General features: G+C 43.6%; 6 protein-coding genes, 2 long non-coding RNA genes, 4 other non-coding genes and 1 pseudogene across 18 annotated transcripts; 5 read left to right on the top strand and 8 right to left on the bottom strand.

Moving 5' to 3' along the window:
• The first annotated feature begins 24,291 nt into the window (after positions 1-24,291).
• LOC102923510 (angiogenin-like) lies at positions 24,292-29,805 on the top strand. Its single transcript, XM_076544916.1, has 2 exons — positions 24,292-24,562; positions 29,183-29,805. Exon 2 carries the CDS (start codon positions 29,197-29,199, stop codon positions 29,701-29,703), a length of 507 nt encoding a protein of 168 aa, XP_076401031.1. The 5' UTR covers positions 24,292-24,562; positions 29,183-29,196; the 3' UTR covers positions 29,704-29,805.
• Positions 29,806-50,903: 21,098 nt separating this feature from the next.
• On the bottom strand, positions 50,904-58,018 carry LOC102913812 (angiogenin-like). Of its 3 annotated transcripts, XM_042284852.2 has the most exons (3): positions 56,174-56,247; positions 52,194-52,274; positions 50,904-51,525 (listed from the first exon to the last, which is right to left on the bottom strand). In XM_042284852.2, the coding sequence occupies exon 3, from the start codon at positions 51,506-51,508 to the stop codon at positions 51,068-51,070; it is 441 nt and encodes a 146-aa protein (XP_042140786.1). In that variant the 5' UTR covers positions 51,509-51,525; positions 52,194-52,274; positions 56,174-56,247; the 3' UTR covers positions 50,904-51,067. The 3 variants fall into 3 exon arrangements, with proteins under 3 accessions (XP_042140786.1, XP_076401030.1, XP_006998389.1); XM_076544915.1 differs by lacking the exons at positions 52,194-52,274; positions 56,174-56,247 and adding an exon at positions 57,832-58,018; XM_006998327.4 differs by lacking the exon at positions 52,194-52,274 and having other exon boundaries at positions 56,174-56,332.
• A 15,805-nt stretch (positions 58,019-73,823) lies between these two features.
• LOC143267363 (uncharacterized) lies at positions 73,824-86,497 on the bottom strand. The gene is made up of 2 exons (XR_013042369.1): positions 80,735-86,497; positions 73,824-75,018 (listed from the first exon to the last, which is right to left on the bottom strand). It is a non-coding gene; the product is annotated as an uncharacterized LOC143267363 (long non-coding RNA).
• On the bottom strand, positions 75,273-76,241 carry LOC143267362 (histone H3.3A-like). Its single transcript, XM_076544914.1, has one exon. The coding sequence runs from the start codon at positions 76,221-76,223 to the stop codon at positions 75,813-75,815; it is 411 nt and encodes a 136-aa protein (XP_076401029.1). The 5' UTR covers positions 76,224-76,241; the 3' UTR covers positions 75,273-75,812.
• Positions 86,498-89,391: 2,894 nt separating the features above from the next.
• On the top strand, positions 89,392-89,476 carry LOC121832519 (U6 spliceosomal RNA; annotated as a pseudogene).
• An 841-nt stretch (positions 89,477-90,317) lies between these two features.
• On the bottom strand, positions 90,318-106,783 carry Rnase4 (ribonuclease A family member 4). Of its 3 annotated transcripts, none has more exons than XM_042284806.2 (2): positions 106,645-106,783; positions 90,318-91,460 (listed from the first exon to the last, which is right to left on the bottom strand). In XM_042284806.2, the coding sequence occupies exon 2, from the start codon at positions 91,441-91,443 to the stop codon at positions 91,000-91,002; it is 444 nt and encodes a 147-aa protein (XP_042140740.2). In that variant the 5' UTR covers positions 91,444-91,460; positions 106,645-106,783; the 3' UTR covers positions 90,318-90,999. The 3 variants fall into 3 exon arrangements, with proteins under 3 accessions (XP_042140740.2, XP_042140742.2, XP_042140741.2); XM_042284808.2 differs by lacking the exon at positions 106,645-106,783 and adding an exon at positions 106,536-106,558; XM_042284807.2 differs by lacking the exon at positions 106,645-106,783 and adding an exon at positions 101,470-101,609.
• Positions 96,161-106,777, bottom strand: Ang (angiogenin). Of its 3 annotated transcripts, none has more exons than XM_015988354.3 (2): positions 106,645-106,777; positions 96,161-96,782 (listed from the first exon to the last, which is right to left on the bottom strand). In XM_015988354.3, exon 2 carries the CDS (start codon positions 96,763-96,765, stop codon positions 96,325-96,327), a length of 441 nt encoding a protein of 146 aa, XP_015843840.1. In that variant the 5' UTR covers positions 96,766-96,782; positions 106,645-106,777; the 3' UTR covers positions 96,161-96,324. The 3 variants fall into 3 exon arrangements, with proteins under 3 accessions (XP_015843840.1, XP_006994895.1, XP_042140743.1); XM_006994833.4 differs by lacking the exon at positions 106,645-106,777 and adding an exon at positions 101,470-101,611; XM_042284809.2 differs by lacking the exon at positions 106,645-106,777 and adding an exon at positions 97,452-97,521.
• Positions 106,613-108,896, top strand: LOC143267361 (uncharacterized). The gene is made up of 2 exons (XR_013042368.1): positions 106,613-106,750; positions 107,523-108,896. It is a non-coding gene; the product is annotated as an uncharacterized LOC143267361 (long non-coding RNA).
• Positions 107,171-107,242, bottom strand: Trnap-ugg (transfer RNA proline (anticodon UGG)). The gene has a single exon. It is a non-coding gene; the product is annotated as a tRNA-Pro (tRNA).
• Trnay-gua (transfer RNA tyrosine (anticodon GUA)) lies at positions 108,288-108,374 on the bottom strand. Its single transcript is given in 2 exon segments — positions 108,288-108,323; positions 108,338-108,374. It is a non-coding gene; the product is annotated as a tRNA-Tyr (tRNA).
• Positions 108,897-109,198: 302 nt separating the features above from the next.
• Trnat-ugu (transfer RNA threonine (anticodon UGU)) lies at positions 109,199-109,271 on the bottom strand. The gene has a single exon. It is a non-coding gene; the product is annotated as a tRNA-Thr (tRNA).
• A 4,681-nt stretch (positions 109,272-113,952) lies between these two features.
• Trnal-uag (transfer RNA leucine (anticodon UAG)) lies at positions 113,953-114,034 on the top strand. Its single transcript has one exon. It is a non-coding gene; the product is annotated as a tRNA-Leu (tRNA).
• Positions 114,035-140,012: 25,978 nt separating this feature from the next.
• Or6s1 (olfactory receptor family 6 subfamily S member 1) lies at positions 140,013-141,081 on the top strand. Its single transcript, XM_006994834.4, has one exon. The coding sequence runs from the start codon at positions 140,020-140,022 to the stop codon at positions 141,079-141,081; it is 1,062 nt and encodes a 353-aa protein (XP_006994896.2). The 5' UTR covers positions 140,013-140,019.
• The last annotated feature ends 1,875 nt before the right edge of the window (positions 141,082-142,956 follow it).

Genomic DNA, 142,956 nt, shown 5'->3' with positions numbered 1-142,956 from the left:
ATAAAACATACATGAAAGGTGTTCCAATCATTTGCTCTCCCCGACTGCAGAGATTTCTAATACTAACAAATATTAGGGGTCCTGGAAAAATGGCTCAGTAGATAACAACACTTGCTGCTCTTCCGGAGCACCCAAGCTCAGTTCCCAGCACCCACATCAGGGGTGTTGCAACCATCTATGACTCCAACTCTAGAGCATCCAACACCTTTAGTCTCCAAGGGCACCTGCACTCTGTGCACATAAACTTCATGAAGACACACACCTACAAATGGTCAAAAATGATAAAAATGAATCTTTTTTTTTTTAAAAAAACAAGACAGATATTAGGCTGTTGTTGGTGTGCAAGCCAAAAACACTGCCTGATCAAAAATAATCTTTCCTGGCGTGTTGGATTGGCTAGTTTTGTGTCAACTTGACACAAGCTAGAGTCATCAGAGTGGAGGGAGCCTCCATTGAGGAAACGGCTACTTAAGATCAGGCTGCAGGCAAGCCTTTAGGTCATTTTCTTAATTAGTGATTGTATTGATGTGGGAGGGCTGAGTTGTAGATGTAACCAACCGTTTTATTAAATAAGAAACACAGAACCAATGTAAAAGAGAAAGCCAAGAGATCAAAGCTCAGAGCTAAAATCTCACCCTTCCTCCTGCGGTGGTCCTAGCTTCCCAAAAGAGAGCTATTTCACTGTGTGTAAGTCTTTTCATAGTCATTCTGCCTTCTCATTGGTTGTAAACCCAAACACGTGACTGCCTCATCACTGTCTGTATGTACAGCCCCCCAGGTCTTAAAGGCATATGTCTCCAGTGCTGACTGTATCCCTGAACACACAGAGATCTATGGGGTTAAAGGCGTGCGCCACCACCGCCACACTCTGTCTACGGCTCTAATAGCACTGACCCCTGGGCAACTTTATTTATTAACATACAATCAAAATCACATTTCAGTACAATTAGAATACCACCACATTTCCCCTTTTCTATTTTAATAAAAAGGAAAAAAAGCAAAAGGTTATAACTAACAAAAGAAAAACTATATTCAAAAGTACAGTAACTATATACAATATATACAAGTAATAAATACCTAAACAGGTATTTGACAAATCAAAGAAAATAATTCCATTATCTATCCTATTTTGCTAAATCCAAGATGTATCTAATGCACTTTCTATCCTAATTAATTTTCAACTATAACTAACTAATCTTCAACCATAACTAACTAATCTTCAACTCCCTCAGAGAACCAAGAAGGAAATAATATTAGCTAACAAAAATAAAAACAGGAAGTGCATGCAAGCAACTTCCAAAAATTTGTGAGTTGACATGAACAGCCAGCTGCCTGGGCAGTCACCTGAGGTTTCTCTGCAGTGTTGGGGCATCATCTTCAGCCTATAGGCTTAGTGTATCTGACAGACTCATTTGTGAAGTAGGATGTACACAAGGTCAACAGTTCAACCTCACATTGGGTGAGAGCAGTCCACGTACCAGAAACACCTGAATTCCACTAGTGTCCTGTCACGATTCAGGATTTTAAATTCTGGAAATTGTTGACAGTTTTTGAATTCAGCTGTCCATTCTTCTTGGCTGTGTATATATGGCTTCATCTCAGCATCCCCTTCTTCTCTATATCCCTCTATTAAATGCCAGTCTACTATCAAAAGGCGTGAGCTTTCAGCTGCTGTTCCATTGCACAACAGAAGCCATCGGCCCTCTGCCTGTTAAGCTGCCTTTGAAGAAAAGGGCACTGCACCTTTTCAGGATTGTGAAGGCCACTTCAGGTATGGGGCCATATTGTCCTGGCCTCAGAAGATTCCTTTTGATAAAGCCATAACCACACTTGTTTTGGCAAGAATCAGTAGTCCTTTGTTTCGTGTTCTGTCTGTCCATTTTGTCCTGTTGATTCAAAGATACCTTGTTGTCCAGTGACTAACTTTTGCCACAATGAAAGTTAACTCTATATGCAGTTTCTTCAATGCCCATATTTTCTCTGAAGTAGATTGGTACTGCCAGGAGCCGACATGTTTCAAAAAAGAAAAATTTTCTAAGTCATTAAAACATTTTAAATGCCATATTCTGTAGATCTCTGAAGGGTTTGAAGATGACCTGTCTAAAACATCTCTGCTCAATTTTTAAAACATATCTAATATGACTACAAGTTCTATTGTAATGTCTAACTACTAACTTTCATTTCTTTATATCCTAATAGTTGGTAATAATAACATTCAAGGATCAGAAAATTGCATTACATTGTTAAATGAATGGTATAAATACAATTAGAAATATACATATAGCATTTTCTAACAATATCAGTTTCAAATTTGTATACAATATAAAACAATCCAATCCAATGTAAAGTATTTAAAACTAGGAATTGTCTTTCTCTTTTCTTTCTTTCTTTCTTTCTTTCTTTCTTTCTTTCTTTCTTTCTTTCTTTCTTTCTTTCTTCCTTCCTTCCTTCCTTCCTTCCTTCCTTCCTTCCTTCCTTCCTTCCTTTCTTTCTTTCTTTCTTTCTTTCTTTCTTTCTTTCTTTCTTTCTTTCTAAACAAGAACCTTAAATCTAATCTCCTTTGCTTAGCCTTTTTCCTACCCCTTGACAACAACTTGTAACCAAACCCCCTAAACATTGAAAATTATCCCAGAACCAAAACCCATTAAAAGACCAAAAAACCACCCGCCCCACACCACCTCTTTGGGAATGTGGGCGTCGTATTCTTAAAATTGCTTCCTGCTGGGTATGGGCGAAGTTTTCTTTATCCTAAAGAAAAAAATTTAGGTTAATTGTCAAATTCTAGGAAAGGTAACTATATCCTTCATTATCCAGTCTGTGTATAATACCAAGGTTCAGGGTTTATCTCAAGTCCTTATTCAAGTAGTCTTTGAGACTGGATCGTCTCAGCTAGTCATCTCAAAATTGCTCTGAGCACCTTGTAGTTCAAAGCTGATCTGTGGATGATGTTTGTCAGCTTAATGATATTATTATTGTCCACGTGGAATTGTTGTTGTGGGGCCCCATCTTCTTTCTGGAGACTTCAGCTGATGTTAGGTCTGGCCATGATTTCCTGCAGAAAACTTATAAGAGACTCGAACACAAAGACATATATATGCAGCTAATTGAAGCCTTTTTTTTTTAGAATTAGTTAGTACTCTATATGACCATTCATATCTTAACAAAGTTTAAAATGTATATATATATATATATGTTAATCTCGTAAATTTTGATATAAAATTCATACATTAAGAAAAGTTTAAAGAATCAGAATAGAATCAAAGAGTTGAGATTAGTAATAGAATAGTCCCTTAATTAATTTGGCTTTTGTCCTGTACCATAGCAGAAGATGGCTCTTTTATTCTGGCATGATACAGGGAGTTTGCATTTTCCTTTTAACTACATGCTTGAGTTTAAAGGAGGAGAGAGCCATTCTCCAACTACAAAGTCAGCTTTAAATTTTAATTGAACAGGGACTATTAGAAGACCAATAGTGTTAAATCTTTAGAGAAAATCAGAAACAAACATTTAGGAAGACATAAAATTTTTTAGATAATATATACCCATACGCCGTTTCACTCTGTTTCTTGGGATAGAGGATTTGTCCCTTTTCTTCAGTTGTCTCATTTGTCCAGTGTTCTTCAGATTCTTTAACCTTCATTCTCCTAAAAGTCAAAAACAAAAACCTTTCCCCAAGACTAATTTTGGGGATGTTCCTTTTTGGCAAATTATTATCTGATTAAATGAAAAAGCATGTGTTACTGATACAAAATTGGATGCTCATGCTGGTTGATGAACTATCACCTCCTCTAAATAAGAGGTTTCTCTTGTTCAAATTGAACCTTTATCAATTTTGATGGTACCCACAGCTATCTTCTCCTGTAGAAACAAAAGCAAAACCTCATCCCCAATGTACTACATACCCTGGTTTCCATTCTGAGGTCAGCATATCCTTAAAGTATATACGCTGATTTAATTCTGTAGTTTTTTCTATTATCCAATGTCTCTCTGAAGCTGTTGTTCCTTTCTCATTGGCATTGAGAAAATTCAAAGTTAGAAGAGCATTATGCAGTCTATTTCTGGGGGGTTTTGTTATCCCTTTCTGTTTATTTAGCATATCCTTTAGAGTTCTGTTTGATCTTTCTGTAACTGCTTGACCTGTAGGATTATGTGGTATGCCTGTAATATGCTTTATATTGTAATAAGCAAAAAACTGTTTCATTTTAACAGAGACATATGATGGAGCATTGTCAGTTTTGATTTGTGCAGGTATACCCATGATGGCCATAACTTCTAGCAAATGAGTGATTACAGAATCAGCTTTTTCAGAACTCAAAGCAGTTGCCCATTGAAATCCTGAGTAGGTATCGATAGTGTGGTGTACATATTTCAATTTTCCAAATTCTGCAAAGTGAAACACGTCCATCTGCCAGATTTTATTCCTCTGAGTACCCTTTGGGTTATATCCTGCTGGTAATGGCGTTTGATTGTAGAAGGAACAAGTAGGACATTTCTTTACTATTTCTTTGGCTTGTTGCCAGGTTATGGAAAAATCCTTTTTAAGCCTTTACTATTGACATGAAGTTTTTTGTGAAATTCTGAGGCCTCCAGCACATTTCCTAACAATAATTTATCAATCTCATCATTGCCTTGTGCTAGAGGGCCTGGCAGACCAGTATGGGATCGAATGTGAGTTATATATAAAGGATGAATCCTTTTCCTGATTGTATCTTGTAATTGAATAAATAGTGAAGTTAATTCTGAAGCAGCAGGGATAAATTCTGCAGTCTCAATATGTAACACCACTCTTTCAGCATACTGAGAGACAGTTACTATGTTGAGAGGTTCTGAAAAATCCATTAATACCAACAGAATAGCATACAATTCTGATTTTTGAACTGAATTATACGGACTTTGAACCACTTTACTTAAATGTTCTGATTTGTAACCTGCCTTTCCTTCTTTGTTGGCATCTGTTTAAAATGTATGAACTCCAGATATGGGTTTTTGCCATACAATTTGAGGCAAGATCCAATCATCTCTCTTTATAAGATCAATTCTATCACTTTTGGGATATTTGCTGTTAATTTCTCCCAAAAAATTACTGCAAGCTCTTTGCCAAGGTTCACTTTCTGTCCATAATTTTTCAATGTCCTCTTTAGTTAATGGTACGACAATTTCTGCTGGGTCTATTCCTGCTAATTGACGAAGTCTCAATTTTCCTTTGTAAATCAAGTCAGAGATTTTTTCCACATAAGCTTTTAATTTTTTATTTGGTTTATTTGGTAAAAATATCCATTCCAATATAATATCTTCCCTCTGCATTAATAATCCAGTAGGAGAACGCCTAGAAGGTAAAATAACCAAATTCAATCCAGCTTTGGATCAATATGATCCACGTGCCCTTCATGTACTTTCTTTTCTACCAAAGCCAATTCCTTCTCAGCTTCAGGTGATAATTCTCTTGGACTATTTAAGTCCTTGTCACCTTGTAAGGTTTTGAACAAATTAGTCAGTTCATCATTTTTTACCCCAACAATAGTTCATAGATGAGAAATATCCCCAAATAATCTTTGAAAGTCATTAAGAGTCTGTAGTCTATCTCTCCTAATTTGCAACTTTTGGGGTCTAATTTTTTGTAGCTCTATTTTATATCCTAAATAATTAATAGAATCTCCTCTTTGTATCTTTTCAGGAGCAATTTGTAATCCCCAGCATGGCAAAATTTTCTTTACTTCTTCAAACATTCTCTCTAAAGTATCTGCATTTGAGTCAGCTAGTAAAATATCGTTCATATAATGATGAATTATAGATTTAGGAAATTTTTTACGTATCACTTCCAATGGCTGTTGTACAAAATATTGGCACAGAGTTGGGCTATTCAACATTCCCTGTGGGAGGACCCTCCATTGAAATCTTTTAACCGGTTGAGAATTATTATAAGTAGGCACTGTGAAAGCAAATCTGTCTCTGTCTTTTTCTTGTAAGGGTATTGAAAAGAAACAGTCTTTTAAATCAATAACTATGAGAGGTCATCCTTTTGGTAACAGAGTAGGCAAAGGCATCCCAGATTGTAGAGAGCCCATTGGCTGAATTACTTTGTTAATTGCTCTAAAGTCTGTTACCATTCTCCATTTACCAGATTTCTTTTTAATAACAAATACAGGAGAATTCCAAGGGCTGGTTGATTCTTCAATATGCTGAGCATTTAACTGTTCTTCTACCAGCTCTTCTACAGCTTGGAGTTTCTCTGTTGTTAAAGGCCATTGCTGGACCCAAACAGGCTTGTCTGTTAACCATTTTAAAGGTAGAGCTGTTGGTGTCTTTGGAAGATCATCAGTTGTTGTGTCCTGTTCTTGTATAATATGGATGGCTGGTGACCACTCATTAGAACAATATCTTCTAATATTTCTCTCAGTAACATGTGTTAGTTTATGATTTGTTTCTGAGATTGGAGGGATGTTAATCTGAGTATTCCATTGTTGCAACAAGTCTTGACCCCACAGGTTCATAGTTATGTTAGCCACATATGGTTTTAATTTTCTTCTCCGTCCTTCTGGACCTATACATTCCAGCCATCTTCCACTCTGTTTCACCTGAGATAATGTCCCAATTCCTAACAGTTGAACGTTTACCTCCTGAAGAGGCCAAATTGGATGCCAAAATTCTGGTGCAATTATGGTAACGTCCACACCTGTGTCTACCAAACCAGACAACAAAACACCATTTATTTTTATCGTTAATTTTGGTCTTTCTTCATTAATAGAAGTTTGCCAAAAATTTTTCTTTATGTTTTCTCCTGAATTGTCTATTCTCTCTGTTTCATCATCCTGACCAGCATGATTTATTCCAATAGGCATTTGGTTATTTAATCCTCAGAGCAGGGATTTCCTCTATGGCTGCAGGAAAGGTTTGAACTGGATTTGCAATGGGGCCTGCATGAGGCCCCTCTGGGAGTTTCCTGAAGACTGAGGAAAAGGATTACCCTGTCTGTCCTTTGTTGATCTACATTTGTTGATCCAGTGTTTTCCCTTACCACACCTTCTGCATACTCCAGAAGGAAGGGGCATTCTGTTGCCATTGTTCCTTGAAGAAACATTGTTTCTAGGAATGACCTGTTTATAGTCCCTTTTCAAATGTCCTTGCTTTCCACATCCAAAACATCTAACATTCCTCAAACCCTTTGAAATTGCTTCTCCTACCCACATATCATCATGCTCATCAGCCTCAACATTAACTGTGTCTCTAATCCAATCTTCCAAAGGTGCAGATCTTGCCCTTAATGGCCTGATTATTCTTTTGCATGCTGCATTTGCAATCTCAAAGGCCAAAGATTCAATTATTGCCTTACTAGCTTCTGAATCCGAGACCATTTTCTTTACTGCTGAAGCCAGTCTTTGTAAAAAATCTGTAAAAGATTCTTTTGGGCCTTGCATAACCTTTGTAAATGACTCAGATTTTTTTCCTGGTTCCTCAACTCTGTCCCATGCATTCAAGGCTGCCGTTCGACATAAAATTAGGGTTTGGACATCATATAAACATTGTGTTTGTACTGAAGCATATTGGCCTTCTACAATAAGCTGATCCTGGCAAACTTGTATTCCTTTACCCCTCCATTGTTTTCTATGTTTTTAGCCTCAATCCTTGAACCACGTTAGAAATTGATTTCTCTGCCTGGGTTCCAGAACAGCTTGTGCAAGGTCCCGCCTGTCCTGTGGTACAATCCTATTATATGTTGACCAAGAGTTTAACATTTGCTTTACATATGGGGAATGCATGCCATAAGATACTATTGCTTCCTTAAACCTTTTTAAATCCAACATTTCAATTGGAGCCCAAATATTTTGTGTAGCCATTTGATCAGGCATCTGCTGCACAGTTACAGGATAAATTAAAGGTGACTGTGTGAAAACAGGATTTCTTTCTGTAACCTTATGATCCAGACTTGAAACAACTTCGCTGTTAATTTCTTCTCTCTGAATTTTTACAGGTTTAACAAGTTTTTCTAAAGCTGTCATCCTGGCACTTAAATTGACTGTTTCTAAACTGCAAAAGGAGGATAAGCATAGTGATAAACTGCATAATTCCAACAATACTAATCTTCTCATATAGTTGTCCCATTGTCAGACTGCCTAAAATTTCGAACAAAACCCAATTTTCTTCCAATGTACACATAAAACCGATTTTCTTTTAAATGTGGAAAAAATTCTCTTTTAAATAGTTTCCTTTAAAATATCTGATATGTTATGACTTACCAAATCTGCATAGAACAGTAGAAATCCGAGGAAATTTCAAAACAGCCACCTAGTGTCCGAGGTGTAAATCCAGAGAGAGAGAGAGAGAGAGAGAGAGAGAGAGAGAGAGAGAGAGAGAGAGAGAGAACGCAAGAAAGCATAGCTGGCTAAAGCTTAAATCCAGCCACGTGTTCTGTCTTGAGCCGAGTCAAAGCTTGGCTCTGGCTTCCTTAAGTTCTGACCATGTGCGTGCCTTGGCTTTACAGGCAGGGCCCTGTTTGGCAGGGCAGGTCTGAGTTGTTTGTAGCACCGGCTTTAAGCAAGCAGGCTTTAAGCAAGCAACTCACAGTTAGTCTGGCCTGAGGCCAAGCAGACCTAGGCCCGGGCTAGGAAGTCAACCTCCTGGCCTGCAGCCCTTGTGGGAAAGTGGACCTGCCACCAAGCCAAGCGGTTTTTAATGGATTCTTGTCACGTTGGGCGCCAGATGTAGATGTAACCAACTGTCTTATTAAATAAGAAACACAGAACCAATGTAAAAGAGAAAGCCAAGAGATCAGAACTCAGAGCTAAAATCTCACCCTTCCTCCTGCAGTGGTCCTATCTTCCCGAAAGAGAGCTATTTCCCTGTGTGTAAGTCGTTTCATAGTCATTCTGCCTTCTCATTGGTTGTAAACCCAAACACGTGACTGCCTCGTCACTGTCTGTATGTACAGCCTCCCAGGTCTTAAAGGCATATGTCTCCAAGGCTGGCTGTATCCTTGAACACATGGAGATCTATGGGGTTACAGGCGTGCGCCACCACCGCCACACTCTGTCTATGGCTCTAAAGCTCTTACGCCCGGGCATCTTTATTTATTAACATACAATCAAAGTCACATTTCAGTACAATTAGAATATCACCACACTGAGTGCACTGTGGGTGAGGCCACCCCTGTGAAGGTGGTCTTGGGTTCTGTAAGAAAACAAGTAGATTGAGCCAGTAAGCAGTTCCTCCATGAAATCATCATCAGCTCCTGCGTCAGGTTCCTGCCCTGTTTGAGTTCCTGTCCTGACTTCTTTCAATAATGAACAGTGATGTGGAAGTGTAAGCCAAATAAAGCCTTTCTTCCCCACTTGCTTTTGGTTATGGTGTTTCATCAAGCAATAGTAACCCTGACCAAGACAGAAGTTGTAGCAGTAAAACCCAAGCTACCACCACCCGTTCACCATGTCCAAGTGAGGGGCTCTGCATCAAAAAACAGAGACAAGAGACAGCAGGTCATTCGCCTCAGCAGAATGCCCAATGCCATTTACTGAAGGAGGGAGGAAACCTTAAATGCAGGCTTAAGCACAATGGGAGAACCCCAGAGGGTACAAGTTTGCTACCTATGTTCTACATTCTTGCATCTAAGCTGTTCACACCCAATATGCAGGATACACAAACAAGGAACATCCTGTAAGCATTCAGGAAGGAGGAAACCTGCAGGGGATTAGCATAGGGAGGATATCAAGGTCAAGGTCAGTAAGCTACCCAAAATGGGGGCCAGGGCCCTACAAGTCCACCCTTTTATTAAAAAAAATGAGCTTCTGACTTACATTGGGTGGGATGTCAGCAGGTCACCTTACCCGTCATGGAGACATCTGCTCAGGCCACACAGGTACTCTGTGTTAAGTTTGCGAGAGCCCCCCAGGTATTACCCATCTCTGAATACTCATTATCATACAGGCTCAATCGAGTGTGAGCTGCAGAGTTAACTGCTGCCAAAGATCTCAAAGTGGCGCTTGGTTTGCAATCTGTGCGTTCGACACAGAAAAGACCAATAGAAGTCCTAACCCACCCATAGCCAGTAGGCTACAGGCAATTGAGCCATTCCCTTCCTTAACAAGCCTTACTGAAAATTGGAGTCCTCATAAGATGGTATCCCCAAAGGAAGTGGAACTTGCGTTTTATAAATTTTATAACTTTCAAAGCCAATCGAAATGTATATAACTGCTGAATCAAATTTATCATGCCCAATAGAATGAAAGATTAATTAACTGTGGTAGCTACTTTTGCTGCCAGGGTCTCCACTGTGCTAGCTGTAGTAACCAATTATGAAATGCAATCCCAGAAACAGTTGTAATGGCGGCCACCACTGCTATAATAGTAACAACGGCAGCAGAGATGTCAAATTCTCTTCCGGAGCATGTGTGCACCATCTGTGTCTTACTGCCACCGTCCACTGGCATGGACACAACTGCAGGAACATGAACCACCAAGGCGCATTTTTCTTCATCCCAGCATGACTTAAGCTAACAGCTCTGCAAAAGAACAACTAAGAACCACAAAAAAAAAACAGACAGCACACAAGGAGCAGAACTAATGGTTTCATAATGGCTATATTCAGGCTTCTCTTCACTATGTTACCAGAAACCACCACAGCAAAACCACATGAGCTGCCATCAGTAAATACCAAATGGGCCTGACATCTGTATTATCTTGGGAAATATAACAGGATGCAATTTAAAAAATTGACACACATCATTGGATGGGTAGTGAGTATCCATCTGACCCTCATGGGCATGTCAATATGCCCCAATCATTATCATTAGCTTGCAACCATCCTCTTTGAGACTGGGTGTATGGGGTCACCACAATATCTGGCTCCTTACCAAAAGTTTGAACACTGGCCTTGATTCCCTTAAATATAATCTGAGCAACAGCTTGAGGATAAAGAGTAATGGTTTCTCTGGAGAAGCTGGGGAATGTACCCATAGAATAGGACCTGTTTGCCAAAACATTCCAGTTGGTGAATGAGAAAAACAAAATATTCATGACTTAAATAATGATATGGAAAGGATAACTGTACCTTTTATGGGACTATTTGTAAATTTGCTAGGATAAGAACCTCTTGTAATTTAGATAAGGTATCAAAAGTTTATTTTTTTATCTTTAGCAGCCAATAAAATATTATCCATAAAAGTCAATCACAATTCAATGTCAATGTTTAGGAATTGCTACAGGGGCAGGCAAACCAGGTATTGTTGCTCCGATAAGAAGCATGGTTTTATTTACAGCTCTAAGATCTTGTGATAGCCTCCATTTTCCTGACTTCTTGGAGAGGCCAGATGGGATCTCAGGATTCTTGTGAAATCATAGTTATATCCAGCACCAGAATCCAATATTCTTTTCATTTTACTCCCATATAATTTTATTTTTTATTTAAGCTGTTTATCATTGATAACTGTTTGTCAAAACACTTTTTTTTGTACTTCCAAAGCCTCCAGTTCTATATATACATGCCATTTTGTATTTAAAATGTCAAAGCAATAATAACTGAGCAATTCTATCACCAGCTTCTATTTCTATGATCCTCTTTACACATGCAAATTATAAAAAGCATTAAATACAATCTCTACAGGATTTGAGGAGGTAACTGTAGGTAATACTCTGGAGTATTTTTATAAAATCTTAAAAAGAGGATCCTTTCTTATAGATTGCAAGTAACACATTAGTGCAAATAGCCAATTATTAACAATGTGGACCAAACAATTTACCTGTATTTTATTTATTGGAAAAATAACTTTGTAACTTCTTTATCAGTTAGAGATTATATTTTATGGGTTTAATCTTAGTAACAACATTATTTAATAAGCTAACAACCCAATCCATTTCAGGTGTTCTATTTTTATAGAATTGTAGAAAGCAACTTAAAGAGCAGAGCCAAATTTTTGGTAATGATCAACAGACAAGAGCATACCTAATATATAGTTTAAAATTATGAATCTTGTTTCTTTATTTTATCTACCGTGAAAATCAGACATTTATGCAAACATTTACTGAGACTATCAAGAGAACAGAACATCCTTTATACAATGAGTGATTAATATCCCTGGAAATTTATACCGCATTTACTTAACGTTCCGTGTCCTGACTGAAACCATTGTTCACCACCTGTTGGGCCCATTTAAACTTTTAGCTCTGTCCCTCCCCAGGCCTCTGCTGGCTTTGTGTAGGCTGCGGCTGCGGCTGCGGCTTCAGCTCCACCTGGTGTTCGGGCTGTAGTGCTGGTGCCCTCTCTGCCAGTGCCCATATAAACTTCCTCTTTCTCCCATGAAGGGATTACCTCATAATGAGTTATGCCCACCATAGACGAAAAAACAGAAAAACATTTCCCACGAAGGATCCTAAATATTGAATTATTCCCACTCTGAGGGAAAAATAAAAAAACATTAAAACCAGAGGTAAGCAAAGAGGCAACAAAACTTCTAACCCCTGGGCACGCTTGCTTGTTCAGCCAGCAGCACTGAGGCTTACCCGCTGGTTCTTTATATTCAGAGGCTGCCGCACTGTGCTGGCAGGCAGAAAGAGCTCACAGTTTCAGCTATCGTGAAACTTCTGTATCGGAAAGAGGCCTTTCTTCCTCCATGACCGCCGGGAAGAGGCTTTTCCCTTTCCTTCCTCATTCCTCTACAGGGCCCCAAAATCTTTAGGCCCAGTTTCAAGAATTTTCCTCTTTTACCGGAAAAATCCTTTTTTCTTGATTAAAATTTTCTCCCTTTTCTAACAGGAAATTTCCTTTCCTTCTGTCTTCTCTACTAGGAAGATTTTCTTTTTTATTTTCATGAAATCTTTAGCTGTCTTGCTCTTACTGGTGGTGCCCTGTTGCACCCATGACAATTCACCCTTACCTTCTGTTTTCTTTTTCTTTATCTTTCTTTTTTCTTTTATCTTTTTTTTTTGGTTTTTCAAGACAGGGTTTTCTGTGTAGCTTTGGGCCTTCCAGGAACTCACTTTGGAGACCAGGCTGGCCTCGAACTCACAGAGATCCACCTGCCTCTGCCTCCCGAGTGCTGGGATTAAATGCGTGTGCCACCACCGTCCAGCAATAAAATCTTCAGCTGGACATGATGGCATATGTCTTCTCTCTCTCTCTCTCTCTCTCTCTCTCTCTCTCTCTCTCTCTCTCTCTCTCTCTCTCTCTTTGGAGTGATGATGGAACTCAGAACCTTGCGCTTGCTAGGCAAGCGCTCTACCCCTGAGCTAAATCCCCCACCCTGTTCTCTTTAAAATGCTGGCCAGCCTTACATTCCGGTGTACATCAGCGATGTCCCTTCTATCTCGGATCCCGGTGGAACCTTCATTTTTAGCGGTAACGCTCTCACTACCACCATACGTCCACCATGTCCAAGCGAGGGGCTGTGCATCAAAAAACAGAGACAAGAGACAGCAGGTCATTCGCCTCAGCAGAATGACCAATGCCAGTTACTGAAGGAAGGAGGAAACCTTAAATGCAGGCTTACAGCACAATGGGAGAACCCCGGAGGGCACAAGTTTGCTAACCATGTTCTACATTCTTGCATCTAAGCTGTTAACACCCAATATGCAGGATACACAAACAAGGAACCTTCCTTAAGCATTCAGGAAGGAGGAAACCTGCCTGTCATCAGCATAGGAAGGGCATCAAGGTCAAGGTCAACAACCAAGGCAACAGCTACCCAAAATGGGGGCCAGGTCCCTACAAGAAGTCTGTGTGGTTTAGGAGCAGAGAAGGAGGGTTGAATGAGAATGTCCCCAAGAGTTCACATACTTGAACATTTAGTCCCCAGTTGGTGTACTCTTTGGCGGGCTGTGGAACCTTTAGACTGTGGAACGTGCAGGAGGAACCCCACCATTGGAGCAGTCTTGGAGAGTTTATAATCTCATCAAATTCCGGTTTGATCTCTGCTTTCTGAATGTGGATGAAGTTGTGATCTCTCAGCTTCCTGCTCCACCTACCTGCAGCCATGCTTCCCCACCTTCATGGACTCTCTCCCTGGAAACCATAGTCATCATAAACTCCTTCTTGCATCAGTTGCTTCTGGTCATGGTCTCTTCTCACAGTCACAGAAAAGTAACTAATCCAACAGGTAAGGGATAGTACTCACAAGCCTAGTGACCTGGCTGATCCCGGGAAACTACCCCAAAGGTGGAAAGGAGAAAACTAATGGCACAAAATTGTCCTCTGGCTTCCACATGCATCATGTCATGCCATGCACACACCACACCACACATGCACATCACATATAGACACAAAATAATAACAATAATAATAAATAATAAAAATAATACATTTTTACAATTTTAAAATTTTTTATTGTGTGTGTGGGGGTGTATGCATGTGTGGAAGGGTGCCTGTGGAGGCCAAAAGGTGTTGGATCCCCAGAAGTTAAAGTTACTGGTGGTTGTGAGCCAGTCAATATAGGTGTTGGGAAGCAAACTCAGGTCTTCTCCAAGTACGCTTAACCACTGACGAATCTCTCAAATCCATAAAAACATTAAAAAACAAAACAAACAAACCAAAATGTAGCGGTAACGCCCATATTACCGATACCCGTTCACCATGTCCGAGCAAAGGGCTGCGGATTAAAAATAGAGACAAGAGACTGCGAGTCATTCGCCACGACTTAATGCCGAATGCCGAATGTCGTTTATTGAAATAGGGAAGAAACCTTAAATATAGGCTTACAACACAAATGGAGGAACCCCCGGAGGCCAAAAGTTCACTACCAATGGTCTACATTCCAGACCCAATGTTCTACATTCTTGCATCTAAGTTGTTAACGCCCAATATGCAGGATACACAAACAAGGAACTTCCCTTAAGCATTCAGAAGGGTGGATACTGGCAGGGAATCTGAATAGGGAGGACATCTGATCAAGGTCAGCAAGCAAGATGGCAGCCACTCACAGTCGGGGGCCAGGGCCCATGGCGCCCACAGGTCCCCCCTTTTTATTAAATGAGCTTGTGACTTAGGTTGCGTGGGACGTCAGCAGACCACCTTACCCGTCATAGAGACACCTGTCCAGGTCACACAAGTGCTCGGTCTTAGGTTGATGGCTGCCCCCCGAGCATTACCTGTCTCTGAATACTCATTATCATACAGACTCAACCACGTGAGCTGTAGAGTGACTGCTGCCAAAGATCTCAAAGTGGCACTGGGCTTGCAATCTGTGCGACACAGAAAAGACCAACAGAAGTCCTAACTCACCCATAGCCAGGAGGCTAAAGGCAATTGAACCATTCCCTTCTTAAACGAGCCTTATTGCAAATTGGAGTCCTGTAAGGTGGTATCCCATAAGCAAATGGAATTTGAGTTTTAATAATTTACAACTTTCAAAGCCAATTTTAATGTATAATAGTGGAATTAAATGTATCATGCCCAATAAGAAGAAAGATTAACTAACTGTGGTAGCTACTTTTGCTACCAGGGTCTCCATTGTGCTAGCTGTAGTAACCAATTATGAAATAGCAATCCCAGAAACATTAGCAGCAGGGGCCACCACTGCTATAACAGCAACAATGGCAACAGCGATGTCAGAGTCTCTTCTGGAGCGTGTGAGCATCATCTGTGTCTAGCTGTCACGGTCCACTGGCATGGACACGGCTCCAGGAACACGAACCACCAAGGCCCATTTTTCTTGATCCCAGCACTACTTAGGTTGGCAGGTCTGCAAGAGAACAACTGAGAAACATAAAGAAAACAAAAAACAAAAACAGCAAACAAGGAGCAGAACTAATGTTCTCAATAATGGCTACATTCAGGCTCACAAATTTTAAGGTATTTTTAAAAAGGCTAGATGAATTTCAGGAGGCCAATAAATGTTGCACAGAGCCATTCCTGAAAAGTAGGTACTACACCAGCTTGAGGGGTGTTGCAAAATGCGAAAAAAGGCTTAGCTGGCATGCTACTGTTAGCAAATGAAGTTCATTGACCTTCAGAGTTATCCTTAATCTCCAAGGTGTGATAAATTCTCAACGTTTTTGAAAAAAAGTTACCATACATTACCTTCTGAAGTATCCAACCACATGGCTACAGTTCCTAGGCTTACAATAATGTTTGCCAAGGCTGGCTGTATTGGGCTCTCAATCCCCATTGGCATCAGAAGGGGAGAGTTTTTTACAAAGGCCCAATAGGTCTCTGCCATGTTGGGATTTAACAGCAGCTACAGGGTGCACACAGCATTCAGGAACCCAAAGAGGAACTTCATTGTCCTGCGGAAAGACACAAACAGATCCCCGGGCCCACACCGGATCGGGTCCCCTCCAAGTGCCAGTAGAAAGATATTTCCATCAAACCAGAGGATGATTTGCAACAGGAGCCCTCCAGTGGTTATCTGCATCGGATACTCCAGCAGAATCCACCAATAAAAAATTTAAAATATATAAAACAAGGGAAAGAATAGAATGTGGAGAGGAGAGATGAGCCCCTAGCTCCCCCCTTTTTACTTTAGCAATATAAGTTTTTAAGGTACGATGGCAGCGTTCTACTATAGCCTTCCCTTGAGGATTATAAGGAATACCAGTCTTATTAACAATAGAAAAATCTTGGCAGAATTTTGAAAATCCTATACTACTGTAGGCAGGACCATTATCAGTCTTTATGCATTTTGGCACTCTCATGTAAGCAAAAGCATGAAGACAATAATTTTTTACATCCTTAACCTTTTTTTCTGAATGGACAGAAGCAAAAATTAGAGAAGAATATGTATCAATAGACACATGGACATATTGTAATTTTCCAAAGGAAGGCACGTGTGTGACGTCCATCTGCCACACATGATTAGGTAAAAGTCCTCGAGGATTAACTCTCAAATGAGGAACAGGTAAAAATTCCACACAAATAGGGCATGATTTAACTATCTGGATGGCTTGTTCCTGGGTTATGCCTGTATGATAACGGAGAGATACAGCATTAAGATGATAACGTTGATGTAAGTGAGTAGCATTATCAAAGGCAGAACAGACTAATGTGACAGCCATACGAGTAATGGCATCAGCCCTCTGATTACCTTCACTTAGAGGTCCAGGCAATTGAGTATGAGCTCTAATATGGCCCACATAAAGGTTATGTGAGCGGGACATTATAAGTCCTTGTACTTGTAGTAAATATTTATGAATGGAAGAAATGGATGGTATGTAGGCTGTTGTCTCCAAAGGCATAATGGCATGTGCCACATATTGACTATCGGTATAAATATTTACACTCTCATCAGAAAACATCTGTAAAGCAAGCAACAGGCCCTGTACCTCTGCCACCTGGGCAGAAGAGCCCTGGACTTTTATCCTCTTTACTATGTTACCAGAAACCACCACAGCAAAACCACGTGAAGTGCCATCAGTAAATACCACACGGGCCTGAGGAATAGGAGTCATTTGTACTATCTTGGGAAATATAACAGGATGCAATTTAAAAAATTGACACACATCATTGGAGGGGTAGTGAGTATCAAATCGACCCTGCATGGAGCATGTCAATATGGCCCAATCATTATCATTAGCTTGCAACCAGGCTACTTGAGACTGGGTGTATGGGGTCACCACAATATCTGGCTCCTTACCAAAAGTTTGAACACTGATCTTGATTCCCTTAAATATAATCTGAGCGACAGCCTGTAGATAAGGAGTGATGATTTTTGCTGGAGAAGCTGGGGAATGTACCCATAAAATAGGACCTGTTTGCCAAAACACTCCAGTAGGTGAATGAGTAAAACAAAATATCAAATACAATAAGGGAGAATGAAGATCTATATACTGTACGTGAGCCTGTTCCAGGACCTCTTGCACACGTTGTAGGGCTACACGTCCTTCAGCTGTTAATTTACGGGGAGATGAAGGGTCAGGGTCGTCCTTTAAGACATCATACAAGGGGCGAAGCTGACCTGTTGGAATTTTTAAAGTGGGCCGAAGCCATTGAATATCTCCCAGAAAGGTTTGGAAATCATTAAGTGTGCATAGCTGATCCATACGCAGAGTAATCTTTTGTGGGCATATGCCCGTGCATAACAATTCATGACCTAAATAATGATAGGGAAAAGATACCTGTACCTTTTCTGGGGCTATCTGTAAATTAGCCAGGCTAAGAACCTCTTGTAAATTAGAAAAGGCATCAAAAACAAGTTTTTATCTTTAGCAGCCACTAATATATCATCCATGTAGTGAATTATATAAACACCTGGAAAAGCTTTTCGAACTGGAGCTAGGGCCAAAGGCACATAAATTTGATATATAGTAGGGCTATTGGCCATTCCTTGAGGCAATACCACCCACTGATATCTCTGATAAGGTTCCATAAGATTTTTTTGAAGGAACACTGAAAGCAAAGCGAGGACTTCCTTGGGATATAAAAGAATGGTGAAGAAACAATCCCTCAAGTCAACCACAATTAAATGCCAATGCTTAGGAATTGCCACAGGGGCAGGCAAGCCAGGCTGTGTTGCTCCCATGAGAAGCATGGTTTTATTTACAGCTCTAAGATCCTGTAATATCCTCCATTTTCCTGATTTCTTTTTAATAACAAATATAGGTGAGTTCCAAGGTGAAGTGGAAGCAATGATATGTCCAGCATCTAACTGCTCCTTAACCAATGCATAGGCAGCCTCCAATTTTTCCTTAGTAAGGGGCCACTGCTCCACCCATAGAGGGTCATCATTTTTCCAAGTGATTTTTATCAGTTGCATAATCGAAGGCTGTTGTGTAGTGACCTCTATGGAAAAGACCCTAATCTTCTAGTATCCCCAGGACCTCTAGTGACATAGTTTTTGTCTGTCACAGGTTGTGGGCCTCCTTGTAACATTTTCCCTAAGCCTTTGTCTGGGCAGTAGCCCTGACTCTTCAGCATCTGTTGTACAGGCTGTGTAGTAAGCCTTGCTCCCATGCCATCCAACACATCCCGTCCCCACAAGTTCACTGGAGTGTCAGATAGCACAAATGGTTGAAAAGTTCCTGCAAGACCTTCCTCATCCTTCCAATTTAAAAGTAGCCTGCTCTGCAAAGGCGTCTGAGCTGTGCTGATACCTTGTAGGTTAGAGGTAGAATTTTTAAGGGGCCAATTGGGATCTCAGGATTCTTGTGAAATTATAGATGTATCCAGCACCAGAATCCAATAATCTTCCAATCTCAATCCCATATAATTTTATTTTTAATTTAGGCTGTTATCATTGATAACTGTTTGTCAAAACACCTTTTTCCCTGTACTTCCAAAGCCTCCAGTTCTATATATCGGCACCATATTGAATTTAAAATATGAAAGCAATAGTAATTGAGCAATTCTATCACCAGCTTTTGTTTTCATGGTCCTAATTACATACGCCAATTATAAAAGCATTAAATACAATCTCTATAGGATTTGAAAAGGTAAACTTTAGGTAATACTCGAGTATTTTTATAAAATCTTAGAAAGAGGATTATTTTTTATAGATTTGAAGTAATACATTAACACAAATAGCCAATTATTAACAATGTGGACCAAACAATTTACCTGTATTTTATTTACTGGAAAAATAATTTTGTAACCTCTTTATCAGGAAGAGATTATCATTTATGGGTTTATCTTAGCAACGTTATTTAATAAGCTAACAACCCAAACCATTTCAGGTGTTATATTTTTATAGAACTAAACCAAGAATTTCTAGAAAGCAACTTAAATTGCAGAGCCAAATTTTCAGTAATGATCAACAGACAAGAGCACACTTAATATATAGTTCAAAATTATGAATCCTGTTCCTTTAGTTTATCTGCCGTGAAAATCCAAACATTTATCAAGACAATCAAAAGAACAGAACATCCTTTATTCAAACAGCATTGACTTAGCATTCAATGTCCTGACCGAAATCATTTTTCACCAGAAGTTAGGCCCGGTTTAAAATTTTAGTGTTAGTCCCTTCCCGGCCTCTGCTCACTGAGGCTGCAGCTTAGCTTTGCTCTGCCCACTGCTTGGGCTCTATTGCCAGCACCTGCCTGGGCCACACTCCATCACGGCTCTGCACCGGCGTGTACCTGTCTGCCCGCTGCTTCGGGCTATCTCATGCACGCCTTTGTCCGCCACAGCCGCTGAGCGTGCCTCGCACACACAAACTCACGTTTAAACTTCCTACTCCCATGAAGGGACTACCTAATAAGGAGTTATTCCCACCATAAGGGAAAAAACAGAAAAACATTTTCCACGAAGGGGATCCTAAATATTGAATTATTCCCACTCTGAGGGAAAAATAAAAAACATTTGAAACAAAATTAAGCAAACAGACAGCCAAACTTCTAACCTCTGGGCTCGCTTGCTGATCAGCCAGCAGCAATGAGGCCTACCTGCCGATTCTTTGTAATTCAGATGCTGCCGCTCTGCACTGGCAGGAAGAAAAAACTTAAGAGTTTCAGGATAGCTGAAAACTCTACAACTGGAAAAAGTCTTTACATCCTCCATTACCACTGGGAAGAGGCTTCTCTCTTTCCTTCATCCTTCCTCTACAGGGCACCAATCTTTAGGCCTAGTTTCAAAAATTTTTCCCCTTTTTACCGGGAAAATTCTTTTTTTTTTTCTTGATTAAATTTTTTTTCTCCCTTTTCTAACAGGAAATTTCCTTTCCTTCCCTCTTCTTAATTGGAAAGATTTCCTTTTTCATTTAAAATCTTTAGCTTGCCGGGCGGTGGTGGCTCACGCCTTTAAACCCAGCACTCGGGAGGCAGAAGCAGGCGAATCTCCGTGAGTTCGAGGCCAGCCTGGGCTACCAAGTGAGTTCCAGGAAAGGCGCAAAGCTACACAGAGAAACCCTGTCTCGAAAAACCAAAAAAAAAAAAAAAAAAAAAAATCTTTAGCTGTCTTGCCCTTACTTAACTTTGGTGCCTTCCTGCTTCAACAGTCCAATTAACTGACTGTGAGCTAGCTGCACCCATTTCAATTCACTCTTACCTTTTTCTTTTTTCTTTAAAATGCCGGCCGGCCTTCCAAGAGTGTCCGTCAGCTTGGTCCTTCTTTCTCAGATCTCGGTAGGACCTCCATTTGTAGCGGTAACGCCCGCATTACCGATACCCGTTCACCATGTCCGAGCAAAGGGCTGCGGATTAAAAATAGAGACAAGAGACAGCGAGTCATTCGCCACGACTGAATGCCGAATGCCGAATGCCGTTTATTGAAAGAGGGAAGAAACCTTAAATACAGGCTTACAACACAAATGGAGGAACCCCCGGAGGGCAAAAGTTCGCTATCAATGGTCTACATTCCAGACCCAATGTTCTACATTCTTGCATCTAAGTTGTTAACGCCCAATATGCAGGATACACAAACAAGGAACTTCCCTTAAGCATTCAGAAGGGTGGGTACCGGCATGGAATCTGAATAGGGAGGACATCTGATGAAGGTCAGCAAGCAAAACGGCAGCCACTCACAGTTGGGGGCCAGGGCCCATGGCACCCACACGAAAAAACCCTTAAAACCTTTCTTGCATCAACCACAGAAGAACAGACAGCATTTACTGACTCACTCACTAGGACATTTGTCTTAGGACCTGGAGAGATGGGTTACTTGGTGAAGTACTTGATACACAAGCAGGAAGGCTTGCATTCAGATCCCTTGTGTGTGGTTTGGAGTTCAGGGGACCTGGGGGCACATTTGGTGAGAGATTCGTTAGAAGAGTTATTAATCCCATGGGTGGACACACAGACAGAGGGCAGCATGGAGGGGGCTCTGAGGAGAGTTCAAGCTCCTGGGACAGAGTGGGATGTCCTTTCTTAGGGTATCAGAGAAAGGGGAAGATTTCCTGTAGCCAGGCTGTCTATGATTTCCTGATAGATGCAGAGCAAGGGGGAGGCAGTCTTGCATTGACAGGTCATCTCTGCCTTAGGAAGATGGCTGATACTTCCCCTGGCAACTTTTGAGGCCATCAGGTTTGGCAATGAACTTGGCTGTTCCCTTCTAACAAATGGGTGATTGACGACTCTGGAATTCCATTTTTCCACATTTGTTTAAAAAGTGATGTGGGATTCATTTAAAGTAGGCCCCACCACACACAGTGTGTCTGCACACCAAGCATTTCGGTGCCCAGTTGGGTACCAGCAGAGGTCTTACTCACCCTGAAGGTCCTCAGTGCTCTTGCCTCTCTGGACTTCGGAAACCCTTTACATTTATTTGGGCATTTGGCAGAACAAAGTTTGCACTGGTCACGTGGGCAGGAAAGTGTGCTTGTGGTCAGAATTGTGCTTGTGCCTTCCTTTCCAGAGACTCCAGGACCCTCAAGTCACCAATGCAGAGGGAAGGCAGGCCACAAGAGCTGGCTGAGTCAGCTAAGCTCAACCCCAGCCTTTCCCTTTCAGTCACAGTTGGGTTAGGAGTGCAGGGGGAGGGGAAGGGATGAGGACAAAGGGGAACTCCAAGGAGGGCTGTGCCTCAAGGAAGCTAAAGTGTGGAGGCTTGTCCTTTCTAGGTCCCCATGCCACCATCCTTCTCAAGCTGCAGGGCCTTTCCACTGGAAGGACGTCCCTCAGGATGTGCACATTCTGGGCAGCATCTTTTTGTTTGGTTGGTTGATTGGTTGTTTGAGGCAGGGTGTCTCTGTGTTGCCCTGGCTGTCCTAGAACTAGCTCTCTAGACCAGGCTCACTGAGATTCATCTGCCTCTGACTCCCAAGTGCTAGGATTAAAGGGGTGCACTTGTTCTTATTTTAAGAGAGATTAGACTCCTAGAGGTTTTACACAGTGGTCGGGAACAATAGCTCATTGGCAAAGGCAAATGAGCCAACTTCAGCAGCATTTGCAGGAAGAGCAGAGCTCTCCAGGATCTATTGCATCACCCCGATGGCCCCATCAGTCCCCAGGGCAGTATCAGCCAACCCCTCTAGCCAGATTGCTCTCCTTAGCGATCACGCTTTATTTAATAACTGCTACCAAATCTTGCATCTCTGAACCTTTCAAGAGAAGCCCAGAGAGTTTCATGGCTCTAGGTCAGTTGATGAGGACTTAGGTGTGAATCACTCAGAATACAGACATGAGTAAGCAAGTCTTCTTCTCTGGAAAGGTTCCACCTAATGGAGAGACAATGAGATTAACTCCCACAGCAGAGTTGACAGCCTGTGTCCTCAGTGCCACCAACCTGAAGTGAAACCAGCTCCATCCCCCTCCACACTGTGGGAACTCTAGGTAAGAGCAGTCTTCTCCAAGTGTGCCCTGTCTAGGTGTGAACATGCCTGCAAGTCAGCACCCCAGGGCTGCCTGTTTGCACCTGTCCTGCCCCAGCTTCTGAGGGAGTTCTGTTCCTGCTACACAGAGGAACAGCCCTGCAGAGGGCATCTGCAAATGCTGACATGCTGACTTCTTCCTCCTGCTAAAGCAAGTCAGTCAATGATGCCCTTGTTCCTGTGCCCAGATTCAACATCCCCACCAGGGTTCTCATGTGGGGCAGGGCACTTTGTCCCTCGCCTCTGCCTCTACCCCTTCATTATCAACCTGGAGGTGGTTTGTTTTTTCCACTTTTTATTTATTTATTTATTTTTTAAAAAAATTAGTGCTGCTTAAATTACCCACAAATATCTAGACAGAATGATGGAGCAAATCTAGAAAATGACAAAAAGCTAAAATATCTCAATCTTGCTCTCATTACAAGATAAATGTATTACAATTCTTTCAATTTTACATATTATTTATTTCCTGTATGTGGGTATTTTGTCTGCATGTATGTCTGTGTACCAGGCATATGCAATGCCTGGGGAAGCCAGAAGAAGGCACCATTATACATGGTTATGAATGGACATGTTGGTGCAGAGAATTGAGCTTGCGTCCATAACCACTGAGCCATCTGCCCAGCCCTGAAGATTAATATATAACAATTCTAGTGAACTTCCATACTACCACTCTATGTGCTTTTGTGTCAGAAGTCTGAGCCCGTGGTTTATCTACTGTGTAGTCTTGGTGATTCCTAATAAGCAGAGCAAAGGTACACAATACTTTCTTTACATACTTTCAGTGATGGTTAGATGTAGGCTATTGATTTTATAATTGTACCTTAAAGAACAGAAGGTTGGTTGCAGGTTTTGTTTTCTGGGGTGGGATGAAGGGAAGTCAAGCCTGGGAAATGTTGTAAAGGTATTTCTGAGGCTTCCAGAGGTGGGACCACAGCTGCCACTCTCCTTCCTCTAGACTTCTTCCAAAGAAGTTCTTGAGATTGACATTAAGATCAGAGATAATGGTTTTGCATCTACCGTATGCCATATGAAGAGCAGAACCTCAGTCCTACTGTGAACAAGGGGAAGGACCATGCACATTAGGAAGAGGCAGCTTTGGAACAGAAGACCATGCCTAGCAAACATCATCATCTCTGAGCAAACATCTGATCCACTAGGTGGTCAATATTTGGCCCGGGCACGCCCAGGGAAAAGGTGAATGACTCCTTGTTTGTCCACTATTGGTGTCTTGGTTTACATCTCTCTGACAAAGTACGTCCTCAGAAATGCTCTCCCCAACCCCCTCTCATGAGCCCTCTATATAACCAGACTGAGAGGAGCCTCTAGCTTCACACTGCTGGACCTGGTCTCCAGGAGCAAACAGCCAGACTCCTCTCCAGTCGGAGGAAAGCTGGCCAGCTTTGGTAAGACTCTTCCTCCTGGGTACTCCACTACTCTATTTCTAGCCATTCATCTATTTTAATGAAACCAATCATCCCTCCTTAGGACTTCTGGACCCAAGCTCAGGCATTAAAAAGAAAATGAGTCAGAGCCTAATTAATATGAAAGCAGGTTTCTTTGGGGATAGTTTGTACCTGGGTGAAGATAAGTGAATGGAATTGAGAGCAGTTGACAGAGGTGTATGAGGGATTCCTCAGTTCTGATAAATTTCCAAAAGGCTTGGGAAACCCTTTGCCCAAGGGCATCTGACCTGTCCTGTTCCCTCCATAACAAGCGTATGGCTTGGCAGGAATAAAAAGAAAAACCCTCAAACCAGGAAGGATGCTTTCAGCACTGTTTCCCACTCATTTCTTTCCTTTACAAAAATGAAGGATGCTCTTTAAAAACAAAGTGGAATGTGTCCCAAGATCCAAAGATGGTAGCTTGGTGGAAGGAAGGAGGAAAGATTGGAAGGAAGACTAGGCATCTGGTGTTAGGGCTTCCCTCTGGGAGTGTTGCTGGAGATACACAAGTCAGTGAGGGTGCAGCTAGGAAAGGTTGCCACCGGACTGTCAACGCTGCTGCAGCTCTTGGGTACAAATGCGCTGCCAATGGGGAGAAACAGGGAACATGGGTTCTTGTGAGGACTGTGAGATTAGTTTAAGAACGGATAGAATGAGTCTAGAGAAGAGTGGGAAAGGGTTCTAATGTCAGAAATCTGAATGACTGTCATGTGCTGTGGATGGGACTAAGTTCAGCACCTTTGGCCTTGGCAGATTTACACCTGCACCCCAAATAATCTAGCTGTCACTTGTCTTCTCACTATTATACTTCACCTGGCTTTGGGGCAAATTTTACTGTGTTAGCGAGACATCTTGAGAGTGGACAATAGACATTGGTGGTGATGGTGTGCCGCTGGGATTCAGTTTCTGGATCTTTTAGAGAAATGTAGTTATAATAAGCCTGAAAACTGCATTAGGTGAGTTGGTAAAAATTAATGTGCAATTTCTGTAAATTAGAAACAAGTAACCGCTTTACCTGGCCACGTAGACCTGAGTGCTTTTGAAGTCTAAAAAGCAAGGGACATTTTTTGGAAGTACAGCCTCCCGTGTAGTGTTAGTCTACAGATGATATTTGGGCTTGGCTTACACAGACAACCTTCATGGAAGATGTGTTTCTGCCATCTAAGCCAAGGTTGTCCCATCACCTCTTCCTTCAGTGGGTGTATTGTACCATCAACTAATTTATATAAATTTCTTCCATAATTCCAACGCTGCTGAATCGTGATAAAGGATCTGTTAGCCTAGTGAGAACCATAGACTCCCAGATTTTCAAAGCTAGAACCCCTCATGTTTATGGATAGTAAAAGGCCTGAAGAAGAAAAGGAAGTAATTCCCCAAGGGGATTATTGAGAGTCTGCTGTGAAGCCAGCACTATGATTCAAGGTAAAGAATACAAATATCGCTCAATTGTAGATTATACAGCATCAGGAGAAATGGACGGGAAAATGGTTGTTTGCCCAAGATCACATGAGTAATGGTGTGCTTGGAAACAGAGGCCATGAAATCTGATAGCCAGTAAATATCTGCTTTGTAAATTCCTTAGCGATTGGATCCTCCACGTTATGGCTTTTGCTTTGGTGTCCTAACTACCTAAGCCTGGCAAGTTTGCTTACCAGTTCACATTCCCCACAACCTGTACTCCTTCCTACAATGTTTTAAGTACAGGTTGGTGCCTCCACAAAGGTCAACTGTCCTCCTACCAAATGGCAACATCCTAGCCACTGCTGCCACCTGCTGATTCTTTCCGGTATTACCAGCATTTGTTATTTTGTGTGTGTTTAGGTTGGCATGGAGCTCACTAGGTAGCCAGGCTATCCCCAATCTTCCATCAGCCCTTTTGCCTGTTTTACGATTGCTTGCATGCATATATTCTTCCTAATTTCTGAAGAGAAATCAGCCCAGGAAAGATAACCCCAAGAGGAACGTGAAGAGCTCAGCAAGCAGGTTTCCCGCAGCTGGGTTTCATACCGGCAAGTGGCTCTGCTACAGCAGCCGCTGCACATGAATGCTGGTTATTCTTCAGGAGGGCTGTCCCTTCTACACTCGGGCACTATCTTTTCTCAATAGACAACAAAACACACTCGAGATTGATTCTGTTACAGATTATCATCTGCATGCTTAAGGGAAGCTTGTTATTTCAAGACTGTGAAATCACAAGAAGTTGGTGTTCTTTAGCCATGTACCGAGATGGTCTACAGTTATCGTGAAACAGACAGGGTGGGTTAGCGTCAGAGGCTAATTAGGAAGACAGCACATTTCCTTCTCCATCACGTGTCTCCCACATGCTCAGTAAGGTCTTAGACACACTGGCCTCGGAGATTCCTGCCACCTTCCTGGCCCTGCACTACATACAGACTGAGTGCCTTCTTCACACACACACACACACACACACACACACACACACACACACACACACACACACGGTTAAAGTAAAACTGTTCAGACTAACAAGCAAGAAAAACACAAAATAAAATTAATGAATAACTCAAAGCAGCTGAAATGTACATTATAGGGAAATGAAAAAAAAAACACTTTTTGGTAGGGCTGATCTTCCCTTTCAGTAACATATTTCTTCAGGCTGAAAGATGCAACGTTCTTTGTAATTATTTATTTACAGACAAGGTCTCATGTATCCCAAGCTGCCCTTGAGCTGGCTATAGAACCAAGATGAACTTGAACTTCCGATTCTCCTACCTCCATTTCTCCAGAACTACGTTAACTGGGCCTGGTGGTTCTTAATCAAGAGTTTGAGGCCAGCCTGGGCTACAGAGCAAGACCCTGTATACAAAAAAAAATATTCAAAACTTAAAAGTTGATTGTTATTGTTTTTAAATGTGGGGGCATTTGTATATTGGGGTATAGGCCTATATGGGTTTTGTAGTGAGGTGCATATTTGGATATATGTTCCTCAGAAGCCATCTACCATGTTTTCTAGGACCCTAAACTCACCAGTTACTGGGCGGGGGAGTAGGGGAACCCCATGTTTCCCTATCACAGCAGGTCCTCAAGCTCAGCTTTTTACCTACTGAACCACTTTCTCCTTATAGAGCTTTTTTTTAAAAAAAGATTTTTATTATTATTATTATTATTTTAAGTGTATGCATGCGTGTCTGTGGACAGGTATGTGTAAGAGAGTGTAGGTGCCCACACAGGCCAGAAGCATTAGATCTCCTGGAGTGGGGTTGCAGGTAGATGTGAGCTGCTGCTCAGTGTGAGTGTTGGGACCTGAACTCAGGTCCTCGGGAAGAGCAGTATGTGCTTTTAACTGCCAAGCCATCTCTGCAGACCCACTATGAGGAGGGCTGTTAGGTTTTGGGGTGATCTTTACATTTTTCTCCAAAGACCTAAGGGTATTATTAGCCACTGCCTACCCCAGACAACCTAATGCCTCTTGATTCTCTGAATTTCAAATTTCATGAGAAATAACATCTTTTAAAAGCCCACAAGGGGGTCAAGCTCCAGCAGAGGTACCTTTGGCCCTAAGGTGTGTGGTCTGTGATGGATGCATGTGGTGCCAGGTGAGCTGAGAGGCTCTCGAAAGATGAAGGAGGCAGTCCTCGCTCTGTCCTTTCCAGAGAGATCTACAGCATATTGTAAGTCCTTTGGCTTCATGAAGCGATCTCAGTTTCATTTTGTCATGGTTTGTTTTACCACACTGGAAGATCTTGTGTCTGTGTTGACCACATTACAAACCCAGGGCAGACTAGAAACTGTTCTCCCGAGTCGTCCAAGGGCTTCTGAAGAGACTGAGGAATAGCCTGAATTCCCCCGTTCACTCCTAAGCTTCTCTTCCAGGTCCACTGCTCCATTCTTCCTGTGCACTGAATGGCAACTTTGCCCTCTGGGAGAAGCAGACCTGCCCCCCTTCACACCAGGGTGACTTGCTCCCAACAGTTTTCCTCATTGGTTTGGAACTGCGAGACCCGAGTGCCCAGAACCCCATCTCTGTAGGCTTGGGGGATCGTCTGCCCTGTGCTCATGGTCCCCGGATGTCATTCCTCATGGCTCTCAGCTCCTGTGTTAGCACCTGTCTCACCTCAGGAGGCCCCATTGCTTCCCCTGGATGCCACATCTCTATTCCATTCTTCTCTGTCTTCCCCAAAGGGAGTTTTCTATGTTGCCCAAGCCTGTGTGGAACTCCAGGGCTTGAGCAATCCTTTTGCCTCAGTTTCCTAAGTAGCTTGGACTTACAGACACATACCACTGCCCCTGTCCTTGGTATATCTTAAAGGTCTTTGTGTCCCAGGATCTAGCACAGTTCCTGGGCCCAACAGGGAGTTGAGTAGGAGTTATCAAGTTTAAGTAATAAGTGACTAAGAATATAACTAGTTTTTAACTGTGCTATGGCCCATGGTGATCCTGAAAGACAGAGGAAGATGACTGGGTCCTGCAGTCCATTAGGAAGGCCCAAGCAGAGGATGAGTTAGATGACTGAGGACGACTGATTTATAATGTCCTATCAGAGGGAAGTCCCCACACTTCTAGCCTAAGTTAGAATGTGGTTCCAAGAGCCTACCATTCCTACTTTTTTGTTTTTGGCAGGAATCTCTATTGGAATGATGACCATGAGTCTGGGCCCCTTGTTGTTGGTCTTTGTGCTGGGTTTCGTTGTGACCCCATCAACTCTGGCTCAAAATGACGCCAGGTATATCAAATTCCTGACTCAGCACTATGATGCCAATCCGACCGGCCGGGATGACAGATACTGTGATAGTATGATGAGACAACGAGGACTTAATTCTCCCTGCAAAGGTCGCAACACCTTTATTCATGGCAACAAGAACAGCATCAAGGCCGTCTGTGGAGAAAACGGAAACCCTTACAAAAATAACTTAAGAATAAGCATCTCTAAATTCCAGGTCACCACTTGCAGGCTTACAAGAGTGTCTTTCGGGCGTTGGTGCCTGTACCGAGCCTCCAGAGATTTCAGACGCATTGTTATTGCCTGTGAAAATGGCTTGCCTGTCCACTTTGAGGAGTCTATCATCAGTCTAAAGCAGGCAGACCCCTCGCCCAGAAATGGCTCTGCTTCCTTTTTATCCCCTCTTAACCCAGAACAATGATGGTAACATTCACTGACAATGGCCAGAAAATGAAGTATCTGAAACTTAGGTCTCCTGATTTATGATGCACATAAATAAAGATGTCTCTAAAGCCATTAACAATCCATCTGGAAGAATCACTAGTTTCTAGGTAATTTACCTTTTCGTATATTTTCTACTCATCTGCTCCCTGGGGGGAGGGGCAGGAGCAGAGATGTTCTTCCTTACCTGCCAGTCAGTGGGACAGTGGACTTCATCTTTCTGTGGTGGTGAGGATGATAACTGATTTACAGATGGGACAGATGAGAATTTTTGAAAGAGTCAAGAAATAGGTCACCAAAGGAACCTTTAGAGAAAGGAGTTACAGTTAAATGCTGGCACACCAAAGATATCCTCCCCACCCACTCCTCTTTTCTCTTACACACAGCACCCAAACCAGCAGAGATGTGAGCCTTGGGGGGGCGGACACTACTTCATGCTGCCCATCCTCAGCAACTTAATGAGTTCCATTAATTTCTTTAAGGACCTCAACTCTGGCCAAAGCAGATTCATGGTTTCACACACAGAAAAGAATTTCAAGACTAGCCTGTGTGAAGCAGAGTTGGGGATTTTTATCAAGGATAATTTTAACATAGACTATCAACATAAAGGTTGTGGGAGGGGCACTCAGAAAGTGAGACATCCCAAATGTGGGTATGGGCTTCCCAGCCGAGTTCCCCTAAACTGGGCCCAAAGTCCCACTTTTCCATCCTCACGCTGTGGACCAGTACTTGAGTGAGCCCAACCTTCCTGACAGTATTCAAAGTGGGGGAGTAACAGGACAGTTGTTTAAGATCAAGCAGACTTTACAATGCAAGCACAGTCCAAGAGCTGCCTTCCTCAGAGCCGGTTTGAGTACAGAGACACCACTGTCCTTCTCTTCAAAGATGCGGCTCCAGGATGGCAGATCCCGCACATGGCTGAACTGCCTTATGGTCATGTGTACTTCATCCCACCTGAAGCCTATGCTTTGGTAGGTGATAATTACCAGTACCAAATGCAAGTACTACTCTTTAACATCCCCCCAATTTCACAGCCACGTCTATGCCCACTTCTGTGCCCCCAGCTACAGATTTGAGACAGCATTACCACAGTTATTAGTGGCCTTGAGGGACTTGAGGTTGGACCCTCCCTCATGTTTGGTTTGGGGCCTACCTCCTGTTTCCCTGGTAACACTAGACAGGTGAGCATCAGCTTGGCACTCTGTGGGCTTCCTGGTCCAAAGAATGGAATATCTGCCCCTGCATAGTTACAATATATTCTGTTCCACTCCAAAGACTAGAAAATAACCTACTATTTTCTCCTCCTTAGGGGTTAATCCAGCTCTACTTGTCAATCATCTGGCCAAGAAACGGACCCTCAGAGAGACTGATGATCTAAAAGCACACTAAGGAGAGGGATGGGCGGTTATTCCTTTAATGAGCTAGTGTAGTTAACCTTCCCAGAAGCCCATCCCTCAGCACAACCACATACCGAGCCGCTGGCCTGCAGCCTGCTAAATCTTCTGGATTGTAGCGGTAACGCCCGCATTACCGATACCCGTTCACCATGTCCGAGCAAAGGGCTGCGGATTAAAAATAGAGACAAGAGACAGCGAGTCATTCGTCATGATTGGATGTCGAATGCCGTTTATTGAAAGAGGGAAGAAACCTTAAATACAGGCTTACAGCACAAATGGAGGAACCCCCGGAGGGCAGAAGTTCGCTATCAATGGTCTACATTCCAGACCCAATGTTCTACATTCTTGCATCTAAGTAGTTAACGCCCAAAATGCAGGATACACAAACAAGGAACTTCCCTTAAGCATTCAGAAGGGTGGATACCGGCAGGGAATCTGAATAGGGAGGACATCTGATCAAGGTCAGCAAACAAGGCCGCAGCCACTCGCAGTCGGGGGCCAGGGCCCATGGTGCCCACAGGTCCCCCCTTTTTATTAAATGAGCTTCTGTCTTAGGTTGCATGGGACCAGCAGACCACCTTACCAGTCATAGAGACACCTGCCCAGGCCACACAAGTGCTCTGTCTTAGGTTGATGGCAGCCCCCCAAGAATTACCCGTCTCTGAATACTCATTATCATACAGACTCAACCATGTGAGCTGTAGAGTGACTGCTGCCAAAGATCTCAAAGTGGCACTGGGCTTGCAATCTGTGCGACACAGAAAAGACCAACAGAAGTCCTAACCCACCCATAGCCAGGAGGCTAAAGGCAATTGAACCATTCCCTTCTTAAACGAGCCTTACTGCAAATTGGAGTCCTTGTAAGGTGGTATCCCATAAGCAAATAGAACTTGAGTTTCAATAATTTTTTACAACTTACAAAGCCAATTATAATGTATAGAAATGGAATTAAATTTATCATGCCCAATAAGAAGAAAGATTAACTGTGGTAGCTACTTTTGCTGCCAGGGTCTCCATTGTGCTAGCTGTAGTAACCAATTATGAAATAGCAATCCCAGAAACAATAGCAGCAGTGGCCACCACTGCTATAACAGCAACAACGGCAACAGTGATGTCAGAGTCTCTTCTGGAGCGTGTGAGCATCATCTGTGTCTAGCTGCCACGGTCCACTGGTATGGACACGGCTCCAGGAACACGAACCACCAAGGCCCATTTTTCTTGATCCCAGCACTACTTAGGCTGGCAGGTCTGCAAGAGAACAACTGAGAAACATAAAGAAAACAGAAAACAAAAACAGCAAACAAGGAGCAGAACTAATGGCCTCAATAATGACTACATTCAGGCTCACAAATTTTGAGGTATCTTCAAAAAGGCTAGATGAATTTCAGGAGGCAAATAAATGTTGCAGAGGGCCATTCCTGAAAAGTAGGTACTACACAAGCTTGAGGGGGGTTGCAAAATGCGAAAAAGGCTTAGCTGGCCTGCTACTGTTAGCAAATGAAGTTCATTGACCTTCAGAGTTATCCTTAATCTCCAAGGTGTGATACATTCTCAACGTTTTTGAAAAAAGTTACCATACATTACCTTCTGAAGAATCCAACCACATGGCTACAGTTCCTAGGCTTACAATAATGTTTGCCAAGGCTGGCCGTATTGGGCTCTCAATCCCCATTGGCATCAGAAGGGGAGAGTTTTTTACGAAGGCCCAATAGGTCTCTGCCATGTTGGGATTCAGCAGCAGCCACAGGGAGCACACAGCGTTCAGGAACCCAAAGAAGAACTTCATTGTCCTGTGGAAAGACACAAACAGATCCCCGGGCCCACACCAACACCAGATCAGGTCCCCTCCAAGTGCCAGTAGAAAGATCTTTCCATCGCATCAGAGGATGATTTGCAACAGGAGCCCTCCAGTGCTTATCTGCAGCAGATACTCCATCAGAATCCACCAATAAAAAATTTAAAATATATAAAACAAGGGAAAGAATAGAATGTAGAGAGGAGAGATGAGCCCCTAGCTCCCCCCTTTTTACTTTAGCAATATAAGTTTTTAAGGTACGATGGCAGCGTTCTACTATAGCCTGCCCTTGAGGATTATAAGGAATACCAGTCTTATTCACAATAGAAAAATCTTGCCGGGCGGTGGTGGCGCACGCCTTTAATCCCAGCACTCGGGAGGCAGAGGCAGGCGGATCTTTGTGAGTTCGAGGCCAGCCTGGGCTACCAAGTGAGTTCCAGGAAAGGCGCAAAGCTACACAGAGAAACCCTGTCTCGAAAAACCAAAAAAAAAAAAAAAAAAAAAAAAAAAAAAAAAAAAAATCTTGGCAGAATTTTGAAAATCCCGTACTGCTGTAGGCGGAACCATTATCAGTCTTTATGCATTTTGGCACTCCCATGTAAGCAAAAGCATGAAGACAATGATTCTTTACATCCTTAACGTTTTTCCCTGAATGGACAGAAGCAAAAATTAGAGAAGAATATGTATCAATAGACACATGGACATATTGTAATTTTTCAAAGGAAGGCACGTGTGTGACGTCCATCTGTCACACATGATTAGGTAAAAGTCCTCGAGGATTAACTCCCAAATGAGGAACAGGTAAAAATTCCACACAAATAGGGCATGATTTAACTATCTGGATGGCTTGTTCCCGGGTTATGCCTGTATGATAACGGAGAGATCCAGCATTAAGATGATAATGTTGATGCAACTGAGTAGCCTTATCAAAGGCAGAACAGACTAATGTGACAGCCATACGAGTAATGGCGTCAGCCCTCTGATTACCTTCACTCAGAGGTCCGGGCAATTGAGTATGAGCTCTAATATGGCCCACATAAAGGTTATGTGAGCGGGACCATATAAGTCCTTGCACTTGCAATAAATATTCATGAATGGAAGAAATGGATGGTATGTAGGCTGTTGTTTCCAAAGGCATAATGGCATGTGCCACATATTGACTATCGGTATAAATGTTTACACTCTCATCAGAAAACATCTGTAAAGCAAGCAACAGGCCCTGTACCTCTGCCACCTGGGCAGAAGAGCCCTGGACTTTTATTCTCTTTACTATGTTACCAGAAACCACCACAGCAAAACCACGTGAAGTGCCATCAGTAAATACCACACGGGCCTGAGGAATAGGAGTCATTTGTACTATCTTGGGAAATATAACAGGATGCAATTTAAAAAATTGACACACATCATTGGAGGGGTAGTGAGTATCAAATCGACCCTGCATGGAGCATGTCAATATGGCCCAATCATTATCATTAGCTTGCAACCATGCTACTTGAGACTGGGTGTATGGGGTCACTACAATATCTGGCTCCTTACCAAAAGTTTGAACACTGATCTTGATTCCCTTAAATATAATGTGAGCGACAGCCTGTGGATAAGGAGTGATGATTTTTGCTGGAGAAGCTGGGGAATGTACCCATAAAATAGGACCTGTTTGCCAAAACACTCCAGTAGGTGAATGAGTAAAACAAAATATCAAATACAATAAGGGAGAATGAAGATCTATATACTGTACGTGAGCCTGTTCCAGGACCTCTTGCACACGTTGTAGGGCTACACGTCCTTCAGCTGTTAATTTACGGGGAGATGAAGGGTCAGGGTCGCCCTTTAAGACATCATACAAGGGGCGAAGCTGACCTGTTGGAATTTTTAAAGTGGGCCGAAGCCATTGAATATCTCCCAGAAAGGTTTGGAAATCATTAAGTGTGCGTAGCTGATCCATACGCAGAGTAATCTTTTGTGGGCATATGCCCGTGCGTAACAATTCATGACCTAAATAATGATAGGGAAAAGATACCTGTAACTTTTCTGGGGCTATCTGTAAATTAGCCAAGCTAAGAACCTCTTGTAAATTAGAAAAGGCATCAAAAACAAGTTTTTTTTATCTTTAGCAGCCATTAATATATCATCCATGTAGTGAATTATATAAACACCTGGAAAAGCTTTTTGAACTGGAGCTAGGGCCAAAGACACATAAATTTGACATATAGTAGGGCTATTGGCCATTCCTTGAGGCAATACCACCCACTGATATCTCTGATAAGGTTCCTTAAGATTTTCTGAAGGAACACTGAAAGAAAAGTGAGGACTGTCCTCGGGATGCAAAGGAATGGTGAAGAAACAATCCCTCAAGTCAACCACAATTAAATGCCAATGCTTAGGAATTGCCACAGGGGCAGGCAAGCCAGGCTGTGTTGCTCCCATGAGAAGCATGGTTTTATTTACAGCTCTAAGATCCTGTAATAGCCTCCATTTTCCTGATTTCTTTTTAATAACAAATATAGGTGAGTTCCAAGGTGAAGTGGAAGGAATGATATGTCCAGCATCTAACTGCTCCTTAACCAACGCATACGCAGCCTCCAATTTTTCCTTAGTAATGGGCCACTGCTCCACCCATACAGGGTCATCACTCTTCCAAGTGATTTTTATCGGTTGTATTATTGAAGGCTGCTGTGCAGTGACCTCTATAGAAAAGACCCTAATCCTCTAGTATACCCAGGACCCCTAGTGACACAGTTTTTGTCTGCCACAGGGAGCGGGTCTCCTTGCAACATTTTCTCTAAGCCTCTGTCCGGGCAGTAGCCCTGACTCTTTAGCATCTGTTGTACAGGCTGTGTAGTAAGCACTCTTCTCATACCATCTAACACATCCCTTCTCCACAAGTTCACTGGAATGTCAGGTAGCACAAAGGGTTGAAAAGTTCCTGCATGACCTTCCTCATCCTTTTAATTTAAAAGTAGCCTGTTTTGCAATGGCGTTTGAGCTGTGTTGATACCTTGTAGGTTAGAGGTAGAATTTTTAAGGGGCCAAGCTTCGGGCCAATGTTTTAAAGAAATAACTGAAGTGTCAGCGCCAGTATCTAAAAGACCCCGAAAACTGTGATCATTAACTCTTAAATTTAGCATGGGTCTTTGTTCTAAGGTGGAACCCCAGCATGCTAGAGGGCCCGTAGAGCCAAATCCACCCTCACCTCTGTGTGGTTTAAGAAAAGGATTATTAGTATGAAAGCGGGGCATCAAAAGCAGTTGTGCTATGCGAGCGCCCTGGGGAATAATTGTCACCCCTTTACCAGCCTCAACCATAATTCTAATTTCCCCTTCAGAGTCTTCATCTATCACTCCTGGAATTACTCTAATACCTTGCATAAGAGCGCTACTCCTGCCCAGAATCAGTCCTAAAGACCCTGCAGGTAGTGGACCCATAACTCCAGTACCGAGAGCCTGGGGACCCATCTGAGGTGTTAATACTGTTCTGGTGGAGGAGCAGAGGTCCAATCCTGCGCTTCCAGGGGTGCCTCTGATAAGGTCTTGGATAAAAAGGGGTTCCTTCGAGGAACAAACTGGATGGGATGGTGGGAAACTGGGGATGGGACAGTTGTATCCAGGGCTCCGTACACCTGGCTTCGGGGGGGTCCGGAGCGGACCCCGCTGCCCATTTCCCGACGGCGGTAACATATTTCCCTGAGCATAAACCTTAGATCGGCACTTATTACTCCAGTGATGCCCCTTTTTACATCGCGGGCAAAGTCCCGGTGTCTTTGCCGTTGCTTGGGCTCCAGGACAATTTTTCTTAATATGACCTTGCTGGCCGCATCCAAAACAGGTTTTTGGGCGTTTTTTTCCAGAATTAATCCCCCTCATGGCTGAGGCCATTACCTGTCCCATGATGATATGCCCATCTATATCTCTACATAGTTTAAGATAATCATTTAAGCTCTTATTTTTATGAGGCCTAATGGCCTCCTTGCAATATTTATTGGCATTTTCAAAGGCCAGTTGCTTTACTATGGGCATGGCTTGATCAACATCCCCAAACACTCTCCCTGCTAGTTGAAGCAGGTGATCTACAAATTCTGCAAATGGTTCTGACGGCCCTTGAATGACTTTAGATAGTTGTTCACCAGCAGCTTTATTAGGTAGCCCTTTCCACGCTCTGGTAGCGCCCACACTAATCTGTGCATAAACTGCAGGATCATACAAAATCTGTGCTTGTAAAGTGGCATACTGCCCTGTACCCATGAGCATCTCAAGATTATGAGCCGGGAAGCCTGCAGCAGCATTTCTATTAGCTGTAGTTTGACAATGTTCTTGAAACTCACTCCTCCAAATTAAATAATCCCCCCAGAGAGAGCAGCGCGACACAACTGCATCGAATCGCTAGGGGTGCAATTTAAGGCAGAAAAAGATTCAAGTATAGCGGTGGTAAAAGGAGCATGGGGCCCATATGACATCACAGCTTCCTTGAGCTGTTTGATGCTTTTAAAATCTAGAGGATTGTGCTCCCTTTGTCTCTGCCCTTGAGCATTTTGAGTCTCTATAACCGGGTAAGCAACTCCCCCCATCAATCCCTCCATGGGTGCGGAAGGAAGGACCTCCGTGTTGCAAAAGTCAGGGTTATGGGTTGGAGGTCTATCCTTGCGAGAAATCTGTGATTTCCCTCTTAGGCATCTAGCATCCTTTTCTGATCTGACTTCTACATCATCACCCTCTGAAGATGACTCTGCAGAATTGGAAGACGACTCTGCCGAATCAGAAACATCAGAAGTTTGAAGGGTTCTGAGAGCCTCCTCTATCTGAGACTCCTCCAACACAGCTTTAGCTTCATTTAAGTGTTCTTGGACTTCAATATCATCACTAAGCAATGCATCCTTAACCAAGCGCCACAAAGAAAAAGTAGCTAAGGATACGGAATCAGGCCCTTCTTTATGCAAATATTTCTGTAAGTCAACCTTGACCTGTTCCCAATCTGGTATATTAAATCCTCCGGAGACCAGAAACCAAGGACTAGCATTCTGGAGGATTTGAACAAAATCTTTAGCCGTCTTGCTCTTAATGATAGTGCCTTGCCACCTCAACAGTCCAATTAATTGTTCCTCGAGGAGTGACTGTGAGCTAGCCGCACCCATTTCAATCCACTCTTACCTTTAAAATGCCGGCCGGCCTTCCAAGAGTGTCTGTCAGCTGGTCCTTCTTTCTCAGATCTCGGTAGGAACCTCCATTTGTAGCGGTAACGCCCGCATTACCAATACCCATTCACCATGTCCGAGCAAAGGGCTGCGGATTAAAAATAGAGACAAGAGACAGCGAGTCATTGGTCACGATTGGATGTCGAATGCCGTTTATTGAAAGAGGGAAGAAACCTTAAATACAGGCTTACAGCACAAATGGAGGAACCCCCGGAGGGCAGAAGTTCGCTATCAATGGTCTACATTCCAGACCCAATGTTCTACATTCTTGCATCTAAGTAGTTAATGCCCAAAATGCAGGATACACAAACAAGGAACTTCCCTTAAGCATTCAGAAGGGTGGATACCGGCAGGGAATCTGAATAGGGAGGACATCTGATCAAGGTCAGCAAGCAAGGCCGCAGCCACTCACAGTCAGGGGCCAGGGCCCATGGCGCCCACACTGGATTACTCAGAAAGCCGTGTTTTCTTTTTTGTCCATTCTATCCCTTTCTTTCAGATACTGGCCAGATTGCTAACCACGCCTTCCTAGAACTCTGGGCTTTCTTACTCTTCCCCTAACCCCCTGCCTCCACCCCTACCTTGTGCTGCTTGCTGAACTCCACTGCTGGACATGGCTGCTTTCCTAGACCCTAACTCAGAAGATATTCTTTTTGTCTCCTCTTCTCCATCTTCTTCCTCTGGTAGCTGCCAAGGTTTACAGCTTGCCCTCCATTATTTTTTTTTAAACTCCAATAAAATGTTCTCAAGCTTCCTTCTGAGTCTGACTCTAAGTTCTTTTTTATCAAGGGCACCCAAAAGAGGGAACAGCACATTCTGCTAACACCATGTCAGGCAGAGGGGAATTACGTGGTCCTGAGAGGAACGGAGGCAGAGAAAGCTGCTGTTTGATTTACTTCTGGCCCAGTTAGTTCTATCAGCTTGTCTTAGCCTAGAGCAGCAGTTCTCAACCTGTGGGTCACAACTCCTTTGGGGGTCACGTATCAGATATCCTGCATATCAGATATTTTTGTTATTGTTTATAACAATAGTAAAATTACAATTATAAAGTAGCAATGAAATAATTTTATGTTGGGGGGTCACCACAACATGAGGATCTGTATTAAAGGGCTGTAGCATTAGGAAGGTTGAGAACCACTGGCCAAGAGTCACTTAAGAGATTTCCCATGTCAGACTGGCCTATGGGCAGGTCTGGTTTGGGGGTCTTGATGGTTAATTGATGTCGAGGTACCCAACCCACTGTGAGCAACACTGTTCCCAGGACGGTGGGAAAAAACCGCTAGACATGAGTCTGCAAGCCAGCCGGCCAGCAGTATTCCTCCATGGTTTCTGCTTCAACCTACTTACAGTCCTGCTCTGACCTCCTTCAGTGACAGTGTGTGACCTAGAGGTGTAAGTCAAGCAGACCCTCCTGCACCCCAATACTTTATGTTCGCCAAGGATTCATCACAGCAGCAGGGATCAAAACAGAAAACTCGGCTGCAGAGGGAAGTGGAGCGCATTGAGGAACCGTGGCCCAACCTCTATGCTGCGGGCCGCAGGAATATATCATAAGAACTCAGCTGGTTATGGCAAAGTCACTACCTGGAGGGATCAGGGAATTCCTCCAGAGGAAGCCAAATCCCAAGGAGTTTTTGGTGTTACTTGGCTTGTTATTATCAGCTGTATTCTGTTATGAAAATCATGTATGCCTTCATAGCTTTCCCAATTGACTTTTCCCTAAGAAGGACTAACAGTGTAGACTGAGCACTCTCTGGACATACACATTCCAGGTATTTGGAGAACAGCCTCAGGAAAGGCTTTCTCTGGAATCAGATTATCTCCCTTGGCCACTTTCAAGGACTACAGGAAACACCACCCAGGTGGGTGCCCATTGTTAGTCCCAGGTGGACTAACAATGATAACAGCCCACATGCAAGTCTCCTGTTAGTCCCAGGTGGACTAACAATGATAACAGCCCACATGCAAGTCTCCTGATTTACGGTAAATTCCACAAGGAGACACCACCTAGGAGAGGTGGATGTTAAGTAATAGCTTTACACAATTTAGCTCAGACCCTCCCTTTATATACCGAGACTTCCAGGGCACAAGATGAAGTAGAGAAGAGAAAAGAGAATGGAAGAACTAGATGGGTAAGAACTTGAGAGGAACAAAGTGAGATTGGGAAGAAGTAGATTGAAGGGCTACAGGAGAGTACTAGAGGAACGAGATGGAAGATGAGGAAGAGCCAGATGGGGAAGAACAAGATGAGGAAGAGCCAGATAAGAGAGAAGGAGATGGGAGAGGAGCTGATAGGAGAAAGAACAAGATAGATGAGAACCTAGAAAGGACAGAACTAGATGAAGGAATTAAGATAGAACCTAGAGGGAACAGTAGATAAATATAGAGAAATCAGGCAAGAAAGGAGCTAGACATGAGAACTATCACAGAATAATAAAGTGTATGAACTAAGGAGTTTCGTGTACATAGATTCACTTCTTTTCATCAAAGATTAATTATCAGCTGGTTGTAGATTCTTCCCGGACCCTGGGAGAGGGCTATCGAGGGGCTGGACCCCCATAGTCACCGATACCTGGTGTGACGAACAGGCTTAACTGTTTAGGTACTCAGGGGACTGATAGGAAGTAAGTTTTGGAGCATATCCAGGGAGAGAGGTATCGCTTCACAGAGGGTTGCTCAGTTAGAGGCTCAACTCTTCGAGAGGTACGATTTTGGGAGACCTCTGGAGCATCAGCTACAATCAGTCCTCACCGAAGGATGCTGCAGATCCCGGGGACACCGACCCCCCGTTTGGAGCGGTGAGTAGCTATGAACACCCCCCCCCCAAATAGTCAGAATGAGTCTGAAGAGAAACAGCTTCTGATAGAAGTTACAGGACACAGGCTTAAGACAAAAGGCACTTCAGCCCACTCCAGTCAGTTTATAAGCTTAAATAAGGAAACAACAGACTATCTTAATCCCATAAGGCCTCCTAAAAAATGTATGGAAAGATTTAGGAGACCCCTAAAAGCTGCCAACCTTATGAAATTAATTTACCATCAGACTATGATAAGCATCAGAGATTTTAACCCCTCCCCTTTTAGGAGAAACCTGCCATTACTTCATTCAGGGTCTTACAAGGAGGTAACACAATATTAGCACACCACAAGACCTCCTGAGAGCTTAAACTAGAGCTATGAAGTTCGCTATGTACTCCATACTAGCAGCAGCGTCCTGCTACAAACAGCCTTTCTTGCTAAAATTAATTGAAATCCAAAGGCGAACTTGAGCTGTAAACTTCTAATTGTTAACTAGAAGCTTGATCCAGCAGCCTTCATTTAAATAACTGTGCAAGTCTCACAGTCTGAGCCGGTTTAAAAACTAATGGCAACTTCTAACTCTCCTAAAAAAAAGTGTTCTTTTCTCTCTTTCCTCTTTCTGGGTTGGCTTTTAAGTTCTTGGTAATTTACAAAAATCTTGGCCAAGTACAAGAACTTTAGTTAACCCATTTCAAAAAATGGGTTTGGGGGTCGGAATCATAAACATCTGCCTTCTTCTCTCTGCTGCATCTCAGCTCACTTGGGCTTTTGAGTCGTCTCCACCCTTCTCCTCACCTTGCCATTCCCGGTGGCTATCTGGCTTGATACAGACTGGACAAACAGGCTGCAGCTGCTACAAAAAAAAAAAAAAAAAAAAAAAAAAATTCCTCCTCCTTTGTTTTAGTTTGGGCCTGTAAATTTACTGTGCTTATCTCATTTCATGATACACCTTAAAGGATTTATATTTTTGAATAAGAGTTCCTGTTTCTATATTAAAATAACTTCAGTACAAACTTAATATTTTTAAGGATAAACTGACGGGTATAAAACCAAAGTTCTAAGCTTATAAGGGCAACTAATTTATAAATTGTTAAGAATAAGTTTACTTTAATTAAAGATAATTAAGAAATAAAACTTATTGATTGATTGGCCGACCTAAACTGTAAACTGTTAAGGATAAGTTGTACTTAAGCTATAAGCTATTAGAGATAATTTTCAGGATACAAATTAAAACTTGATCATCATAAATGATCAAATTCTCTAATGTATACAAAATCATATTTATATACATGTTATATATGTTAAATTTCATATAATCAATTCATTACTTTGCCCCCTAGCATTTAAAATGTTTAAGCTTTGGACAAAACTGCCATACCCCTTATTGCCAGGGTTTTGTCCAAACTATGCTTTGAGATAATTTAGATTATATTTCCATCTACCAGATTTAAAGATAATTTGCCTTATTATCCAATTTTAAGTACAAGATAGTTCACCTAACAGATTTCAAAAATGACCTTTTACTGTTCCTTTATAAAAAAAAATTTTCACTTTACATTGGCTATTCTCAATAATCAATCACTTACTTCTGACAAATTTAATATATAAATGCTTCTGCATATAAAGTTTTTATAGGGATATAAAGTTCTAGATATAGAAAATATTTAGGAAAGTTAAAAAATAACTTATGATATATGAATTGCCAGTTATTAGGATAGATCATTGTAACACATAAACATCTAGATATGTTATTAATGATACATAAATCTCAGTAATAACCTAGAGATACTGAGGATGTATGCCTAAGTTAGATCTGTGGATAAAGTTTTTATTGAGGTCTGAGATATATAAGCCTTATGAATGGACTTTTATGTCTTAATACAAGAGTCTGGACCTCCCCAGAAGGGACACTGGGGCTAAACATAGGCTGTAACTCCTCTGCTGTACAAGGTATAAAAATTGTCCCAGTAAAGGTTGATCCTGACTTTACTAAAGAAATTAAGATTATTGTACAACCCTCTATAAAAACAATTCAGATTCATGCAGGGCAGAGCCTAAGGGAGCTGCTGGTATGAATTCCAGTGATATGGCCTTCTGGATTCAGGAAATTAAATATTCCAAACCAACTAAACACTTAAAATACAGGGGGAAAAATAATTGGCTTGCTAGACATAAGCACGGTTGTTTCTTATATTTCAGGAAAAGATTTGCCAAGTACTTAAGATGACTATTACTCCTTCATCTCTTATAGGCCTAGGTCAACCTAATATTATTGCTAGCAACTCAAAATATTAAGATGGTCAGATAGATAAAATTATGACATATTCTGCCCATATGTCACCTGCCATACCTAACACACTATGGGAAAGAGACATACTGTAACAAATGGATGTGCCATTAATTTCTGCTATGAACTAATATCATCTCAAATGCATTAGATGGGTTTTAAACTTAAAGGAACTTGAGTAAACAAGCTCAAGGCATAATTGGGCCCTTTATTCCAGAAATCATACATGACAGACATAGCACAAGGTATCAAAATTTATCCTAGGGGCCACTGTCCACTGTTGACTCCGTTACTTGTAAATCTGATGCTCCTATCTGGGTTAAGTAATGACTTTTAAATGCTGAGAGAATTGTAATTGCTACCTGTCTGGTGGAGGAAAAACTTAAATATTGGGCATATAAAGCCCCCCATCAGCCTTTAAATCACCCCAATATCTTTTTATTTAGGAATATCAGGCTTATAGACTGTTACAAGACCTTAAGAAATTAAATATAATTTATTAAAACCAAGGGGAACCTCACAGCCTGGCTTCCCATCTTACACGGCCATCCTCAGAAACCAAAAAATAATTGCCATAGATGTACAAGATTGCTTCTTTACCATGCCTCCTCACCCTAAAGATTGTCAGCATTTCAAATACTTTTAGCTTGCCTACTCACCCTGCCATGATGGTGGCCAAAGCCGACATACAGAGCAGGAAATGCGAGTTCTGTTTATCCAGGACTCATTCTTTGAACAGAGTTCCTCATTTTATCCATACAGATTAACTTTCAGAACTAACTGTCAGTTATAGCTTCCTCACAGTCCCCCAACCTAATAATTATATATATATATATATATATATATATATATATATATATGTGTGTGTGTGTGTGTGTGTGTGTGTGTGTGTGTGTCTGTGTGTCTGTGTGTCTGTGTGTCTATGTGTGTGTGTATCTTACAATAATTTTATTGCACAGATGATATCAAACTATGAAACTTATGAGTCTATAGAATGGCAAATAACTCTACAGGATATACTGGCACCTTTTCTTATGTCTGTCCAACAATTACAAATTCTTTCCCTATGGAAGCTCACCATGAGGCTTACATACTTATGATTTATGGTTATGAAATAAGTAATGCACCATTTATTTTTACTGCTTTTCAATTTTAGGAATGCCTAGAACTCATATATAGACAACAGCTTTACTTATACTTCAAGAACTCTTAAGAATTGGCGCTTAGATTTTTCATATCTTCCACTACAGGCATTCCTTATTACTCCCAGGCCAAGCCACAAAGTTACACCTAAGCCTCTGTGATCTTCTCACTGGTATTTGAAAAGGTCCTGATGTTTTCATACTGTCAGGAGGAGGATATGCTTACATGTCTTCACAGGACATTGACCTGCCTTTATGAATCCTGGATCACCTGGACACACTATATACTAGGCCACTGCAGGACAAAGGCGCTCTAAAGCTGCCAGACTGAATACAGACTGTTATTTACCTCTAGATTCTTAAATATTGAGTGTTAAATATAAATAAATTGATACAATTCCAGATCCTTTTGATGAACTGCTCATCAATGATATAAAACTCATAGAAATATGATTAGAAATAATAATTCTCTTCTACAAAATTTACCACTGTTATATTGCTAACATATCTAAGCTTTTGTCCATTAAGAAGGTTCTTACAAGCTTCAGGAGATCAAAATTTGCCAACGCTCACAAACCAAGAAGGACTGGGAGGAATACAACCTATCTACAGTTCTTATCTCCCACTTACAAAATTTCTTTTTCTCCTCTGGGTGGAGGAGGAGCCTTCCCTCTCCCTGGCCTGGTATCCCCTTCTCTTATCTGCTAACCAGGCATTTAATATCCCATAGGTACGCCTAAGAGAAAAAGTTTCCTCTTTAAAACTCCTCATCTTTAAAACTCTTCGGCTGCATGTTCTACCATTAATACACATATTTGTTTCCAGCAGAAATTCTAACTATTTAAAGAGTTACAGGTTGTCATCCTCTGGACCATGGACATGCTGTCTAGCTGCAGGTCTGCATCCCACCCTCCAGCCCACATAGATGTGCTGTCCAGCCCAACCCTGCGTCACGCCCTCCAGCCCACGAGACAGAAAATTCTGCTACACTGCCTGTCTCACAGAGCCTGAAACAGCCTGCGCTTCCTGGGTTTCCACTGCATCCCAGGCCTCAAAACCCCCAGCTTCGCCCCCATATCCGCAGGAAGTAACCATGAGAGATTTCTACAGCCCCCTTTGTCACGTACCCTGTTTTCTGAACTGAACTCTCCAGCCCAGGGGCTGGACTGCCCTTAAAAAATGCTCTATTATTAATTGTATAAGTTCTGCCCATGATCCTAAAATGTATGTACTATCAGATATTCTCCTCATGTACTTATGACAATTGTTCTGTATGTAAGTCTTGCCATGTATACCCTGACACAGGTTATTACTGTTTTCTCATAGCTAGTGGTTTAACATAGCATTGATTACAAATTTAAACTAGGTAAGCTTCAGGTGCAGCCTTAGTCCCACAGGTGCCCATGACTCAGGTAACTTGTTAACTATGCCTCCTGAAAATACAGGTTAGCCAAATTAATACTACTAACCAAAAAATAATAGATAAAATTAATGTTCCAAACTAATCATTTCTTTTTGATAAGTCACAATCATAGTATTCAGACACTTTTGACCATATTATGCCATACTAGCTAAGGACAGATTTTTATGATTACTCATCTGCTCCCTTTTGGAGACAGAGATATTCTAACTATATACAGCTATACCTATTAGATGGTTAAACTAATCCTCAGCCTGCCATCTATATAGAATATTAACTATAAATATATATTATAGACACAATACTGATTAAATATCAATGTTAATCATTACTTATCATTTTTCAGAAATCTCCAAACTTAAGTTCATCTACATATTCACTGTCCTTTAAAAAAATTTTTTTTTAACTAAACCAAAAAAGGGGAACTGCTGTGGGCCGCAGGAATATATCATAAGAACTCAGCTGGTTATGGCAAAGTCACTACCTGGAGGGATCAGGGAATTCTTCCAGAGGAAGCCAAATCCCAAGGAGTTTTTGGTGTTACTTGGCTTGTTATTATCAGCTGTATTCTGTTATGAAAATCATGTGTGCCTTCATAGCTTTCCCAATTGACGTTTCCCTAAGAAGGACTAACAGTGTAGACTGAGCACTCTCTGGACATACACATTCCAGGTAATTTGGAGAAAAGCCTCAGGGAAAGGCTTTCTCTGGAATCAGATTATCTCCCTTAGCCACTTTCAAGGACTACAGGAAACACCACCCAGGTGGGTGCCCATTGTTAGTCCCAGGTGGACTAACAATGATAACAGCCCACATGCAAGTCTCCTGATTTACGGTAAATTCCACAAGGAGACACCACCTAGGAGAGGTGGATGTTAAGTAATAGCTTTACACAATTTAGCTCAGACCCTCCCTTTATATACCGAGACTTCCAGGGCACAAGATGAAGTAGAGAAGAGAAAAGAGAATGGAAGAACTAGATGGGTAAGAACTTGAGAGGAACAAAGTGAGATGGGGAAGAAGTAGATTGAAGGGCTACAGGAGAGTACTAGAGGAACGAGATGGAAGATGAGGAAGAGCCAGATGGGGAAGAACAAGATGAGGAAGAGCAAGATGAGAGAGAAGGAGATGGGACAGGAGCTGATAGGAGAAAGAACTAGATAGATGAGAACTTAGAAGGGACAGAACTAGATGAAGGAATTAAGATAGAACCTAGAGGGGATCGCAGACAAGTGTAGAGAGAAATCAGGCTAAAGATGACCTAAATATGAGAGCAGAATATAAGCTTGTAACTGTCACAGAATAATAAAGTATATGGACTAAGGAGTTTCGTGTACATAGATTCATTTCTTCCCATCAAAAATTAATTATCAGCTGGTTGTAGATTCTTCCCAGACCCTGGGAGGGGAGTATCGAGGGGCTGGACCCCCATAGTCCCCGATACCTCTAGAAAGAGATTTTGGACCAGCTGTGAAAGCGTGAACAGCATGGCTGGGGCGCACAGACACTCGGTAGCCTTGCACACCCATCCCCCCAGCACAGGTGGCTTTAATTTGATCACTTGCCAGCTCTCAGAGCCATGGGGACACTTAGTGGAAGTGGGTCACTGATGAGCCTTTCTCACAGACATCCACACTTGCTCTGGCAGAGCACTTCCCATGTAAGCCCCCATGCAATTGGTGAGGCCACAGACATGGACAGTGGGGGTTAGTGTGAGGGCAACTCTTCCTAAATTGCTGGACCTGTGGGAAAAAAAAACAAAACAAAAAAACCCCAGAAAACTCTCTCCAAGATCGCAGACACAGATTCTGCAGGGACACACAGTACTTACGTTTTAGCTTCAGCTGAAAGGGGTGCTTATTTGCCACCCCCTCCCATTTTACCTGGGTCTTTTTTTTTTTTTTTTTTTCTTTCTTTTTTTTTTTTTGAAGTTTAATCTTTTTTTTTTTTTTAAGATTCATTTATTTATTTATTACGTACACAGTGTTCTGTTTGCATATGTCCCTGCACACCAGAAGAAGGCACCAGATCTCATTACAGATGGTTATGAGCCACCATGTGGGTGCTGGGAATTGAACTCAGGACCTCTGGAAGAACAGCCAGTGTTCTTAACCTCCGAGCCATCTCTCCAGCCCATTACCTGGGTCTTAATTACTTTCTCTACTCACACTTTCTTTTAAACTTAAAATCTGGATTAGATAACTGGCTCCACAGAAAACCTAAGGTATTCATGTAAAAGCAAACACACACTTCAGATACTCTAACCAATGAGTAAGTAAGACATAGTACGACATCCTAGGGGAGCAGTCCAACGTGGACACACTTAGGTGCATCTCAAAGGCTCTCACTATCAGAGAAAATGAAGGAGCTAGAGGTAAAGCTGTGATGGTCAGCAGAGGGCTTGCCTAGCATGCATGGAGCCCTGGGTTCTATTGCCAGCAGCACACGCAGCCAGGCACGGTGGGGCACACCTGTAATCCCAACACTTAGGAGGTAAAGGCAGGAATAGCAGAAGTCCAGGCCAGCTCTGGCTCCAGGAAAGAGAGAGGCTTTCCTATTTAGTATAGTTTTAACCAGGACTCTCCCGGAAGGCTCTCCCGCTGTGTCAAAGATTCTCAATAAGAACTTTTTTTGACTCCATGAGTCTCCTGTGCTAGCTGCTACACAGTTCAGAGTTTCAAAGTTCCTCAAAGGCCCATGTGTCCAAGGTCCCCGGGGAGGAAGTGAGGTCACTGAGGGCATGCCCTTGAAGAGTACTTACATTGACCTCAGCTCCTTCCTCCTTGTTCTCCTGATGCTGTGAGGTGAGAATCCACTCTGCCATGCTCTCCTGCTATAAATCACCGTCTCTCCATAGGTACAAGAGAAACGGGTCCATGTGGTGGTATTCTAATTGTACTGAAATGTGATTTTGATTGTATGTTAATAAATAAAGTTGTCCGGGGTCAGAGATATTAGAGCCATAGACAGAGTGTGGCGGTGGTGGCACACGCCTTTAATCCCATAGATCTCTGTGTGTTCAGGGATACAGCCAGCATTGGAGACAAATGCCTTTAAGACCTGGGGCCTGTACATACAGACAGTGACGAGGCAGTCATGTGTTTGGGTTTACAACCAATGAGAAGGCAGAATGACTATGAAACGACTTACACACAGGAAAATAGCTCTCTTTTGGGAAGCTGGGACACCACAGGAGGAAGGGTGAGATTTTAGCTCTGAGCTCTGACCTCTCGGCTTTCTCTTTTACAATGGTTCTGTGTTTCTTATTTAATAAGAGGGTTGGTTACATCTACAGGTCCAAGTGTTCTTTCCTCTTTCTAAGCTGATTAGCTCAAATATGTTGTCCTAGTAATGGAAAGAAGACTAACACGGTGCATGGCTTTGGGAGACTCCTAAACCTCTCTCAGCGTATCACTTTGTAAGTTACACAGCCATCATGACACCTGTCTGTTGCAATATTGTGAGAAACAAAATTTAAACAGTTTAATGGGAGGTCTTATCACAAAGCCTAGCACACAGTAAGTGATCAGTAAAGGCTGGCAATGGCTTCTCATGTGTCCAGTTTTATCCTTGAGCATGTATCTATGAGGAAAGGAGTTGAAAGCAGGGTCACTTTGGGATGGAGGGGGACAGGTCCACTGCTTCCAGGAGGCAGAATAACTACATAGTAATAGGAAGTGCATAGGAAGAACAGGGAAGAAGCAGGCCGTGGGTGAGATGGGCCAGAGACCGACTCCTGCAGAACAGAAAAAGGAATGCCAGCTTGGTCTTCAGAGCCAACTGTCTTCCCTTTCTTTCTTTTTTCTTCCTCTACTTTCTTCACTTAGCAGAAAATAGCATCTAACTACAGTGTGTTGCGCTCAGTATTATTGATTCTCTTTATTTTAAAGAGTTGATCACACTCTGAAAAAATCAGAGGTCTAGTTATTCATGTTGTGTCCCCTGGGAGAATTTCCTCTCCAGTTGCATGAAATTTTCGCCCTCACTTGGTCACCATTCTGTGAAATTTGAGAGTGTTTCTTGTCTGTTCCTTGTACAGCCAGCAATTACCTATGATTCTGTCTTCTGTTTCTCAAATGTCTTATTGTGACACAATGCCTTCCCTGTAAGTTGACATTTCACTCTAAATAGCTTTGTATTATGATAGAGCAAGAGACTCATTAGAAAAACACGAAGACTGTGTTGGACTGCTTCTCCATCAATGGGTGAGAAAGACCCATCCAGGCATGTGATTTTTATTGTTATTGTTGTTTGTTTGTTGCAGGATGTCTCCTTCTACCATGTGAGTCCCTGAAAAACCTTGGGTCATCCCTCTTGGTGGCCAGCACGTTACCTCACTGAATGACCTCACTGGCCTTTGAATTTTTATTTTTCAAGGTAATTTTTGTAATGAGAGACATAGGGAAACTTCCTCTTGTTTTCTGAAGAGATGGTGGTGATTCCTGGGCTGAGCATCAGCAGCCGACTCCCCCACTTTGAATACTGTCAGGAAGGCTGGGCTCACTCAAGTACTGGTCCACAGCGTGAGGATGGAAAAGTGGGACTTTGGGCCCAGTTTAAGGGCAACTCGGCTGGGAAGCCCATACCCACATTTGGGATGTCTCACTTTCTGAGTGCCTCTCTCACAACCTTTATGTTGATAGCCTATGTTAAAATTATCCTTGATAAAAATCCCCAACTCTGCTTCATACAGGCTAGTCTTGAAATTCTTTTCTGTATGTGAAACCATGAATCTGCTTTGGCCAGAGTTGAGGTCCTTAAAGAAATGAATGGAACTCATTAAGTTGCTGAGGATGGGCAGCATGAAGCTGTGTCTGCCCCCCAGTGCTCACAGTCTCTGCTGGTTAGTGTGCTGTGTGTAAGAGAAAGGAGGAGTGGGTGGGGAGGATATCTTTGGTGTGCCAGCATTTAACTGTAACTGCTTTCTCTAAAGGCTCCTTTGGAGACCTATTACTTGATTCTTTCAAAAATTCTCATCTGTCCCATCTGTAAATCAATTATCATCCTCACCACCACAGAAAGATGAAGTCTACTGTCCCACTGACTGGCAGGTAAGGAAGAACATCTCTGCTCCTGCCCCTCCCCCCAGGGAGCAGATGAGTAGAAAATATAAGAAAAGTTAAATTATCTAGGAACTAGTGATTCTTCCAGATGGATTGTTAATGGCTTTAGAGACATCTTTATTTATGTGCATCATCAATCTGAGACCTAAGTTTCAGATACTTCATTTTCTGGCCATTGACAGTGAAAGTTGCCATCATTGTTCTGGGTTAAGAGGGGATAAAAAGGAAGCAGAGCCATTTCTGGGTGAGGGGCCTGCCTACTTTGGACTGATTATAGACTCGTCAAAGTGGACGGGAAAGCCGTTTTCACAGGCAATAACAATGCGTCTGAAATCTCTGAAGGCTCGGTACCGGCACGGAGGCCGGGGAGACCCTCCTATATGCCTGCAAGTGGTGACCTGGAATTCAGAGATGCTTATTCTTAAGTTATTTTCGTAAGGGTTTCCATTTTCTCCACAGACAGCCTTGATGTTGTCCCTGTTGCCATGAATAAAGGTGTTGCGATCTTTGCAGGGAGAAGTGAGTCCTCGTTGTCTCATCATACTTTCGCAGTATCTGTCGTTCTGGCCCGTCGGATTGGCATGATGGTGCTGAGTCAGGAATTTGATATACCTGGCGTCATTTTGAGCCAGAGTTGATGGGGTCACAATGAGACCCAGCACAAAGACCAACAACAAGGGGCCCAGACTCATGGTCATCGTTCCAATAGAGATTCCTGCCAAAAACAAAAAAGGAGGAATGGTAGGGTCTTGGAACCACATTCTAACTTAGGCTAGAAGTGTGGGGACATTTCCCTCTGATAGGACATTATAAGTCAGTCGTCCACAGTCATCTAACTCATCCTCTGCTTGGGCCTTCCTAATGGACTGCAGGACCCAGTCATCTTCCTCTGTCTTTCAGGATCCCCATCGGCCATAGCACAGTTAAAAACTAGTTATATTCTTAGTCACTTATTACTTAACTTGATAGCTACTACTCAACTCCCTGTTGGGCCCAGGAACTGTGCTAGATCCTGGGACACAAAGACCTTTAAGATATACCAAGGACAGGGGCAGTGGTGTGTGTCTGTAAGTCCCAGCTACTTAGGAAACTGAGGCAGGAGGATTGCTCAAGCCCTGGAGTTCCACACAGGTTTGGGCAACATAGAAAACTCCCTTTGGGGAAGACAGAGAAGAATGGAATAGAGATGTGGCACCCAGGGGAAGCAATGTGGCCTCCTGAGGTGAGACAGGTGCTAACACAGGAGCTGAGAGCCATGAGGAATGACATCCAGGGACCATGAGCACAGGGGCAGCCGATCCCCCAAGGCTACAGAGATGGGGTTCCGGGCACTCGGGTCTCTCAGTTCCACACCAATGAGGAAAACTGTTGAGAGGAAGTCACCCTGGTGTGAAGGGGGGCAGGTCTGCTTCTCCCAGAGGGCAGAGTTACCATTCAGTGCACAGGAAGAATGGAGCAGTGGACCTGGAAGAGAAGCTTAGGAGTGAACGGGGGAATTCCGGCTTGTTCCTCAGTCTCTTCAGAAGCCCTTGGACAACTTGGGAGAACAGTTTCTAGTCTGTCCTGGGTTTGTAATGTGGTCAACACAGACACAAGATGTTCCAGTGTGGTAAAACAAACCATGACAAAACGAAACTGAGATCTCTTGATGAAGCCAAAGGACTTACAATATGCTGTAGATCGCTCTGGAAAGGACAGAGCGAGGACTGCCTCCTTCATCTTTCGAGAGCCTCTCAGCTCACCTGGCACCACATGTATCCATCACAGACCACACACCTTAGGGCCAAAGGTACCTCTGCTGGAGCTTGACCCCCTTGTGGGCTTTTAAAAGATGTTATTTCTCATGAAATTTGGAATTCAGAGAATCAAGAGGCATTAGGTTGTCTGTGGTGAGCAGTGTCTGATAGTACCCTTAGGTCTTTGGAGAAAAATGTAAAGATCACCCCAAAACCTAACAGCCCTCCTCATAGTGGGTCTGCAGAGATGTCTTGGCAGTTAAAAGCACATACTGCTCTTGCAGAGGACCTGAGTTCGGGTCCAAATACTCACACTGAGCAGCAGCTCACATCTACCTGCAACCCCACTCCAGGGGATTTAATGCTTCTGGCCTGTGTGGGCACCTACACTCTCTTACACATACCTGTCCACAGACACACATGCATACACTTAAAATAATAATAATAATAATTAATAATAATAATAATAATAATAAATCTTTTTTTAAAAGCTCTATAAGGAGAAAGTGGTTCAGTAGGTAAAAAGCTGAGCTTGAGGACCTGCTGTGAAAGGGAAACATGGGGTTCCCCTTATCCCCGGCCCAGTAACCGGTGAGTTTAGGGTCCTAGAAAACATGGTAGATGGCTTCTGAGGAACATATATCCAAATATGTGCCTCGCTACAAAACCATAAAGGCCTATACCCCAATATACAAATGCCCCCCCATTTAACAAAAACAACAATCAACTTTTAAGTTTTGAATATTTTTTTTGTATACGGGGTCTTGCTCTGTAGCCCAGGCTGGCCTCAAACTCTTGATTAAGAACCACCAGGCCCAGTTAATGCAGTTCTGGAGAAATGGAGGTAGGAGAATCAGAAGTTCAAGTTCATCTTGGTTCTATAGCCAGCTCAAGGGCAGCCTGGGATACATGAGACCGTCTCTGTAAATAAATAAATACCAAGAATGTTGCATCTTTCAGCCTGAAAAAATATGTTACTGAAAGGGAAGATCAGCCCTACCAAAAAGTGTTTTTTTTTTCTTCATTTCCCTATAATGTACATTTCAGCTGCTTTGAGTTATTCATTAATTTTATTTTGTGTTTTGCTTGCTTGTTAGTCTGAACAGTTTTACTTTAACCGTATGTGTCTGTGTGTGTGTGTGTGTGTGTGTGTGTGTGTGTGTGTGTGTGTGTGTGTGTGAAGAAGGCACTCAGCCTGTATGTAGTGCAGGGTCAGGAAGGTGGCAGGAATCTCCGAGGCCAGTGTGTCTAAGACCTTACTGAGCATGTGGGAGACAGGTGATGGAGAAGGAAATGTGCTGTCTTCCTAATTAGCCTCTGACGCTAACCCACCCTGTCTGTTTCACGATAACTGTAGACCATCTCGGTACATGGCTAAAGAACACCAACTTCTTGTGATTTCACAGTCCTGAAATAACAAGCTTCCCTTAAGCATGCAGATGATAATCTGTAACAGAATCAAACTCGAGTGTGTTTTGTTGTCTATTGAGAAAAGATAGTGCCCGAGTGTAGAAGGGACAGCCACCCTGAAGAATAACCAGCATTCACATATAGCATCTGCTCTAGCAGAGCCGCTTGCCGGCATGAAACCCAGCTGCGGGAAACCTGCTTGCTGAGCTCTTCACGTTCCTCTTGGGGTTATCTTTCCTGGGCTGATTTCTCTTCAGAAATGAGGAAGAATATATGCATGCAAGCAATCATAAAACAGGCAAAAGGGCTGATGGAAGATTGGGGATAGCCTGGCTACCTAGTGAGCTCCATGCCAACCTAAACACACACAAAATAACAAATGCTGGTAATACCTGAAAGAATCAGCAGGTGGCAGCAGTGGCTAGGATGTTGCCATTTGGTAGGAGGACAGTTGACCTTTGTGGAGGCACCAACCTGTACTTAAAACATTGTAGGAAGGAGTACAGGTTGTGGGGAATGTGAACTGGTAAGCAAACTTGCCAGGCTTAGGTAGTTAGGACACCAAAGCAAAAGCCATAACGTGGAGGATCCAAGCGCTAAGGAGATCACAAAGCAGATATTTACTGGCTATCAGATTTCATGGCCTCTGTTTCCAAGCACACCATTACTCATGTGATCTTGGGCAAACAACCATTTTCCCGTCCATTTCTCCTGATGCTGTATAATCTACAATTGAGCGATATTTGTATTCTTTACCTTGAATCATAGTGCTGGCTTCACAGCAGATTCTCAATAATCCCCTTGGTGAATTACTTCCTTTTCTTCTTCAGGCCTTTTACTATCCATAAACATGAGGGGTTCTAGCTTTGAAAATCTGGGAGTCTATGGTTCTCACTAGGCTAACAGATTCTTTATCACGATTCAGCAGCGTTGGCATTATGGAAGAAATTTATATAAATTAGTTGATGGTACAAGACACCCACCGAAGGAAGAGGTGATGGGACAACCTTGGCCTAGATGGCAGAAACACATCTTCCATGAAGGTTGTCTGTGTAAGCCAAGCCCAAATATCATCTGTAGACTAACACTACACGGGAGGCTTTACCTCCAAAAAAGACCCTTGCTTTTTAGACTTCAAAAGCACTCATGTCTACCTGGCCAGGTAAAGCAGTTACTTGTTTCTAATGTGCAGAAATTGCACATTAATTTTTACCAACTCACCTAACGCAGTTCTCAGGCTTATTATAACTCCATTTCTCTAAAAGATCCAGAAACCGAATCCCAGCGGCACACCATCACCACCAATGTCTACTGTCCACTCTCACGACTGTCTCGCTAACACAGTAAAATTTCCCCCAAAGCCAGGTGAAGTATAATAGTGAGAAAACAAGTGACAGCTAGATTATTTGGGGTGCAGGTGTAAATCTGCCAAGGCCAAAGGTGCTGAACTTAGTCCCATACACAGCACATGATGGTCATTCAGATTTCTGACAGGAGAACCCGTTCCCACTCTTCTCTAGACTCATTCTATCCGTTCTTAAACTAATCTCACAGTCCTCACAAGAACCCATGTTCCCTGCTTCTCCCCATTGGCAGCGCATTTGTACCCAAGAGCTGCAGCAGCGTTGACAGTCCGGTGGCAACCTTTCCTAGCCACATCCTCACTGACTTGTGTATCTCCAGCAACACTCCCAGAGGGAAGCCCTAACACCAGATGCCTAGTCTTCCTTCCAATCTTTCCTCCTTCCTTCCCCGAAGCTACCATCTTTGGATCTTGGGACACATTCCACTTTGTTTTAAAAGAGCATCCTTCATTTTTGTAAAGGAAAGAAATGAGTGGGAAACAGTGCTGAAAGCATCCTTCCTGGTTCGGGGTTTTTCTTTTTATTCCTGCCAAGCCATAATGCTTGTTATGGAGGGAACGGGACAGGTCAGATGCCCTTGGGCAAAGGGTTTCCCAAGCCTTTTGGAAATTTATCAGAACTGAGGAATCCCTCCTACACCTCTGTCAACTGCTCTCAAATCCATTCACTTATCTTCACCCAGGTACAAACTATCCCCAAAGAAACCTGCTTTCATATTAATTAGGCTCTGACTCATTTTCTTTTTAATGCCTGAGCTTGGGTCCAGAAGTCCTAAGGAGGGATGATTGGTTTCATTAAAATAGATGAATGGCTAGAAATAGAGTAGTGGAGTACCCAGGAGGAAGAGTCTTACCAAAGCTGGCCAGCTTTCCTCCGACTGGAGAGGAGTCTAGCTTTTGCTCCTGGAGACCAGGTCCAGCAGTGTGAAGCTAGAGGCTCCTCTCAGTCTGGTTATATAGAGGGCTCATGAGAGGGGGTTGGGGAGAGCATTTCTAAGGACGTACTTTGTCAGAGCGATGTAAACCAAGGACAGAAATAGTGGACAAACAAGGAGTCATTCACCTTTTCCCTGGGCATGCCCGGGCCAAATATTGACCACCTAGTGGATCAGATGTTTGCTCAGAGATGATGTTTGCTAGGCATGGTCTTCTGTTCCAAAGCTGCCTCTTCCTAATGTGCATGGTCCTTCCCCTTGCTCACAGTAGGACTGAGGTTCCACTCTTCATATGGCATATGGTAGATGCAAAACCATTATCTCTGATCTTAAGGTCAATCTCAAGAACTTCTTTGGAAGAAGTCTAGAGGACGGAGAGTGGCAGCTGTGGTCCCCTCTTGAAGCCTCAGAAATACCTTTACAACATTTCCCGGGCTTGACTTCCCTTCATCCCACCCCAGAAAACAAAACCTGCTACCAACCTTCTGTTCTTTAAAGTACAATTATAAAATCAATAGCCTATATCTAACTATCACTGAAAGTATGTAAAGAAAGTATTGTGTACCTTTGCTCTGCTTATTAGGAATTGCCAAGACTACACAGTAGATAAACCACAGGGTCAGACTTCTAACATAGAAAGCAAACAGGGAGGTAGTAAGGAAGTTCACTAGAATTGTTAGATATTAATCTTCAGGGCTGGGCAGATGACTCAGTGGTTATGGACACAAGCTCAATTCTCTGCACCCACGTGGCAATTCATACCCATCTATAATGATGCCTTCTTCTTGCTTCCCCAGGCATTGCATATGCCTGGTACACAGACATACATGCAGACAAAATACCCACACACAGGAAATAAATAACATGTAAAATTGAAAGAATTGTTACACATTTATCTTGTATGGAGGGCAAGATTGAGATATTTTAGCTTTTTGTCCATTTCTAGATTTTGCTCCATCATTCTGTCTAGATATTTGTGGGTAATTTAAGCAGCACTAATTTTTTAAAAATAAATAAATAAGCCGGGCGGTGGTGGTGCACGCCTTTAATCCCAGCACTCGGGAGGCAGAGGCAGGTGGATCTCTGTGAGTTCGAGGCCAGCCTGGGCTACCAAGTGAGTCCCAGGAAAGGCAAAAAGCTACACAGAGAAACCCTGTCGAAAAACCAATAAATAAATAAATAAATAAATAAATAAATAAATAAATAAATAAATAAATAAATAAATAAATAAATAAATAAATGAAAAAGTGGAAAAAACAACCCACCTCCAGGTTGATAATGAGGGGGTAGAGGCAGAGGCGAGGGACAAAGCGCCCTGCCCCACATGAGAACCCTGGTGGGGATGTTGAGTCTGGGCACAGGAACAAGGGCATCATTGACTGACTTGCTCCAGCAGGAGGAAGAAGACAGCATGTCAGCATCCGCAGACTCCCTCAGCAGGGCTGTTCCTCTGTGTAGCAGGAACAGAACTCCCTCAGAAGCTGGGGCAGGACAGGTGCAAACAGGCAGCCCTGGGGCGCTGACTTGCAGGCATGTTCACACCTAGACAGGGCACACTTGGAGAAGACTGCTCTTACCTAGAGTTCCCACAGTGTGGGGGGATGGAGCTGGTTTCACTTCAGGTTGGTGGCACTGAGGACACAGGCTGTCAACTCTGCTTTGGGAGTTAATCTCATTGTCTCTCCATTAGGTGGAACCTTTCCAGAGAAGAAGACTTGCTTACTCATGTCTGTATTCTTAGTGATTCACACCTAAGTCCTCATGAACTGACCTAGAGCCATGAAACTCTCTGGGCTTCTCTTGAAAGGTTCAGAGATGCAAGATTTGTTAGCAGTTATTAAATAAAGCGTAATCGCTAAGGAGAGCAATCTGGCTAGAGGGGTTGGCTGATACTGCCCTGGGGACTGATGAGGCCATCCGGGTGTTGCAATAGATCCGGGAGAGCTCTGCTCTTCCTGCAAATGCTGCTGAAGTGGCTCACTCATTTGCCTTTGCCAATGAGCTATTGTTCCCGACTGTAGTTTAAGATCTCTAGGAGTATAATCTCTGTCTAATAAATAAATAAATAAATTAATTAAATTAAATTAAATAAAAGTGCACCCCTTTAATCCCAGCACTTGATAGGCAGAGACAGGTGGATATCTGTGAGCCTGGTCTAGAGGGCTAGTTCTAGGACAGCCAGGGCAACACAGAGACGCCCTGCCTCAAAGAACGAATCAATCAAATGAACAAAAAGAAGCTGCCCAGAATGTGCACATCCTGAGGGACGCCCTTCAGTGGAAAGGCCCTGCAGCTTGAGAAGGATGGTGGCATGGGGACCTAGAAAGGACAAGCCTCCACACTTCAGCTTTGTTGAGGCACAGCCCTCCTTGGAGTTCCCCTTTGTCCTCATCCTTTCCCCTCCCCCTGCACTCCTAACCCCACTGTGACTGAAAGGGAAGGAGGCTGGGTTGAGATTAGCTGACTCAGGCAGCTCTTGTGCCCTGCCTTCCCTCTGCATTGGTGACTTGAGGGTCCTGGAGTCTCTGGAAAGGAAGGCACAAGCACACTTCTGACCACAAGCACACTTTCCTGCCCACGTGACCAGTGCAAACTTTGTTCTGCCAAATGCCCAAATAAATGTAAAGGGTTTCCGAATTCCAGAGAGGCAAGAGCACTGAGGACCTTCAGGATGAGTAGGACCTCTGCTGGTATCCAACTGGGCACGAAATGCTCGGGGTGGGGACACACAGTGTGTGGTGGGGCATACCTTAAATGAATCCCACATCACTTTTTAAACAAATGTGGAAGAACCGAGTTCCAGAGTCATCAATCACCCATTTGTTAGAAGGGAACCGCCAAGTTCATTGCCAAGTTCATGGCTGCAGGTAGGTGGAGCAGGAAGCTGAGAGATCACAACTTCAACCACATTCAGAAAGCAGAGATCAAAGTGGAATTTGATGAGATTATAAACTCTCCAAGACTGCTCCAATGGTGTGGTTCCTCCTGCAAGCTCCACAGTCTAAAGGTTCCACAGCCCGCCAAAGAGTACGCCAACTGGGGACTAAATGTTCAAGTATGTGAACTCTTGGGGATATTCTCATTCAACCCTCCTTATCTGCTACTAAACCACACAGACTTCTGGTAGGGGCCTGGCCTCCATTTTGGGTAACTGTTGCCTTGGTTGTTGACCTTGACTTTGATGCCCTCCCTATGCTAATCCCCTGCAGGTTTCCTCCTTCCTGAATGCTTACAGGATATTCCTTGTTTGTGTATCCTGCATATTGGGTGTTAACAGCTTAGATGCAAGGATGTAGAACATAGGTAGCAAACTTGTGCTCTCCGGGGTTCTCCCATTGTGCTGTAAGCCTGCTTTTAAGGTTTCCTCCCTCCTTCAATAAATGGCATTGGGCATTCTGCTGAGGCGAATGACCCGCTGTCTCTTGTCTCTGTTTTTTGATGCAGAGCCCCTCGCTTGGACATGGTGATTGGGTGGTGGTAGTGGGGGCGTTACCGCTAAAAATGAAGGTTCCACCGGGATCCGAGATAGAAGGGACATCGCTGATGTACACCCGAATGTAAGGCTGGCCAGCATTTTAAAGAAAACAGGGTTGGGGTTTTAGCTCAGGGGTAGAGTGCTTGCCTAGCAAGCACAAGGTTCTGAGTTTGATCCTCACGAGAGAGAGAGAGAGAGAGAGAGAGAGAGAGAGAGAGAGAGAGAGAGAGAGAGAGAAGACATATGCCACCATGTCCAGCTGAAGATTTTATTGCTGGGCAGTGGTGGCGCACACATTTAATCTTAGCACTCGGGAGGTAGAGTCAGGTGGATCTCTGTGAGTTTGAGGCCAGCCTGGTATACAAAGCGAGTTCCAGGAAAGGCGCAAAAGCTACACAGAGAAACCCTGTCTTGAAAAAAAAACCAAAAAAAAAAAAAAAAAGAAAGAAAAAAGAAAGAAAGAAAGAAAAGAAAAGAAAAGAAAACAGAAGGTAAGGGTGAATTGTCATGGGTGCAACAGGGCACCTCCAGTAAGAGCAAGACAGCTAAAGATTTCATGAAAATAAAAAAGGAAATCTTCCCAATAGAGAAGACAGAAGGAAAGGAAATTTCCTGTTAGAAAAGGGAGAAAATTTTAATCAAGAAAAAAGGATTTTTCTGGTAAAAGAGGAAAATTCTTGAAACTGGGCCTAAAGGTTTTGGGGCCCTGTAGAGGAATGAGGAAGGAAAGGGAAAAGCCTCTTCCCGGTGGTAGTGGAGGAAGAAAGGCCTCTGTTCGATATAGAAGTTTCAGGATAGCTGAAACTCTGAGCTCTTTCTGCCTGCCAGCACAGAGCGGCAGCCTCTGAATATAAAGATCCAGCGGGTAAGCCTCACTGCTGCTGGCTGAACAAGCAAGCGTGCCCAGGGGTTAGAAGTTTTGTTGCCTCTTTGCTTACCTCTGGTTTTAATGTTTTTTTATTTTTCCCTCAGAGTGGGAATAATTCAATATTTAGGATCCTTCGTGGGAAATGTTTTTCTGTTTTTTCGCCTATGGTGGGCATAACTCATTATGAGGTAATCCCTTCATGGGAGAAAGAGGAAGTTTATATGGGCACTGGCAGAGAGGGCACCTGCACTACAGCCCGAACACCAGGTGGAGCTGAAGCCGCAGCCGCAGCCTACACAAAGCCAGCAGAGGCCTGGGGAGGGACAGGCACTAAAAGTTTAAATGGGCCCAACAGCTGGTGAACAATGGTTTCGGTCAGGACATGGAACGTTAAGTCAATGCCGTATAAATTTCCAGGGATATTAATCACTCATTGTATAAAGGATGTTCTGTTCTCTTGATAGTCTCAGTAAATGTTTGCATAAATGTTTGATTTTCACGGTAGATAAACTAAAGAAACAAGATTCATAATTTTAAACTATATATTAGGTATGCTCTTGTCTGTTGATCATTACCAAAAATTTGGCTCTGCTCTTTAAGTTGCTTTCTACAATTCTATAAAAATAGAACACCTGAAATGGATTGGTTGTTAGCTTATTAAATAATGTTGTTGCTAAGATTAAACCCATAAAATATAATTTCTAACTGATAAAGAAGTTACAAAGTTATTTTTCCAATAAATAAAATACAGGTAAATTGTTTGGTCCACATTGTTAATAATTGGCTATTTGCACTAATGTGTTACTTGGAATCTATAAGAAAGGATCCTCTTTTTAAGATTTTATAAAAATACTCCAGAGTATTACCTACAGTTACCTCCTCAAATCCTATAGAGATTGTATTTAATGCTATTTATAATTGGCATGGGTAAAGAGGACCATAGAAATAGAAGCTGGTGATAGAATTGCTCAGTTATTATTGCTTTGATATTTTAAATACAAAATGGTGTGTATATGTAGAAATGGAGGCTTTGTAAGTACAAAAAGAAGTGTTTTGACAAACAGTTATCAATGATAAACACCTTAAATAAAAATAAAATTATATGGGATTAAGATGAGAAGAATATTGGATTCTGGTGCTGGATATATCTATAATTTCACAAGAAACCTGAGATCCCATCCTGCCTCTCCAAGAAGTCAGGAAAATGGAGGCTATCACAAGATCTTAGAGCTGTAAATAAAACCATGCTTCTTATCGGAGCAACAACACCTGGTTTGCCTGCCCCTGTAGCAATTACTAAACATTGACATTGAATTGTGATTGACTTTTATGGATAATATTTTATTGGCTGCTAAAGATAAAAAAAACTTTTGATACCTTATCTAAATTACAAGAGGTTCTTATCCTAGCAAATTTACAAATAGTCCCATAAAAGGTACAGGTATCCTTTCCATATCATTATTTAGATCATAAATATTTTGTTTTTCTCATTCACCTACTGGAATGTTTTGGCAAACAGGTCCTATTCTATGGATACATTCCTCAGCTTCTCCAGGAAAACATTACTCTTTATCCTCAAGCTGTTGCTCACATTATATTTAAGGGAATCAAGGTCAGTGTTCAAACTTTTGGTAAGGAGCCAAATATTGTGGTGACCCCATACACCCAGTCTCAACGAGCATGGTTGCAAGCTAATGATAATGATTGGGGCATATTGACATGCCCATGAGGGTCAGTTTGATACTCACTACCCCTGCACTGATGTGTGTCAATTTTTTAAATTGCATCCTGTTATATTTCCCAAGATAATACAGATGTCAGGCCCATGTGGTATTTACTGATGGCAGCTCTTGTGGTTTTGCTGTGGTGGCTTCTGGTAACATATTTAAGAGAAGCCTGAATATAGCCATTATGAAACCATTAGTTTTGCTCCTTGTGTGCTGTCTATTTTTTTTCCTTTGTGGTTCTCAGTTGTTCTTTTGCAGAGCTGTTAGCTTAAGTCATGCTGGGATCAAGAAAAATGGGCCTTGGTGGTTCATGTTCCTGGAGTTGTGTCCATGCCAGTGGACGGTGGCAGTAAGACACAAATGGTGCACACATGCTCCAGAAGAGAATTTGACATCGCTGCTGCCGTTGTTACTATTATAGCAGTGGTGGCCACCTTTGCAACTCTTTCGGGGATTGCATTTCATAATTGGTTACTACAGCTAGCACAATGGATACCTTGGCAGCAAAAATAGCTACCACAGTTAATTAATCTTTCATTCTATTGGGCATGATAAATTTGATTCAGCAGTTATATACATTTCGATTGGCTTTGAAAGTTATAAAATTTATAAAACACAAGTTCCACTTGCTTTGGGGATACCATTTATGAGTACTCCAATTTTCACTAAGGCTTGTTAAGGAAGGGAATGGCTCAATTGCCTGTAGCCTACTGGCTATGGGTGGGTTAGGACTTCTATTGGTCTTTTCTGTGTCGAACGCACAGATTGCAAACCAAGCGCCACTTTGAGATCTTTGGCAGCAGTTAACTCTGCTGCTCACACTCGATTGAGCCTGTATGATAATGAGTATTCAGAGATGGGTAATACCTGGGGGACACTCGCAAACCTAACACAGAGTGCCTGTGTGGCCTGAGCAGATGTCTCCATGACAGGAAAGGTGACCTTGCTGACATCCTACCCAATGTAAGTCAGAAGCTCATTTTTTTAGTAAAAGGGTGGACTTGTAGGGCCCTGGCCCCCATTTTGGGTAGCTTGCTGACCTTGACCTTGATGCCCTCCCTATGCTGATCCCCTGCAGGTTTCCTCCCTCCTTCAATAAATGGCATTGGGCTTTCTGCTGAGGCAAATGACCCGCTGTCTCTTGTCTCTGATTTTTGATGCAGAGCCCCTCGATTGGACATGGTGAACGGGTGGTGGTAGCTCGGGTTTTACTGCTACAACTTCTGTCTTGGTCAGGGTTACTATTGCTTGATGAAACACCATGACCAAAAGCAAGTGGGGAAGAAAGGCTTTATTTGGCTTACACTTCCACATCACTGTTCATTATTGAAAGAAGTCAGGACAGATACTCAAACAGGGCAGGAACCTGAGGCAGGAGCTGATGATGATTTCATGGAGGAATGCTGCTTACTGGCTCAATCGACTTGTTTTCTTACAGAACCCAAGACCACCTTACCAGGGGTGGTTTCACCCACAGTGCACTCAGTGTGGTGGTATTCTAATTGTACTGAAATGTGACTTTGATTGTATGTTAATAAATAAAGTTGCCCGGGGGTCAGAGCTGTTAGAGCCATAGACAGAGTGTGGCGGTGGTGGCACACGCCTTTAACCCCATAGATCTCCGTGTGGTCAGGGATATAGCCAGCATTAGAGACATATGCCTTTAAGACCTGGGGGGCTGTACATACAGACAGTGACGAGGCAGTCACGTGTTTGGGTTTACAACCAATGAGAAGGCAGAATGACTATGAAACGACTTACACACAGGGAAATAGCTCTCTTTTGGGAAGCTAGGACCACTGCAGGAGGAAGGGTGAGATTTTAGCTCTGAGCTCTGCTCTCTTGGCTTTCTCTTTTACATTGGTTCTGTGTTTCTTATTTGATAAGACGGTTGGTTACATCTACATCTGGCGCCCAACGTGAAAAGAATCCATTAAAAACCGCTTGGCTTGGCGGCAGGTCTGCTTTCCCGCAAGGGCGGCAGGCTGGGAGGTTGGCTTCCTAGCCCAGGCCTAGGTCTGCTTGGCCTCAGGCCGGACTAACTGTGAGATGCTTGCTTAAAGCCGGTGCTACAAACAACTCAGACCTGCCCTGCCGAACAGGGCCCCACCTGTAAAGCCAATGCACGCACATGGTTGGAGTTTAAGGAAGCCAGAGCCAAGCTTTGACTCGGCTCAAGAGGGAACACATGGCTGGATTTAAGCTTTAGCCAGCTACGCTTTCTTACCTGCTCTCCTCTCTCTCTCTCTCTCTCTCTCTCTCTCTCTCTCTCTCTCTCTCTCTCTGTCTCTCTCTCTCTCTCTCTGGATTTACACCTCGGACACTAGGTGGCTGTTTTGAAATTTCCTCGGATTTCTACTGTTCTATGCAGATTTGGTAAGTCATAACATATCAGATATTTTAAAGGAAACTATTTAAAAGAGAATTTTTTTCCACATTTAAAAGAAAATGGGTTTTATGTGTACATTGGAAGAAAATTGGGTTTTGTTCGAAATTTTAGGCAGTCTGACAATGGGACAACTATATGAGAAGATTAGTATTGTTGGAATTATGCAGTTTATCACCATGCTTATCCTCCTTTTGTAGTTTAGAAACATAGTCAATTTAAGTGCCAGGATGACAGCTTTAGAAAAACTTGTTAAACCTGTAAAAATTCAGACAGAAGAAATTAACAGCGAAGTTGTTTCAAGTCTGGATCATAAGGTTACAGAAAGAAAGACTGTTTTCACACAGTCACCCTTAATTTATCCTGTAACCGTACAGCAGATGCCTGATCAAATGGCTACACAAAATACTTGGGCTCCAATTGAAATGTTGGATTTAAAAAGGTTTAAGGAGGCAATAGTATCTTATGGCATGCATTCCCCATATGTAAAGCAAATGTTAAACTCTTGGTCAACATATAATAGGATTGTACCACAGGACTGGTGGGATCTTGCACAAGCTGTTCTGGAACTCAGCCAGAGACTTCAATTTCTAACATGGTTCAAGGATTGAGGCTAAAAACAAAGAAAAACAATGGAGGGATAAAGGAATACAAGTTTGCCAGGATCAGCTTATTGGAGAAGGCCAATATGCTTCAGTACAAACACAATGTTTATATGATATCCAAACCCTAATTTAATGTCGAACAGCAGCCTTGAATGCATGGGATAGAGTTGAGGAACCAGGAAAAAATCTGAGTCATTTACAAAGGTTATGCAAGGCCCAAAAGATTCTTTTACAAATTTTTTACAAAGACTGGCTTTAGCAGTAAAGAGAATGGTCTCGGATTCAGAAGCTAGTAAGGCAATAATTGAATCTTTGGCCTTTGAGAATGTGAATGCAGCATGCAAAAGAATAATCAGGCCTTTAAGGGCAAGATCTGCACCTTTGGAAGATTGGATTAGAGACACAGTTAATGTTGAGGTTGATGAGCATGATGATATGTGGGTAGGAGAAGCAATTTCAAAGGGTTTGAGGAATGTTAGATGTTTTGGATGTGGAAAGCAAGGACATTTGAAAAGGGACTGTAAACAGGTCATTCCTAGAAACAATGTTTCTTCAAGGAACAATGGCAACAGAATGTCCCTTCCTTCTGGAGTATGCAGAAGATGTGGTAAAGAAAAACACTAGACCAACGAATGTAGATCAACAAAGGACAGACAAGGTAATCCTTTGCCTCAGTCTTCGGGAAACTCCCAGAGGGGCCTCACGCAGGCCCCCATTGCAAATCCAGTTCAAACCTTTCCTGCAGCCATAGAGGAAATCCCTGCTCTGAGCGATTAAATAACCAAATGCCTATTGGAATAAATCATGCTGGTCAGGATGATGAAACAGAGAGAATAGAAAATTCAGGAGAAAACATAAAGAAAATTTTTTGGCAAACTTCTATTAATGAACAAAGACCAAAATTTATGATAAAAATAAATGGTGTTTTGTTGTCTGGTCTGGTAGACACAGGTGCAGACATTACCATAATTGCACCAGAATTTTGGCATCCAACTTGGCCTCTTCAGGAGGTAAACGTTCAACTGTTAGGAATTGGGACATTATCTCAGGTGAAACAGAGTGCAAGATGGCTCGAATGTATAGGTCCAGAAGGATGGAGAAGAAAATTATAACCATATGTGGCTAACATAACTATGAACCTGTGGAGTCGCGACTTGTTTCAACAATGGAATACTCAGATTAATATCCCTCCAATTTCAGAAACAAATCATAAACCAGCACATGTTACTGAGAGAAATATTAGAAGATATTGTTCTAATGAGTGGTCACCAACCATCCATATTATACAAGAACAGGACACAACAACTGATGATCTTCCAAAGACACCAACAGCTCTACCTTTAAAATGGTTAACAGACAAGACAGTATGGGTCCAGCAATGGCCTTTAACAACAGAGAAACTCCAAGTTTTAGAAGAGCTGGTAGAAGAATAGTTAAATGCTCAGCATATTGAAGAATCAACCAGCCCTTGGAATTCTCCTGTATTTGTTATTAAAAAGAAATCTGGTAAATGGAGAATGGTAACAGACCTTAGAGCAATTAACAAAGTAATTCAGCCAATGGGCTCTCTACAATCTGGGATGCCTTTGCCTACTCTGTTACCAAAAGGATGGCCTCTCAAAGTTATTGATTTAAAAGACTGTTTCTTTTCAATACCCTTACAAGAAATAGACAGAGAAAGATTTGCTTTCACAGTGCCTACTTATAATAATTCTCAACCAGTTAAAAGATTTCAATGGAGGGTCCTCCCACAGGAAATGTTGAATAGCCCAACTCTGTGCCAATATTTTGTACAACAGCCATTGGAAGTGATATGTAAAAAATTTCCTAAATCTATAATTTATCATTATATGAATGATATTTTACTAGCTGACTCAAATGCAGATACTTTAGAAAGAATGTTTGAAGAAGTAAAGAAAATTTTGCCTTGCTGGGGATTACAAATTGCTCCTGAAAAGATACAAAGAGGAGATTCTATTAATTATTTAGGATATAAAATAGAGCTACAAAAAATTAGACCCCAAAAGGTGCAAATTAGGAGAGATAGACTACAGACTCTTAATGACTTTCAAAGATTATTTGGAGATATTTCTCATCTACAAACTATTGTTGGGTTAAAAAATGGTGAACTGACTAATTTGTTCAAAACCTTAGAAGGCGACAAGGACTTAAATAGTCCAAGAGAATTATCACCTGAAGCTGAGAAGGAATTGGCTTTGGTAGAAAAGAAAGTACATGAAGGGCACGTGGATCATACTGATCCAAAGCTGGATTGCATTTTGGTTATTTTACCTTCTAGGCGTTCTCCTACTGGATTATTAATGCAGAGGGAAGATATTATATTGGAATGGATATTTTTACCAAATAAACCAAATAAAAAATTAAAAACTTATGTGGAAAAAATCTCTGACTTGATTTGCAAAGGAAAATTGAGACTTCGTCAATTAGCAGGAATAGACCCAGCAGAAATTGTCATACCATTAACTAAGGAGGACATTGGAAAATTATGGACAGAAAGTGAACCTTGGCAAAGAGCTTGCAGTAATTTTTCGGGAGAAATTAACAGCAAATATCCCAAAAGCGATAGAATTGATCTTATAAAGAGAGCTGATTGGATCTTACCTCGAATAGTATGGGAAAAACCCATATCTGGAGTTCATACATTTTATACAGATGCCAACAAAGAAGGAAAGGCAGGTTACAAATCAGAAAATTTAAGTAAAGTGGTTCAAAGTCCGTATAATTCAGTTCAAAAATCAGAATTGTATGCTATTCTGTTGGTATTAATGGATTTTTCAGAACCTCTCAACATAGTAACTGACTCTCAGTATGCTGAAAGAGTGGTGTTACATATTGAGACTGCAGAATTATCCCTGATGCTTCAGAATTAACTTCACTATTTATTCAATTACAAGATACAATCAGGAAAAGGAATCATCCTTTATATATAACTCACATTTGATCCCATACTGGTGTGCCAGGCCCTCTAGCACAAGGCAATGATGAGATTGATAAATTATTGATAGGAAATGTGCTGGAGGCCTCAGAATTTCACAAAAAAACATCATGTCAATAGTAAAGGCTTAAAAAAGGATTTTTCCATAACCTGGCAACAAGCCAAAGAAATAGTAAAGAAATGTCCTACTTGTTCCTTCTACAATCAAACGCTATTACCAGCAGGATGTAACCCAAAGGGTACTCAGAGGAATAAAATCTGGCAGATAGACGTGCTTCACTTTGCAGAATTTGGAAAATTGAAATATGTACACCACACCATCGATACTTATTCAGGATTTCAATGGGCAACTGCTTTGAGTTCTGAAAAAGCTGATTCTGTAATCACTCATTTGCTAGAAGTTATGGCCATCATGGGTATACCTGCACAAATCAAAACTGACAATGCTCCATCATATGTCTCTGTTAAAATGAAACAGTTTTTTGCTTATTACAATATAAAGCATATTACAGGCATACCACATAATCCTACAGGTCAAGCAGTTATAGAAAGATCAAATAGAACTCTAAAGGATATGCTAAATAAACAGAAATGGGTAACAAAACCCCCCAGAAATAGACTGCATAATGCTCTTCTAACTTTGAATTTTCTCAATGCCAATGAGAAAGGAACAACAGCTGCAGAGAGACATTGGATAATAGAAAGAACTACAGAATTAAATCAGCCTATATACTTTAAGGATATGCTGACCTCAGAATGGAAACCAGGGTATGTAGTACATTGGGGATGAGGTTTTGCTTTTGTTTCTACAGGAGAAGATAAGCTCTGGGTACCATCAAAATTGATAAAGTTTCAATTTCAATAAGAGAAACTTCTTATTTAGAGGAGGTGATAGTTCATCAACCAGCATGAGCATCCAATTTGAACTAACTTGTATCAGTAACACATGCCTTTGCATTTAATCAGATAATAATTTGCCAAAAAGGAACATCCCCAAAATTAGTCTTGGGGAAAGGTTTTTGTTTTTGTCTTTTAGGAGAATGAAGGTTAAAGAATCTGAAGAACACTGGACAAATGAGACAACTGAAGAAAAGGGACAAATCATCTATCCCAAGAAACAGAGTGAAACGGCGTATGGGTATATATTATCTAAAAAAATTTATGTCTTCCTAAATGTTTGTTTCTGCTTTTCTCTAAAGATTTAGCACTATTGGTCTTCTAATAGTCCCAGTTCAAATAAAATTTAAAGCTGACTTTGGAGTTGGAGAATGGCTCTCTCCTTCTTTAAACCCAAGCATGTTGTTAAAAGGAAAATGCAAACTCCCTGTATCATGCCAGAATAAAAGAGCCATCTTTTGCTATGGGATAGGAAAAAAGCCAAATTAATTAAGGGACTATTCTATTACTAATCTCAACTCTTTTATTCTATTCTGATTCTTTAAGCTTTTCTTAATGTATGAATTTTATATCAAAATTTACAAGATTAACATATATAGATATATAGATATATATACATTTTAAACTTTGTTAAGATATGAATGGTGATATAGAGTACTAACTAATTCTAAAAAAAAAAGGCTTCAATTAGCTGCATATATATGTCTTTGTGTTCGAGTCTCTTATCAGTTTTCTGCAGGAAATCACAGCCAGGCCTAACATCAACTGAAGTCTCCAGAAAGAAGATGGGGCCCTGTAGCTTGAGTTTTCCGCCTTGCCCACAGTCTGGACAAATCTCTGTCACCCGCCAGTCCCACAGCCACTCAGACCCAACCAAATAAACACAGACACTTATATTGCTTGCAAACTGTATGGCCGTAGCAGGCCTCTTGCCAACTGTCCTTATCTTGCTAACTGTGCTTTTATCTTAAATTGATCCATTTCCATACATCTATACCTTGCCATGTGGCTGGTGGCTTACTGGCGTCTTCACATGCTGCTGGTCATGGCGGCGGCTGCAGGGCCCCACAACAACAACAATTCCACGTGGACAGTAATAATATCATTAAGCTGACAAACATCATCCATAGATCAGCTTTGAACTACAAGGTGCTCAGAGAAATGTTGAGATGACTAGCTGAGATGATCCAGTCTCAATGACTACTTGAATAAGGACTTGAGATAAATCCTGAACTTTGGCTTTATACACAGACTGGATAATGAAGGATATAGTTACCTTCCTAAAATTTGACAATTAACCTAAAATTTTTCTTTCAGGATAAAGAAAACTTCACCCATACCCAGCAGGAAACAATTTTAAGAATACGACGCCCACATTCCCAAAGAGGTGGTGTAGGGCGGGTGGTATTTTGGTCTTTTTAATGGGTTTTGGGTCTGGGATAATTTTCATTGTTTAGGGGGTTTGGTTACCAGTTGTTGTCAAGGGTTAGGAAAAAGGCTAAGCAAAGGAGATTAGATTTAAGGTTCTTGTTTAGAAAGAAAGAAAGAAAGAAAGAAAGAAAGAAAGAAAGAAAGAAAGAAAGAAAGAAAGAAAGAAAGAAAGAAAGAAAGAAAGAAAGAAAGAAAGAAGGAAGGAAGGAAGGAAGGAAGGAAGGAAGGAAGGAAGGAAGGAAGGAAGGAAGGAAGGAAGAGAGAAAGAAAAAGAGAAAGAAAGAGAGAGAGAAGAAAGAAAGAAAAGAGAAAGACAATTACTAGTTTTAAATACTTTACATTGGATTGGATTGTTTTATATTGTATACAAATTTGAAACTGATATTGTTAGAAAATGCTATATGTATATTTCTAATTGTATTTATACCATTCATTTAACAATGTAATACAATTTTCTGATCCGTGAATGTTATTATTACCAACTATTAGGATATAAAGAAATGAAAGTTAGTAGTTAGACATTACAATAGAACTTGTAGTCATATTAGATATGTTTTAAAAATTGAGCAGAGATGTTTTAGACAGGTCATCTTCAAACCCTTCAGAGATATACAGAATATGGCATTTAAAATGTTTTAATGACTTAGAAAATTTTTCTTTTTTGAGACATGTCGGCTCCTGGCAGTACCAATCTACTTCAGAGAAAATATGGGCATTGAAGAAACTGTATATGGAGTCAACTTTCATTGTGGCAAAAGTTAGTCACTGGACTACAAGGTATCCTTGAATCAACAGGACAAAATGGACAGACAGAACACGAAACAAAGGACTACTGATTCTTGCCAAAAGAAGTGTGGTTATGGCTTTATCAAAAGGAATCTTCTGAGGCCAGGACAATATGGCCCCATCCCTGAAGTGGCCTTCACAATCCAGAAAAGGTGCAGTGCCCTTTTCTTCGAAGGCAGCTTAACAGGCAGAGGGCCGATGGCTTCTGTTGTGCAATGGAACAGCAGCTGAAAGCTCACGCCTCTTGATAGTAGACTGGCATTTAATAGAGGGATATGGAGAAGAAGGGGATGCTGAGATGAAGCCATATATACACAGCCAAGAAGAATGGACAGATGAATTCAAAAACTGTCAACAATTTCCAGAATTTAAAATCCTGAATCATGACAGGACACTAGTGGAATTCAGGTGTTTCTGGTACGTGGACTGCTCTCACCCAATGTGAGGTTGAACTGTTGACCTTGTGTACATCCTACTTCACAAATGAGTCTATCAGATACACTAAGCCTATAGGCTGAAGATGATGCCCCAACACTGCAGAGAAACCTCAGGTGACTGCCCAGGCAGCTGGCTGTTCATGTCAACTCACAAATTTTTTGGAAGTTGCTTGCATGCACTTCCTGTTTTTATTTTTGTTAGCTAATATTATTTCCTTCTTGGGTTTCTGAGGGAGTTGAAGATTAGTTAGTTATGGTTGAAGATTAGTTAGTTATAGTTGAAAATTAATTAGGATAGAAAGTGCATTAGATACATCTTGGATTTAGCAAAATAGGATAGATAATGGAATTATTTTCTTTGATTTGTCAAATACCTGTTTAGGTATTTATTACTTGTATATATTGTATATAGTTACTGTACTTTTGTATATAGTTTTTCTTTTGTTAGTTATAACCTTTTGCTTTTTTTTCCTTTTTATTAAAATAGAAAAGGGGAAATGTGGTGGTATTCTAATTGTACTGAAATGTGATTTTGATTGTATGTTAATAAATAAAGTTGCCCAGGGGTCAGTGCTATTAGAGCCATAGACAGAGTGTGGGGGTGGTGGCGCATGCCTGTAACCCCTTAGATATCCATGTGTTCAGGGATACAGCCAGCATTGGAGACATATGCCTTTAAGACCTGGGAGGCTGTATATACAGACAGTGATGAGGCAGTCACGTGTTTGGGTTTACAACCAATGAGAAGGCAGAATGACTATGAAACGACTTACACACAGGGAAATAGCTCTCTTTTGGGAAGCTAGGACCACCGCAGGAGGAAGGGTGAGATTTTAGCTCTGAGCTCTGATCTCTTGGCTTTCTCTTTTACATTGGTTTTGTGTTTCTTATTTAATAAAACGGTTGGTTACATCTACAACTCAGCCCTCCCACATCAATACAATCACTAATTAGGAAAATGACCTAAAGTCTTGTCTGCAGCCTGATCTTAAGTAGCCATATACTCAATGGAGGCTCCCTCCTCTCTGATGACTCTACCTTGTGTCAAGTTGACACAAAACTAGCCAATCCAACATCCAGGAAAGATTATTTTTGATCAGGCAGTGTTTATGGCTTGCACACCAATGACAGCCTAATATCTGTCTTTTTTTAAAAAAAAAAGATTCCTTTTTTATCATTTTTGACCTTGTGTAGGTGTGTGTCTTCATGAAGTTTATGTGCACAGTGTGCAGGTGCCCTTGGAGACTAAAGGTGTTGGATGCCCTAGAATTGGAGTCATAGATGGTTGCAACACCCCTGATGTGGGTGCTGGGACTGAGCTTGGGTGCTCCGGAAGAGCAGCAAGTGTTGTTATCTACTGAGCCATTTCTCCAGGACCCCTAATATTTGTTAGTGTTAGAAATCTCTGCACTCGGGGAGAGCAAATGATTAGAACACCTTTCATGTATGTTTTTATCAAAGCTAAAATTAAAATCCCAAGCCAAAAACTAAGAGAAAAAAAAAAACCCTAACTTCCTGGACCACTGCTTATGAGCCAGAGACCTACCATGTAACTTGACTGAACATGTTAGTTCCCTGTTCCCCTCTGCCCTGATTTCCCATTTGGGTAGAGCTAAAGATGCCACCACAGTCACTGTCCAAGTCGAGACTTGACTCTACACATAGGTATATCCACATGTATGGAGGTGCCTATATAAAATGCACCTTGAGCCGGGCGGTGGTGGCGCACGCCTTTAATCCCAGCACTCGGGAGGCAGAGCCAGGCGGATCTTTGTGAGTTCGAGGCCAGCCTGGGCTACCAAGTGAGTTCCAGGAAAGGCGCAAAGCTACACAGAGAAACCCTGTCTCAAAAAACCAAAAAAAAAAAAAAAAAAAAAAAAAAAAAAAAAAAAAATGCACCTTGAGACAAAGTATAAAATATTCACGTCTAGTCATACTTCATATAACATTCAACTGCACTGCTCACACCAATACACAACACAACTCTACACACATAATGTGTATATGTGCAACACACAGTGGAATAGCAATTTATTTGTGGAAGGGAGGATCATGAAGTTTGGATAGGCATAAAGATGATGACTTGGGGAGGGGGGACACCCTAACTGAGTCAAGAGAAGATGCTGTGTGGTTTGGCTGTCCAATGTCCTCCCACAGACTCCTTTGTTGAAGGCTTACTTGCTGGCTGGGTCACAAAGGCTTTAATTAGCTTTGGCAGTGGGTTAATCCAATGATGAACTCATAACTGCCTGGGTCTGAGGACCCAGTTGGAGGGGGCAGGCCACTGGAGCCACAATTGTCACATCTTGTCCCCATGCCCTTCCCGTCCTTCTTTCTACTTCCCAGGCTCTATGAAGTGAGCAGCTCTGCTCGGCCACATTTTTCTCATCATGATGTTCTACCTCACTCTCCCTCACGGACAACAGAGCCAACAGACCACAGACTGAAAGCCCCGAGACGAGGAGGCGAATCACTCCTCCCTTGAGTGGGTTCTCTCAGATATGTTTTCCCAGCAGCAGAAGCCGTGTGAGCCGAGTCATGAAAAAGGTGAATAGAAGTAAGTAGACAAGGGAAGAATGTTATTTTAGGCAGAGATCAACATAAGCATGATCGTAATACCGAGAATCAACATGGTTGGGAAACACTGACATTCAATTGTGAAGTGGAGTAACGGTAGCCATCGTAAGCAGGGGGTTGACATTTGAGAATTACTAACGGCTTGCCCAGAGCTGGCCAGCTGGCGAGACTTTCTAGTCAGTGATGGACTCCAAAACTGTCACATCCTCTATTCTGTCGACATAGCCCTCATCACCACAGTGAAACAGAACGTGGTTGTGTCTCTTTGTGTCTTTATAGGTATACCTAACCCAACTGCACTGCAGAACCTTAATCCGCACCTGAGGCCAAAAATAGGGTTTTTAATGCGATCTGTCAAGTTGCCACTAATGCATACCTGCTCAATTTCATACCGTGACATATCGAGAAATGTGTATGAGATCCTTCTCTTCAGACCTTTTTCTGTCATGAGCTCATCACATCTGTATGCACTGAATTCTCTGTTTGGATTCAGGTGATGGTATTCCATGAACGCCCTCCTGGAAGTGCTCTGTGCAAGCAGGCTGCATTGCAGGCCCAGCAGGAGCAGAAGCATGCCCCAGGACTTCAGAGAGGACGCCATAGCAGGCAACAGGGCCACCTAAGTGGGCACAGGAAAGAGAAGGGACAGTATTGAAACACTAACCTGTAGGCTGAGCTGTACTTTACGTTTCTATTCCCACATAATTTTGTTTGTTTCTCAGCGATATCCCTCTAGATTGTAATGATAATTGCAATATATATATATATATATATATATATATATATATATATATATATTTTAGACTGAGTGAACCAAGAATAAAATTGCTAAAAAAAAAAAAAAGATGGAATTTATTTTGAAAACTCTAAGTTCCTTTTATATGCCCTCACTTCTACTCAGTGGAAGGAGTCCATCACTCTCTCACCAGCTCTAGCTAACTCCTCAACGCTCAGAAGATCATATATCCAAGAGACTTGTCTTCAGAGTTCACAGACTAATCCCCAGTGAAGGAAACAGAGCTGCCTGGGAGATATTGCCAAGCAGGAAGGATTTGGTTCCTGAAATTGTAGCAATGTGAAATTGCATGTCACACTGGTTGCACCATGATGCTTCTCATGTCTTGACCCCCTCAATCAAATGTGTAATATTAATATCATATTAATATTCAATTAACCAAATACCAAGGCTAAAACTGGCTTCACAGGAGTGACTCTGGGTAGAAGACAGAGTGCGAAGTTTGCAGAGACTTCTGCTTAAACAGAGTCTGCCCTCATTACAGAGTGTACCTGGTCTTTTGAATCATTCCTTTTACTCACAGCCCTTACCTCATACAGGCCTGATAGATCTTTAAGAGCCAACAATAAGAGGAAAAAAACTTTTGAGAATGAAATATTTCCCCTCATAGTGGACTCTTAAGCACGTTCTCCGCGTATGCGGCGTGCTAGCTGGATACCTTTTGGCATATTTGTTACACGTTTGGCATGGATAGCACACAGGTTGGTATCTTCAAAAAGGCCAACCAGATAGGCCTCACTTGCCTCCTGCAAAACACCAATAGCTGCACTCTGGAAGCACAGGTCCGTTTTGAAGTCCTGAGCAATTTCTCGCACCAGACGCTGGAAGGGGAGCTTGCGAATCAGAAGTTCAGTGGACTTCTGATAACGTCTGATTTCACGGAGTGCCATAGTACCAGGCCTGTAACGATGAGGTTTCTTCACCCCTCCAGTAGAGGGCGCACTCTTGCGAGCGGCTTTAGTAGCCAGTTGTTTCCTGGGTGCTTTACCACTGGTGGATTTGCTGGCAGTCTGCTTTGTATGAGCCATAGTATGGGCACCTCCTTACTCCCCCCCACCCCCTTCTCCTTCGCTGGAGCTCTGCAAGCGAGAGGCGGTGCTGGCATGAGGGAGCAGCGGCGGCGCGGAGACGGCTGCGAACACAATTCAGGATTTGTTTTTTTTTTAATTTTCACTAAACTACAGCTAGAATTCAATAATTGCTTCGATTCCTAAGGGGGACGTGCTGGGTAGAAAGGAGGCTGTCACTGCAAGTCCGGGAGAATTTTCAACCACCATCTCCAGGTGACCTTCTCACCAGGGCCAGGAGCTCAAGGCGGATGTGGGTGTTTGCTCAGGACTGAGGACAGCTGCTGCCATGCCGGGCTCTGCCCTGTCCCAACTGCTTCAGCCAGGCGGCCCCTGAGAGGACATTGTCGCACAGAGAAAAGAGAACATGCAGGCTGCTCGGGAAGGCTCCCATGAGCGCTTCATTCTGGCCTTCCCAGACTCCATTCCCCTTGAGGCTGGGACACATTGAAGCTCCATTTGGTTTGATTCACCATGCACCATGCGCCTTTCACCATCCGAAGACCGGTTCCTCTGGGGTCACTCTCCCGCGGTCGGGTGGTGTCGCTCTTGCCCGGGTGGACATGGTCTGTTTGACCTAATCCCACATTCAAGGGGGAAATCTGGAATAACTATGAATCTCCTTCAAAAACAAACAAAACAGAGACAAACAAACAAAAATAGCTTTCGGTCACATCTGAGTAATAAGAGGACTGGAACCGGAAACAGGTGGGCTAAGACTGGATGGAGTTTATTATTAAATTCAACTCTCTTTCTGCTCTCTGAACACTGGCTATCATTTCAAAGCACTGACTAGGCCAGTGATGCTGAAGTCAGAATTGGGCTCATAATGTCTGCCGGAATAAACCAATCCTTCCCATCTTTAAACTCTGCTGCACTCAGAGAGTTGGCTGTCTGGGAAATCAGAGGGAAGTCTGTCTCCTAAGGGTATTTCCTAGCAAATGAGAACAAAAACCATTCCAAAGTCTAGGCTTGTCCTTCTGTCCTCTTGTGTCTGAGATTCCCTTGGTCTTCATTATCATCTCTTTTTGTGTACTGGAGGTAAGTTCACCTACACCAAGGCCACCGAGCCTCACATTCCTCCTGAACCACCTTCTGGATACTGTCTTAACTGAAAGGCTGAGGACAAATTGCTAGAGGTGAGCGGCTGCACTACTTAGAAGGTCTGTGGGAAGCTTTCTTTCCGCAGAATGAAGAACAAATTATACAGAGAAAGAACGAGAAGGAATCAGGCTAACTAATCTTGGTAGAGGGAATTTTACCTGGTATTTAGTTGCCTTTATCCCCTACCCTCACCCCCCAACCCCCACCCCCACCATCACCCCACCCCCCCCTCTCTCTCCTGAAACAGCTTCTAAGTGCCTGTTTCAAAACCATTTTGCAAATTAGGATTGTAACATTGCTATCATTGATGTGCAGGGTGTTTCCCACGTATAATCTCAGCACTCAGAAAGTGAAGACAGAAAGACTGATGCAAGGTCAGCCTGGGCTGCACAAATAAATTCCAGGATAGCCTGGGCTACAGCATGAGGCATTTTCTCAAAGAATAATATAACATATAATAAGTTTTATTGTCTCCTTTTTTTATTTTAAAATGATTTTATTATTCCGTTCTCATGAGTGTTTCCCTGCATGTGTATCACGTGTGTGCCCGGTGCCTAAAGAGGTCAGAAGAGGGAGTGAGTTTCCCTGGAACTAGAGTTACAAACAATTGTGAGCCACCATTTGGATGCTGGAAATTGAATCCCTGAAACTGGTGTTATAAACAGTTGTGAGCTGCTGCTCCGGTGATGGAATCAGAGCTGGGTCCTCTGGAAGAGCAGCCAGTGCTTTTAACTGCTGAGCCATCTCTCCAGCCTCCAGCACCTAGTACTCTTGATTAATAATACCATATATCTATTATATATATTATATGTATATATATTCTATCAGTTCTGCTCCCCTAGAGAATACTGACTAATACAAACACAGTAGAAGGAGTTGGGGAAAATAGGAATTTTAAACAAAAGAAATGCAGGTGAACAGCTTCAGAAAAGCTCCTAGCCAGGCATGGTGGCACACTATTGGAGAAATTATTTTGGCCACTCCACGTAGTTAAAAGGATATTTATTAAATGGCGTAACTCACAAATTAAGTAATGGGTAGGTCGCAGGGTCTGGGGAAGGTGTATCGCAATCCAGCGGTGTTCTCCGGAGCTCTGCACAGTCAATCTGCACCGGTCAGCGTTCCGGCACCGAGAGAGCGCCCAGAGCGAGCGCTGGCCCATCCAGCTCTCGGGTCCCCAGGCGCCTCCCCTCGCCCCGCCTCATAGGCGTGACAGTTGCCAGAGTCTCAATGGGGGTTGGAACTTCCAGAACCAAGCTGGAATGGCTACCCACTACATCTCCCCCTTCTTGTCTAAATAAGAAGGTTCTAAACTAATACAAGACTATATACAAAGGAATGGTTACCAAATATTGTCCAGAAATAATGAGAGATAATGACCTAGATAAGATGTAACTACAACCAATGCAAACAATATCAAGCAAGAAACACATACTAAAATCCAGAGAAGTATAGAGCATAGGTAAACAGCATGTTATAAAGATCATTCAAAGATGTCCTATCCTAAAGAACCTGAACCTAATACTTAATATGTTCTATCTAAGATATTATATATACTAAGTTGTAACTATAACTGCTAGTCTTCAATCCCATCAAAGACCTGAGAAGGAACATAATGGTCCCTGAGAAATGGTAGATGGATGCAAGCAACTTTCAGGAATCTTGCAAGAGTAGACCAAGACAGCTGGCAGCCTGGACAGTCACCTAATGTTTCTCAGCATTGTTGGTGCATTCAAATTGGCTACAGGCCTAGAGTATCTGACAGACCATTTTCAGAAGCAGGATTTCTGAAAGACCATCTTACCCTGTCTTGGCAGAGTACAGTGGTCGCTTTCCTTGTGTCCCGCTTGTCCAGAAGGAGAGCATTGCATTTGTACTGTCAGCCATCAAGGCAAGGGCAGTTCTTTGCCCAGTAGGCCATTTTGTGCCAAAAGACAAACTTCCAAATGGAAATGTCTTAGAAGCCCAACATTCTCTCAGGATCAATTGGTGCAGCCAGGAGCAATTGTGTCTCACGTCAACAGAATTCTAAGTTATTTAAATGCCATATTCTCCAGGTCTATGAAGTGTTTGAAGATTACCTGCCCATCTGACCTATGTATCTGTAAATCTGGATAACCTAACTAACGTGACTATAGAGATGACAGGCATAGGCGACTATAAATCTATAAATCTTATCTATCGAAATAACCTAAGGACTAAGGCTTCACATAAATAAGGTAAACAGTCTATAAGCGAATGTATGGTGGAGAACGATGACTTCAAAATTGTGACAATACACAAGATATTTATAACAGAGGTAGGAATATATAGTGCGATATGCAATATGACAATAATATTAAATATATATCAATATACCGAATATCCTAAACAGAAGTAGAGCATATATAAAGTATGACAGATATAAATTTACATTTGTATCAATATAAATATGTTTCAAATGAGAGTAGAAATATATGTACATTATAACAAATATAGTTCTGTATTTGTATCAATATACAAATTATCTTAAACAGGAGTATAAAAATAGATTACATTTGTATCAACATGTAAGAATCTATAACAGTACAAATTACAGTGCAAATTATCTAAGGTTGCTATTTTACTAAGTTTGTTTACTAGTATATACAATGATTTACCATCATATCTTATCCCTATCTGTTCCATTTCTTCTCCCCCCCCTTTTTTTTTTTTACAATACTGAGTTAATATTTTCTTCCACCCCCAACCCTATAACTGTCATCCATAACCCTGAGAATTATGAAACCTACGGGAGAAGGGGCGTCGTTTTCTTAGAATTGCTTCCTGCCGTTTAGGGGGTGATGTTATCTGTTGAGTACTGTGAGAAAGCTCAGATAGTTAAATCTCAGTTAGACTAACTGTAGGTTCTGCAGCAAGTTTTAGAGTAATGGGTAAGATTGTCTGAAATTCTGGCAAGAAGTGTAGTATGATGATGATTACCATGGCATCATTCTGGATTGGGTAGAGTTGTTGTTGTTGGGGCCCCATCTTCCTTCTGGTGACTTCTGAGATTGCTATTGGAAAAACTTATTTGTTATCAAAAATGGGAGGTTCGGATTTAAAGAGGACATAGCATGTAAGAAAGGATTCTGAGAAATCAAGAGTAAGCATGGAGAGAATTAGAATTTAGAAGACAATGGTCCCTTTTTATTGGTTTCCTTCTGTCTCACACCAGAGGGCTCTTCTGATATGGGACTGAAGAATCTCTTAAACTTTTCTTTTAGCAATATGCTTGGGTTTAGAGAAGGAGTGAGCCAATTCCATCTCCAAAGCCAGCTTGGCTATAATTGAATTGGAACCACAACTTTTCTAGATTGATAGAAAGATGTTAGACAGTGAGATTTTACCATGTGTAGATTGGTACCAATAGATTCTTCCTTTCTGCTGTAAACATCCGGATATCCAAGGCCTTGTGAGTTTTGGAAGATGGGTATTTCCATTATCCTGGAAAGACAAAAACAGAACCCTACCCCACCCTTTGATTGGTAAATTTTTCTTACAACTTGTAGAGATGTCACATTGGTGGATGATCTTTTACTTCTCTTCATCAAGGGGTTTTTCCTGTTCGAATCAAATTTTTATTAATTTTGTTGGTATCCATAGCTTTTCTTCTCCTGCAGAAACAAAGGCAAAACCCCTTCCCCAACGTAGAACATATCCAGGTTTCCATTCTGAGGTCAGCACATCCTTAAAATAAACTGGTTGGTTTAGCTCAGGAGTTTTGTCTGTTGTCCAATGTCTCTCCGCAGCTGTTGTTCCTTTCTCATTAGCATTGAGAAAATTCAAGGTTAATAAAGCACTATGCAGTCTATTTCTAGGAGTCATTGTTACCTGTTGCTGTTTATTTAGCATATCCTTTAAAGTTCGATTGGATCTCTCTATGACTGCTTGGCCTGTGGGATTGTGTGTTATACCTGTAACATGCTTTATATTATAATAAGCAAAGAACTGTCTCATTTTATTGGAGACATATGCTGGGGCATTGTCTGTCTTAATTTGTACAGGTATTCCCATGATGACCATAACTTCTAATAGGTGTGTAATCACAGAATCAGCCTTTTCAGAACTCATAGGAGTTGCCCATTGAAATCCTGAATAGGTGTCAATGGTATGATGTACATACTTTAATCTTCCAAATTCTGCAAAATGAAACACATCCATCTGCCAAATTTCATTTCTTTGTATACCTTTTGGATTACTCCCTGCAGGTAATGGAGTTTGGTTATAGATGGAACAAGTAGGACATTTTTTCACAATATCCCTAGCCTGTTGCCAAGTGATGGAGAAATCCTTCTTTAAACCTTTGCTATTTATATGGTGTTTCTTATGATATTCTGAAGCTTCTAGCACATTACCTATTAGTAACTGATCAATCTCATCATTACCTTGTGCTAAAGGTCCTGGCAGACCTGTATGGGATCTGATATGTGTTATATATATAGGATGTTCCCTTTTTCTGATGATTTCCTGCAATTGTATGAATAATGAAGTTAATTCTGTATTATCAGGAATAAATTCAGCAGTTTCAATATGTAAAACAACTCTCTCTGCATATTGAGAGTCAGTGACTATATTGAGGGGTTCTGTGAAGTCCATCAGTACCATAAGAATGGCATACAGTTCTGCCTTTTGTACAGAGCTATATGGACTTTGCACCACTTTACTTAAGTCTCCTGATTTATATCCTGCTTTCCCTGATTTATTTGCATCAGTATAGAATGTGAGGACTCCAGAAATTGGCTTTTGTCGTACAATGTGAGGAAGGACCCATTCAGTCTTCTTTATGAATTCTATTCTCTTGCTTTTGGGATAGTGGTTGTTAATCTCTCCCAAAAAGTTACTGCAGGCTCTCTGCCAGTATTCATTATCTTTCCATAGTGATGAAATTTCCTCATTAGTTAATGGTACTACAATTTCTGCTGGGTCCATTCCTGTCAACTGGCGAAGTCTTAATTTACCCTTTTGAATCAAATCAGAGATCTTTTCTATATAAGTCTTTAATTTCTTATTTGGTTTACGTGGTAGGAATATCCATTCCAATATAATATCTTCCCTCTGCATCAAAATACCTGTTGGGGAATGTCTGGAGGGGAATATGACAAGAATGCATTTAAGTTCTGGATCCACACGATCCACATGTGCTTCTCGAATTGTCTTTTCTACTAGAGCCAATTCCTTCTCAGCTTCAGCTGATAATTCTCTTGGACTATTTAATTCTTTGTCCCCTTCTAGAGTATTAGCCAAATTTTGTAGTCCATCTTTGGGTATTCCCATGATACCCAGTAAGTTGGAAATGCTTCCTAATAACTTTTGAAAATCATTAAGAGTCTTCAATCTATCTCTTCTTAGTTGTACCTTTTGGGGTCTAATTTTTTGTAGCTCTATCTTATATCCTAAGTAATTAATAGAATCTCCTCTTTGTATTTTTTCAGGAGCAATTTGCAGTCCCCAGCGAGGCAAAACTTTTTTTACTTCTTCAAACATGCTTTCCAATGTATCTAACTTTGGATCAGCTAATAGGATATCATCCATATAGTGATAAATTATGGATTGTGGAAACTTTACACGAATTATCTCTAATGGTTTCTGCACAAAGTATTGACACAAAGTAGGGCTGTTTAACATTCCCTGTGGGAGGACCTTCCATTGATATCTCTTGACTGGCTGAGAATTATTATAATTAGGTACTGTGAAGGCAAATTTTTCTCTATCATTTTCCTGTAAGGGTATGGTAAAGAAACAGTCTTTTAAGTCAATAACTATTATAGGCCATTCTTTTGGTAGCATAGAGGGCAAGGGCATCCCAGTCTGTAGTGAGCCCATTGGCTGAATTACTTTATTAATAGCTCTCAGATCTGTCAGCATTCTCCAATTACCAGATTTTTTTTTAATAACAAATACAGGAGAATTCCAAGGACTGGTAGATTCTTCAATGTGTTGAGCATTTAACTGCTCTTGAACCAGCTGTTCTAAAGCTTGTAGCTTCTCTTTTGTCAAAGGCCATTGTCCAACCCAGACAGGTTTATTAGTTAGCCATTTTAAAGGTAAGGCAGTTGGTACTTCTGAGAGTTCAACAACAGTCGTGCTCTGTTTGTGAACAGCCTGAATGGTTGGTGACTGATTTTTATAGCATGTTATGATATTATTCCTAGAAACATGCATTGGTCTGTATTCCTTTTCTGAAAGTGTAGGAATTTTAATCTGGGTATTCCACTGTTGTAACAGATCTCGGCCCCAAAGATTTACTGCTACATTTGCTACATAAGGCTTCAGCCTTCCTCTCTGTCCTTCTGGTCCTATGCATTCAACCCATCTCGAACTCTGTTTTATCTGAGATAGGGTGCCAATCCCTAACAGTTGGACATCTACCTCTTGAAGAGGCCAATTCGGATGCCATGATTGTGGTGTAATTATAGTCACATCTGCACCTGTGTCTACCAGGCCCTCCAGAACCAGGCCATTAATTCGAATTCTAAGCTTTGGTCTTTGTTCATTTATGGAAGTCTGCCAAAATATTTGTTTTATAGTGTTCTTTGTAAACTGTGATCCAGCTATCAAAGCTGTTTTATCATCCATTGCAGTATCGGTTTTTACATTAGGCATTGGTTTATTCAGTTGTCCTGGAGAGGAATTTCTTCCACAGTGGCAGGGAATGTTCGTACTACGTTTGGTTTGGGGGCCTGCAAGAGGCCCCCTGAGGCGTTTCCCGCCAGTAAAGGGTTGCCTTGTATATCTATTTTTGATCTGCATTCACTGGTCCAATGTCGGCCTTTGCCACATCTTCTACATAATCCAGGAGGCGGTTGGGGTCTCCTGTTTAGGCTATTCCTAGAAGGAGTATTGCTTCTAGGAGTACCCCATGTACAGTTTTTACTTATATGACCTGGTGTACCACACTTAAAACATTTGGTAACATGGGGCCTTCTTTCACCTCTGGGATTTGTCTCTCCTATCCAAGCCTCATTACTGTAGTTAAGAGACTGAACACCATTAGTATATTGAATCCATTCTTCCAAAGGAGCTGATCTGATCTTTAATGGTGTAAGTATTTTTCTGCATTCTGCATTAGCATTGTCAAACGCCAAGGACTCAGTTAATACTTTTCTTAATTCTTTGTCTGACACAGCTCTTGTTATAGCTCTGTTCAGTCTTTGTAAAAAATCAGTGAAGGGTTCATGTGGTCCCTGAAATATCTTTGTGTATACCTCAGTTGGTTTTCCAGGTTCTGGAATTTTTTCCCAAGCATTTAGAGCTGCTGTATGGCATAGGGATATTGTATGCTCATCATAAGTGGCTTGTACATTCCTGTCAGCGAAACATCCCTCACCAAGTATTTGATCTTGGGAGATCACAAAACCTCTGATTTTACCTTGTTGTTCTAAATTTTTTGCCTCTTCTCTCAACCAGCTTTTCCACTGTAACTGCTGACTATATTCTAGAACAGCTGAAATTAACTGATGCCAGTCATCTGGAATGATTCTATGTGAGGTAGACCACGAATTTAACATCTGTTTTACATATGTGGATTGTATCCCATACGTAACTACTGCTTCCTTTATATTTTTAAAGTCCCTTGTTGAAATTGGTTGTAATGTATATGTCATATATGGCTCGGGGTGTGTGTCATCTGCTGGCTTCTCATGGACAATAACAGGATAAGCCATTGTATGAGAGCCATTTGGAGATGTTACAACCTCTATGGTCTTGACCTTCTGCTTATTAGTTCCCTTGTCATGTTTACTGAGAGTTTCTTCTAGGGCTTGCAAACGAGCACCTAGGGTCTGTTCTAGGGAGTGAACCTCCTCTCTTGCAAGGGACTCCATATTTCTCATGGAATCATAGAAGTTTTTATGTTCCTCAGAAACACATGATTCCATGGACCTTATCCTATCAATTAACGATAATCTTTCTTCCTTCTATACTGTCTGAGTAGCCACAACTTCACTCTGGAGAGTTAGTGTTCTATCCATGAAATATTCATATTTATTATCAATAAAATCAATTTTGGGTACAAGCCTGTTTTGTAAATCCTGATTAGCAGATTCTAGAGAAAGAATCTTTTTCTCTAAGCCTTCATTGCTATCTTTGAAAGCAGATTCCAGAGAGAGAATCTTTTTCTCTAAGCCTTCATTGCTATCTTTGAAAGCAGATTCCAGAGAGAGAATCTTTTTCTCTAAGCTTTCATTGCTATCTTTTAAAGCCTGTATCAGTCCCAATAATGACTCATCTTTGTTCTTAAACCAGTGTTTGAACACTGTGTGAATTATTATGATGAATGCCAAAATGGTATAGCCCAGATATGCCTTAGGAATGTCGTATATTTCCAGGAAGATGTCATTCATCATACAGGCAAAAAGGTTTTTAAACTCTTGTGAGGTAATGTTGTCGGCCATATTACACAAATTACTCAAAATTTGTTAGTCAATTTTAAGGTGTAAAATTATCAAGTACCTTTACTTGAAACAATATGCTTACCTTTCATGTAGTAGCACTTTTCAGCCAGCAGGTGGCGTTGGTACAGCTCCGAAACAGGGCCTGCTGGCGATCTTGGCTGGAGTCGGAGGGAGATGGCGGAAATCGGAGCTAGCACTCTCCTGCCTCTTTCGCTGGTCTGGGGCTAGGCTAGGGAATTGAGATCGGACTAGCTGCTCCCTTTTTCGGGAATGGAACCGTGTAGGTGTTCCCTGGTTGTATGGAACTTTGCAGGCAGGTTTAGGTACCCGCCAGCTAGGGAGGAGACGGCAGGAGCCGCCCAGGCCTTTGGAGTTTGCCCCACGTGAGCGCCAGATATTGGAGAAATTATTTTGGCCACTCCACGTAGTTAAAAGGATATTTATTAAATGGCGTAACTCACAAATTAAGTAATGGGTAGGTCGCAGGGTCTGGGGAAGGTGTATCGCAATCCAGCGGTGTTCTCCGGAGCTCTGCACAGTCAATCTGCACCGGTCAGCGTTCCGGCACCGAGAGAGCGCCCAGAGCGAGCGCTGGCCCATCCAGCTCTCGGGTCCCCAGGCGCCTCCCCTCGCCCCGCCTCGTAGGCGTGACAGTTGCCAGAGTCTCAATGGGGGTTGGAACTTCCAGAACCAAGCTGGAATGGCTACCCACTACAGCACACCTTTAATCCCAGCACTCCGGAGGCAGAGGCAGGTGGATCTCTGTGAGTTCCAGGGCAACCTGGTCTACATAGTGAGTTCCAAGGCAGCCAGGACTACATAGGTGAACCCTGTCTGGGAAAAACACAGAACAAACACCCAAGTTCATTGCCTCAGGAGCACATGGGAAAAGGTGGCATTAGCTCATTGCTGGAGACGCCATTGGCAGGCAACCATCCTGGCATATCTGGAAACTGCAGGAGTTCTGGGGCTAGGCTGTTACAAGATGGCAAGCAATATTTGAGGATTCCTCGGAAACACTTGGTGAAGCTGGGCCTGGCGGCACAGGTCTGTAATGCCAGCTCTGTGGGAGCTCAAGACCTCCTGGACTGCAGAGAGAGGAATGTACATGCAAGTTTCTTGTGCACCTCTGTGGCTCAACTTGTAGGATCTCGATGTAAGAAGTCCATTGTGTATTGTGAGCATTTCCACTTCCATTGGCAGAAGTGATGCATAAGGCAAGGTATAGAGCATGGAACGCAGCTTGTCCAGGTTCATTTGGGCATGTCACTCATGCAGCATCTCCACATACTCAGTCCTTAGAGGCTCAGCAAAGGGCCTTGTCCGTGAGATTTATAGAGTTGAATCTCCACCCTAATTCCTGGAGACTGGTGGGAAGGGCTGTGCGTTTCAACTGTCTCAACACTGGGTGTTTTTCCTGACTTATCCTGAGATTTTTAGGTCTTTAAGTCACTTCATTAGCATAAACGCAGGCCTGATCAGTGCTGTCATTCGGGAAACAGCAGGCAAGAACTCTGTGTCCGAAATAAGGTGGCACATGAATGACCAGCTCTCATGGCTGCCTGGAGGGTGCCCAGGGGAGGATTTCTCTTCCCACCCTGTCTCCTCACTCTAATGTGTTTATGCAGATATGACATTGGGAGGAAAATCTTCTCTTGTATCAACTGGCATCCCATGCTTCAAGGACCGTGGGTTTATTTACACAATTGTCTTGGTACACTGGGCTGTACCTTCGTGGGAGACTTTCACTTAAGTCAGGGAAGGGAAATTCAGATAAAGTCTCTTTTTTCTAGTTGCTATTATTCAAATGTCATTTTTTAAACATAATTTCTTTATTTATTCTTTGGGAATTTCACATCATGCACTTTAATCCTGCTCATGTCATACTCAAATCATGTCCTCCCCTCACGCATGCAGCACCCCAAAAGAAAATATAGAAAAATCAAACTTAAACAAAAAAGCAAGCAAACCAATAAAAACAAAAACAAAACAAAAAGCTCTTCACTACTCTGTCATTCCTGCCTCTCACCACCTCTTGTTTGCCCTGGTGAGCAGCCAATATTTGTACACTAATGTCCAGTTAAGTGTCCAAAGTGGGAAGGAACAGGTGTTATTGGAGCGCTGGGCTCGGGGCTTTACTCTTGTGGTCCCAGTATGTGAGGTCCTGCCACTGAATCACCAAACCAAACAGGAAAGGCAACATGGGAACCACAGAGGAGCTCTAACCAGTGTCAGGGTGCTGAGAAGGCAAGGACACTGACGTCTTTTCCTGTCTCTGAGGGGCTGCCAAAGCGCTGAGATTACACAGGAAATGGATGGAGGCAGGAAGTGGTGAGCAGTTTCTGTCCAGCTGTGGTCAGGCCACTGTTATGTCTGGATGGTCAGACGCATTGTCTGAGCCAGGGAGACGGTGCGGTGGGTAAATGTTTGCCATGCAAGCAACAACCTGGGTTCATTCCCTGGAATCCATGGTGAAAAGAGAGCACCAACTCCCAGAGTTGTCCTGTGACCTCTTGCTAATACCTGCGCACACACTCACCACACACACACACACACACACACACACACACACACACTCACCACACACACTCACACACTCACACACACACTCACACACACTCACCACACACACTCACACACACTCACACACACTCACACACACACACACCACACACACACACTCACACACACTCACACACACACCACACACTCACACACACACATACACACACACACTCACACATACACACTCACACACACCACACACTCACACACACACTCACACACACATACACACACTCACACACACATACACACACTCACACACACACTCACTCACACACACATACACACACTCACACACACACATACACACACTCACACACACACTCACACACACACACTCACACACACACACACACACACTCACACTCACACACAATCCTGAAGAGGAAAGCCATTACTCTCTTGCTGTGGATATTGTTCTATATAAATAAAACACTGGTGGCCAGTGACGAGGCAGGAAGTAGGTGGGACAAGGAGAGAGGAGAATTCTGGGAAGCGGAAGGCTGAGGGGAGAGACACTGCAGCCACGGCGAGGAGAGGCAACCTGTAAAGACGCCGGTAAGCCACCAGCCACGTGGCAAGGTATAGATTTATAAAAATGGGTTAATTTAAGATAAAAGAACAGTTAGCAGAAAGCCTGCCACGGCCATACAGTTTATAAGTGACATAAGCGTCTGAGTGATTATTTTATAAGTGGATTGTGGGACTGCGGGGCTTGGGGAACCTGAAGAGAAGCCCTCCAGCAACACTCTCTGTTTACCCATCTGTTGATCTTGGACTCCATTTCACCACAGAAGACTCACGAAGGACAAATCACACTCGGCCAGAAACTTCACACTGGTTACCTTACTGTCAGGCACCCGCTGGGCACATGCAGTCACCAACATTAGTGATGCCAAAAGCGGTGGGAACGTAGTTCAGGAGCATGGATTTGGTCTATCATACAGAAGGCCATAGGTTCGAATTCAAGCAACACATTAGAAAGAAAGGAAGGAAGGAAGGAAGGAAGGAAGGAAGGAAGGAAGGAAGGAAGGAAGGAAGGAAGGAAGGAAGATTGAAATGACACAGAGAAGATTAGCCTGGCTTCTGTGCAATGATGACACACAAATCTATGAAGTGTTCCACACTTAAAACTGGGTGGTGGTGGTACCTGCCTTTAATCCTAGTACTTGGGAGAAAAGGGGGGTGGATCTCTGAGTCTGAGGCCAGCCTGGTCTACAGCCTGAATTCCTGGACAACCAGAGCTCCACAGAGAAACTCTGTCTTGAGAAATCCAAAAACCCAAAAACCCAAAAAAACAAAAAAAAAAGAAAAGAAAAAAAGAAAGAAAGAAAGAAAGAAAGAAAGAAAGAAAGAAAGAAAGAAAGAAAGAAAGAAAGAAAGAAAAGAAAGACAAAAGAAAAAAAAAGCCAGGCGGTGGTGGAGCACGCCTTTAATCCCAGCACTCAGGAGACAGAGCCAGGCAGATCTTTGTGAGTTTGAGGCCAGCCTGGTCTACCAAAGTGAGTTCCAGGACAGCCAGGACTGTTTCACAGAGAAACCCTGTCTTGGAAAAAAAAAACAAAGAAAGAAAGAAAGAAAGAAAGAAAGAAAGAAAGAAAGAAAGAAAGAAAGAAAGAAAGAGAGAGAGAGAGAGAGAGAGAGAGAGAGAGAGAGAGAGAGAGAGAGAAGAAAGAAAGAAAGAGAAAAAGAAAAAAAGAAGAAAGAAAGAAAAAAGCCAATAATGCAGCACTCTGATTTTCCACTTGAAGAGCTGGAGCCGTTAAACAAGGCTGCCTCCAGGTTCTTGTTCCAGGTCTCGTCTTGAGTGGGATCACGTTCTGTGCCGTGAAGGAGACAAAGTTTCTCTGTTGTAATGGATCTGATGAGTATTTGTCTTTGACCAGGTGGATAGGGACACTCAGGGGCAGGAGTGTTCACAGACTGGAGAGGCACTGAAAGAGCAGGGAACACAAATCCATGACACAGTGGGTTCCACAGACAGCTCTTTATTATGATGAACATGCGGAAAATCTTTCAGTTAAGGGGAGGGTTAAAAATATCCTGGTGATCTACTACATTTTTGACACAGCATTTTAAAAACCTTAGTAGCCACAAGCTATAATAATACCAAGTAACTCATATCTTTCATTGTGCCAGCATGTTATTTCCAAGTTCTTAAAGGTTTCCCTAAGGAGGACATTTAGCAATGGCAGGACACATACATAGTGAAGTAGGGGGAGCCCTGTATGAGTAGCCAGTTCAGCTGGATTTTTGTCTGAGATCTTCCACTGTTCTCATGGGCTTCAAATCCCTTAACTCTAAACTTCTGATCACAGTAACGGTATTGGCATCAAGGGAGGGGTGAGGGCATTGGAATGAAACATCGGGGACAAAAAAGGCACTTTGTAACAGTTGAAATACTATCTCAATACTTGTCTCGCGTACGTTCCTCAGGATAGAATCTGGGAGAAGCAAGCTGTAAGGGGAGGTTTTCTTCCTCTCTTGCATGTGCTGCACTTCATGCAATGGGTTACAGTGGGTATCTGTGGGTATAAGACATGCGCAATGGGAACAAAGCTCGAGGCATTTCAATACATCCCTCATCGCGACTCTCACTGACTCCGAGGTCAACCACCGGTTGGTGACCTGCTGCAGCAGCTGCGGGATGACCTCTATCTGTCAAAGTGCACCGGGACCTCTGGGTTACCCTCACAGGCTATGACCACCCGCCTGGTGCTGGCCCTGGCCCTGTATCTGCAGTTGGGAGCCCGAGAGCCCCCTGTCTCCCTGCAGTCGGTGACCTTCACCACGCCCTCGTGACAGTTCATATTGCCGTTCTTGCACTGGATATTGGCGGTGCTGCAGATGCCGCGGATGTTCCAGATATCTTCGTGGATGAAGGTGTTGAAGCGCTTGCACTGAGGAGCGGTCATCTTCCTTCTCTGCATCATCACGTTGCAGTACCTGTCATCGCCACCCGTGTCCTGGGGGGCAACATGCTGTCTCAGGAACCTCTGGTACATTCGATCTTGGCCAGAGGAGGGCTGCACAAGCCCTAACCCCAGCAGGGTCAGCACCAAGAGCAGAAACCAAGACCGGGTCCTCTGCAGAGCCATCACCACCTAGGAAGGGCCTGAGAAGGAAGCAAGAAGAGGCGGAAAGGGTAAGGACTGGGCACTGGAGAGGTTCTCAGAACGGCAAGGTGAAGTCTCAGGAGACTCTTCCCTTCCCCCTTCCTTCCCCTCACGGTCTGCTCACTTTTTCCTGCTCCCACCTTGTCCACCCTTTTCTCTGAGAGCGAATAGTTTAGCAACATGGACCTCCCTGAGAAATGACCCATTCCCTTTACTAAATGACAGGTGGTATAGCAAACAGAGCAAGCCAGGGCAGAACTGACTGGGTGGTTAGTTTAGTTATCCAGGCCTGTGTGACAGGAGTGTAATACAAGGAAAGGTAAATCTGCATAGAGCTGGAGTTTGAGGTTTGTAAGAGCATTAGCTAGTAGGATCATTAGGGAGTGTTTGGTGTCCCAGAAATTTCCATCCCCAAAGGTGTAGACAGACTGGAGTACAAGCAAGTCTACCTGTTGCTGATTTGAATGCTGTGTGTCTAGGAAATGAGGAAGATAAAGTAGAACAAACTTCTGTCTTGCCTTTCCTCTCCTGTGACTATTTTGTTAGTGGAGTAAATGAACACATGTTCCAGGGGTGTTTGGGGGAAACTCTTTACACCTCTGTTAAAAACAAATACTCGTCTCTGTGAGTTCGAGGCAGGCCTAGTCTACAGAGTGAGTTCCGGGATAACCAGGGCTGTTACACAGAGAAACTCTGTCTCAAAAAACCAAAACAAACCAAACAAATACCCGCTTCAGCCCAAAGCTCAGGGATCATTGGGAGAGAGGGAGAGAGGAAAGAGAGTGAAAGGCAAGGGGTGACTGCAGTGAAGCCATATTTTCTGGGTACAACAGGCAACTTGAACATATGAACTCACAGCTGTTTAGACACCATGCACAAGACCTATGCAGACTCAAGCCAGACAAAATCCCAGCCTGGAGGGGAGAGGTGGGCATGAAGTCTCACCCCTAACTCAGGAGCCATTGGCAAGTGATATCGACTTAGAGAGGAAGAGTCAGTTTTCTTTAAGGATGTGTGGTCCCTGGTACGTTGATCGCTCCAGAGAATATTCTGCACCCAAGAGTTTTTGGGCAGAACAAACTGGACTCAATGGGTTTAAAAAATAAAAAAGGGGGCTATGAAGCTGGGTGGGTAGGATGAGGGGGGTAGATCTAGGAAGAGCTGGGAGAGGACAGTGAATATGATCAAAATACATTGTATGAAATTCTCAAAGAATTAATTAAAAAAAAACATTATTTAAACAAACAAAACAGGACCATAAAGACATGGCCAGTACTTTTCATCAAGAATGGTTTAAGGAATGGCTATCAGATGCTTCCCTCTGGTGGTCAGCCCTCAGATTGACTCCCAGGTGCGTTGGCAAGAGCAAATAAAAACCATCCCTGATGTAAGAGAAGTGGACACCTTAAAGTAACAGGACAGTTGTTTAAGATCAAGCAGACTTAACAATGCAAGCACAGTCCAAGAGCTGCCTTCCTCAGTGCTGGTTTGAGTACAGAGATACCATCGTCCTTCTCTTCAAAGATGCGGCTCCAGGATGGCAGATCCCGCACATGGCTGAAATGCCTTATGGTCATGTGTACTTCATCCTACCTGAAGCCTATGCTTTGGTAGGTGATAATTACCAGTACCAAATGCAAGTATTACTCTATAACACTCCCCCCAATTTCACAGCCACGTCTATGCCCACTTCTGTGCCCCCAGCTACAGATTTGAGACAGCATTACCACAGTTATTAGTGGCCTTGAGGGACTTGAGGTTGGCCCTCCCTCATGTCTGGTTTGGGGCCTACCTCCTGTTTCCCTGGTAACACTAGATAGCTGAGCATCAGCTTGGCACTCTGTGCGCTTCCTGGTCCAACGAATGGAATATCTGCCCTGGGTGGTTACATGATATTCTGTTCCACTCCAAAGACTAGAACCTAACCTACTATTTTCTCCTCCTTAGGGGTTAATCCAGCTCTACTTGTCAATCACCTGGCCAAGAAACCGACCCTGAGAAAGACTGATGATCTAAAAGCACACGAAGGAGAGGGATGGGCGGTTATTCCTTTAATGAGCTGGTGCAGTTAACCTTCCCAGAAGTCCATCCCTCAGCACAACCACATACCGTGCCGCTGGCCTGCAGCCTGCTAAGTCTTCTGGATTACTCAGAAAGCCGTGTTTTCTTTGTTGTCCATTCTATCCCTTTCTTTCAGATGCTGGCCAGATTGCTAACCATGCCTTCCTAGAACTCTGGGCTTTCTTACTCTTCCCCTAACCCCCTGCCTCCACCCCTACCTTGCACTGCTTGCTGAACTCCACTGCTGGACATGGCTGCTTTCCTAGACCCTAACTCAGAAGATATTCTTTTTGTCTCCTCTTCTCCATCTTCTTCCTCTGGTAGCTGCCAAGGTTTACAGCTTGCCCTCCATTATTTTTTTTAAACTCAATAAAATGTTCTCAAGTTTCCTTCTGAGTCTGACTCTAAGTTCTTTTTGTATCAAGGGCACCCAAAAGAGGGAACAGCACATTCTGCTAACACCATGTCAGGCAGAGGGGAATTATGATTCTGTCTTCTGTTTCTCAAATGGCTTGAGACACAATGCCTTCCCTGTAAGTTGACATTTCACTCTAAATAGCTTTGTATTATGATAGAGCAAGAGACTCAGTACAAAAACACCAAGACTGTGTTCTACTGCTTCTCCATCAATGGGTGAGAGAGACCCATCCAGGCATGTTATTTTTGTTGTTATTGTTGTTTTGTTGTTGCAGGAATAGGATAGCTCCTTCTACCATGTGAGTCACTGAATAAACTGGGTCATCCATCTCAGTGACAAGCACCTTTCCTCAATGAATGACGTCACTGGCCTTTGAAATTTTATTTTTCAAGGTAACTTTTCTAATGAGAGACATTAGAAAACTTCTTCTTGTTTTCTGAAGAGATGTTGGTGATTCCTGGTGCTGAGCATTAGCAGCTGACTCCCCAAATTTGAATACTGTCAGGAAGGCTGGGCTCACTCAAGTACTAGCCCACAGCATGAGGACTGTAAAAGTGGGACTTTGGGCCCAGTTTAGGGCAATGACAGCAATCAGAGACATGTTAGATAAAACTGCAGCCTGATATTCAGATATCCACAGGACAGCCCAACTGGTGGTTTTCGTTTATTAGCAACTGTTTTCTAAATACAACATTTAGGTATGTGTTCATACGTCTTCCCTAGCAAGACACCACCTACAGAACCTGTAGGCTGGCCAGTGTACCAACCGCATCCCCCAGGAGGCATTTCACACTTGAAGACAAATTTGGCTGAAGAATGCAAAATAAGCTGGGAATCTTTCTATAACTTCCTCAGGACCCCACAGTTGTCCAACATCACTCAATAAATAAAAGATTAATGATAAAAAGTATATAAAGTAGCCAAGTTTTTAAATTTTAAATAAATTAACGGTGACAAAGCAATGTCTTTGGAGTATTCCCTTACAATCAACAATAAAACCATTCCTTAGGACAAGAGGCAGACACTCAACGGATAAAAGGGAAAATTGGAGGGGCCACGAGAAGGGAAAACAGTCCCAACTCTGCATCTGGGAAGCACGTATTTCATCACAAGTCAAAACTGCTCAAGGCCTACCTCCCTCGCCAGCTGTGAACCCACACTTCCCAAGAATCCAAGAGGAAACCTTATTTCCAAGGAAAGAATGTATGCTAAACCAGGGTGTGCCCCTGGTGGTTCCTGACTCTACCTTTTCAGATGGGAATTCCATCCAGGGCATCTCCTGAGTCACCTTATGACCCCACTTATCAAAAGATAGAGAAAAGGGGCTTGAGTGGCTGGATCAGCAGTTAAGAACTGGCTGTTTTCGCCGAGGACCTGGGTTGGGATCCCAGCACTCACAACAACCATCAATAACTCCAGCTCCAAGGGATTCAGCAACTCTTCTGACCTCCCTGGGCACCAGGCACACATGTGGTGCACATACATACATGCAGGCACAAACACATATATTAAAAGAAAATACACATAAAATAAAATAAGTCTTTTTTTTTTTTTAAAGAGAAAAGGGGAGATGTCCTAGCAGCCTTTTAAGAAGTGACTTGAGAGGCACCCAAATTGTATATATGACTAATCCAAGACTCTCGGTTGGGAAGCCCATACCCACATTTGGGATGTCTCACTTTCTGAGTGCCTCTCTCACAACCTTGATGTTGATAGCCTTTGTTAAAATTATCCTTGATAAAAATCCCCAACTCTGCTTCATACAGGCTAGTCTTGAAATTCTTTTCTGTGTGTGAAACCATGAATCTTGTTTGGCCAGAGTTGAGGTCCTTAAAGAAATTAATGGAACTCATTAAGTTGCTGAGGATGGGCAGCATGAAGCTGTGTCCGCCCCCCAGTGCTCACAGTCTCTGCTGGTTTGTGTGCTGTGAAAGGAGGAGTGGGTGGGGAGGATATCTTTGGTGTGCCAGCATTTAACTGTAACTCCTTTCTCTAAAGGCTCCTTTGGTGACCTATTACTTGACTCTTTCAAAAATTCTCATCTGTCCCATCTGTAAATCAGTTATCATCCTCACCACCACAGAAAGATGAAGTCCACCGTCCCACTGACTGGCAGGTAAGGAAGAACATCTCTGCTCTTACCCCTTACCCCAGGGAGCAGCTGAGTAAAAATATACGAAAAGGTAAATTATCTAGAAACTAGTGATTCTTCCAGACGGATTGTTAATGGCTTTAGAGACATCTTTATTTATGTGCATCATAAATCTGAGACCTAAGTTTCAGATACTTCATTTTCTGGCCATTGACAGTGAAAGTTGCCATCATTGTTCTGGGTTAAGAGGGGATGAAAAGGAAGCAGAGCCATTTCTGGGTGAGGGGCCTGCCTACCTTGGACTAATAATAGACTCGTCCAAGTGGACAGGCAAGCCGTTTTCACAAGCAATAACAATGCGTCTGAAATCTCTGAAGGCTCGGTACCGGCACGGAGGCCGGGGAGACTCTCCTCTATGACTGCAAGTGGTGACCTGGAATTTAGAGATGCTTATTCTTAAGTTATTTTCGTAAGGGTTTCCGTTTTCTCCACAGACGGCCTTGATGTTGTCCTTGTTGCCATGAATAAAGGTGTTGCGATCTTTGCAGGGAGAGGTGAGGTCTCGTTTTCTCATCATACTACCACAGTATCTGTCGTCCCGGCCCTTTGGATTGGCATCATAGTGCTGAGTCAGGAATTTGATATACCTGGCGTCATTTTGAGCCACAGTTGATGGGGTCACAACGAGACCCAGCACAAAGACCAACAACAAGGGGCCCAGACTCATGGTCATCGTTCCAATAGAGATTCCTGCCAAAAACAAAAAAGGAGGAATGGTAGGGTCTTGGAACCACATTCTAACTTAGGCTAGAAGTGTGGGGACTTCCCTTTGATAGAACATTATAAATCAGTCGTCCTCATTCATCTAACTCATCCTCTCCTTGGGCCTTCCTAATGGACTGCAGGACCCAGTCATCTTCCTCTGTCTTTCAGGATCACCATCCGCCATAGCACAGTTAAAAACTAGTTATATTCTTAGTCACTTATTACTTCACTTGATAACAAACATTACTCAACTCCCTGTTGGGCCCAGGAACTGTGCTAGATCCTGGGACACAAAGACCTTTAAAATATACCAAGGACAGGGGCAGTGGTGTGTGTCTGTAAGTCCCAGCTACTTAGGAAACTGAGGCAGGAGGATTACTCAAGCCCTGGAGTTCCACACAGGCTTGGGCAACATAGAAAACTCCCTTTGGGGAAGACAGAGAAGAACGGAATAGAGATGTGGCATCCAGGGGAAGCAATGGGGCCTCCTGAGGTGAGACAGGTGCTAACACAGGAGCTGAGAGCCATGAGGAATGACATCCAGGGACCATGAGCACAGGGGCAGCCGATCCCCCAAGGCTACAGAGATGGGGTTCCGGGCACTCGGGTCTCTCAGTTCCACACCAATGAGGAAAGCTGTTGAGAGGAAGTCACCCTGGTGTGAAGGGGGGCAGGTCTGCTTCTCCCAGAGGGCAGAGTTGCCATTCAGTGCACAGGAAGAATGGAGCAGTGGACCTGGAAGAGAAGCTTAGGAGTGAAAGGGGGAATTCCAGCTTGTTCCTCAGTCTCTTCAGAAGCACTTGGACGACTCGGGAGAACAGTTTCTAGTCTGCCCTGGGTTTGAAATGTGGTCAACACAGACACAAGATCTTCCAGTGTGGTACAACAAACCATGACAAAAGGAAACTGAGATCTCTTCATGAAGCCAAAGGACTTACAATATGCTGTAGATCTCTCTGAAAGGACAGAGCAAAGACCACTGCCTTCATGCCTTCATCTCTCAAGCCTCTCAAGCCTCTCAGCTCACCTGGCACCACATGCATCCATCACAGACCACACACCTTAGGGCCAAAGGTACCTCTGCTGGAGCTTGACCCCCTTGTGGGATTTTAAAAGATGTTATTTCTCATGAAATTTGGAATTCAGAGAATCAAGAGGCATTAGGTTGTCTATGGTAAGCAGTGTCTGATAAATACCCTTAGGTCTTTGGAGAAAAATGTAAAGATCACCCCAAGACCTAACAGCCCTCCTCATAGTGGGTCTGCAGAGATGGCTTGACAGTTAAAAGCACATACTGCTCTTCCCGAGGACCTGAGTTCGGGTCCCAACACTCACACTGAGCAGTAGCTCACATCTACTTTCAACCCCACTCCAGGGGATCTAATGCTTCTGACCTGTGTGGACACCTACACTCTCTTACACATACCTGTCCACAGACATGCAGGCATACACTTAAAATAATAATAATAATAATAATAATAATAATAATAATAATAATAATAAATATTTTTAAAGCTCTATAAGGAGAAAATAGTTAGGTAAGGAAAAGCTGGGCTTGAGGACATGCTGTGAAGGAGAAAATAGAAGGATCCCCTACTACCCAGCCCAGTAACTGATGAGTTTTGGGTCCTAGAAAACATGGTAGATGGCTTCTGAGGAACATATATCTAAATATGCGCCTCACTACAAAACCCATATAGGCCTATACCCCAATATACAAATGCCCCCACATTTAACAACAACAACAATCAACTTTTAAGTTTTGAATATTTTTTTGTATAGAGGGTCTTGCTCTGTAGCCCAGGCTGCCCTAAACTCTTGATTAAGAACCACCAGGCCCAGTTAACATAGTTCTGGAGAAATGGAGGTAGGAGAATCAGAAGTTCAAGTTCATCTTGGTTCTATAGCCAGCTCAAGGGCAGCTTGGGATACATGAGACCTTGTCTGTAAATAAATAATTACAAAGAACGTTGCATCTTTCAGCCTGGAGAAATATGTTACTGAAAGGGAAGATCAGCCCCAGGTAAAAAATTTTTTTCTTTCTTTTCCCTAAAGTGTAGTACATTTTCAGCTGCATTAAGTAAATCATTAATTTTATTTTTGGTTTCTCTCATGTGTAAGTCTGAACAGTTTTACTTTTACCTCGTGTGTTTGTGTGTGTGTGTGTGTGTGTGTGTGTGTGTTTGTGTGTGTCTGAAAAAGGCAAGGTCCTGGCACTCAGCCTGTATGTAGTCTGCTCCTCAGTACAGGGTCAGGATGGTGGCAGGCATCTCGGAGGTTTTGGGGGGTCTAAGACGCTACTGAGCATGTGGGAGACAGGTGATGAAGAAGGAAATGTGCTGTCTTCCTAATTAGCCTCTGACGTTAACCCACCCTATTTCATAACTGTAGACCATCTTGGTACATGGCTAATGAACACCAGCTTCTTGTGATTTCACAGTCTTGAAATAACAAGCTTCCCTTAAGCATGCAGATGATAATCTGTAACAGAATCAAACTCGAGTGTGTTTTGTTGTCTATTGAGAAAAGATGGTGCCCGAGTGTAGAAGGGACAGCCCCCCTGAAGAATAACCAGCATTCACGTGCAGCGGCTGCTCTAGCAGAGCCACTTAGTGGCATGAAACCCAGCTGCAGGACACCTACTTGCTGAGCTCTTCACGTTTGTCTTGGGGTTAACTTTCCCGGGAGGGATATCTCTTCAGAAATTAGGAAGAGTGTATGCATGCGTTCAATTATAAAACGGGCAAGGCGGGCTGATGGAAGATTGGGGCTAGCCTGGCTACCCTGTGAGCTCCATGCCAACCTAAACACACACAAAATAACAAGAGCTGGTAATACCTGAAAGAGTCAGCAGGTGGCAGCAGTGGCTAGGATGTTGCCATTTGGTAGGAGGACAGTTGACCTTTGTGGAGGCACCAACCTGTACTTAAACTCTTGTAGGAAGGAGTAGAGGTTGTGAGGAATGTGAACTGGTAAGCAAACTTGCCAGGCTTAGGTAGTTAGGACACCAAAGCAAAAGCCATAATGTGGAGGATCCAAGCACTAGGGAGATCACAAAGCAGATATTTCCTGGCTATCAGATTTCATGGCCTCTGTTTCCAAGCACACCATTACTCATGTGATCTTGGGTAAACAACCATTTACCCACCCATATTATCTGATGCTGTATAATCTACATTTGAGCAGTATCTTTACCTTGAATTCTTTAGTATTCTTTACCTTGAATCATAGTGCTGGCTTCACAGCAGACTCTCAATAATCCCCCTGGTGATTGACTTCCTTTTCCTCTTCAGCCCTATGTTTTACATGAGGGGTTCTAGATTTGAAAGTCCAGGAGTCTATGGTTCTCACTAGGCTAACAGATCCTTTATCACAATTCAGCAGCGTTGGAATTATGGAACAAATGCATATAAAGTTAGGTGATGGTACAAGGTACCCACTGGAAAGAAGAGGTGATGGGACAACCTTGACCCAGTCAGCTGAAACACATCTTCCATGACGGTTGTTTGTGTAAGCCAAGCCCAAATATCATGAGTAGACTAACACTGGGGGGAGTCTTTGCCTCCAAAAAAGACCCTTGCTTTTTAGACTTTGAAAGCACGCACGTCTATGTGGCCAGGTAAAGGGGTTTCTTATTTCTAATTTGCAGAAACTGCACATTAATTTTTACTAACTCACCTAACGCAATTCTCAGGCTTATTATAACTTCATTTCTCTGAAAGATCCAAAAAAACCGAATCGCAGCAGCACACCATCACCACCAATGTCTACTGTCCACTCTTGTGACTCTCTCGCTAACACAGTAAAATTTCCCCCAAAGCCAGGTGAAGTATAATAGTGAGAAAACAAGTGACAGCTAGATTATTTGGGGTGCAGGTGTAAATCTGCCAAGGCCAAAGGTGCTGAACTTAGTCCCATACACAGCACATGACGGTCATTCAGATTTCTGACAGGAGAACCCGTTCCCACTCTTCTCTAGACTCATTCTATCCGTTCTTAAACTAATCTCACAGTCCTCACAAGAACCCGTGTTCCCTGCTTCTCCCCATTGGCAGTGCTTTGTACCCAAGAGCTGCAGCAGCGTTGACAGTCCGGTGGCAGCCTTTCCTAGCTGCACCCTCACTGACTTGTGTATCTCCAGCAACACTCCCAGAGGGAAGCCTAACACCAGATGCCTACTCTTCCTTCCAATCTTTCCTCCTTCCTTCCCCCAAGCTACCATCTTTTTATCTTGGGACACATTCCACTTTGATTTAAAGAGCATCCTTCATTTTTGTAAAGGAAAGAAGTGAGTGGGAAACAGTGCTGAAAGCATCCTTCCTGGTTCGGGGTTTTTCTTTTTATTCCTGCCAAGCCATACGCTTGTTATGGAGGGAACAGGACAGGTCAGATGCCCTTGGGCAAAGGGTTTCCCAAGCCTTTTGGAAATTTATCAGAACTGAGGAATCCCTCCTACACCCCTGTCAACTGCTCTCAATTCCATTCACTTATCTTCACCCAGGTACAAACTATCCCCAAATAAACCTGCTTTCATTTTAATTAGACTCTGACTCATTTTCTTTTTAATGCCTGAGCTTGGGTCCAGAAGTCCTAAGGAGGGATGATTGGTTTCATTAAAACAGATAAATGGCTAGAAATAGAGTAGTGGAGTACCCAGGAGGAAGACTCTTACCAAAGCTGGCCAGCTTTCCTCCGACTGGAGTGGAGTCTGGCTGTTTGCTCCTGGAGACCAGGTCCAGCAGTGTGAAGCTAGAGGCTCCTCTCAGTCTGGTTATATAGAGGGCTCATGAGAGGGGGTTGGGGAGAGCATTTCCAAGGACATATTTTGTCAGAGAGATGTAAACCAAGGACAGAAATAGTGGACAAACAAGGAGTCATTCACCTTTTCCCTGGGCATGCCCGGGCCAAATATTGACCGCCTAGTGGATCAGATGTTTGCTCGGAGATGATGTTTGCTAGGCATGGCCTTTGTTCCAAAGCTCTTTCCTAATGTGCATGGTCCTTCCCCTTGCTCACAGTAGGACTGAGGTTTCACTCTTCATATGGCATACGGTAGATTCCAAACCATTATCTCTGATCTTAATGTCAATCTCAAGAACTTCTCTGGAAGAAGTCTAGAGGACGGAGAGTGGCAGCTGTGCCCCCACCTCTGGAAGCCTGAGTTCAATTACAAAACCAATTGTCTACCTGTCTAACCATCACCAAAACTATGTGAAGAAGGTATTGTGCACCTTTGCTCTGCTTACGAGGAAACACCGAGACTAAACAGTAGATAAACCACGGGGTCAGACTTCTGACATAGAAAGCAAACAGGGAGGTAGTAAGGAAGTTCACTAGAATTGTTACATATTAATCTTCAGGGCTGGGCAGATGACTCAGTGGTTATGGATGCAAGCTCAATTCTCCACAGCCACATGGCAGTTCACAACCATCTATAATGATGCCTTCTTCTGGCTTCCCCAGGCATTGCATATGCCTGGTACACAGACATAGATGCAGACAAAATACCCACATACAGGAAATAAATAAGTATATAAAATTTAAAGAATTGTTACACAATTATCCCCTATGGAGGGCAATTTTGCAATATTTTAGCTCTTTGTCAATTTCTAGACTTTGCTCCATCATTCTGTGTAAATATTTGTGTGTAGTTTAAGCTGCACTAATTTCTAAAAAAAAAAAAGTAGAATTCCCCAACCCCTGCCCTACAGGTTGATAATGAGGGGGTAGAGGCAGAGGCGAGGGACAAAGCGCCCTGCCCCACATGAGAACCCTGGTGGGGATGTTGAGTCTGGGCACAGGAACAAGGGCATCATTGACTGACTTGCTCTAGCAGGAGGAAGAAGACAGCATGTCAGCATCCGCAGACTCCCTCAGCAGGGCTGTTCCTCTGTGTAGCAGGAACAGAACTCCCTCAGAAGCTGGGGCAGGACAGATGCAAACAGGCAGCCCTGGGGCGCTGACTTGCAGGCATGTTCACACCTAGACAGGGCACACTTGGAGAAGACTGCTCTTACCTAGAGTTCCCACAGTGTGGGGGGGATGGAGCTGGTTTCACTTCAGGTTGGTTGCACTGAGGACACAGGCTGTCAACTCTGCTTTGGGAGTTAATCTCATTGTCTCTCCATTAGGTGGAACCTTTCCAGAGAAGAAGACTTGCTTACTCATGTCTGTATTCTTAGTGATTCACACCTAAGTCCTCATCAACTGACCTAGAGCCATGCAAACTCTCTGGGCTTCTCTTGAAAGGTTCAGAGATGCAAGATTTGGTAGCAGTTATTAAATAAAGCTTGATTGCTAAGGAGAGCAATCTGGCTAGAGGGGTTGGCTGACACTGCCCTGGGGACTGATGAGGCCATCCGGGTGTTGCAATAGATCCGGGAAAGCTCTGCTCTTCCTGCAAATGCTGCTGAAGTTGGCTCATTTGCCTTTGCCAATGAGCTATCGTTCCTGATCACTGTGTAAAACCTCTAGGAGTCTAATTGCTATAAAAAAAAAGTGCACCCCTTTAATTTCAGCTCTTGGGAGGTAGAGGCAGGTGGATATCTGTGAGCCTGGTCTAGAGGGCTAGTTCTAGGACAGCCAGGGCAACACAGAGACGCCCTGCCTCAAAGAACGAATCAATCAAAGGAACAAAAAGTAGCTGCCCTGAATGTGCACATCCTGAGGGACGCCCTTCCAGTGGAACGGCCCTGCAGCTTGAGAAGGATGGTGCCTTGGGAACCTAGAAAGGACAAGCCTCCACACTTCAGCTTCCTTGAGGCACAGCCCTCCTTGGAGTTCCCCTTTGTCTTCATCCCTTCCCCCCCCCCCCTGCAGTCCTCACCCCACTGTGACTGAAAGGGAAAGGCTGGGGTTGAGCTTAGCTGACTCAGTCAGCTCTTGTGGCCTGCCTTCCCTCTGCATTGGTGACTTGAGGGTCCTGGAGTCTCTGGAAAGGAAGGCACAAGCACAATTCTGACCACAAGCACACTTTCCGGCCCACGTGACCAGTGCAAACTTTGTTCTGCCAAATGCCCAAATAAATGTAAAGGGTTTCCAAAGTCCAGAGAGGCAAGAGCACTGAGGACCTTCAGGGTGAGTTAGACCTCTGCTGGTACCCAACTGGGCACCAAAATGCTCGGTGTGCGGACACACTGTGTGTGGTGGGGCCTACTTTAAATGAATCCCACATCACTTTTTAAACAAATGTGGAAGAACGGAATTCCAGAGTTGTCAATCACCCATTTGTTAGAAGGGAACAGCCAAGTTCATTGCAAAACCTGATGGCTTCATCAGTCGCCAGAGGAAGTATCTGCCAACTCCTCTAGCCAGTGAGGCCCTTTTCTGGTAAACAGCGACAAGGCAGACAATTTACCATAACTCACAGCACAAAATCTACTCGGCACCTTGCCCAAACAGAGCAGCCTTCCTTTTTTTAGGACTATGTAAGAGCGTGGCAGAGCAGCCAAAGACTCACAGGGGCCATGCCTCTTCTCTGAAGTCACTGGCCCTTCACCTGGCAACTCTGAGGGTTTAGAGCCAGCCCAATTCCCTGATGAAAACCCAGGCCTTTTTTTTTTTTTCTTCCACGTTGGCACATATTGAAATAGAAATGGGTATTTTTAAAAGTTTTGTATTTTATTAAGACGCAAAGAGTTATAGTCTATGAATAGTGAACAGTGTGTGTGTGTGTCGCTAGGGCTCAAACCCAGGGCCTCACACATGCTATGTAGACTACCACTGAGCAACATCTCTGGGTCTGAATATTATATCTTTGTCGGTAATTTTAATTTATATGTAACAAATGGCAATTTTAAAAAGTCTTCATTTAAAAAGACATTGTTTTAACCAACCAGACAATGGTTGTGCAAGCCTTTAATCCCAGGACTCAGGAGGCAGAGGCAGATGGATCTGTGTGAGTGAGCCCAGGTTGGTCTATAGAGCTAGTTCCAGGTCAGGCTCCTAAGTTTTAACCTCTCGAAAGCATTCCCCTTTCCTGGAATTTTTGTCCGTTCTTTCTCCAAGCCAGTAGTATCTATGGACACATGAGGCATGAAATTCTCCTTCCAAGAATTCTAGTGTTGGGTCATTTTCCCCTTTGCATAGAGTGTATGTTTGATTCTGTCCTTAGCACTCACTGTAGAACCAAGTGTAGAAGGCATGGGCGAGCTGTGTAAATTCCTTTACAATGCTAACTTAACACTTAATCAGTGGCAGAAGTAGCAGCTAAAAGAGAAAAAGCTCACAGGACTAGAGCTTGAGGAAGTCGGGACACTTGAGGTTGAGGGAGAATGTGAACAAAGTCCTCCCAACTTCCCTGAATCTCCAAACAAGACACAAATTCAACATCCACTTCCCAGCATACTGGGCTTTGGCCTAGTCCTGGCTTCCAGTTATTCTCAGAATAACTGTTTATGGAGATTGTTCTCTGCTCAAACATAGATACAATGGAAAATCTCAAGAGATGTTTCTCCAGCCTGCATTGGTGCACTTTTTAAATCTGTAATTGGAGGCAGTAATAATGCTTCCAGGGGAGCTCCACAGAAGGTCCACGGGATGCAGAGAGAAGGATCAGAGAGCTCCCGCAGAGCTCTGCATCCCTACAAAGCGGAGACACTGCTGCTTCACTGATGACTCTTTCAGACCTCGGCTCTGATCCTGGCCATAGCTGGTCCACTTTTTCTAAACACCTCCTGTTAAACTACAATTCGACTCCACATTATCCGAATCGTGTTACTGACATCCCACCACTCCATGAAATCAAGATGAGAACAGGGCGGCGGCGGCGGGTGGGGGGGGGCAGCCTGTGACAATCTCTCGACCTTCATTTTACAGGTGAGGAAATTGAAGAACAAAGAAAGGAACATTAATCGACCGAGGAACATTTGGCATTCCTGCGACCATAAGCTTCCTAATGCGCGACACGATTTTTATATCCCATTGGAATGATTTCTAGAGAAATCAAAACTAATTTTTAAAGTAGTACTGAAAATTATTTAAAGGAAACCAACACCGATTATTTCCATTAATCTCCCGGACATTTGACTTCCCCTTTTATTAGCGAAGAGTTTCTTGAGTTAACGCCGCTGTGACTAGCAAACTGGCTCAGCGCTGAGTGGTGCGCCTGCTCTTTGAACAGCTGAGGCTGCTCTTGGGAGCCGGCCAGGGGCTGTTCTGATAGATACACTACTGAGGTTTTCAGCGATGGCATGCATGAACTACCTGTAAAGATTACTGCCGTCACAGAGGGAAGATGCTGGCCCCCTGGAGATGTCCCAGTATAAGGACATGGTTCCTCTTGTTCTTCCTGAACAAACATGTTCCATCATATGCACTGCCACGGTTTGGTGTGCTGTCTCGGAGCAAGAGAATCCCAACCGCCCACTAAGAAGGCATGGAGGAGCTTGTTGACGCTTGCCTCCAAAAATTTCACAACACCACTTAAGGGTGAGTTAAGGGCGGGAGACAGGAAATAGAAAACGACAACACCCGTCCTCAAATGTTAAAGTTCCGCGTGCACAAACAACCTTCACAGGACTTTTTCACAGATCTGATACCAACCTAGGAACCCTCAGCTCTTCCTTATCTGAGCAAGCGCGGGCGGGGTTCCTGGAACTCCTCCCTTCGCAGATTTTGTGGTCCCCTCCGAGCCTGGGCTCTAGACAGTGGCCATCCACGCTGGACTCTGCCAAGCTGTGGAAAGGGAACTCTGGAAAGGGTATCGCCGACTCTGGCAAGAGCTGATGCCCGCCTCACCTCACTCAGCTCCGCAATCAGACTCGAGATGTCGTCTCCCAGGAGCCCCACCACCGCCCTCGGTTGGAAGGGACTTCCAAACCGTGGCGGAGCAGGAGGAGGGACCCACCTGGCGCGCAACTGGAGGCGGCGGCTTCGTTTCTCACCCTTGTTTTCCTAGTGGGATGCCGAAGAGTAGAAATGAAATGTCCTTCGGAATCTCGTCCGGGATATGGGTGAGGGCGGCTTCGCCTGGCCACGCAGACAGTTTGGGGCGGGGTGCAGAGGAGCGGAGGGTGGGCGTTCCAGCCTCGGCGGCTGGGACCGACCGCACCCCATTTCTCCAAGGATGCCCCTCCCCGCTGGGCGCTGCTTGCAGAACCCAAAGAAGTGACCCCAGCCTCCAAGCAGGGAACCAGTGTGGGGTTCTGTGCAGAAACCAGACTGACAGGTGTCCCGAGGACCGCCACAATAGAAGCCGCTAATGCTACAGAGACCTTGGGGGACTCTGGGAGGCCCCCCGGGGAGCTCTAAGAACTCAGAAACTTAGTGTTTTGTGCAGTCCTGTGGTGCCGTCCCCTTTCGCAGGATAGTTACAGCACGAGAAAGTTTGTAGAGAAGTGAACTATTTCCAGGAAAGGAAGTGTAAAACTACAGGGCTCGTCCGGGATTTGAACCCGGGACCTCTCGCACCCAAAGCGAGAATCATACCCCTAGACCAACGAGCCGTGATATTCTGATATCATTTGCAGTCCCTCGGTCTACTCTAAGCTAACAACTCTCAGTAGTTGTCAGGACGCGCCGGCAGTTTCTTTTCTCTTTTTTCTTCTCACAGGGGCATTCTCTTGCGTATTATTTAATTATCTCCTCATCTTTATCAATTCCCATGCATTAATTCCGGGCCTACCCCCTCTTAGTCTCTATCCACGTCCAGGACAACTCTAGGCTCAGAATGGGATCAGAGGAGGTAGCTTTTCAGATTTCAAGTCACACGCCTCTTTATTCCAGGAGCCAGAGGCGAGCCTGTTCGGCGCTGCCCGCTCCGGGTGGAGCGCGACTGCAGAACAGTGGAGTCAGGAGCCTCCGGCAGGCGCAGGACGCGTTCCGCACGCTTGCGAACCACCCCTGCAGCCACGCAATACTGGGGGCAGGAGGAGGCTGCGGGTGGCCAGCTAGGCTGGAGGAGAATCCGTTTGTTTGCTCATGCTCTGACAGTCTGCAGAACCCCCAACCCCGCAGTCTTCCTGCATAGGAATTGCGTTTCCAACCTCACTTCCTTTGTTTGAAGAGTTTGACCCATCTGAACTTTATACTCTTGCAATCTCATGTCCAACTCACGTCCAGTGCTACACAAACACCTAAATGAATAAAGTGCCTCTTTGCCAGTTAGTGGGGCAATCACCGGGGTCAGTTACGGTTGTTTGGTTTTTCTGATTTTTGGCTTTTGTTGTTTTTTTTTTTTCCTCCCCCGCAAACCAGAGTCCTGCGGGCCATCAGAGGACTGAGAACATGCACACAAGCATGTCCACAAGGTACCTTGTGGTCTTTAGTGTCTGAGCTTAGGACATAGGGCAGCCAGCGAGGCTCAGTTAGAAACTAAAAGTAAACATTGAGGAGAGGGCCAGGAGCCAAGAGTCTTGTTTTTCTGTTTCTAACGATGCTGATGACCGGATAAGGACAACTTATTGTGTCCATTTTCGGGAAAGGGTTGTCAATCAGGACGATCTATGTCCGGACCTTCAACAAAGGAGGGGAGCCCAAAAGACAGGCTACTCCTTCGAGCCGGAATCGAACCAGCGACCTAAGGATGGCTGCATCCGCCACTACAGTCCTCCGCTCTACCAGCTGAGCTATCGAAGGGAAGCACGACCGCACCTCCCCAGAAAGCCGTATTCAGTGGGTAGGAAACCACCTAGCGGTGGGGACTCGGCCCTGCCGACCGCACCCGCTGTGCCGGACGCTGCCGACACCCCACCAAGGCCGCCGTGCTGCCTCACCCGGCCTTGCCAGACGCAGCCCGGGCTGCGGATGCCCGCCTGCGGGGTGGATGCCCGCCTGTACGCGGGGACGCGCACGCCAGCGATCCGAGAACGCGCGCTCCGCACCCGAACCGCGCGGCAGTCTGCGCACCCCCTCGGCGGGCGGGACGGCGTGGCATGCCACGGCAGCAGCTAGGAAACCCGGGGGCTGGAGGCGTGGCTTGGTGGTAGCGCCGTTGCCCGGCGTGAGGTTTTCCAAGTTCAACCTCAGATCCTAAAAAATAAAGAAAAAAAAGCTCTCCTTGGAGAAAAAGCGTTCTTTTTAAAAGGAAGCCATAACCACAGCGTCTGTGAGTTCAGAGCATGGTTTAGTGACCAAGGTCTCACCCACGACCGCAGCGCTTTGTTGCCTGCTCCAGACTGTGCAGTACCGGGGTCCCAGGGCCCGGGAGGAGGCCCGTTCTCCTTCCTCCCTCCCTCCCGGCACAGCCGGCGCCGCCCCAATCCTCCCTCCGTCCCCTCCGCTCCCTTTCGCCGTACGCGTAACAGGCTGAAGGCGGAGACCCCGCCTTCCCAGAGTGCAGAGAACTCGGGGGTGAGGGACCGCACTCGAGCGCCGCGAGCAGAATTAAAAAGGAACAAAGCGGTTGAGAGGCGAGCAGCGCCATGTTTTCAGCAAGCTTCCTCAAAAGTTTGCTTAAGCCTAGGCCCCAGCGAGATTTGAACTCGCGACCCCTGGTTTACAAGACCAGTGCTCTAACCCCTGAGCTATAGGGCCACACAGAAAGCAGCATTCTCTCTTTCCTAGAAAAGGATAATTTTGCTGGCTCTTTGGCTGCCCGACTGTAGGAAAAAAGGCAAATTTGGATTATATTTTAGTCCATTCCCATTTACAGTATATTCCCGTATACACTCTATTCCCGTATGCAATATGGGAATTCAATCTACAGACTCTGGGCTTGTTGGGATTGGCGTACTGATGGGGGTCACTACTATCCTCAATTTGTAGAAATGTAACCACTCCGACACCACCACCACCACCACCAAGCTCTGGTGGTGCTTCCTTCACACAGTGAAATCTAGAACAGATATCCAGCGTAAGGAATAAAGCCTATTACAAGTCTGGGCGGAACTGACGCACCCACATCTGGATTTTCTCCTGGACTCCAAACTTCCTCCTCATGCCTCGTTAAAGATCCTTCCCCTCAGGTCAGAACAAGCAATCCCTAGTTCGCCATTTAATTCTTTCCTCCGTTCAACAGGCTCCGAATTCTCCAATTCCAACTCTGTGCTAGGTTCTACACTAGGAACTAGATAGGGATTCAGATTTTACTACTATTAATTTGCTTCACTGATAAGTCTTTTATTTTCTTCCCTCGTACTTCTTTGTGTACCTCGTGGGTGCCTGATGTCCACGGGAATTTTTTTCTCAGTTTTTGTGAAACCAAAATGAAAAGCAGGGGTACCAGGTGTAACTTGCAAGTAAACCATGTGGAAGGCCCTTGGAAAGGGCGGGCTAAGTCTCAGGCTGAGATTTGTGCAATCCTGGGGTGAGGGGGAAGTCAGATGATTCCTGGTAGAAGAAAATTATGAGTGAAGTCCAAGGAGGACCAATGTTTAAGGTACACTGTTAGAACATGGTGGGTCCACCCTCCTCGAAGCGCCAGGAGCCGACACAGGCTAGGAGACAGGAATGCCGTTAGACCCTCCGGGAAAGAGGAAACGGAAATTGACGGAGCATGGCGTGCAAGGTAAACTCCAGGGAGGAGAGACTGGAGAGTTAGGACACCAGAGCCGTGCGAGCCCAAAGCTGTAACAGCCGCGGGCTACAGAGGAAAGAATAAAAGACGCGGGGAAGCGAAGGTCGGCTGCCTTTAAATAAGGCGGACAGAAAGGAGAGGAGACCCAATCATACCTTGATATTTGCAAAAAGGGGCAGATGTGCAGAGATGCCAGGGTTTGGGTGGGATAAATAGGAGGTGCTCTTCACAGAATACGCCTGTGTTTAGAGTCTATGGGCTAAGGTCATGATGAGGTTAAATTAAGTCTGGGAGTAGAGCTGAACGGTGGAGCTCTTTTCTGAACTGCAAAGTCTTGGGTTCAATTTCCAGGGTCACAAAAATAAATTAAAAAAAAAAAAAGTTAAACTGGGAATAGTAAACCTCGCTGTAGGGACTGTGACCTAAGGATCCGGAGATCAAGGCCAGGCAAGGGTACACACACACACACAGAGAGTGAGACAGTCTCCATCAATCAATAAGTAAAAATTAACTTTTCAAAAGGTTACTTTCTGTTTTAATTTTTTTTCTTAGCTTATGTATGCGTGTTTTGCCTCCACGTGTGTTTGTCCACCACTTGCTCTCCTGGGGCCAGTTGAGGCCAGAAGACCCTGGGAACCGGATCCCCTGGAACTGAAGTTACAGACAGTTGTGATCTATGTGGGAGATGTGTAGGGGACCAGCCCCCACACTTATTTACCCCAGGAACTCTTGAGGAATGAAGGATAAGAGACTTAGTTTAAAAGCAGAGAGAAAACACAGGATCTGAGTCTAGCTCTTTATCCAAATGGGCCCAGAGCTTTATTCCAAAGGTCTATTTATAACAATGCCAAGGGGTGGCGCAAAAGACCTCCCCCTTGCTAGTTAGACCCATACAAACACCTGGTACCCAGGCCGGTGGTCCAGTCAACCTCCCATGCAGTCCTGCAGGGTACAGCCACTGGGAAACCTAGTGGGCTCCGTCAGTGCCGGGTTGCTGATGAGGTACCATCTCCCCAGCCCTTAACTATGTTTTTTTTTCTTTTTTTTCAGGTGGGGTCTTTATGTAGTCCTGGCTGGCCTGGAACTCACAGAAATCAGCCTGCCTTTGCCTCTGCCTCCATTATACCTGGCCCTACAATTAATTTTTTTTTTTAAATATTTACCTGCTTTATTGTCTGTATGGGGGCCATTGAATGCTGCAGCTGGAGTGTGGAGTCCGAGACCAACCTTTCACCAAGTGAGTCCCACCAAGCCACGTTGCCACCTCCCACCAGAATTTTATTATTATTCATTGTTGTTCTGTTTGTGTCTGATAGGTTTGTGGAAGTCAGAACAACTTTGTGGAATCAATTTTCCTTCCATCTTTATTTACATGACTTCTGGGGACCAAAACTCAGATTGCTGGGTAAGCAAGCCAAGAAAAGACTCAGCAAGACATCACAAATGCCCAAAACTTATGGGCTGGAGAGATGGCTGCTCTTCCGGATGACCCAGGTCCTGTTCCCAGCACTCACATGGTGGCTCACAAATGCTTATAACTCCAGCTTCAGGGAACCCAGTGACCTCTTTTGGCCTCTGAGGGCTCCTGCACACACTAAAGACACATATTCTTGCAGGCTCACACAGGTATCCATAAATAAAAACATGATTTTTTTTTTTAAGTTATGCACTCTTGAAGGAAGATAGTAAAAGTATCACCGGGAAAATCTCTGAATTGGGTATTCCCAGGTTCTTGGTGTCTTTCAAAGAACAAACCCCCCTGTGCACATAACGATAGTAAATCCCTTCATTGGAGGAGAACAAGAGATTCAGAAACAATAATAATTTTCTAGTCTTAAAGAAGTGAGGAACTGGGACCTAGGCAGATCTCTGATAGCCAGACAGATAGGGGAAGGGGTGGGGGGCGCACAGATAGACAGTAAAGACGGCAAACTTCTAGTTTCTTCCTCTTCCCTCTGAGCAGAGACAAAAGCTACCAGCCTGACTCCCCTTGTTTGACTGATTCAGGCCGATCAGAATTGTTCAAGGCCAGTCTTGATTACTTGAAGTTCTGGGTCTAACAGCAGCAACCCTGGCCCCCCATCCCTCTGTTTAGGCCCTTCGATCCCAAACAAGAGGAATGGTCCCATCCCATGCCACCAAAACAACTTAAAATTCCTAGCCCTCCAGGGGAGAACAGATTTCAGTTTCTAGACCCCCTTCCCATTTTGTGGGGAGCCTGTCTCCTGTATGCGTCCCCCGCACCCTGGTGTGTGTCCGCGCGTGTCCGGGCGCGCGTGTGTGCGTGTGTGCGTGTGTGTGTGTGTGTGTGTGTGTGTGCGCGCGCACTTCTTCACGCCTAATAAAGTTTGTTAACCTGTTGCTGCCTGCTGCGTCTGACGTTTTTTTTTCCTACCTTTTAATTCTTTAATAGGTGGAGAAAAAGAACTGGATCATGACCCCTAGAAAACAACAGAGTTATGCTAGGTCTGGGTGCCTTTTCTTCAACTTTGCACTGTTTGCAAAAGAGTAAAGCAAGGATCAGGGACATATACAGCCTCCAGGCTTGCTGCCTCTTTGTGGAAATTTGCCTCTAAGTATACTGAATTTAGTCAAATGGAAGATGTAATTTGAATATTACCAGGGAACCACAATTTCCTTTTAAGGAATGAAAAAGAAAATTGTTCAAACATTCCCCAATCCCAACCCCAGCCTTTTGCTGGGATAGTCACCCGTTTTTCTAGATAATAGTAGTGGGGTCAATTCTCAGCTACTGCCACGCACAAACAAAAGGGTCAGATCAACAAAGTGATATTCCGTGATTTGCACCAGCTGCAATTAGGAGGCGCGGGACGTCTTTCCTGGGCAGGGAGTATGGGGGCTCGTGTTTGGTGGATCCTACGCCAGAAGCTAACGGGTGAGCTCTGCGGTGTGGTGGCCACTCTTCCCGAAGTCGGAGGACCTGTGAGCTTCGGGAAGGAGGGGCAGTGATGGGAGGGGGAATGTGACCAGAGCACGCCGACATCTCAGAATTCTGGATGCGTGGAGAGCACCGATCTGGTTCACTCAGTCTGGGCTGGGTCCGAAGGGAAGGGGGCCTCTGTCATCTCCTCCTGCAACCACCAGCCAGCACGGCTTCCACGCAGTGCACAACGCGTCTGCAGCCGCTGACGACACACTGGACAAACGCCAAGATACCGATTTTCAAGAAAGGGAACAGGGCTCTTCAGACTGCAGACAGCCCGGGGCGGTGGGGAGAGGCAGGCTGCGGGCAGGGGCTCTGGCTGAGGCTGGGGCGCGCTCCGCTTCTGCGCGCGGGTTTTCGGGAGCACCCGGGAGCTGGGCTAGCCTCGGGCCTTTCGATGAATGCGTCTCTGGCCCTCCGAACCAAAAAAACTCCAATTCCAAGACCAGAAAAACACTTGGAGTCGCCCAGCCCCACCGTGGGGGGCCGCGGGGCGGAGGAGAGCTGCGGCTGCACCCCGCAGCGGTCTGCGTGCGTCGGGAAGCCGCCGCAGTCCAGCTCCGGGTGCGGCCAGCAGGGTGCGGGGCTCCACTCCTGAGTATATAGTCTGTTTCACCCACTCCCTCCAGAGCCTGGCTAGCGGTGTGGGAGCGCAACGCGATAGGACAATCCTCTAACTCCGGATTCCAGGGCACGAGTCAAAGAGAACGGAATAATGTAAATAGCTAGTGTACACGGGAGAACACGGGCAGATTGGTAGTGTGGCCGAGCGGTCTAAGGCGCTGGATTTAGGCTCCAGTCTCTTCGGAGGCGTGGGTTCGAATCCCACCGCTGCCAGTGTTTTCCTTCCCAGGGCTTTGGTGATTTCGATGGTCTTCATTCTGTCCTTGCTTGCTCTCCCGTGAAAATGCGATTGTCTTTTCTGAACTCCTGCCACTAGACCGAACGTGTGAACAGAAAAAGGACTCAACCTAAGATTGTGAGGGAATCAAATGCCCAGTAATTGTAATCAAACGCCCAGTCCTCTACCAGGCACACAACTAGCCCGGAGTGTGAAGCTCTCTTTAAGGTCAGGCAGATGGTAAGGTAAGGCGAGCGGCATTGCAGAGCTGAGAGTGCGCGCGCGCGCGCGGGCTCCTGACTGCCTCTGGACTAAATCACGGTGTGGTCTTTCTCACCCGCACCTCCCACCTGCCTCCCCCATCTGTCCTCCCTTTCCAACACAAACCATCAGGAAGTGATGCCAAAGAACTGAGCCGAACTAAGAACACCGGAACCAAAGAGTCCTGGGATGAGCTTGGAGTCAGGCACGCCCCCGTTGGCTTGTTTGAGGTCGCTCGTTTGCTTTGTTTTGCGTTTTCAGAAAGGCAGACTCTCACGTGGCTCCAGCAGCTCTGGAACTTGATATGTAACTGAACATGACCTTTGAACGCCAGCCTGCGTCTTCCAAGCGCTGAGACCAGAGGAAAGTTGCCAGAATTGGAGGTCTTTTATAGAAACATTCTCTCATGGTGTCTTTCCTAACCAAATGTGGCAAAACTGTCTCCAAATAGTACCTAACAGGACCTTGAAGAGCCATTTTGGTCTTTATCTTTTTATTTTGTTGGTTTTAGGAGTTTTAGGATGTGGTGCTACAGCCAAACCTGGCGTGGAAGTCAGGGAATAGCTCAGGCTGGCCTCTGGCATACATTGGCCAGGCGGACACGGACTGGGTGCAGGCTGTGGTGGTTTGGAGAAGCAATGCCCACCACAGGCTCCAGGACAGGAACGCTTGGTTACCAGTTGATGACACTGTTTGGAGAGGAGGTACAGCCTCACCGCGAGCAGGCTTTGAGTGTCCATAGTCTTGCCCGCTTCCAGTTTGCCCTCTCTGTATCCTGTTCGCACTCGAGGTCGTGATCGGCCCATTTCCGATTCCATGTGTTCCCTCCTTACTGGGCCCGGATCCCTCTGGAACCGTGAGCCCACATAAACTCTACCTTCTATAAGTTGCCTTGGTAGTGGTGGTTTATCACAGCAGCAGAAAGGTAACTAACACAGGATTAAGAGCCGTGTTTCTTTCTCCCTCTAAGTATATCCTTGTCTCCCCCGCTCTCTAATCTCCTCCCCAAATACTCTTTGTGTTTTCTCCTAATTACTCTCATCTTCATCTTCCTGTGCCTCTGTTTTGACCTCGACCTCTCTCTCAATCAGTTAACCTCCCTCCCTCCCCCCTCCACTCACCCTCTGTTGGTAGTTTGAACGACAATGGCCCCATAAGCCCATAGGGAGTGGCACCATTAGGAGGTACCTTTGATGGAGTAGGTGTGGTCTTGTTGGAGGAAGTGTGTCATTGTGGGGGCGGGCTTTGAGGTTTCCTGTGCTCAAGATATTACCCAGTGTCTCAGTTGACTTCCTGTTGCCTTCTGATCAAGATGTAGCCAGCACCGTGTCTGCCTGCACACCACCATGTCCCAACATGATGATAATGGACTGAACCTCTGAACTGTGAACAGTCACCTCAATTAAAGGTTTCCTTTATGAAAGTTGCTGTGGTCACGGTGTCTCCTCACAGCAGTAGAAACTCTAAGACACCCTCCTTCCTAAGACACTCTCCCTCCTCTTCTCTTTCCATCAAACTCTCTATGACTCTGTGCTTTCTTACCTTCTACTTCTCCTCTCTCTGCTGTCTTTCCCTGTCCCTGTCCTTCCTCCATTTCCACCTCACCCTCTCTCCTTTCCTCATTTCTACTCTCTTCTTCCCCTTCCGCCTTCCGACCTTTATTCTTTCTTTGTCTCCAACTCCTTCACTGTTCCTTTCCCTTCCACACTTCTCTCCTCCGTCTCCCTTTTGGTCTTGGGATGGGGATGCTAGTGGTTGTCAAGGGGATCACTGAGCTTATCCTGTGGGATGGACAAAAACTTGGATATCTAGGGAAATCAGAAGAGAGAGCCATGGAGAAAGCAAAATTAATGGCTTTATTCAAACAACTCCCTTTGGGGTGGGTGGGGCCCTAGGCTGGGAGTCCACTAAGTGGGTTCTGAGTTGAGTGTTTTATATGGCCCCTGGGTCCTCCCCTTTCCCCTGTTGGTTCTGTTTGGATACTTCCTCCCTCTCCCCTTGCTTTTCCACCATTTTTCCTCATAATGACTTCTGGAAACAAGAAGCTGCCATCTTACTGAGGCTGCTTTCGCTTTCCCTGTCTACCTACATCCCTGTAACTCTCCCCAAGTCCTTTGTCTGCCTCCCTCCTCCCCTGGGAGGCCTGGATCTCACTCTGTAGACCAGGCTGGCTTTGAACCCACAGAAATCTGTCTGACTCCATCTCTTTGGGATTACGGTCATGTGCCCATTCTGTCTCTGAATCTGCTCTCCTGCTCTCCTCCTCAGTCCTATGTCTCTTTTCTTTTTTTCCCTCTGGTGCCTCTCTTCTGATGTAGGACCTCCTTACCTGTCTCTCAAGACACCTCTCCAGCCCTGTGTATCTCCGACCTCTCTCTGTGTGCATTTTCCCTGCCTTTCTCCCCGTCTCGTTTTCTCTCTTCCTTTTGCATTCCTGTCTCCATTTCTTTTCCATTTTGTTCCATCCTCTCAGGACTTGTTAGCCTGTGTATCTTTGTCTCTGACTCCTTATGTGTTGCCTTGCAAGCATGTACCACTCCCTCTTCCCCCCTCTTCTCTTCCCCACTTTCCCTCCCCTTCCCCCATCCTCTCCCATCCCAGTCCCTGTCTTTGTAGTTTATTTATTCTTTCTGTCTTTTTGTCTCGTATTATCATCATGTGTGGAGGAATAGAGAAAGAAGGCTCACTCTTGCTATTTCTTGCACTTATGTGAGAGGTCTGTCACTGCTGGCAAGATGAGGTCACACCTCAAAGTATGCATGGTGGTATGCCCTTGTTTGTACCTACTGACCTCAACTCGTGTGCCTTAGCTTTGCCAAGCTCACTCACACACTGCTGTGCAGAGGAAAGGACCAGCATAGAGAGCTGAAAGGCAGCGGAAGACACAGCCCAATGAGATCCAGCTGCTGGGTTCTCAGGGGAGCCCTGCTGGGGTGCTAATGCCAACAGCTACTTGGCATAGCCCTCACCCAGCTCCTGCAGCTTGCTCCCCACACTTGCTCCCTGCATACTTTGGAGCATGGAAACATCCTGGCAGATGACACGTAGAAGCATGGGCTTAGGTGATGCACACTGGCTGGTTTTGTGTCAACTTGACACAAGCTAGAGTCAGTCAGAGAGGAAGGCGCCTCAGTTGAGGAAATGCCTCCTTGAGATCCAGCTATAAGGCATTTCCTCATTTAAGTGATCAATGAGGGAGAGCCCAAAGTATGGTGGTTTGTGCCATCCCTGGGCTGTTGGTCCTGGGTTCCATAAGAAAGCAGGCTGAATTTTTACTGATACTCATAGGAGACCTGCCCTTTCCTGGATGGAGATAGAAGAGGAGGAGATTGGAGGGTGTGGAGGGAAAATGGGGGAAAGGGACAGGGAGGAGATAAAGAGGCCAGGAAGTAAAATAAATAGATGAGTAAAAAATAAATTATAAAAAGAAAGAAAGCAGGCTGAGCAAGTCATGGGAAGCAAGCCAGTAAGCAGCTCCCCTCCATGGTCTCTGCATCAGCTCCTGCCTCCAGGTTCCTGCCCTGCTTGAGTTCCTGTCCTGACTTCCTTCACTGATGAATGATGAAGTGTAAGCCAAAGAAAACCTTTCCTCCCCAACTTGCATTTTGGTCATGTGTTTCATTGCAGCAATAGAAACCCTGACTAAGACAGGTGAGGAGGCCCCATTCTGCTTGGGGCCAGGCCCAGAACTTTCCTGAGACACCTAAAACAGGAACCTGGATTAGAGACAGTCTGGGAGCTTGACTCCCAGCTCCAGTCTCCTTGCTGGCCTCTGTGGATGGTGTCACTCAGGTAGCCCTTTTTTGTTTGGTTAGTTTTATTTATTTATTTATTTATTTATTTATTTATTTATTTTTTTGGAGATAGGCTCTATCTATGTAGTTCTGGAAGTCATTGGATAGAACAGACAGGCTCAAACTCACAGAGATCCACCTGTCTCTGCCTCCTGAGTGCTGGGATTAAAGATGGGTACCTCCACACATGGCCTGAAGGCTGGAGCCTTTTGAAGGCTACAGAATACCAAGACCCTACTGAGGCAGGGGGAATCCCCTGGCCTCCCAGGGACACCACTTTCCTTCAGCAGTGGGGTTCTTGGCTTGATGTAGAAGCCACAGTATAACAATGAAGAGGAGCTGCTTGGGGAAAAAAAAATGAAAGCTCATAAGGTATCCTGCCCCAAAAGGAAATGACCCCTCTCTTTCCACAAGCATCAGAGAGCTGAGCTCCTGTGGAAGAAATTTCTCTTCAAGTCCTTTCTGTGGTCAGTTTCATTTGGACATCACATGTCTAGGATCGATCCCTGGCATTCCTGTCAGCTAGCCGTTACATCTCCTCAGAGGCCATCCCCCTCCTGATCCTGGCAGTGCCCTTGTCCTCCTGACAACTCTCTGGTTGGGCCTCTGCATCTTCCAGCTAGGGTCTACTTTCACCTGGCACAAAAGCCAGCAAGAGCTCCCACCAACAGTGACCTGTGAGAAGGATGCAAATTTGGGTGCTTCTAGAAGGACACAGTTGCTGTCCCATCTAGCTTGGCTCCCTGCCCTTCCCTCAACAGGCCCTACCCTCTCAGGACCCTTGACCTCTTCCCAAGTCCCTGCTTTAATTCTCTGTTCTTCACCCTGGCATGTAGCAAAGCAATGGGAGCCGCTGACTGAAAGCTGGTGGTCCTCACTCTTCCCTCAAGTGTAGTAAAACCACCTGTCCCAACATGCAAAGGTTGGTACAGGGAGGGACCATGCATCAGGCCAATCCTACCTCCTCTCCCTCTCACCCACCCCTGCTTTCTTAGCAACAAGAATTAGTCTCCTCACTACCAGGAGAAAGAGGCTGCAGAAGGACAAGAGCCTTGCTGAGGGCACCCAGCAGCCGTGGGCAGCAAGCCTGTCCAGAGGGTTTGCTGCCAACTACCCCAAGGGCCTGAGGCATGGGAAGCTGGGAAGGCTCTTTTTTTTTTTCTTGCCAGGGGTCAAGTTTCCAAGTGTCCCTAAGCATTAGAATTTTCCAGAGTCCCCAAGGAGGGACCTTAGGGCTTTCCGCAATCTCACTCCTTTCAGCCTTCTCCAAGGTAGAGTGGAGTAAATGCGCAGATGGCTATGGATGTTCTTGGGCTGCAGAACAAACCTACAGCTTTTGCCCACATAGTGGTATCTAATGTCTGGTCTTTTAACTTGGCCTTGTCATGAAAGCTCTGTGCTGTTTTTCCTTGTGTTTGCTTACTGTTCACTCACGGCTGTCTGGTGATACAGTCACACACTCTTAACTTTATGAGGATTTTAGTGTTGAAAGTCCTCATTGGAAGACACCTTCCAATATGACCCAGATGGGAACCTTGCAATAGATGGATATATTATACCATCTATTGATTGAACCAAGGCAAAGCATCGTCTACTGTTTGGATGTTCTTGTGTGTGAAAAATCCTGTCAAGAATTAGGGAGACTCTCTGGAGGTCCCACCCTCCCTAAAGATCTGTAGGCAAATAATGGTTGATGGGCAAGGGAGGGACATTTTCTTCAGTTCTGTAGCCTTGGGCAAGGTGCCCATGCTACTGTGAATGACCTCTCACCCACGCTACTGTGAAGACCTCTCACCCATGCTACTGTGAATGACCTCTCACCCATGCTACTGTGAAGACCTCTCACCCATGCTACTGTGAAGACCTCTCACCCATGCTACTGTGAAGACCTCTCACCCATGCTACTGTGAGCATTCCTAATAAAACTCCCTGGGTCATAAAGAAATTTTAAAGAGTTCTCAGTTACTTAAATTTTCCTGCTTGTCACTCTACATGGCATGTGGAGCAAGATCTTTGATATCTGATGGCAATAGCTTTTTTGTTTGTTTTGTTTTTGATATGTCAATCCCCAAACATAGTTCTTACTTCAAAAAAAATAATAAAAGAATATTCTGGAGCCAGATATGAGTGACTGTCACAGCATGGCAGCAGTTTTGTGAAGTTTTTATGGTAACAGAACAAAGAGAGCTATCAATCACAAATTGTATAAAGTGCATTGGTGGCAACATCTGGAAGGTGTATCAACAGGAAAATCTCTGTTAGAGGCCTCTGTTCCTTTCTGGGGCATTCTTAGCTTTTGGGTTGGTGGAAGCAAACTAGTGGTGTGTTAAGAGTGTGTGTTAGGTCTGGGGAGACATTCAATGGGCAAAGCCTTTGCCATGCAAGTGTGAGAACTTGTGTTCAGATCTCTAGCACCCGAGTCGAGCTGGAAATGATATCATGCATCTGTGATCCCAGCACTTCTAGAGTGAGATGGGAGGTAGAAACAGGAAAGACCTTGGGGAACAATGAGAAATCCTGCCCCCAACAACATGGAAGGCTGGGACTGACACTAGGGTTGTCCTCTGACCTCCACATGTGCACCATGGCATGTACACACACACACACACACACACACACACACACACACACACACACACACACAAACACCTATAAAATCATAGTCAGAAACCATAATATACAAATAAAAGACCAGTGAAGTAAAAAAATAATACCCAAACAAAGCAATATGAGACAAAAAAAATCAACAAAAAGCACCATTAAGTTAATTTTGTGTTGGCCATCTACTACTGGGCATGGGGCCTCCCTAAAATGTGGTTAATATGCCCAGTGAGACTCCAGTGGAGAAAACTGATTTCTCCACTGAAACTGGTTGTCAATCGGAGATAGCTTCTTGGTTAGGAATGGGAGCACATGTCCAGTTCTCCCTCTCAGTGCTGAGACACCCCCCACCCCATGCAGTTTGAACCTATATAGGCTCTGTGCATGCTTTCTCTCTGTGAGTTCATATGTCCATCAATACTGATGGGCCTGGAAGGCACTATTTTTCCATCTCCATGGGCTCTTACAATCTTTCTGCCTCCTCTTCCACATAGTTCCTTGAGCCTTGAGAGGAGTGATTTGGTGAAGACATCCACTTACAACTGAGTGTTCCCAGGTCGCTTACTCTCTACGCATTGTCCAGTTGTGGGTCTCTGTATTTGTTCCCATCTACTCAGGAGGAAGCGTCTCTGGTGGTGGCTGAGTGAGACGCTGATCTATCAGTATAATAGAATGTCTATAGGAGCCAATTCATTATAACACTCCTTTAGCAGAATAATAGTATTTGGTTCTTCCTAGACCCATTGAAGGGAACTTCCACACAGCAGGGGCTCCCTTCCAGACCCCGGATTAGGCACAAACCACAACCAAACACATGTTTTCACAGAGAGATCCTTTATTAAGTGGGGAAGAAAAGTTAAAGTGGCTGCTTTCTGACTCAGGCAGAAAACAGTAGCAAATGACCTTGCAGGGGCCATTTTTCTTTTGAATTTTTAATTATTAAATTTTTAAAATTTATTTTGCACACCAACCATGGTTTCCTCTCTTCCTGTCCCTCCCCGGCCACATACACACACCTCCTTTCTACCTTCCCCCATCCACTCCTCAGAAAGAGTAAGGCCTCCCAAGGAAGTCAACAAAGCAGGGATATCAAGTTGAGGCATCCTCCCACTAAGGTCCTCCCTGTGGGTATAACCGTCTTATTAAATAAGAAACTCAGAGCCAATGCAAAGATGAAAGCCCAAGAGGTCAGAGCAATAGCTAAGAGCTAAAAACCTTACCCTTCACTGCCACTTTTGTCTCCCTCAGCAAGACAGCTACTTCCTGTCGGTCTTTTTTTATAGAGTTTCTATTCTGCCTTCTCATTGGTTGTAAACCCAACCACATGGCCTCCTCGTCACTGCCTGTCTGAACAGATCTCCAGGTCTTCTATGGTTGGTATTGAGATTAAAGGCGTGTGTCTCCATGATGGCTGTATCCTTGAACACACAAAGATCCGCCTAGCTCTGTCTCCCAAGAGCTGGGATTAAAGGCGTGCACCACCACCGCCCAGCTTCTGCTATGGCTTGTTATTAGCTCTGACCCCAGCAACTTTATTTATTAACATACAAATAAAATCACATTTCCAGTACAATTAAAATATCACCATACCTCCCCTCTGCATCAAGGCTGAGTGAGGCATCCCACCATAGGGAATAGGTTCCAAAAGGCCAGCTCATGTACCAGGGACAGATCCTGGTCCTGCTCGGGGCCCCACAAACAGACCACACAACTGTCACCCACATGCAGAGGGCCTTGGTCGATCCCATGCAGGAGTCCTAGCTGTTGGTCCAGAGTCTGTGAGTTCCTACCAGCCCCGGTCAGCTGTCTCTGTGGGTTTCCCCATCATGATCTTGACCCCCCTGGCTCCATATCTTGATAGAGGAGGGCATTATAGGGCTAGGGAGAAACCTGGTGCCAGGGAAAATCCCAGGAATCCACAAAGATGACCCCAGTTAAGATTCTTAGCAATAGTGGAGAGGGTGCCTGACCTGGCCATCATCCTGTCATCAGATTGGTGACGACCCTAATTGTCATCATAGAACCTTCACCCAGTAACTGATGGAAGCAGATGCAGGCTTCATTCTTAGGAAGAGAAAAAGAGGGGGTCTGTGTTAGAGTGGGCTAGATTGTGGTGGTAAAGGAGCTAGAAGATGAGGAAGAAGGGGAAAGGGACAAGGGAAAGGGCCAGGGATATTTGTCCCGGAGGACAAAGGACTGCCTCTGGACAGAGAGGACACAGAAGAGGCACATAGGAAAATGGTTTATAAAGGTAAAGGGGGAAATCCAGTGTTAGGGTGAGGTGTTTAATTTTAATTGGCATGCTAATTAGGTGAGCCAAAGGGGGCTTCCAGTTGCCGGACCTTGGTAGTCAGCCTCATGAGGAAGAAGTGGTCCAATATGGGAATAGACCTTGGTGGCTAGCTTTAGGAATGTAATTTAAGTCTTTAGCAAGGCAGAGGGAATGGGGGAGAAAGGCAAGGCCTGCCGGAGCCACATGCTCCAGTGGGCTAGAGTCCCTTCACCCATGACCTATCTAGTCTTAGGTTCTTGACCACTTGAGCAGTGTCAGGCATGGGTTCCATTTCATGGAGTGGGCGGGCCTTAAATCCAATCAGTGGCTGGTCACTCTCCCAATGTTTGGGCCACTGTTGCACCAATGTCTCATATTGACCAGTCACTGTTGTAGATCCCAGGGTTTATAGCTGGACTGGTGCTTACCTTTTCCTCTAGTAGCTTTCAGAGTGCCTTCCAGTCCTATGAACACTAGTTTGTAGGGATGAAGGTTCTAGTTAGGGACCAGCTCAACTTCTCCATGTTCAATGAGATATGTAAGGGTTGTCTTCAACAATAGGGCCTTACCATCAGTTTATGGAGAGAAACTGCCCTTGGCAATAGCCTGAGATGTTTGGAGATCTCAATAGGGCCCATTTGTCCGACAACTCAACTAGTTGTAACCAGTTCCTGGCAGTGGAAGTTTTAGTTGGTGAAGGAAGATGTCTAGTTGGGTCATTGTCTCTCTATAATTTGGTGATTCCATTTATATTACACACACACACACACACACACACACACACACACACACACACACACACACACACACACAGAGTATTAAGTTTCCAAATGACCTTTTGTTTTGTTTTGTTTTTCGAGACAGGGTTTCCCTGTGTAGCTTTGTACCTTTCCTGGATCTCGCTCCGTAGACCAGGCTGGCCTCGAACTCACAAAGATCTGCCTCCCGAGTGCTGGGATTAAAGGAGTGTGCCACCACCACCTGGCCCAAATGACCTCTTAAACGGTCCTTAGTGTTGGTTATCCCTCCCTGTATTGTCTCCCTTACCCCCTCGTTCCCTCCTCCTTCCCATTAACCCTCCTGTTCTAGTTTTCCCCTGTCTTTCCATAACTATATATTATTTTTTTCTCCTTTCTTGGAAGATTCCCCTCACCCCACCCCCAATTCCTTCACTCTATACCTAATTTCTGTGGTTATATGTACTATATAACATTCCCATCAAATGCTACATCCACATATAAAAGAATCATACCATATTTGTCCTTTTTGGGTCTGGGTTACCTCACTCCAGATGATTTTTTTCCTAGCTGTGTACATTTACTTGTGAATTTCATGATTTTTTTTAACAGTCGAATAATATTGTATAAACATACCACACTTTCCCTTATCCATTCATCTAGGATAGCTAGGCTATTTCCAATTTCTGGCTATTGAATAGAGCAGCAATGAACATGGATGAATGAGTGTCTCTGTGGTAGGATGAAGCATCCTCTGGGTATATACCTAAGACTGGTGTAGCTGAATCTATTCCCAGCTTCCTAAGGAACCATGACACTGGTATCCACAATGACTGTACAAGTTTGCACTCCCACCATCAATGGATGAGTGTTCCCTTTACCCCACATCGTCACCAGCATAGCTGCCCTTTGTTTTACTGATCTTGGCTATTCTGACAGGTGTAAGATGAAATCTCAAAGTAATTTTGATTTGCATACCCTTGATGATTAAGGATGTTGTACATTTCTTTAAGTCTTTCTCAGCTATTTGTGTTTCATCTTTGAGAACTTTCTGTTTAGTTCTGTACCCCATTTTTAAATTGGGTTATTTGTTTTCTTAGAGTTCAGCTTTTGTTGTTGATCTTTATATATGTTAGATATTAACCCTCTGTGGGATGTATAATTGGTAAAGATCTTTCCACTTCTGTAGCCTGCTGCTTTGTATGATTGATGGTGTCCTTTGCCATATGGAACTTTTTCAGTTTCATGGGGTCTCGTTTATTAATTGTTGGTCTTAGTGCCTGTGCTATTGGTATCCTGTTCAGGATGTTGTCTTCTGTGCCAGTGAGTTCAAGACTATTCTCTACTTTCTCTCCTATCAGATTCAGGGTATCTGGTCTCATGTTGAAGTCCTTCACCCATTTAAAGTTGAATTTTGTGTAGAGGGATAAACAGGAATCTATTTGAATTCTTCTACATTCAGCCACCCAGTTTGACCAGCACCATTTGGAGAAGATGCTGACTTTTTTCTCATATGTATTTTTGGCTTACTCAAAACTTAGATGTTCATACATGTGTGGACTTATGTCTGGGTCTTCAATTTGATTCCACTAATCAACAGGTGTGTGTGTGTGTGTGTGTGTGTGTGTGTGTGTGTGTGTGTGTGTGTGTGTGTTTGGTCAATACCATGCTTCTTCTTCTTCTTCTTCTTCTTCTTCTTCTTCTTCTTCTTCTTCTTCTTCTTCTTCTTCTTCTTCTCCTCCTCCTCCTCCTCCTCCTCCTCCTCCTCCTCCTCCTCCTCCTCCTCCTCCTCCTTATTCTCATTCTCATTCTTATTCTTCTTACTATAGCTCTGTAGTACAACTTGAAATTGGGAATGGTGATACCTCCAGAAATTCTTCTATTATTCAGGATTGTTTTAGTTATCCTGGGTTGTTTTTTGTTGTTGTTTTGTTTTGTTTTGTTTTGTTTTGTTTTTCGAGTCAGGGTTTCTCTCTTTAACAGTCTTAGCTATCCTGGAACTCTCTTTGTAGACCAGGCTGTCCTTGAACTCACTGAGATCCACCTGCCTCTGCCTTCCAAGTGGGATTAAAGGTGTGCACCACCACCACCTGGCTTATCCTGGGCTTTTTATATTTCCATATGAAGCTGAACATTGTCCTTTCAATTTCTGTGAAGAACTGTGCAGGAATTTTGATGTAGATTGCATTGAATCTGTAGACTGATTTGCTAGGATGGCCATTTTTACTATATTAATTCTACCAATCCATGAGCACGGACATTTTTTTTCCATCTTCTGATATGTGCTTCAATTCCTTTCTTCAGTATCTTAAATTTGTTATTATTTAAGTCTTATTTGCTTGGTTAAAGTTTTCTCAAGGTATTTTGTTACTTTTGAGACTGTTGTGAAAGGTGTGGTTTCCATGATTTTTTTTCTCAATCTGTCATTTGTATATAGGAAGACTATTGGTCTTTATGTATTAATTTTGTATCCTGATGCTTTATTGAAAGTAGCTATCAGATGTAAACATTTCCTAGTGGTGATTTTAGGGTCTTTTAAATATAAAGTCATATAATCTGCAAAGAAAGATACTCTGTCTCCTCCCTTTCCTATTTGTATCTCCTTGATTTCTTTTAATTGCCATATTTTTTAAATTTTATGTGTGTTTTACCTACATGTATAGCTGTGTACCACATGTGTGCCTGATGGCTTCAGAGGCCAGAAGAGGGTGTCTATAGATTTTCTGTAATGAGAGTTGCAGATGGTTGTGAGCTGCCTTGTGGGTTCTGGGAATAGAACCTGGGTCCTCTGTAAGAGCAGCCAGTGCTCTTAACTTCTTAGCCATCTCTCAAGTCCCCTCAGTTGTCTTATTGCTCTAGCTAAGTACGATGTTGAGTAGATATGGAGAAAGTGGGCATCTTTGTCTTGTTCCTGATTTTAGTGAGATTGCTTTGAATTTTCTCTGCTTAGGTTGATGTTGGCTGTGTGCTTGCTGTAAATCACCTTTATTATGCTGAGTTATGTCCCTTGTATCTCTAATCTCTCCACGATTTAATCACAAAAGGATGTTAAATTTTAGAAAATTGTCTTTTCTGCATCTAATGAGGTGATCATGTGCTTTTTGTCTTCCAATCTGTTTCTATGATGGATTACATTTATTTACATATTTTTATGTCAAACCATCCTTGTACACTGGGATGAAGCTTACTTGATCATTGTGGATAATCTTTTTGATGTGTTCTTGGATTCAGTTTGCAAGGTTTTTTGTTGTTGTTTTGGTTGTGTGTGTTGTTTGTTTGTTTATTTGTTTGTTTGTTTGTTTGTTTGTTTTGAGGTAGGATTTCTCTGTGTAACAGCCCTGGCCATCCTGGAACTCACTCGATAGACCAGGCTGGCCTCAAACTACAAAAATCCCCTGCCTCTGAGTTTGCAAGTATTTTATTGAGAATTGTCTGTGTTCATCAGGGCAATTGGGCTGTAATTCTTTTTCTTTGTTGGGCCTTTGTGAGGTTCAGGATAATTGTGTCCTCGTCAAAGGAATTAGGTAATATTTCTTCTTTTTCTATTTTGCAGAATAATTTGAGGAGTGTTGGCATTAATTCTTCCTTGAAGGTCTGATATAGTTCTGAATTTAGTCCTTTTGACTCTGAGCTTTTTTTGATTGGGAGACTTTTAAATACTGCTTCTATTCACTAGAGGCTATGAGTCTATTTAAGTTGCTTATCTGGTCTTGATTTAACTTTGTCAGCTAGTATGTATTGAGACATTTATCCATTTCTTTTAGGTTTTCCAGTTTGATAGGGTTCAGAGTTTTAAAGTGTGTCCTTATAATTCTCTGGATTTCCTCGGTGTCTGTTATGGTGTCTCCTTTTCATCTCTAATCTTATTCATTTAAATCTTCTCTATCATTTAGTTAATTTACTTAAGAATTTATCAATCTTATGATTTTCCCGGAGAACCAACTCTTTATTTCATTCAACTGTTCTTGGTATTCTGATTTTTGTTTTGTTTCTATTTTATTGATTTCATTCCTGAGTTTTACTATTCTGCTATCTACTCCTCTTGGGTGTTAGTTCTTTTTCTTCTAGATCTTTCAGGTCTGTTAAGGTGTGTTGTTAATATGAGATCTCTCCAAGTTTATTTTTTTATTTAGGCACTTGGTGCTATGAACTTGTCTCTTAGAATTGTTTTCACTGTGTCCAATAGGTTTGTTGTGATTTTCTTCTCACTAAATTCTAAAAAGTTTTAAATTTTTCCTTAATTTCTGACTTGACAAGTTTTCACTCAGTAGTGAGTTGTTCGGTTTCCCCAAGTTTGTAAGCTTCCTGTTGTTTCTGTTGTTGTTGGTATCCAGTTTTAATCCACAGTGAGCAGATAGGATGCAGGGTGTTATTTCAGCTTTTCGTATCTGTGGAGACTTGCTTTGTGTGCAAGAATATGGGGTCAATTTTGGAAAAAGTTCTGTGAGCTGCTGAGAAGGAAGTATGTTCTTTTGTGTTTGGATAAAATATTCTATAAATATGTTCTAAGTCTATTTGGTTTATAACATCATTTAACTTCAGCATTTGTCTGTTGAGTTTTTGCCTGGACAATGTGTCTATTAGGCAGAGTGGGGTACTGAAGTGATCCACTATTACTATAGCTATCGTAGTGTTTCCATTATGAACTTGGGTGCCCTGTGTTTAGTGCATGAATGTTTAGAATTGTGATGTCCTCTTGGTGGATTTTTCCTGTGATGAGCGTGTAGTGCCCTTTCCTATCTCTTCTGACTTCTTGAAGTCTATTTTGTCAGATGTTAAAAGGGCTACACCAGGTAACTTTGCTGGTCCATCCATTTGCTTCTCCTATCCTGTTTCCCCAAGGTCATGTCTATCCTTGCTGGTAAGGTGTGTTGCTTGGATGCAGCAGAAAGATGGAACCTATTTTCTAATCTAATCTGTTACTCTGGGTCTTATTTTACTTGGGAAACAGAGGCCACTAATATCAAGAGTTATAATGAGCAGTACTTATTGATTCCCATTATTTTTTTTGTTATGATGTGCCCCCCGCTTGATTTTATGGCTTGGGATTATTATTCTTCTGTCTTCTTGGGTGTGGTTAATCTCTTCAGATTGAGGTTTTCCTTCTAGTGCCTTCTGTAGAGTTGGATTGGTCAATAGATACTGCTTAGTTTTGGTTTTATCGTGGATTTCCTCCCTCTCTCTCTATTGTGATTGGTAGTTTTGCTGTATGTAGTAGTCTGGACTGGCATCTGTGGTCTCTTGGAGTTTGTAGAACAGTTGTCCAGGCCTGCATTGTGACGCTGGGTGCTATTCTAATGGATCTGCCTTTGAATGTTACTTGATGCTTTTCATTTGCAGCTTTTAATACTTTCTTTGCTCTGGACATTAATGTTGTGATTATTGTGTACTGTGGAGAATTTCTTTTCTGGTCCTACCGACTTGGTGTTCTGTATGCATCTTGTACATTGATGGGCATCTCCTTTAGGTTAGGGAAATTTTCCTCTATGTTGAAACTATTTTCTTTAACCTATGTTTCTTCTTCTTCCTCTATTCCTATTATTCCTAGATTTTTGTCTTTTCATAGTGTCCCAGATTTCCTCGATGTTTTGTGCCTGGATGTTTTTAGATTTAACATTTTCTTTGACTGAGGGATCTATCTTGTGATTCTTCCATCTCTGGTATTCTGTTGGTGAGGTTTACCGCTGAGGTTTTTTGCTTGACTTCTTAAAATTTTCATTTCCATTTTTAACTCAGTTTGGGTTTTCTTTAGCAAGTCTATTTCTACTTTCATGCCTTGAATGGTTTTCATTATTTTGTTCCACTGTTTGTGTTCTCACAGACTGGATTAATGGATTTATTCATATTCTCTTTAAGGTCCTTGGACATACTTGTAACTGCTATTTAGAAGTCTTGTGCTTCACTTATATTGCATTTTTCAGTGTTTATTGTGGAAGGATTTCTGGGTTCTGGTGGTGTCTAGGCATCTGGGATTGGGATGGGTCAGGTGATTGGAAGGCTGATATCTGTTCTTATCACTGTTGGTGGTTACTCTGGTCCTTGTTTTCTTTTGCTCTCTCTGTGGACCTCTGGATCTTAGGAAAGCCTTGGGTCCCTGGTGGGTGGCAGAGAAGAATAGAGCTGGGCCAGCAGGAGAAGCTGAGAGAGGCCCTGGGGAGGAGCTAAGGGGACCCTGTCCACACCAAGAGGCAGGGTCCCTAGGTAGCTGGAGGTTTGGTGGGAGGAGGGATTCCCTCAGGCAGGCTGCAGTAGGACAAAGAATAATCTAGAGAGACAGGGGTGGAAAATCTTTGGGGACCTGGGTCTGTGCCAAGAGCTGGAATCTCCAATGAATGGAGTTGAGGTGGGAGGAGAGGAGCCTGAAAGCAGCCTGAAAGGGTGAAAATCACCTCTGTGAGTCCCAGCCCAGTGTGGCCACTGGGAGTCTGGGGGCCCTAGAAAGGCAGTGAATGAACTCAGCAGGTTGTATTTATATGTTGATTCTTTTATATGTACATATAACAACAGTGGTAAAGGAAGAGGAGTCTGTGAATTTGGGAGGAAGCAAAGGAGAGGCAGAGATGGGAGAGGGTGGGAGGAAAGAGAGGAAGGAGAAATGGTGTAATTATATTTTAATTAAATTAAAAAATTAATCATGGAGTATTCGATACCCCTTAAAAAATAACAGCGTTATTTGGCCATGAATTGGAAACCTCTGGAACCATGAATCAAAATTAACTTTTTTTTTAAGTTGTTTGTTTCAGTCATTTTGCTACAGCAACTGAAAGTTTATTAACACAATAACCAACTTAAAAACTAGAAAGATTTATTTGGGATTATAGTTGGAGGGTCTATCCATCGCCAGTCAGTTTGCTGCTTTGGGGCTTGCTGTGAGATCACATGTCACTGTGAGACTATGAGAACATGGTCAGGACTGCAGTTGTGACCTGCTTGCCCAACACGTGCAAGGTGCTCGGTTTAATCCTCAACACCATGGAGGCTTCCAAATCCAGGACTAGACTTCAAAAACTGAGCCGAGCCAGGCATGGTGATGCTCACCTGGAATTTCAGCACTGAGGAGGCAGAGGTAGTGAGATTGAAGCCAGCTTGGTCTAAAACCAACCAATCAAAGAAAAACTTGTGAGCTAAATGAAGCTTTTTTTTTTCTTATAAAAGTTTATACATTGATTATCTTAGGTTTCTGTTACAGCCATGGGAAGCCGGTTAACGTAGGGTAGAACACTCCTCAGTGGAATTAGTGCCTGTGTAGGAGGAGGCCAGAGAGCTAGCTTGCTCTCCATCTGTGAGGGCAAGAAAGTAGATGACTAAATCAGAAAAAAATCCTCTAAACGGGGAGGACCTGCCTGCTATGACCCTGGCTCCCAGTTTCTATCTTCAATAGCAAGAAAATAAATGTCGTATCGCTTTGTTTTTTGCAGTGCTGTAGGCCAAAACTAGAGATTCGTCCATGCCAGGCAAGTGCTCTGTCTCCAACCTATACCTTCAGCCCTCCTGGTTCATGGCAACTTGTCACAGCAGCCTGCACTGAGCTGAACGTCTGTTGTATCATTTTGTGACAACATTTTTTCTTGCTTTCCTATGCTGTTAAAAATTTTAATGGGACAAAAGGAAAAAATTAATTTCAAGGAATCTGTCATAATGAAACAGAGACTTCTGTATTCTAACCATTATTCTTATTTAGTCTCTGCATTCTAAACTGTGATTCTCTGTGTTCTTGGGGGTTTCTACCTTGCCTCTACAATGTTTGGACCAGAAGCAGTTGCTTCGGATAAAATGGAATTCCTTTAGGAGTTCATTATCAGTTTGCATTTCCTGGGATCTGTATAACCCACATGTTATTTGACATTCCCCAGAGAGTGGTTGGTTAAATCTGCAGAATTAGTTTCTATCTTTAGGGGGGTATTTCTGACCTTAATTTTTTTAACCAAGGAAATACTTTATTTCTAAAAACTCAGTCATCACTCAGGTTGCCACTGTAATATATTTTTATTCCCTCTCCCTCTCTGCATTTAGAGCATGAGATGGTCTCAGTGAGAAGCTTCTCACATAGGCTTGGGGAATTTGATTGATTCCCGTTGGTGGCTCTGTTTGGGGGAAGGTGTGGTTAGGTGGTGTACCTGGCTGGAGGAAGTGCGTCACTGGGGGCGGGCTTTGAGATTAAAAGTCTGATGCCAGTTCCAGTCACCTTCCTCTGTTTCCTCCTTACCGCTGGAATTCTCAGCTTCCTGCTCCCGACACCACGCTGGCATGCCTCCTCACCTGCTCCTGACACCACGCTGGCCACTGGCTGCCGTGCCTCCTCACCACAACAGACGCCCATCCCCCTGGAACTGTAATCCAAACTGTAATCTGTTCTTCCTGAAGCTGCTTTGGTCATGGTATTTTGTCACAGCACCAGAGGAGTTACTAACACAGAGCAGGTGGGAGAGGTTTAAACTAAGGCAACCGGGAGCATGGAGCAGGCATTATTAGTTACTTCCTGCGTCCTTGGGACAAAATACCCCACCAAGCAACTTAAGGAAGGAAGGGTTTATTTATTCTGCCTCACAGTCTGAAGGTGCAGTCCCTCATGGTGGGGAAGGCTTGATGTCAGGACTTCATGGCAGTTCACGTAAGTATGTGGCAGCCAGGGGTTAGTGCTGGGTCTCTTCCTTTATCGCTCTCTACCTACTTTTTGAGGCAAGGTTTCTTTCTTTCTTTCTTTCTTTCTTTCTTTCTTTCTTTCTTTCTTTCTTTCTTTCTTTCTTTTTCTTTCTTCCTTCCTTCCTTTCTTTCTTTCTTTCTTTCTTTCTTTCTTTCTTTCTTTCTTTCTTTCTTTCTTTCTTTCTTTCTTTCTTTCTTTCTCTCTTTCCTTTTTTTCTTTATTAAGAAATTTTCTACTCACTCTACATACCATCCACAGATCTCTCCCCCTCCCCCCCCCCCCCCCGCCCTCTTTCCCGAACCACCCCGCATCCCCACATCCCCCAAACTGAGGTCTCCAATGGGGAGTCAGCAGTGCCCAGCACACTGAGCCTAGGCAGGTCCAAGCCCATTCCCACTGCACCAAGGCTGGCTGCAGCAAGGCGTCACACCACAGGCACCCGATTCCCAGAAGCCTGACCATGCACCAGGGACAGATCCCGATCCCGTGCCTGGGGAGGCAAGGTTTCTTACCGAATCTGGAGCCCACTAATTCTGTAAGTCCATCTGGCTAGCACCCTCCAGGAATTCTCCCGTCCCTTCCTTCCTGCACTAGGCGTGTGCTACCACACTCAGCTTTTACGTAGATGTAGGGGATCCGAACTCGGGTCCCCGTGCTTGCACAAGAAGCACTTCGCCAACTGAGCCTCCTCCCCAGCTCTACTACCTTACGTTTCTGAGGCTTTTTGTTAGGAAAATTTCGAGACATACTAAAAGTAGCCAGACTAGTATAATGAATTATACTAGTGTTAACCAACATGTAATTCTACAAACTACTAATTCATGGCCAAGCTAGTTTTATTTATACTCCCCGTTTTATTTTGAAGAAATATGTGAATTTGTTATAACTAATTTTTATATAGTTTATTGTTTATAGCAATAGTTGTTACTGATGAGGAAAACTGAAGGGAAAGGACCCAATAGGCAAGGATGAGAACACCAGTTTAGTTTAAGGAGGTTAAAATTCATTTAACACAATAGATTTGTTGTGATCGCTAACCTCGATGGTCAACTTGATGGGACTTAGAATTCTCATGAGAACAAATCTGTGGACATATCTGCAAAGAAATTTCTAGGTTGAGTTCATCGATGTGGGAAGACCCACCCTAAGTGTGGGTGGCATCATTCCTAGGTCTGGGGTCCTGAACTCCGGGGGGAGAAAAGGAGCCAGGTGTGGGAGTGCACACATTTAATCCCAGCACTTGGTAAGCAGGGGCAGGGGGATCTCTGTGAGTCTGAGGCCAGCCTGCTCTACAAAGTGAGTTCCAGGTCAGCCAGGGCCACACAGTGAGAGGTGAGCCCTGCATTCACCTCTCTCTGCTTCCTGCAGATTCTTTGCAGAGGTCATGTGACCAACTGCCATGCTTTCCTTCCCATGATAACCTTACCCTCAAATTGTGAGTCAAAATAATCCCTTTCTTCCTTCAGATGCTTTGGCTATATATTTTGTTCCATAAAGTAACTAACAAATTTTTCACATTAATAATCTGAGTTAAAACATTTTCCACCTGTTTTCAGTCTACAGAGAGTAGAGGATTTTACAGGATATCTTAAAAGCAAGCAACAGCAGACTCTAGGAAAGTCGTGAGTAAGCATAGGAACATGTCTGCCTTTTACTGTCATATAACAAAAAAAACATTGGAAGAATCAACACAAAAACAATGAAGTGGTTAATTAGATGACGGGGAATGAGTGGGTCTGGACAAGGGAGGGAGTAGAAATTAGTTTCTCCTTGTGTTGTTGGGGATACAAGTGGGTTTGTACGTGCAGTTAGCACACTCCCATTGAGCTAAACCTAGAGCTATTAACCTTTTTTTTTTTTTTTTTTTTTTTTTGGTTTTTTGAGACAAGGTTTCTCCTTGTAGTTTTGGAGCCTGTCCTGGATCTTGCTCTGTAGACCAGGCTGACCTCGAACTCACAGAGATTCACCTGCTTCTGCCTCCCGAGTGCTGGGATTAAAGGCGTGCACCACCACCGCCCGGCCCTATATATTGTTATAGCTTTACTTTTGAACCATGTGCATATACTTAAAGGTGAAATCTAAAACATCACAAGCTTATAAAGCCACAAATATAAGCAAAACTTTTTCTAATATGCTCTACTGTTATATGATCAGTTAGGTTTGACTGTATTATTAGCTGAATGCCAAAGCTATTTTCATACAAGTAGCTCTGTAATTTTAATACTTAATCTTTTTTTTTTTTTTTGGTTTTTCGAGACAGGGTTTCTCTGTGTAGCTTTGCACCTTTCCTGGAACTCACTTGGTAGCCCAGGCTGGCCCCGAACTCACAGAGATCCACCTGCCTCTGCCTCCCGAGTGCTGGGATTAAAGGCATGCGCCACCACCGCCCGGCAAATACCTAATCTTTAACAAAGGCATCATAAACATGTTCTGGCATAAAGGGTCTCTTCAACATATCGTTCTGGGAAAACTGTGTGTCTACGTGTAGAAGAATGACACTACACACCTCTTACCCTGCAGAAAAACTCATTCAAAATGGATCAAATACCTTATGGTCAGACCTGAAACTTTGAGATTGCTAGAGGACACAGGGAAAATGCTTCAAGAATAGGTAAGAGTTTCCTGGGAAAGATTCTAATTGTACAGGAAATAAACTTAAGAGTTGACAAACAAGATTAAACCTCTTCAGCACCACAAAGGAAGCAGTCATTGGAGAGAAGAAACAGCCTGCTGAATGGTAAAAAAAAAAAAAAAAAATCTCTGCTGACTCTGTCTGATAGGAGATCAATGTGTGAACACTATGCTGAACCCAAAAGCTAAATACCGAAAATCATATAACTCATGTAAATGAACTAATGAATTGAACAGATAGCTCTCCAAGAAACCAAAACACAAATGGCCAATGAAGATTTTAGGATGTGTTTAATATACTTAGCCACCAGGAAACAAATTGAAATTACTTTGAGATTTCATGTCACTCCAGTTGGAATCACCAAGCAAGCAAATGACAACAAATGCCGGCCAGAATGTAGGGAAAGAGGACTCTTTCTCTATTCCAGGTAAGACTACACTGATGCAACCAATATGGAAATCAACATGGAGACTCTTCAAATTACTAAAAACTCCCGTATAACCCAGCCACACTTCAAGGAGTCCAAGTCAGCACACCACAGAGATCCTCGCACATCTGTGCCCCTTGCCACTGTATTCGTGACAGATAAGAAATGGAGTTAAAGGACAATCTACAGACAGACAGAAGAGGAACACATGGGTCAAAACACACAATGGAGCTGTCTTCAGCTGTGAAATAGCATGAAATCGTGGCATTCAGAGGAAAATGGATGGAAATAAGTCAAACTCAGATGTCAAATATTGTGTTTTCTTTCATATGTGGAGTCTAGATCTAAATTTATACACACATTGTACACACACGTGTTTGTATATGTGTACGTAGGATATGGAAGTAAGAACGTGGCTGTGAAAGAGAGAAAGATCTAAAGGCAGGGGGAACGAGAGAGGGTAATAGGAGGTGTGTGCCACGAAGTCGGAAGGTGGGAGGGGATTCATTCACAAAACACTGAGAAAGGACATGGGGAGGGACAAGAGGGCAAATAAAAATAAGCAAATGACAATAATATGTGTTAAGGAAATGTCTCAAGGAAACCAACTCATTTGTGTGCTAGCAAAAAAATTCAATTTTGAAAAACTAGTTCTGTAATTAAAAAATATGATCTCGCCTCATTCTTTCTTTTTCAGTAGCTTTAGTATTATAGTTCAATCAAGAAGTTTTACTTTGAGACAGGATCTTATTATACATCCCAAGCTGGGCTCAAGATCATGGCCGCCCTCCCATGTGCTGGGACCACAGGCATGAGCCATATGCTCATGTTTCAGTGAAGGTTTAGAATTTTGTGTAGAGTTCCCTGGACAGCTCTCATACTTCTTGGGTCTTCTCTTCAGATGCATCCTTCCCTTAGCTTAGCAAGTGAGACCCTAGCTTAGAGCCTGATTCGGTGTGGCAGCTTTGACAGTCCTCCAATCCACTCTCGCCTCTTCCTTTACAGTCTAGTGATGACTTGTCTCACTTTGCCCAGGATTCTTTATGGCTATCTTTTATGCTCTCAGAAGCATTATGTCCAGCAAGGATGGAATCCAGTCAAACTGACCCTAGAAAGCCCTGGGTGCTCTTGGCTCAAAACCCAATTCACATCTATTTCAGCTGCTCTTCCAGTCTGGGGTTCAGGGCAGGTTAGCACATGTCCTGTTTTTAAGCATCTAGTATGTTCCAAGCATTGAGACTCATGCCAGAAATGCAGAGGTAAAGACTTGGAGCACTACTGATGAAGAGGGTAGAAGATGAACCAAGGAAGAAAAGTCATAAGGCAGCGGGTTGGAGGGAAGCCAGCAGAACGGGTCATAGTTCTGGTTGGAAAGTGGTCAGAAAGATAGGATGGAGAGGAATAAGTAGAAGGACTGAGTAAACTGGCTTGAACCTGAACAAGAAGTCATCAAGTCTTTAGTAAGGAGCGTATAGTTCATAGAGATGGGAACACGTGAGCAGCTGTCCAGAATCCTTGACCGTGTTTTGGGTGTGTGGAATTACATGGGATTGGTAGGGTATAAAGTAGATGGCCGGGAAGCGACAGAAGAGAGTTGGTACAGCCTTTTACTGTCTTACCACACCCTTGAGCCTCCCATTATTTTCTGCCTTAGAACCCAAGGGAAAGATTCACGCTATTGTGTCAAGTCCTCAGGGTAAAGAGATGATGTTTGTGTTACTGGGGTTACAGATATCTCCCCCTGAGTGTCATGAGGAGAGAGGCAGTTGGTGCTGGTCGGATGCCATGATTTCCCCCATTTCCATAGTTAATGCTCCTTTTACAGTCACCTCATAGGATGGTTGATGGCAAATGAAGAAATCATTCCTTGTCTCCTTTTCAGATTTACCAGGCACAGTGTCTAGAAAGTGGCCATAGAATTAGAGATTTCTCCCAGGCGCCTTGGGCCGTGTTTGCACCCCACCTTCTCTCTTTTCCTTTATCTTATCGTTGTCTGGGTAACCTCTCTCTACACGGCACCACGGCTTGGTACGCCCCTCATGTCTGGATCAAATCTTGTTTCCCCGACCTGAAACTGAAGTGGCTCATGGTGAATTTTGGTACAGATACTTACCAGTGACTTCAAGTGCTCTTCCCTGCACTCTAAAACCAGAGCCAGGAAGAGCCGGGTCTAAAAGTAGACAATGGACACTCTACACCTGAAATCCATCAGCAAGACAAGGGGAAAATGGAGTGTTTTTCAACCCCTAGAGATGAAAACAGCGATTGGTAAGTGTGTTGTATTCTCAAGGCAGAAGGAACCCTCAATGTTTACCCCTTGCCTTCTAGCTACTGTTCTGGTAGTGACATTTTAGAGTGCCGAGACATTTGTCTTTCACACGCCTTGTGCTGTCTTTCACACGCCTTGTGCCCAGTACTGACTAGAGTTCATGTTGTCTGAGCTATTCTTTCTACACAGAGAAAACCGGGCTCTGATGTTTGACTTGCTCATGGCAAAAGAAGGGGCAGTGTGTCCGGGAAGGGTGGCTTATGCCTTTGACCCCAGCACTCAGGAGGCAGAGGCAGACCCCTCTCTGTGAGTTCAAGGCCAGCCTGGTCTACATAGCAAGTCCCAGGGCTGCTTATCAAGACTCTGTCTCAAAACAAACAATCAAACAAAGAAAGCCTGTGAAGGAACAGTGTAACACCCTCCTCAGGGTCAGAAAAGCCCCATGCTCGCTAGGCAGAAAATTAGTACCAGAGGTTATGCCAGGGCAGAAAGCCCAAGGGAAGAGGCCTTACCCAACTCCTTGTTTTCCCGAGTGTAGCATCCATCCCTTGGAACTCCACGGACACCAGGCTACCCTCAGCTTCACAGCACAGGGTGCCGGAAGGGCCATAGGATGGAGGGGACATTGACTCATAACGGGAAAGACAAATATTTCAGGGTCCTACACTTGTGAAGGTATCAGTGGCATTTGGGAGCAGGTAAGTCACTCTTCTGTCCCTTCAGATAAAGACATGCTCAGGCCAGAGAAGTGGTTTCCTAGGGAATGTCAGAGGGCCAGAAAACAGGTCTGTCTTTGGATGTCTGGTGTTGTCTCCTTACTTTCTGTTCTCAGGTTGAATGCATTGCTTCCGTGGAAATGTCCCTCTCCCCTCAAGCGCTCATTTGAGACCGTTTATTTTAGGCATTTCTTTCTTGAGAATACTGTTTTCCCCTCCCTGTGAGGCTCATTTCTGATATCCTCCTTGGCATTCTCCACACACCAGTAGCATTTCCTCTGGTCACGAACGCTAACTTTTCTGCCACATCCTTAGGCATTGAACAGTGAGTGACCCAGCAATGTGGCCTGTCTCTGAATCACCGAATACAGAATGTGGCACGTGAGGAGAGCAGAGCTAACACGGCAGTCCTAACCTACACAATGGGATTTCTGTAGAGGCTGGAGGGAGGACACCGGATGAGCCCCTAAGGTGAAGGATCACAAAACTGCTGTGTCCCAGACACAAGGTACAAAGGCTTCCCACTCACACATCTAAGATTCAGAGGTGAGAAAGGATAATAGAGCAGAACGTAAGGAGTCTAACGTTTGCTGGGAATTGGATGGTTGGGGTGTTCAGAACAGTACAGCTGGAGAAGAATCAATGCTTTTAAAATCAATTCTGATGTGATGCTACCAAGAGTTTTTAATTCGTTTTTTCTTTTGTGTTTTCCTTACCTTTTAATGGAGACTTTTAAAGATAGCACTTCAGAATCTCATCACTTTGGCAATTTTTATTTTTTTAGTTGGTGGAACTGGAAAGACATGAATCAGCTCATTTCCAATTTAATTAATTATAGCCAGGAATTAGTAATTCTGTTTCTGACAATTCAATGGCACCCGGTTTTGGGAAGGCTTTGGACTGTGGTTCAGTGGAGAAAGTGTCACAAATTGAAAAAGGCTTCATGAATTCATATTAATATTAACAAGCATACTTAACTTGAAGACAGCAGACTAATTAAACAGAATCAACATGGCTTACTGTTATATCTTCCTTTTTCGTATTACAACTTACTTCAGAAATGCAAGCATTTTGTGGAGATCTGAGTTTGCTTAGATTCTTAATTCTCCATAAAAAGGGAGAACTGGTGTATAAAATGGCCCAGCTTCGATGGCCAATTATGTGGCTAGGTTATTGAAATGCGAACAAAGCTCCATTCTCGATCACCTTCCAAATGTGGTGGCAAGCCCGGCCTAGATTCTGACTTTCATCCTCGCACTTTCTCTGCCACTTCCTTTGTTAGGTTGGCATTGGAAACGCTTTTGAATTCTTTGTCCTGTTATTTCACTCACTCCTTACAAAAAAATCGCAGCCAAGGAGCACAGTGGCCTCAGCCCACAGAGTAGGGACACAAGAACCCAAAGGCAGGAAGTCAGCGGGAGCCTGTTTCTTCACAGAATCATGTTCTCATATTTTCGCCCAATTCAGATGTTCAGAGAGATTTTCCTCATCATCACGAGGAACCATCAGTCAAGATTTGAGAGTGAGATATGTGGAGATTCAGGCTCCTGATATTTTCTCAAGGCTGAGCTACTCTTTAGGGAAGATTTCTCCAGCTCTGTCATCAGATAATGATGTTGAGTTTCAGGATGAGTAATCGGACATTCCTTCATCATGACCCCGTTCATACTGTCTTACAGGTGGAAGAGATAATAATGGCCCCTTGTGGGAACCACAGTGAGGGGACCACAGAGTTTGTCCTGGCAGGTTTCCCAAATCTTAACAGCACAGGAGTGGAACTGTTTTCTACGTTCTTTCTTATTTACCTGTTGACTCTAACGGGCAACGTGTTGATTGTGGGGGTGGTAGGAGCTGATCATCGTCTGCAGACGCCCATGTATTTCTTCCTGGGTAACCTGTCCTGCCTAGAGATTCTGATCACCTCTGTCATCATTCCTAAGATGCTGAGCAATTTCCTCTCAAAACAACACACCATTTCCTTTGCTGCATGCATTGCCCAGTTTTATTTCTACTTCTTTCTCGGGGCCTCTGAGTTCCTCCTGCTGGCTGTCATGTCTGTGGACCGCTACCTGGCCATCTGTCGTCCTCTGCACTACCCCTTGCTCATGAGCGGAGCCGTGTGCTTTCGTGTGGCCTCCGCCTGCTGGGTGGGGGGACTCCTCTCCGTGCTTGGCCCCACAGTGACAGTGGCCCTACTTCCTTTCTGCAAACAGGGCGCTGTGATACAGCATTTCTTCTGTGACAGTGGCCCGTTGCTACACCTGGCATGTACCAACACTACGAAACTGGAGGAGACTGACTTTATCCTCGCCTTTCTTGTCATTGTGTCCTCGCTCACTATTACGGCGGCATCCTATGGCCAGATCGTCCTGGCCGTCCTGCGCATTCCTTCCGCGTCAGGCCGGCAGAAGGCCTTCTCCACCTGTACCTCCCACTTGATGGTGGTAACCCTCTTCTATGGGAGTGCCATTTTTCTCTATGTACGGCCATCACAGAGTGGCTCCGTGGACACTAACTGGTCAGTGACGGTGGTAACAACATTTGTGACTCCCCTGCTGAATCCGTTTATCTATGCCTTGCGCAACGATCGAGTCAAGGAAGCACTGAAAGACATGCTCAGAAAGGTAGTAGCAGAGTTTTCCGACAACTCTTTGCTTCCAGAAAGTCCAAGGAAGAAGACAGTAAGTTGAAAGTAGAGGGACTCCGTCTCAGATTCACACAGCTCCACTGCCAGCCCTTCCTTCATCTGGCCCATCATGAAAGCACCCACAGTGAGCTTCAAAGATACCAACTCTAAATTCCTTTTTCACGTGAAATGTGTTGACTCTGCCTTATGCCGAGTAATAACAACTCACGCTATTTGTAATATCTTATTTTTATTTTAATTGTGTGTCTAGGTGGGGGAAATGTGGGGTATGCACACGAGAGACCAGGAGTTAGACAGATTCTCTGGTAGGCAGACAGGGAGAAGGGCCATGGGTAGGTAACACAGGTGACCAACTTCCAACATGGCTGCCTTCTTCCTCACCTTCTGGTCTGAGACAGCTTAAAACAAAGTCCTGGAAGGCCTTTTTTCCTCTGCCAATAGGCCCTCAGCTGATGGACTGTTACACAACAGTTATGGGCCAATTGACTATTCTATCTTTCTTCAGAGTGATCAGCCCTAAGCTAGGGTAGGGAAACTCTTCAGAGATTTCAGCAACCTGAGCCCTGGAGAAGAGCCTGGGTTTTTTGGCTTCCTGAATGCCTCCTCTGCTTTGCAGAGGGTCTTTTTCTCTGTGTGTCTGCTGTATGCATATGTTCTCACCTCCCGATGAACACCTTCCTTCAACTGAGTCTGTCTGCTCCCACTTTCATACTTGGAGATTTCTCGGCTGCTACGTGTCTCGCTTGAGAGATTCCCCCCACCCCTGCCTTGTAATTCTTTAACTGGCAGAGAAAATGAAGCTGATCAAGACCCCTAGATTGTGTCACGCACCTGAGTACAGATGCCCACAGAGGCGATCGTGGGTGCTGGGAACCAAACTCAGATTCTCAGGAAGAGCAAGCAGCAAGTACTCTTAACCATTGAGCCATCTCTCCAGCCCAACTCATACTATTTGATATATCAAGACCCCAATGATGGTTTCATCACCCACCCATCATCATATCACCTTCAGTGTTTGTACATGTGTGCATTTGTCTGGGAATGGGATCTGTTAAAATATCCCTAAGTCGACCTTTAGGAATATCCGTGTATATCCTCTATTCAAAAGTAAAGACTGACTACACTTTCAGTAAAGGTTTCCAAATATTTATGCAAAGCAATAATACTTGAAAAAATATCAAAAGGAGGCCTGAGGGTGTAGCTTCATTGGTAGAGGGCTTGCCTAGCATGAATGAAGTTCTGGGTTTGAGCTTGATCGCTTTGTAAACTAAATGTGATAATGTGTGTCTGTAATCCCGATACTTGGAAGGGATCAGAAGTTCAAGGTTATTTTCACCTACATAGAGTTTGAGGCCAGCCTGGGATACATGAGACCCCATGGATGATGATGATGATGATGATGATGATGGTGATGATGATGATGATGGTGATGATGGTGATGATGATCATGACGATAATGATGATGATGGCAGGGAAGATGACTCAGTGGGTTGACGCACTTGCTCTGCATCCACGACTATCTGAGTTCAAATCCCTAGCACCTATGTAAGAAGCCAGCATTGCCTGTGAGTAGCTGCGGCTCCAGCTCTGGGAGGGAAGAGAGATGGATCCCAAGAGTGCACTGGCCAGCCAGCCTAGTGACAGTGGTGAGCTTCCAATTTAGTGAGAGACCCTGTCTCGGGGTAATAAGGAGGAGAGCGTTTGGAGATACTCAACATGTACCATGTAAACACACACACACACACACACACACACACACACACACACACACATCCACATGCTGTATACATCCTCCCCATACACACAATTAAACAGGCATAAAAATAAACTCATGTGAGTGAGATCCTTCTGTCTTCATCCTCCTTTGTCAGGTTTTTTTTTTTTTTTTTTTTCTTTTTTTCTTTGAGACAGGGTTTCT

The sequence above is a fragment of the Peromyscus maniculatus genome, chromosome 9 (genome assembly GCF_049852395.1).
Source record: "Peromyscus maniculatus bairdii isolate BWxNUB_F1_BW_parent chromosome 9, HU_Pman_BW_mat_3.1, whole genome shotgun sequence".
In the NCBI taxonomy this organism is placed as follows: Eukaryota; Metazoa; Chordata; class Mammalia; order Rodentia; family Cricetidae; genus Peromyscus; species Peromyscus maniculatus.
Note: the sequence above shows the minus strand (reverse complement) of the source record. Positions and strands in the feature narration are given on the sequence as shown.

What these genes read in the sequence shown, in the direction of transcription:
- LOC102923510 (XM_076544916.1), top strand. Translation starts at nt 29,197, where the DNA reads ATGATGACCATGAGTCTGGGCCCCTTGTTGTTGGTCTTTGTGCTGGGT.
- LOC102913812 (XM_076544915.1), bottom strand. Translation starts at nt 51,508, where the DNA reads ATGACCATGAGTCTGGGCCCCTTGTTGTTGGTCTTTGTGCTGGGTCTC.
- LOC143267362 (XM_076544914.1), bottom strand. Translation starts at nt 76,223, where the DNA reads ATGGCTCATACAAAGCAGACTGCCAGCAAATCCACCAGTGGTAAAGCA.
- Rnase4 (XM_042284806.2), bottom strand. Translation starts at nt 91,443, where the DNA reads ATGGCTCTGCAGAGGACCCGGTCTTGGTTTCTGCTCTTGGTGCTGACC.
- Ang (XM_015988354.3), bottom strand. Translation starts at nt 96,765, where the DNA reads ATGACCATGAGTCTGGGCCCCTTGTTGTTGGTCTTTGTGCTGGGTCTC.
- Or6s1 (XM_006994834.4), top strand. Translation starts at nt 140,020, where the DNA reads ATGAGTAATCGGACATTCCTTCATCATGACCCCGTTCATACTGTCTTA.